Source organism: Amborella trichopoda, chromosome 2 (assembly GCF_054954075.1).
Source record: "Amborella trichopoda isolate Santa Cruz 75 chromosome 2, AtrichopodaSantaCruz75HAP2 v2.0, whole genome shotgun sequence".
Taxonomy (NCBI): Eukaryota; Viridiplantae; Streptophyta; class Magnoliopsida; order Amborellales; family Amborellaceae; genus Amborella; species Amborella trichopoda.
Genome location: NC_142337.1, coordinates 5,880,412 through 6,002,307, shown reverse-complemented (window position 1 = coordinate 6,002,307; position 121,896 = coordinate 5,880,412). Strand labels below are relative to the sequence as shown.

Sequence of the window (121,896 nt, the reverse complement as noted above, 5' to 3'; positions counted from 1 at the left end):
GTGCTCTCTCTTGCTACCTTGACTCACAACCCTTCGAAAAACTGATAACATCATACTATAAAAAAACTACGATCTCAAAACCGCCCTTCGAAAAACTGGGAACATCATGCTATAAAAAACTACGCTGTCAAACCCAATTTTAAACAGTATTAAAGGGTTTTCCAACGTTAAAATAACCATTTTCAACATCAACATTAAAACAGTATAAAAGCATATATTGTTGCATCATCTATTGTTATTTGGACTTTGTAATTTCATCAATTGAATTTATGTGAAATTATAAATTGTCTTGCATATCTCCATAGTATTCAAATATTAAATTATATAAAAAGTTGTTTCAAATTTTTTTATAAGATAAATATATGTAATATGACAGTATATACTTAATCTAAGTTTTTCTTTTTTTAAAAAAAATAAATTAAAAACTTATTTGGGGGTTTTGACCCATTTTTTTAAAAAAAATCTACTTTGACCGGTTAACCGCTCTAGTTAGTCCGGTTCCAGTTTCGGTTCCGATTCGAACAGCTCCCAACCTCATGACCGGTTAACCATTCCGGTTCGATTTTGCGAACACTGGTTGCCACCCCTAATGTCCCTTGAAAATTGATTGTCCAAACAATTTGTTACAAGACTTACTATTTTAAGTCTTAAATCCATTTTTTTCATATCCATAATTGTAGAGGTCGAGATAATCAATGATAGGCTTTTTCAAAGCCAAAATCATTTTCCGATGGGGTCTTAAAGCATAGGCCTTACATAAATTTTTCCACAAAACATACACATCTTATTATGAACACAGAGCCATGCTTGCTTCTCTGCACACACCATCAACCTGCTTGTTTTGAAATAAGACAGTCGGTTTGTATAGAGCGCGATAGATCACTGGTTTTTCAGAGCCAGCCTTCGAACCAACCACGGACTATTAGGCGAATCACCTCCATTCCGTTCCTCAACAATCAAATGCCAATACCAAGCTAATATAGGCTAATAAGCAAGTTGATATTCTCCCTAGAGGGCATGACTTGACCAAAGATCTAAAGAACTGGAAATGTCATGAATCTCATCTACAACATCATTGAACCATCAAAATCTGCTAGTACCACCCTTTTATCCCACCCTCTTAATGTTCAGCAAATTCCCTTCTGGGTGGGTCCCAAAGAAGAACGAGACACATACAAATGAAGTCTGCCCAGGCAACCTTGGTTTCAGCAAATTCCCTTCTGGGTGGGTCCCAAAGAAGAACGAGACACATACAAATGAAGTCTGCCCAGGCAACCTTGGTTTCCACCTCCATCGAATCTATGACACGAATCGAGTAGCAAATTCCTTTTTTCACTACTTGTGCTCCACCTCTAATTAGCCTAGAGAGTACCTGAAGTAAGAGAACCCCTACTGATCACAAAAAAGAGATCACATTCCACCCTCCTTAATACAGATTCATTGACAGTACGCAAGGAGCTAAGAAGAAAAAAAGACCATAAAACAACTCACCTGAACATCCTGAACTATCCTTCTCAACAATTCTGAAGAAGTTGGAGTGGCTAAGAGGAGGAACCCTGAACCTCCGTTTGTTCACCCTTGCTCACGAGGCTCTACCATCTATAACAAAGCATTAGCAAACATGACACATGGATGTATTCATGGGACAAATTCTTGGACCTTTAGTCTTGGTTGATGATCTCCCCCCCCCCATAAGCAACAACCAAACGAAAAAGTTAACAATGATGCCTCTGGTGACGCCTCCACTGCTGGGAAGATGATCATTGATGGAGAAAATGGAAGCTCAGTTCATGTTTTGGAGAGCTTCGACCCATCTGCATATTTTTATCATTTCACAAATCTGAGCATTACTCAAAATCAGTTAGCTGTTATTGGCAACGTTTAGAAGCAAGACAGAAAACGTAGTAGTAGAAAATGTGGCCCCAAGGTAACAAACATTCATGTAGACAGGGTCCTTTCAAAGCGAAAACCATAAAAAAGGAAATATGTTCTCTACATGTCACTGTGGCTCTCTTATTTGTTTTACACCAGGTCACCAACCATGGATATACTACACTAAACAATTCTGCATTTTGCTAGCTCTAACATCATAAGCTACGCCATAGCAACTCTACATAAAATTGTTATATATATTTGCCTAATTGCTTTACAACAAGATATCTGGACCATCTTAAAAAATTCCTATGGCTACCTCGAATTTATACCTATCTGCGAAAATTATAATGCTCCAAACAAAAATCCATTAAAGATTTATTTGCACAATGAGAACTAGCTTGGATACAAAGCCGAAACTACAATTCCTTTGCCCTCTCTCCCTCCCACCCTAAGATTCATTTGCACAATGAGAACTAGCTTGCCCTATACTTGTAATTTCACACAAATGCAAACAAAGTTAACCAGATTTCTTTGTTCATCAACAAATCGATGCTATGAGCAACATAATACATTGGCAAACGGGTCGAAAGTCAGATTTGTCATTTCTTTTTTCTTTTAAAAGAAGAAGGGCATTATAATGAGTTTGCAAGAGAGGAACAAATAACATAGATTGTCTTTTTTCTTTTTTTTTGCTTTTTTTTTGGGGAGAGAGAGAGAGAGAGAGAGAGAGAGAGAGAGAGAGATACCTGGTTTATACTCTTGAAGCATGCCTTTTCCAATGCCCTGGTTTTTTGGGTTTTCTTTAAGAACAGTGACAGCGTCGGTGGGCAAAGAAAAATCGCTTCTCAAACTCATGACTTATAATGAATATTTTTGTCCAAATCAATAAGTTATAATGAATATTTTTGTCCAAATCAATAAGTTATCACAAAAAGTTTATCACAAATCAATAAGTTAAGAAGAGCTACTAAAAACAACAAATAAGTCTTATAATGAATATTTTTGTCCAAACAGTGAACTATTAATGATAATAGGTGAATCCAAATAGGCCCTTACAAACATTCGAAATGCAAGGATATAAATATAGGTCCAAGACCGATGGTTCTACTAAAAAGCACCGTGAATATTGGTTTATCTAATAGTATCAATTTGGAAACAATGAACTCCTATGACAATCAAGAACTAATGCTAGTTTGTCAAGTTTCAATGTTTGAAACAGCCTTTGAGATTCAAAACTGGGCGTTGAATATTTTAGAACCAAGGCAAATTTTCTTATCACTAAGTGAAAATAGTTGGCAAAATCATGGGATAGATGACCACCTATCCGAGTAGAGCACCGTACACTTCATAATAACTAGTTCTTGAAATTAAGCTTCCAAAAAATCTTCGGATTTCCAAGGTTCACTGTAAAAGAAACTGTCTGCTACTTGTTTGCCACATTAAAAAGCTGTGTCAGTTTCAGTGTTCAACATATGAAAAGCTCATTCTCATCAAGGAACATCACACAACTAGGTGACAATGGCTATTACTATTAAAAATACTCCCAAATATGAGACCAATATGACCATAGCAACAATTCAAGGTATGGCAATCTGTGAACTGCATGAATATTAAATTCTACATTGGAAAAATCATGGTTTCTCCAGGATATCGTAGATGAGCATTTCCATGATTAATGAACAAGGATCAATTGATAGCTTGCTTATCTTCAATGCAAATCAAAAAATTCCTAAATTTCAAGAAAGTTTGATAAGAAGTAGTGTGGCATCTCAATTCAATAATACCAAACCACATCTTTTAGTGTGCCAAGATGCTGAAGAGGACTTCTTGGCATGTCAATCACAGAGCTGTCGTACTTGATTCTTGTTTTTTTCATAAAAAGTAATGCGGTTTATAGTGAGCAAGGTGCTTTCTTGATGAAACACCACATTTTGGCTTGCATTTGTGTGCTCATGGTAATGAAAAATTAAGTTCTCACTTACCAAAACATTGATAAATATCAACCACCAAGTTAGATATAATGATATCTATCAGTAAACTAAGGTTTTATGTGCATGCCCTTGTTTAAAAACAGATCATCAAAACTTTATACTTGAATATCATTCTTGAACAAATAAAAAATTAAACTGAACCATGAAGTGTGTTTCACACAAATAAAAAGAAATCCATTAACCCATCCCAAACTTTTTTATCTCAATTATTTTTATTTTGTATGTATTAAAATATTTTCAAGACCTCTGAATCTTCATTTTTTTTCCTTTTTCTCATTTATCTGCATGTTATGAAAGAAACAAGTCAATGGGATTACCACAATTTTCCTTGGATGAGTACCAAGTGGATTTTACTTATTATATAGGAAGTCTCGCACTGAACTCAAATAGTTGGGAAAAGGCTCTGATGATGATGATCTGGGAAGTCTTGTACTAAACTCCAAATATTATTGGGGTTCAGAGAAAGGTGGAACCATATCATTGGGTGCATGATGATTTCGATATACAAGAGAAGGGGAAGATATCCACATAAAACATAGATGTCTCATGATGTCTTGGACACTCAAGGATAGGGAAACAAAAGCAAACTATTGTTTCATATTTGTAAACTCTATGATAACTATAGCAAACTAATAGATCAATTTGAATAGTTTTTTTTAAGAAGGATTCTATGCTAGAATTTGGGCAGTTTGCTTGCACCGCATGGCCATTAAATGTCAACAATGGGCTGTTTGCGAGGTGCCTTCAACCTGACTAAAGCCATATGCTTGCGTGGTATACAGACCCCTTTTTGTTTTTCCACTTTTATTCCAACAACATTTCATTTGCACAAAACCAGGCAAAGAACTTAATTGCAAAAATAAAAATGAACATCAAACTAACACACTTAATAAACAATGAAGTGCTCCATTCAATTTGCATTGCTCAGTGCGCAACTCCCAATTAATGGAATTCAAAACTGCTATTGATAGCATAATACAACCATACAACATCAAGAGAGGTGAAACATCTATTCGTCAATAATACTCAAATGCAAACAAGTATTCATCAATAATACCCAAATGCAAACAAGTTGCATCTTTATAGACTACCAGAAGTTACAAGTAACCCCCATAATATTCGGCCTTCTTACCTTACTTTACCAAAGAAATTGGCCTCGGAGCTAAAGTAGAACGAATCTCAGGGGCAGAGCTAGGAAACAAAGTGTTAAGCTTGTGCATGAGGATGTCAGACCTCGATGGGATCTCATTTAGAAGGAACTGTTGAACAATAGGCTTCTTGAACCACTCCATGACTGAATCCCCAGGGCTCCTCAAAACAACTTTACTAACCTCAAAGGGTGATTCCACTGTACTTAGCATCTGTGCTATCACAATCTTCAAGGTGGCTCCTGTAACCAACTTTATTCGTCTAGGAACAACCCCATAGTATAACATTCTCTTTCTAAACCTGTGCAGTGTGTGGACCACTGCAATAAGAGCAGCCCCAACTGATAAATTCCTAACATCTAGAGACCAAGCTATATGTTGATCAAAAACTATGGCTTTTGGGAAAAGCTTGTTCTCGTAAGCAACTTTCCACACACAACGGGCTCGGTTTATCTGACCCATGAGAACGAGATAGTTAAGAAGCACATTCACAAAGTATCGGGCTGCCCCTTCCTCTGTTTCATAGTCAATGCTCTGGAAAAATTCCCGAACAAAAGCCAAGACCGGTTTCTTCCTTTGTTCAGGACCAGCAAAAATCCCACACATAAATGAATGTGCCTTATGCTTTGTGGCACTCACAATTGACATGAGATGCTTCTCTTTTTCCTCATCGTGGCATCTCACAAGATGAGCCAGGATAGAAGTATACAAAATGAGATCGACTTTGGCAGCTGACGAAGAGTAAGTCTCGAGAAGGGGCTTTGCTGCTTCATAAAGCCCATTCTTCATGCACGACTCAAACAGCTGCCTGATAATGAAGTTGTTTGTTCGAATTCCTGAGGCCCCCATGAATCGAAGCCATCTCAAAGCAAGCTCAACTGACCCATCTTTAATATAAATCATAAGGACATCACTAGCATTCACATCTACTGAGAACCCAACTGCTTTCATCTCTAGCAAGACCTTGGCTGCCACATCTACCAATTTCTTATTAGCCAAAACAGTCAATAGAGAAGTGTATGTACTTAGCCCTGGCCTCAACCCCACACTAGTCATAGAATTGTAAAGCTTCATAGCTGGATCAACTTGTCCTCGAGCACAGTGCATTTCCACTAGGCATGAGTAAGTGCTAGGAGTAGGCAAATAACCAGCTTTCTCCATATCAGTAAAGATCGATAAAGCAATCTCGAGCTTCCCAGACTTAGCATGGGATTCAATAATCATAGTGTACAACCCATAATTTGGTCGAAACCTAGCTAGTTTCATCTCATCCCAAAGCCTCAGAGCCATTTCTAGTTTCCCAGCCTTGACAAAGGATTCGATCAAGGAGACATAAGTACTAGGCGATGGCCTAAAGCCAGAGCCCTGCATTTCCATGAAAATTTTCATGGTGGCATCGAGCCTCCCAGCTTTCCCCAAAGAATCAACAAGAGAAGTAAAGGCCAAAGCACTTGGTCGGTAGTTTCTCCCTTTCATCTCTTCAAAAAGCTTGCAAGCCGCATCTAATCTACCTGATTTTGCCAGGTGGGGTATCATCAACTCATAGGTAGAAGCATCCAAGGAGCAACCTGATTTCTCCATTATTTCATAGACTTCAAAAGCCTTATAGGGAAGACCCTTATTTAGAATCAAAGTGATGAGAGAATTATAAGTTTGTGCATCTGTTTTGCATCCGAATTCATGCATCTTCTTGAAGCAACAAAACGCAAGCTCCAATTTACCAGCTCTTGTATAAGACTGAATCACACTACTATATGATTTAAATGACTTGGTACAGGGGTCTTCAATCATTTCATCAAATAAAGACTGAATTCCCTCAAAATTCCCAGATTTATACAACCTATTAAACAATATCATATAGCTCTCATCGAAGGAGTAATACCATGGTTGCCTCTTGGCCCAACCGAACAAACCCAATGAAGAATCCAAGTCCTCAATCCTTTCCAAGGCCTGGTTTATATGAAACATTTTAGGGACAAAATTAAGCCGGTTCAATTGGGTTTCCATTTCAGGACCCCATTTCCATCTCTTCACAATCTCTATAATCTTTGCAACCATAACAGGGTCAGGAAAGCTTTTCTTAACACCACCCACCAAAATATGGTCGTCTAAACCAGGCTCAACGTACCTGATACCTTTGCTAGAGCTGATTATTTCACCAGTTTCTTCCAAGTAAACAACTTCATCGGTAAATTCACCAGAACCAAAGTCTTTCTCTGCGTTTTTCTCAGGCGGGTTTGTCGAGCTATAAGGTCTATAACAAGTTGTTGAGTATAAAGTCATGTGAAAAGCATTATTTGAAGTTTTACAGAGAGTGTTTGGGTTCTTGAGAGAGAAAAACCGAGAAAATATTGAAACTTGAGGGGCGATAATATATTTAACATCTATGAAAGGGAGATGTTCATGAAAATATGGGTTTGGCGTTTGATTTCCATGGTTAAATTTAGTGAGAGAAAATGGGTTCAATCTATAACTGTTCCTCGTTAATTTCAGGCCGTTTTTGGGCAAGAAAAGAGGGTGAAGCATGTCTCTGTATCAATGGAGCTTGAGAGAACTTTATGGGTGGTACTTTTCCAGCTTAGTTAGTCAGAGAATGAATGGAAATGCCATAACCAAAGATGAAGAAGATGAAAGTGGGCTGTAATGGTTGTACCTGTTCTTGAAGTTTGCTGCTACAAAGATAGAGGCGGGTTGGCGAGCAATACAATATGCATTCCACTGCTGCCCAGCAAAGAAAACCTCGGATTGGGGTCTCCCAGGGTAGAGAGAGATGCATGCAAAGTGTGTATAATATGGTCCCGCGGAATTTAATCCCCCAAACAAAATTGGGAAAATCTTTTTGGCATCTCTTATTTTCGGAACCCCATTGATAATGGGTGAGGTTTGCAAAAGATTGCAACCTTAATCAATGAGAGAGGAATGTGCACTTCCAAATTTTTTCATAAGATGTAATTTTGGTATAAAAATTTCAGATGACCTGAGAATATATTTTTATCTCTAATGACAAAATTTTAAGCTTTGAAAATGGTTCAAATCAAACATATCTATAAATGTATGAAAATCTTAAAATTAGAGGGTTCATGTAAATGTGTAATATGTACTATTTTTTAAACTTGAACTCTCTTTATTTTTTTCAATCTATATATCTCAACATGGAGATAATCAATTAGATGTTTTCCAACATCAAAATAGTCTTTTTTCAATAAAGTTTTTAGGTGCATCTTAATCCTTCAATTTAAGGTGTCCACCTTATATAGACTTTTTCCCTTAATAATTAGTGGACAATCATTTTTTGGAAAAAGAGAAATTTTGGATTTTGAATTCTCTAATCTCAGCCTACAAGAATTTGATTCTCCATTCAATCTCGTGATATTACTTTTTTCACAATGATTTGAATCGTTACTAATGAGACTGGCGGTGTTTCCATCATTTTTGTTTTGACTAAGGTTTTGAAGAACAGATTGATGACTCGAATCACCCATCTGGATTTCGACTTGGTTCGGTCGATCGACGATCATATTTACCAAATTGAAGAAAAATAAAAAATAGAAAAAATTAATTGGGTTGGGATCTGGCCAGTTCTCTAACAACGTGTTGGTTCTATCGAAAAACCAAGCAGAGTCGGTTCAAACTAGTCTGTTCCGATAATTAAAAAATAAAAGAATAAAAAAAGTGGGGCAAATTTTGAATGATTCTCTTACATAACCAGCTGATTCATGGGGAGAAATGGCAGAGTCCCATATTTTATGAGATTTGGATTGATCAAATCAATTCCTGATTCAAATAAGCCAGTTCTAATCCAGATCAAAGATTTTTCAAACACGGAATTTGAGTGCGCATAGCTTGACCTGCATGACACGCTTTCCTTCCCAATACAAACCAATATTAACGTGCCCTTTTTATCTCAATGGAATGTGAAAACGTATAATCAAGCATGCAACCCTGCTTAAAGGTAACATAACCCTGCTAACGAAATATAAAATGAAAATACACTGTGAGAACATTTGCTTTTGCTTCAAAAAAAAGTCACAATCACTCTTTTCACCCTACTTCTCGACAGTAGCGCTCTCATTATATACAATCCTATACCTATGTAATTTTGGACTGTTGGTAATTTTTAAAGGTACCGGCTTCCTTAAAAAAAGAAAAAATTTGTGTGCGCGCCATGGTTTAACATTGGATTTGGTAGGTCCATAAATTTTTAAGGGCCTATGAAGTGACTTTTGGGCTATTCTGTGGAACCAGGTTCAAGATATGGGATGTATAGCACTTTTTATTATCAAGGACAAAATGAGGTGCCATTGTATTAAATTTATGAGTTTCTATGTGCTCTCTATCTTTGAATGGTCCCTTAGGCTTCAGCTTAGTAGTACCACATGTTGGTTTTAGTAAGACAGCTTAGGAGTTTTGGGTGAGTGAGCTGAAAGTTGAACTTTGCAATTTGTCAAAAAAATCCAAAGAAGATAACACAACTTTTTTTTTTGCCTGCTTTCGTTGAAGGAAAAGTATAACATGAAATTATTTATCTTGGTATAAGGTGGCCACAAGTAATCTTCACCATTGGATGTGAATTTGGGTAGCTGCACTTATTCCATTGACTAAACTCAAAGTTTAAAAGAAATTTTCTCAAACTTATGACACATCCAAGCTATCAAATTTCACATCGGATGGTTATAAGTAATTGTGATCTCCTTTACTAAAGGTAAATAGTGTCATTATATACAATCCCTTCTTTGAATCTCACACTAATCATTAAATTTGTGAGGTACTCAGATTATTCTGTTGTTAGAGATGTACTAAACCATGGTCTAGGCATTGGTAAGGACTTGTTTTAAGAAGCACCACAATTATTTTGGATCCACATCAATTAATGTGTAAAGCCACATCTTTCTGTCATTTTCAAAAGATTGCAGTTGGGGAACCAATTTGGAATGACATTGGGGTTAATTATTTAATGAATCATGATGTATTTTTTAGTTTTTAGGTTTTGTTTGCCATGGATCCTTTTGAAATTCGAACACTACACATCAAGTATCAAGGTGTGAATGGTTCTTTGATACCCAAATCTTCAAATTGAAGTTCAAGTTGCATTTAGTTTGAATTTAAATTTATCAGTGTTACTGTGGAAGTTTGTATATCGGTTTGCAAGAAAAGTTATTGAGAGAACAGGTTGCTACCTAAGTGACTAGATTTTTAGCTCTTCCCTAGTTGTGACGAAGTAGACTTGTGAATTTTGGAAGAAGCTACAATCACCAGAGTACCAGATTATGTTACAGAAGTTTATCTAAATCCTTGCCTTTATAAAGTTTCTTTTTAAGAAATCAAGATATAATAAGATTATGGGACCCTAGGCCTGTAATATTCTGAATGGCGATGGTACAAATATTCTTCTAAAATGGAAGATTTTCCACCTTGGAGGCAGTAAGTTCCAGGCCTTTTCTCACGTATGCATCAGTTTCTCCAAATCTCCCTTGGAAAGAAAATACGATAGAAGGGATGGGGTTGGGGCATCGGTGGTTGGGGTGGTTGATGCCTCAATATAACGTCCCACCCTCTACTCCCACCGTTAACATATCAAAAAAAAAAAGATAGAATCTTCATGTTCTCAAAATATTTTAATGCAAAATATCCATTGAAAAGAGATATGATAGCATCTTTACAAGTTTCTAGCAATTCTTTACCAGTTCCCAATGGATAAAGGCTTTGTGGAAAGATTTTTTTAAAGGTATGTTTGAAGCCAAAATTTTGTAGAGTTCAGATACTAGGTGGGACTTCCTAACATGGTTCCAAGTCACAAGGACAAAACTCATTGCAAATCACTTGAATGACAAGTAAAGTACAAAAATTTTACAGGAATATTCATAAAAGAACAGTAACAATATAACGACATCGCAATGGTACACGTGTTCAACAATTTGAAACAAGAATCAAGAATTACAGATGAATGGAGCATAAAATAAAGAACAAACCAATAACGAACAAAACTCCATATTTTACTTAAAGCTAAGAATAAAATTCCACAAGGCACAAGTGAAGCCAAATTAGGAAAGTGGGCTATTTGTCATAGATCTGTATATTGCCATCGTCTTTCGATACCACTGCTCCCTCAAATACTTGATCTTTGCATCAACTCTTGACGAAAACCCGACATGGGTCTTCTTCTTGGCATTATTTTGTTCTCTTAACCACATGAATCGATCTGTAACATCCTTCTTATAATATTTAATTTCTTGAATGACATGGTCATCCATAGGGTTGAATGACCTTTGATACACAATATGCACAAAGTAAGGGAGAAGAGAAACAAGCACTACAAGAAGGGTGGCAAGCCAATATGTTGGTGCAGGTCCTAGAGCCTCTAATAATATCTTAAATCCTCTATTTGAGTGTGTTGGTGGGAGGGTACCATATATAAGCATGAGCAGGTACCAAAATGAAATGCTACCCCATATAAATAAGTGTTGAATCCAAGTGAAATGGCCGATCACGAGTGCAATCTGACAATTGACAGTCCAGATTACGCATGTGTACATTATGGCACCAAGATGAGCGAGATCAGGAACTTCACCTTCAGTGTGGAAGGCAGAGAGCTGGAAGATACAAACATTCAAGAGAAAGATTGTAAGAGAACTGTAGGCGCCATTTAGTATCCAACCAAGGATGCGTCTCCATCTAAAGTAGATATTTCTCTGACCTTGTTGATAGAGAGCTGGAAACTGCAGAAACAGAAGATTTGATGAGGCAGAGGAATGGAAAGAAGAAAAGATACTAATGACCAACCCAGAAAAGAGACATGAAATCATGGGAATATGTACCACAATTAAATGGAATATGGAAAAGCCAGAGTTCTTTGGCCCATCACCATCCATTGAGATGGTGATCATGATAAAGAGGGAGAGTGACACACAGGAAAGGACCGTGACCCTAGATGGCCACAACTCTCCATCACCATCCATCATTTTATCTGATGGCGTGAACCCACACTATCTTCCACACGTCATTGGGTCATCACCAACCATTGATAAGATGGGTGGTTATAAAGAGAGAGTGGGACACACTTGAATAGGACATGACCATGATTGTGGGTCCCACTCGCCCTCCATCATTATCCACTATATCATTTGACAGTGACAACCCAACTCCAGATTTCCCTAGCCCACTAAATTATAGTATACTTTCCCTTAGCATGATACTTGAACCCACAAACTAATGTGTAGACTAGGAGCTAAAGAGAACCAAACTACAAGGTAGAACTCAACATGTTGTGTGCCCTGTTATGCATGCCAAATTATGAATAAAAGAAAGGGAAAATACCATTAGGATGGTCAACCATCTCCAAAAATCAATGAGGTGGTTAGATGTTAAATCAACATATTTGCAAACAAATGTGTTGCTTTAATAAGAACATTTCACTTAAGTACATACTCGACTATTTCAACGTTTTCACTTCACATAAGTGGAGCCAAATTACCCAATGCCTAAACTTGTTCCAGGTTCCAAATTGGAATTAGAGGTTTTAATGGAAAAAAAACCACATATTCCATGTTTGGAACCCAAAACAAGCAAAAATAGTCTCGTCATTTGGTTCAGGCCGCTCAAGTCGAGGGAAATGGCGTACATACTCCTACTTCAGGGTTTCAACATGGAATAAGAGGTTTTAATAAAAAAGAATCATGTCCTGATTTGCAACATAGAACAAGCAATGGTATTTAACATAGGCCACTTAAGTAGGTCAAATCATCAAAATACCCCTGCTTATTCATTATTCCAAACCCTGGGTATGGGAATTTTGGGCATTTTTGAACAAGGAAGTTTATGAGGAGCATGAGTGAAAAGGTGGTCCGAGCATGCATGAAATAATATTTTTAGAACAACCTCAGTGAATTTTTTTAAGGTGGTCTCACCATTTTAATCATATTTTCCCTAAATGAAAAATGGAAAACTTAAAGTGAAATATCATATTGCTCCCATGCACTCGAAATCTATGATACCATTCAATTCACCTGAAGACACACATCAGATGAAACATCTTGCTCGAGAACTCCCAATGATATTACAGGTAAAGATGTCAAAATCACATTGAATAGCACCATATACCAATCATCATATAGAATCTCCCCTGAGAAGCTTGTGTACACCTCATAGTAGAAGAAGGTAAGACCAAATGTTATGTTTTTGTAGAAAAAATAGCATATCTGCAAAATGATAATAGTCAGCATGTGCTTAGCATGGGCCATAAAGAATAAAAGAAAGTCATTAGAATTTCAATGAATTAGACAGACACAAAGTTAACCACCATCTTAGAAATCCTCTTATAACACCAATGTCCATGCACTATAAGCAAACGTTCCAAGAAGCGAAACTGTGGCAGCGAAAAGTCGCTGGCCATGACTGCCTGCACGATAGAATTATTGGAAATTAACCTAAGACCACCATATTTTTCTTTTGCATTTATGACAGAGACATACAAACTCCATCAAATAGGGATTAATACAGATGAATGCTCACATAAAGGGACAACTAAAATATTATTTAAAATTGTAGTAGTACACGCCTTATGGCGTAATGGTGTACTCCTACTGGGACACTGTTTAAGATAATCTTCATCAAATTTGATCTTTGACAAGATTGGTACTCTCATTTTAGTGAAAATGGTTACCTATAAACAATAAAAAGAAAGAAAAAATAGATCTTTTGCAAGGCATTTAACACAATTCATTCAGACTCTCCAAGAAAAACAACCATGCATAAATTTCTAAGCAATATCTACAAATACTTGGATCCCTAGGACTGTCCAGGATACTCTTCAAGTTTCATAGCACGTTTAATTATTACCTGCATTCCTTCCATGCCACTGATCCCGACACCAATGTCCGCCTCTTGAATCATACCAACATCATTGGCACCATCTCCTATAGCCAAAGTTATCATACTAGTATGCTCCTTCACCAATCTTGCAACCTGCAATATTGCTTGGATGAGATCAAGAATATTTGGAAAGTAATAGGGGCAGACAGAAAATACACGAAAAGGAGATATGAGAATCCAAAGGGATCTGCGAGGAGCAAGTTGTGCATGTGGAGCTAGACTCATTTGGATGTTCAGTAGTCTGTCCCTGAGTTTGATATTTTTGCAATTTTTTGTATCTAGTTGACACAAAAATCTATAGAACGGCCAAGTCAAAGGAAAAAGTAAAAAGGGAATTGTTTTTTTTGCATCATACCAATGCTTTTTGCTTCGGCGATATTCGACAGCATATAACAGAAGCACAATTTACAGCTAAGCGTAGAAATTGGTGTTTCACATCATTCTGCAGAGCAAGTTCAAGAGCTTTCCCTTCCACTATCAAAGCAAATGGTGTATCTCTGCCTGACTCTAAAGAAGTAGCTTGATAAGCATCCTCAATTTGAAGCAAGAGATCGTCCTTTAAAACCTGAAAATAGTGATTCAGAATTTTACATATCAATGTTCAACTCCAAGTCAAGTATGGCCATGGGATATAATATATGATGCATTTGCAAGCAAATGCACACCTTTTCAAGGACTTCTGATTTATCAACAATCTTTAAATTGAGATGGAATTGCTTCATATCCCGTCGAAGTAAACTACAAGCAAATCTGCAATATCATGCAACAGTGATATTAATTTGTAACATAATATGACAACCTAGTTTTTGTTTTTTGAGAAACCGTCAAGAGAACTACAAATAACAGCCAAAAAACCAAGTCAACCACATTTCTTACCCTACATTGATGGCAGTCTCCATCTTATCTCCAGTTAGCAACCATATCTTTAGACCCGCTTGGGCAAGTTTATCAATACATTCAGGAACCTATTCCAACTAAAAGATCAACATAAACATGAAAAATCCCAGGTTTGATTGAAACAATAGTAGGAATAATAGGAAAATATCTGACCCCTTTCTGCAGTTTGTCCTCCACCGCAGCAGCCCCTAAAAGAGTCAGCTTTGTCTCCATCATTTCAGAAGCACTCTCTAACAAGTGTTCTCTTTCTGGACCAATAGTAGTCTTAGCTTTTAAAAATAGTGAGTTCCACTCATCGTATTCAGCTAATTCTAGCCTTCTGTATGCAAATGCTAAAGTTCGCAAGCCATCTTCAGCATAATCTGAAAGATGGGCACGAGTCGCCTGCTCATACTGCTTACCATCGTTGGCAAGCCTCTCAAAGATAATACTGAAAATAGGAGAATCGATTTATTGGAATTGATAAAATTTCTAAGCTGATTGACCAACAAATAATACAGAATTTATGATTGGTGATACAAAATTTAATAACACTCAGGTGAAATAATGAACCAAAGAGCACAAAGCCTTCGAACATTTCTAGCCACTTCAAGGTGCATCCTCCATATGACATCACAAAACATTCAAATTTTCACATCTTTAACAAAGTTCTTTATTAAATTATACACCTAATTTTTTTTCAATGGCAGTTATTTGCATTAACTATAATCATTCCTTAACTTGAGCACTCACATTTCCTCTTACTGGTTACCAAGTATACAAAGAATACATCAAACTAACAACACTTTTGAAACCATGTATATAAATTATTTATCAAAAGCATTTCCCAATACACAACTTTACACAATAGTAAATCCCAACCAGACATGATCAGCAAGACTTGGAAACAAATAGTCATTTATATTTATGATGATATTTAAAGATTAAACTACTTATTGACATGTACAAGTATATGATGATAGATACAGCCCACAGTACAAGGAAACATGTGATCATTAAAGGAAGCAAATGTTATAAAATAGGCTAAGCATTACAATTTTCAAAGGGAACTAGGGGTCCACTAAGATGAAACACAAACCTGTCAGCACCTTTGCACAGGAGAAAGATGTTACCTTCATCATCCTTTATTATAATGGACATTCTCTTACGGGAACTGCTGAATTCTAATAGATTGAGAAGCTTGTATTCCCTGTAATAGACCTTGTCATCACATACCAGAATTTCAGAATGTTAATCAATGGATTTTATAAAAATTAGTACACAAGGAAAAACCATATTCCATTGGTTGCTCTTTGATGGGTGGTGATGGAGAGAGGGTGGGACGTACCAGAACAATATATGAACTATTGCAGGTTCGCACCATCACATTTATCATTTCAATGGATGGTGATGATCCAATAGATTATGGTTTTTCCATGACCCCCTAAGTTTTTGTCTTCTAAGCCTCAAAGGTAATCCATGAAACTCAATATTTAAGGGTTTCACATACCTTTTTGTTTCCTGTCCAGAAAAAGGAATGAACTCCCTAAGCACCAAAACGGATTGGGTTCTTTTGCAAAATTTAAATCCAAACTCTTGGGAAGCAATCAGAAAAGCCACTTCTTCAGGGGATTCAGCCTCATATTTTATTGCACCAGTTTCCTCATCTTGTACTGGTATACCAGTGTGGCACAAGGCCAACACTCGAAAGAACATAGCAATGTCAAAAACACAAGAGTTGTTTATCCACTTCCCACACAAGAGCCGATCATCATTAAAGTTGAAACCTTTGATTTTATATCCATTTCTTAATTGAACATGTTTACTGTCATTTTCAACGGTAGCATCAGCTTCTTCAGATTTGAATCCCTCTTCACTCTGCCCAGTGTTATGGGCTTTATCATCACTATCTGGAAACCCAGATATATCAAAACTCTGGCTTAGACAAACAGAACCTTGAGAATCAAAAGTAAATTTTTTCATGTCTGCTCTAAATCTTCTGGATGCAGCAATGTCAACTTCACTTACTGCACAACCATAAGAAACTCCAGCAATAGAGCACTTCACGAATTCCATCTGGTTACTTGTAAGAGTCCCAGTTTTATCTGATAAAATCATTTCAACCTGGCCAAGCTCTTCATTCAAATTTGAGGTTCTGGCTTCAGTAGCACTGCCAGTTTCTTCATTGTACATCTGCATATCTTGGTTAATGAGGATTGCTTGCAATACTCTCACAACTTCTATTGAAATATAGAGAGATATTGGGATTAGATAGCCATAAAGCATCAGTGAAGTTATCATTTGAGAGGCACCTGTTAGTTCTGGTTTTTGCGGATCAAAGGAAGCATCACCCACATCAGGTTGAAGGTACCACCAATCTGTCATTTCAAACTTGGTATAAAAAGAGCATCCTATGGAACTAACCAGTGAAATCAGAACAAGAATGGCAAAAAGGAGATAAATAACGTGATCCATCTTTTTCTCAATGTGACTTCTTTTGGATGGAGACCTTGTGGAGTTCTGGACCACTTTTGTATCGGAACCACTGAAGATCACAACACCATAAACATAACCAGTATTCCGAAGCTTGGAATCTCTAAGAAGCACTTGTTCAGCATTTAATGCATATAACTGACCCTCAAAATCCAAGTTCCCAACAAAGGAGTAGAGATTAGGGTTGGGATCCTCACAACGAATTGAAGCCGTAAAGTGGCTGAATTCAGTATCTTGATCCAACGGAAGTGTTGCTTCTAAGCATCTCTTAGGTTTCAAATTTGTCTCCCCATCAAGATTCACGGTCTCAACATAGCTAAGCCCATCACCATAGCTCGAGGAGAGTAAGAGGAGATCACTTGGAAAATACTCATCCTTCTCTACTTTGACAACATCTCCAACACAGAGTTTTCTCCATGTTTTGGTGTCAAAGACACCATTTCCTCTATGATATTTTACCACTTGAGAATTGACCTTCAAATCCTGCAACCATCATATTATGTAAACATTCAGTAAAATACACATGGATTGGCAATGAGGTGATTTGACAAACAGTGAACTTGATTTATTCCAATACATAAAACATCATGAATCAAAACAAACCCCAATCTGAACATCTTTGTTGTGTTGTGAAACAAATTTTGAAAATTGTTTTCAATCTTGCTAAGGAAAGAAAAGCAGTCTAAACTTGTGATCTTTTATTATTGAATGTCGTAGACATTTAGTGAAAAACCAGATGCTCACTAGAAGTCGTGAAAATTGAGCTACCCTTTTTGCATGGCGAAAACCAAAATTCCAGATGCCAATAGGTCATGCTAACACCCATCAAAACTATCTGACCACCCATTGACAAGTTTTATTGCTTTCTTATATTACAATGATTGTGCCTAGTCCAAATATTATTATGCTTTCAGAACCATGACAAAAAGAGTAACAACTTAACACAGATCCATGCTCAAAATAAATTTCCAGTAAATTTCAATGAACGTTTCAACATAAATCAGAAACCTGAAATCGAATAAATCATATATATGCAAATCTATCTAACAGCAACAGAAGAACCATTGACCATGGTTGTGTAGAAGAAGCATTGAATATGGGGACAAATACATTCTTTACTATGATGTATATGAGCTCTTAATTTACTGGTTAAAAAACAATAATAAATGAAAGAGAAGAACCTAAGAGGCTTACCCATTACTTATTATTTGCAAGTGGAAAAGATTTCAAATGTCAAACTAAATCAGTATTTCATTTTGAAAGATGTTGAATTAAATTTTAGTTATAGGACAATTGAACAGAGAATTCAATGGCGTGGTCCACAAACATCCCAATGAAATTATTCGAACAAAATGAAAACAACCAAAGTGATTTGTATGGATCAATGATAATTTCGTCCTATAAAATGCAAGGCAATGGCTAGCAACCATGATATGAAGATAAGGATTTGACACAACAATTCCAGCTAGCTTCCTTCTTAGAGTGTAATATAAAACAAAGGCTCATTTAAATGTCAAGCAAAACATTACATGAATTTTGGAATCATAAAAAATTAAAGAGAACTGAGAAAAAGAGGAGACAACATAATAAAGCATGACTGCTAGAATAAAGCATCAAAAATCACAAACATGCAATGGGTTTAGTGCACGGAGTCCATCTACTTAAGAATTTAAGCAAATGATAAAAGATATTAAGATTCACTAAGATATATCACCAAACAGCCAACAGTTAGAATCTATTGCGGCCAGAACAATTTATACTGCTTAGCAGTGTATAATGAGAAAGCAAAACTGAAAAAGCATCAATTTTTTAACCCAGTTAAGCAACAGTAACATTTAAAGGTACAACTAAGAGAAAGAGAGAATGGGCTCCTATAGCATTACCTGCCTGAATCTTTGCCAATCCTCTACTGCCTCCTTGGCCAGGCTGAGTCCCAAGACAAATACGAATGGTGCAATAATACTTGCAGGTGTGAAAGGTGCCAATGGAGTTGTTGACAAACATGCAGTCAATAGAAAGTAAAGATTGGCAACTCTGCGGAATTGTTCAAAGAGAGCCTTTGGAAGAAAACTGATGATATTGTATTTGGTTGTCGAGATGGAGTTATCAGGATAAATCAATGGCTTTGTCTGGTGTAAGTAAGGCTGATTACAAAAAACTATGCGACTGAAACCAGGGCCGCCAAGCTGCTCAATTGAAGCAGCTTCTACAACACCAGGTCGCACACAAGAGAAAGAGTATAGTTTGCTCCATCGGATTTTACTTTTATTTTGCCTTTGTGTAGGCATTATGAGGCTTTCTTATATATGCTTAAACTAAAAGAAATATGGAATCCTTCATAATCATACAATATCACAAGATTAATCCTCCATATCACACTGATTATCTTCTTCAAGTTACCGTACACCAAAAAGCTCAACAACAAAAGAGTAGCACTTGTTAAAACTTTGTCCAACACAAATTTCTGGTATTCTTCATATTCTTAGCTATGAGTAAATATATTTACCTATTCGTGAGCTAAGTATAAAATCATTAGAACAAAAATTTTGAAATTCCATTAAATGGAATACCCGCTTTGTCCTTACATCACAATCTTATTTTGACTTCTCCTCAGTTTCCTTAGGAAATAACATAATATCTTCACCACAATTGTGTAATTCAACAGCTGAAACCTTTCTTTCAATGTAGACAATCCCCAAAATCTCTACACTCGATCCAGTTCTAATTCAACCAGATTTATCGAAGACAATAATCCAATTCAAAATTTCAAATTTTAAATTAAAAGTATCAGAAAAGAATTTAACCCAACCCAATCTGCCCAAATTCCTGAATAGATAAAAAATTAAATAAATTCAGTATAGGTTTGCAAGAAATTCTACTAATCCACTTTCACATAAACTAAAAACCACCCAAAAACCCTCTGATTCTGAAAAAAAGAAGAAAGAAAGAACAAAAGTGAACCCAATTCTCCAAAAAATCAACAGAGATCAGCAGTTCAAAACAAATCCAAAATAAAGCAAAAATCAATCAAACCGTAGTAAAAGCTTGAAGCCTCACCCTGAAAGCCAATTTAACAAGAACCTAAAATCATAGAATCCAAAGTCACTTTATAGTATATGAATTTTATCATCTTGTTGATCATACCCAGAGTCTCTCTCGAAACAATCCTAATCATCATTTAGAAAAACTAAAGCAGTACAACCAATGGACTAATCCTGACAATTAAGAAAAATACAAAATCTAAGAAAAAAATAACACATTTTCATTTTTATAACCAAAAATTTATTGATTCATTGTTTAATTTATAATTATTGGGTAGCCGGCTATAGAGATATTGGATAAAAATCGACAAGCCCAATGAAGGAGATTTAGGGTTTCAGAATGGACGGAAAAAATAGGATTTTGGAATTGAGATTTATAAAGTATTGGGGTTTTAGAATGGAGAATTGGAGATACAATAATTAGGATTTTAGGTTTGAAAAGTCAATCGGAGTTGTGAATTGGAGGCAAAATCTAGGGTATTTTTGTCGAGCTTGCTCGTCTGTGCTCTCTCTGAACGGCTAGATTTTACTATAATCCGTACGACTACGAAGGGATGTGGTCGTCAGGGATCAATCAACGTCCAATTTGTAAATGGGCGGTGATGAATAGAAAGTGGACCCGCCAATGTATGACACTAACAGAGAGATCCTCTTTCAATCGCCACCCACTATTGGTTGGACGGTCAGGATTTCATTGCCCAACATTTTCTATGGCCTAGGGATCATGGTATACTTTCCTGTAGGCTTTAGAATTCCCGCCTCATTCCAAATTAATTAAGGAATTGCTATTATCACTGTTATTTTTACTATTGCCACCCACAGATTTGGGTGGAATAGCAATCGGAATAGTAATTACAGTGTATATAGTATGAGAAATTTATCAAAGGAAAAGTATTTGGTGAATATTGAAAAAAAAATTATTTTCCAAATAATGAAGTATCTTTTGAATTTCTTTTCCCACCACTCATTTAACTTGAGTGGGTGGACGTCCATCTTAGAGATGGCCGTTTGATGCATAAGGGCCCGCAAAACAATAAGTCGGCTGACTCACCTGCGTCCTTTATCAAAAGGAAAATGGTATTATTGGGTTGCAGCCCTATCAAACTACATAAGGCCTCACCTCATAACTCATCAAAAATTACAATTCAACTATTGGGAAAACCTTTTCATGGATCACATCGGCTTGAACAATATGGCTATGAAAAAAAAAGTTAGAATTTTAAGCTCTAAAAAATATATATATTGTTTGAAATTATCTAGACCATTCATTTCACCCTAAAAATAAGTGTTCATAGATCCACAAGTTATGTATTATTTGTTGAGTTTCAAAATTTTATTGTTAGTGTTGAAAATTGATTTTAGATCCATCATGAAGAATTTAGTTGCCAAATGTGCTTTCCGAACGATAATTTGATATGAGGCTTTATTTTATTTTCTTACAACCTAGGCCTAATAGAGACTTTGTCCTTATCAAAATACACCTGCCTTTTCAACCATTTAACAATTATCATGTTTAAAGTATTCTAACTTATGCTCGTGTGTATTTTGATGGGTATTTTGAAAATAAATTAAAAAATATGGTAAATTGTTGAATAGTGGATCCGTTGTATGTAATTTAATAAAAGAAAAAGTTTATATAAGGTTGCAACCTTAAAATGTAGAATTATAGATGCACCTCAAAAATCCATCGAAAAATATTGTTTTATTGTTAAAAAACTCTTTAATTGATCATGATATATGAATATGAAAACAAAAAAAGATTTTAATTCCTAAGAAATAACGCATCTTGCAGTACATTATCTAAATCGTCAAATTTTTAAGATTTTCATACGTTTATAGATCTACTTGATTTTGCCCATTTTTTAAGTTTAAAATTTATATTTAGATTTGAAAATAGACTTTCAGATAATATTAAAACAAATTTACACTAAAATTACATGATAACATGTGCGGCTTAATTGGATTGTTTAAAGAATAAACCACGCCCTTTTAATGAATCTCTTTAGTGAGGCAGAACTTTATGACCCACTATTTTAGAAATCGCACCAAATTAATGCTCTTTAATTACTATTTATAGCAGTATGGTTAAGGACGCACCTTGGGAGTATTGATTGGCTTAGCAGCTTAGTGACAATTATCACTATTATGATATTGTAAATGTGGATTTTATTGGGATATTATCCCATCTATCTTTTTACTCTGCAATATATTGAATAGTTTATGAGACTTTAATCTATTAATTTAGGGATTGTATACAATGATACCATTTACCTTTGATATAAGGCGGTCACAATTACTTAAGACCATCCAATATGATTTTGATAGTTTGAGTGTGTCACAAAGTTCGACAAAAATTCTTTTGAAGTTTGAGCTTGGTCTCAATTTCACATCCAATAGTCAAGATTAATTGTGACTACTTTGTACCAAAGGTAAATGATCTCATTCGATACTTTTCCATTAATTTAAGGATGCAGTTTGTATAAGGTGTCAACTTTAAACACTTGAAGAAGACACCTCTAAATTTGTGCTAAAAAATGCATTGTTGTTGTCGAAAACCCTTACAATGTCCTACAAATCTACTTTTACACCTCATTACAAAATTTAAAATTTTGGAAATGTTGTAGATCAAGTGGATCTAAACATTTAAAATATTTTAAAATAAATGGTCAAGATAAAGTGCCACGAGATGCATTTTTTTCATGAATGCAAATCCTTTTTTGATGTCCATACATCTTAAAGTCAGTATGATCAATTACATGAATTTTCAACATTGGAGCAACCTTTTTGAAGTAGACTTTTAAGATGCACCTTACTCCTACATTATAAGGTTGACAACTTATATAAGCTTTTTACTTAATTTAAATTGAATTGTGATAGGGTATTCAACATATGAGTATTCTCTTAATGTACTCAACTTCTTTAAACATTTAAACATTTAAACATTTCTTTTAAACATTTAATACAATTTTTTTTAGTAACATCACTTGTCTTAATTCAGAGGGGTAGGATATATATTTTTATAATAAAATAGTGATATTTATTAGCGGTAAAGAAACAATCACTATTCCATGTGGGTGATGTCACAATGATATCATCACTATAAGTAATAAATGTTCTTCTTTCTATTAAGATTTTTCGATTTTATCTTTATTTAATTGCCTAAAATACATTTAGGCAAAAATGTTACTACATGGTGGAGTAAGGGCATTGAGTGTCTACAAATATTAAATACAATAAGTAAATACTCATATGTATGAGTACTACCCTAACATAACCTTTTAAATGTATTATATGTACTATGAAGTAAATTATCATTTAGATTATAAGGTTTTTGATTTCAAAATATACACAATAAAAAATATAAACATGTTATAAGGTTTATATATATACTAGTAGATTTACATGTGTTGCACGTAGAAATGTAAGGAGAGATAAAAAAATAATAAACATATCATAAGATAAAAGCAAACATCGATACATTTTAAACATAAATGTAAGGATAGAGATGGCAAAAGAAATGCTCGTTTCATTGCTTATTTATTATGGGCTAAGACAACATATTTTTCAAACATTGGATGGTGGTAAATAAATAATTTGTTGATAATAAGTAATAGTCTCTCTCTTAATGCTCATATTCTGACTCCCTCTTGTAATAAGATAATTTATTTGAGTATGGGCAATCCAAAATATCTCAAGCTCTCTAGAAATGGGCGAAGATATGCACAAAGCCATATCATAGATACAAATCGCAACCAGAAAACATTGCTTGATTTGAGAGGCCTAAGAAATGGGAGATCATGGCCACTTGGTCATCAATATCTGCAGAAGGAACTTAAATCAAATAATCTTCAAAGTTTTACTATCGACTACTATTTTCTCTAAAGCGGTTTCATAGATTATTAGTGTTAATTGGTTATTTGAGAATATGAGAGAGACCATGTAAATATGGAAGCGCTCGTAAATTTAGAAGCAATGAACATTCATCTTAATAATCCCATAATATAGGAGAAATGAGATCATTGGATCCTTATCTAAATTCGATCCAATATACTATGTTTATCTCTAATCAAGATATGGAAATACAAATTATGGCGTGTTTAAGAAAATATAAAATTTATTTAATTCTAGGGTGCAGTTGGCATACGGATGCATCTGTAGGTGTAGAGGTAAGGTGCACCTTCAAATTTCTTCATGGTATATAATTCTGATGTAAAATGTTATTAGGATTATCTCAAAATCGATTTTTATATCTAATTATAAAAGTTTAATTTTTTAAAATAGTTAAAATCAAGTAGATCTATAAACATATGAAAATCTTGAAAATGGACGGTGTAGATAATATGTTGTAAAACACACTATTTATGAGACTTAGAATCTTTTTATTTTTCATAGCCATGCATCTCGATGTCAAGATGATCAATCAAATTGTTTTTCAACCTTAAAACTACCATTTCCAATGGATTTTTGAGGGGCATTTGTAGTTCTATGTCTGATGCAGTCATTAGACATTTCCAAAAGGTTTTTTCCTATGAGATTAAAGTTACCCCTAAGTTGTATAGGGTGGACTTCTCTTTCATTTGATTTGGTTTCTTTTTTAAAAAAATGTTTTTTTGGTTGAATTAAAACAAGCGGCGTTCTCAATGTTAGGAAATAAAGCTCATAGTCTGGATGGATATTTTATCATATTTTTCCAAACCTTTTGGAATTTGGTTTGCAATGAACTTCTGAAGATGGTTAGGGGGTTTCTGAGTAGAAAGGAGTTTTTCAGAGGCGTTAACTCTACCCTTATTGGACTTATTCCTAAGAAGTCTGTGACACTTCCTTAAGTGATATCAGACTTATTAGCCTCTTGAGTAGTCTCTATAAATTTGTGGCCAAAGTGCTTGCAGAGAAGCTTAACGTGGTTCTACCGTCTATCATTTCGGGTCCTCAAACAACCTTCATTAAGGATAGGCTATTCACGGACAGTGTCATGGTAGCCTAGGAGTGCATTCATTTTCGGATTCTTGATGGTGCTTTTGGAATTGTGATTAAGCTGGATATGGAAAAAACTTATGATATGGTGGAATGGAGCGTCATTTTAGAGATCATAAAGAATATGAGGTTTGAGGAAAAATGGAGAAAATAGATTTTCGGGTGCTTTTCATCTGCCCATTATCCATTTTATTCAAAGGTAGCCCTATTGGTTATTTTAGGGCTTCAAGGGGTCTCCGTCAAGGTGACCCCTCTCTCTTCCTTGCTGTTTAGCTTGTTTGTTCAAAACATTGAGTCTAATAGGCATTTTGCTGTCTTTCAGTTACCAAATGGGGTTCCTTGTATCTCTCACCTTCAATATGCTGATGATACGCAGCTCTTTTGTGATGCTAATGTGGATCACGTCAATAATATAGGAACCTTTTTAAAATGCTGCGACGTTGCTCTAGGCCTTTAGGTGAACTTTGGAAAAACATATGTGATAGGTCTCAATTGTGATGATTCGGTGGTGACTATTTTGGCAGAGACGATGGGTTATAAGCTGGACCACTTCCCAATTATATAACTTGGTATGCATATTTCAGATGGTCGATTGCTTGTGGCAGTGTAGGATAAAGTAATTCAGCGGATTCAAATTAAGCTTGATATATGAAAATACAAATATATTTCTTTGGGTGGTAGGATCACTTTGATTAAAGCTTGTCTAGCTAATCTCCCAATTTATCAGATGTCAAATCTTCAAGTTCTATCTTCGTTTGCCAGAAAGATTGAATTGCTTATGAGGAACTTCCTTTAGGGTTCTTTGGGGGCCTAAAAAACATTTCATCTTTTTATATGGGATAGGGTGTACACCTAAAGGGGAATAGGGTTTGGGGATTAGGAAAATCAAATTGGTTAATCAGGCTTTGTTCTGTAAATGGTGGCGGAGAAGTTTAAATTTTAAAGATCAGCTTTGGTATAAAGTGATAAGCGCGAGGTATGGTGAGAATAGATTCAATATGTAGGTTGGAGGCAGGCTTGGTAACAGAAGGATGTCACATAGTTGGAGATCTATTTACTCGTGTAAGGCTCTCATCCATAGAGATGTCCAGTGGACAATTGTTGATGGAAGTAATATATCTTTTTGACACCATAAGTGGTTAGATAACTTTCCGTTAAAATATGTGTTTTATTTGATTTTCAATAGGGTGGGTAATCCCAATGCATTAATTTCAAATCTGTTTGAGAGGAGGGGGGATCAGATTAAGTGGAAGATCATTTTACCATATAATAGAATTCTCGATGAGCTTTTTTCGGAGTTTAGTGGTTTGTTATCAGCGCTAAATGAGGTGTATTTATCCCGTAATGCGGAAGATGAGGTGGTCTGGGATATTACAAAAGATGGTGTCTATTCAATCAAATCTATGTACCATCTATTATTTCATGATCGATGGAGATGGTCAATGCCTGAAATTGCTGCTATCTGAAAGTGGCTGCTTCCTCTTAAAATCCAAGCTTTTTTGTGGTTGGCGGTTCAAAACAAGGTATTGAATGCATATAATATCATTAGAAGAGGGAAAATTCTACCTAATATATGTTTGTTATGTAAAAAAAGATGTTGAATCAGGTGCTCATCTTTTTCTACATTGTCCCTTTACTAGTAGTATATGGAGTTGGTTTTTTGCTCAAGTTAAAATGGTGTTGATCATACCTCCAGATGCTAAAGGAATTATTGGAGCATTATCTGTGTCTTATTTACCTCAAACTGGTGTGGTGATTTGGTAAATAGCAAGAGGTGTAATTTTATGGAAGGTGAGGAAGGAGATAAATAGAATAGTGTTCGACGGTAATTGTTTACCAGTAGATAAAGTTTTGGATCGTATACTCCATTCCAATGGTTTAAAAAACGGATCGGTGACCCTGATCGGGCTTCCAAAAAACCGATCCAGATCGGTGAATCGGCGATCCGGATCAGGAATCAAGTGAATCGGTCAGAATAAAGCTTAAAAAAAATCCGAAAAAATTATTAAAATTCATTATAAATATTATTTTTTAGGAATTCAATAAGAAATGAGGGCATTCCATTAAGAATTTTCATGTTTTTGAATGAATATGCGAATATTGATATGTTCTTTCCCTGCATGAACCGCCATTCAGCATTTAATTTACATCACACAAAAGGATAAACATATAATTATCATGGAATAAGTATATCAACATACATGGACTACAATAAAACATAAAATTAGTGACATATGATCTAAAAATAAAATGATAGACGACGTTATTGTTCTTCTTGGTCACGCTGGTGCCATTGATTGAATTCGTTTAACAATTCATTGATTTGATCTAAAAACGAATCATCGATATTAGCAGGCGTTTGACTATTCCCAAATCCCTGAGTGTTAGTGTTTTGTTGTGTTCCCAATCTAAAATCCCCGAAGATTGTCCATCCTTCATGCTCACCTGCACTGTCGTGCTCATCCCTACACTGTTGCTGTTGGGACTCGATATGTGAATAATATGACTGGGATAGGGTGGCTTCAGAATCATCATCTCTCTCATTTTCTCTTTGAATAATATAGATTAAAAAAAAAAAAAAACAAATTTTCAAAAAAATCGATCATGGAGTAAAAAAAAAAATCACAAATTTTCAAAAAATTCTATAGTGGATTACAAAAAAAAAATCGATCATGGATTAAAAAAAAAAAATCACAAATTTTCCAAAAATTCTATCATGGATTACAAAAAAAAATTCGATCATGGATTAAAAAAAAAAAATCACAAATTTTCAAAAAATTCAATCATGGATTACAAAAATTTCGATCATGGATTACATAAAATTCGATCATGGATTACATAAAATTCGATCATGGATTACAAAAAAAAAACAAATAATTCAATCGTGGATTACAAAAAAAGAAAAAAACAATTCGATCATGGATTACAAAAAATTCAATCCTGGATTACAAAAAACTCTATCATGGGTTACAAAAAAAGCAAAAAACAAAAAATTCAATCATGGATTACAAAAATAAAAACAAACATTTCGATCATGGATTACAAAAAAAAAACAAACATTTCGATCATGTATTACAAAACATTCGATCATGGATTACAAAAAATTCTATCGTGGGTTACAAAAAAAAAAAAAAAGCAAAAAATTCGATCATGGATTACAAGAAAAAAAAACAAACATTTCGATCATGGATTACAAAAAATTCGATCATGGATTACAAAAAATTCTATCATGGGTTACAAAAAAACAAAAAATTCGATCATGGATTACAAAAAAAACAAAAACAATTCGATCATGGATTCCAAAAAAATTGATCAAGTACTACAAAAAAATATTTCATGGATTACAACAAAAAAAAAAAAAAAAAAAAAAAAAAAAAAAAAAAAAAAAAAACCGTACGGGACTCGCCGATTCACTGTTTGGACTCGCCGATTCCGTACAGTGAATCGGCGAGTCACTGTACAGAATCATCCGGTTCTCTCTAGAACCGGACGATTTCTGATTTTTTAGCCGATACAATCCACTTTTTACGATTTTCGAGTCGAACTGGGCGAGTCCGGTTCGACTCGACGTTTTTTAAAACACTGCTCCATTCTATTTGGATGTTTTTGTCTATCACAAAGGTGGGGAGAGATATGTAGAAATATGGGCCCCTTCATAAATTTATTTTTAAAATAGAATTCGATCTTATTTTTAAGAGAATATATAATATTTAAAATAGAGATCATGAATATGAAAAAAAAAAAAAAAAAACTAGAAATAATAATTCTATTAAGAAAACTTTATACCTTTAGTTTAAGTTGTTTTTATATGGACCACCTATTTACAATCTTTAAGATGGATGCTTTATACCTTTAGACTACATATTGTACAAATGCGGTCCAGCCTGCATGAAACAATTGTTATTTAACGAACAAGATTGTATACAATGAGACCATTTACTTTTGATACAAGGTGGTCACAAATACTTACAACCATATGATGTGAAGTTTGATAGCTTGGATGCGTCACAAAAGTTCAAAAAAATTTATTTTGAAGTTTGAGCTTGTTCAATAAAATGATGGCAGCCACCCAATTTCACATCCAATGATCAAGAGTAATGTCTCACCTTGTACCAAAGATAAATGGTCACATTTTATACTTTCTCTTAATAAATTTAGCCATTTTTTTTTATCGAGGTTAGTCAATGGGTTGAAAAGCGCAATTAAAAAATATTGTTAACCAGATTATTGGGTAATTGAGTCTCGCCATTATTGGTAATTAAGGTTTTACTGGAGCGATTAAATAGACAGTGTGATCATGCCAGTGCATTCAATCATTTGATGCGTTTACAGTGACAGAGAGGAACAATTTCCGTCGCCACATGCCCCAACGAAGTTCCCAGCCCTCCAGCAACTCCTCGCCTCGCCTCGCCTCGCCTCACGTCACCTCACGTCAGGTCAGGTCTACTCCCCTCATATGGCCATTGCTGCAAGCTAATCGCTCAGACAAAGGTAGGGTGTGTCATTTGTAATTTATTTTAATTTTTTAGAACTCAAAAAAGATAATCCCATTTCTAAATGAGATTTTATTTCTGATTTAGGTTCTTTTTTTTGTCTGATTAAGGTCAAACAAGATTAACCCCAAGTCTACAGAGAGCTTTTTATTGGATTTTTGTTTCTCTTTTTTTTCCTGGTTATGCGCAAATAAGAAAAGCCCCATGTTTTGTTTTTCTAGTTTGTCACATCAATTTTGATGTGGGTTTTCTGATTATTGAGAAGTACAATTTGGGCTCTAGAGTTTGATTAATTTGATTTTGTGTCTATTATATAATTTTTTTTGGGCTTAAGGTGTTTGATTAATTGATCATTGTTGCTATCGTTGTTGGTTTTGTTTTCGTGGTGCGTCATTGAACTAATTTTCAGTTGGTTTTATGAGTTAATAATCTAAGTATTCTTTTACTGTTTTTATTTTTATTTATTGATGAAAGCTTATTTAGGAGGTTGTATTATGCAATAGGATTTGACATCTATAAAACTGGGTTCTATTCTATTGTCATTTGGTTATATAATTTATGGGGTTTTCTGTTATTTGGTTTTTGTACTCATTTGGTTTTTGTACTCATTGGTTTTTGTACTCATTGGGTTGAAATTTAGGTTTTTCCGGTTACTTTTGCCAAGGTCTGGGGTTTAATTTTGTTATTCTGTTGTTGTAATGGCATTATCTCTCACTGGATAATAGAAAGCCGTGAAATTGAAATTTGTAACTGTTTTTACTTCATTATGTATGTCACAAACAACATCATTCTAGATTGAATTGGGATATTTGTCATATAGTCAGTTTGAAGTTGTAAGTTTGAACTATTTTACCTGCTTTGGTTTGTTTTAGTTTATTTTTGCTTTAGATGTTGTGGCATGTTGATTTCTCACATTCTTGGAATTTGCTCTTCATTAATACAAGTTATCGGTGCACGCAATGCTGTATTATGCTTGTATACCAAGCATTCAGAGTTTTGAGATTAGTATATTTAGCTATACAATTTATTGATGTTGTTCTTGTAGTGAAATTATTTGTGATACTTCTCTGATTTTGACCCTCTTGGTTCCTATAACTGTTAGTTTTCTTTCTTTGTAATATTCATTGGCAATTTGGTTATTTCGTCTATATTTTTTTTTTTCATGTCTCTTGCTCGTTGATTTCTCATAACATAAAAATTGTAGAAGTATTGTGATTGGGAACTTACTTTTAGTTTCACTTGGCTTAAGAATCGTGTGTGTTTAACTCCACCTTTCTGGTTCTTTATACTTGTTGCAATTTTATTGAGGCTATTTCTTAATATAGATGTGAGATTAAATTTCAATCTTAACCATACTTTTTAGGAAATGCATTAGATAGGTAGTGGCAAGAAAATATTATTCAAAAATATACCTTACACACATCAAATCATGAAAATTCATAATAAACGGTTAAAACAGGCTGTCTCGTGCTCTCCCAACATCAACATTACCAAACAGGCTAAAATAGTAGCACCACAGTTTATCAAACAGGGTTCTAGCTTTCAGGCTACCAAATTTCACTTTCTCCCAGATTTCAGGAAAGTCAGCAGCAGGGAGAATACTAGGGAAACTGCAGAGAAAGTTATCGAACACAGCCTTTTGGGCAAGCGTGGGGATCAAGTTGCCTCACGCTTATCATCTCCAAAGATAGTTTACAGAATGAATTTCCCCCTCAGTCAATGGCCAGGATTCATGTTAGAGATTGCTAGGACTATCTCTAAGGGCCAACATTAGGGTTTATAATAGGGTGTCCTCTACGTTTCTTCTCTTTCGTAACTCTCTGAGGCGGCATGAGATGTATCTCTCTGCCATTTTAGGTAAACCCTATTTCTAAGATCCATGGGGATTTACTTTCTCTGCATATTTTGTTGATTCACTTGTTTTCAATGTTTTACTGGTTCTTAATCAGATCATTCATAGGGAATCTAGATTTTTTTGTTGTTGTAATTGTGGTATGATCTTAAGATCACATAACCTTTAATATCTGGTTTTGTTTTCTTGCGATTTTTCTATTTATTTGTAAGAGAATTATATTTCATCCAAAAATTCCATTTTTAGGTTATTTGTGGCTTCATGTGTGACTGGTGGTATGAGTTTGCTTACTTCGAGCTTTGATATATGTTGTTTGCTTGGTTTATTTGCTAGAGATTTAGTTATAAAGATCGGTTGATAGGAAATCTCTCTCTGTTTTTGTTTTTTTTTTGGACGACGATGTGCTTTAGCTTGCTACAGGCTTTTGATATATCACTTTTTGTTTGGTCGGTTCTTTATTTGCTTTCGAGTAAGGTTTATAAATGCAGGTCCTTTGATAAAATTAGGTTTTTTTGGTGTGATTGGTGGTACTGTATAGCTTAAAGTTTTAATATCTGGTTTAAGTATGTTTGGTTTTTTTCACTGTTAGAGGTTTCATGAAGAAGTGAACAAGTAGAGGGCCGTTTTGTGGGATCTCGATCGGATATGAACTCAATTACCCAGAGGATATAAATTTTGATAGCTGGGATGATTTTTGTGAAATAACTTGCTTTTACGTAGTATTTGGTGGAACTAGTTTATTCTTTTTTTCTATATAGGTACGGATATAGTGGTGTTATGTGTCGTTACAGTTGAATATGCTTGGATCTTATGTGAAATATTTGGTTTCTTTTGAGATGGATTCTTGATTTCACTTTTGGTATTTGGCAATATATGGGCTGGGTTCCTTTTATTTGCTTACTAGATGATCAGATCAAATATATAAGGCATGTACTGCTTCCTATTAACTTGAACTGGGAATTTCATTTGGTTTAGGTCGATTTACTAAAAATGAATATTTTCCGATGCAGACTGGTTCCTAGGGATATGTGTTGTTTTACACTTGATGTATTCCTTGGTTTGTCTTTTCTGTTTTTCAGTTTAGTGATTTAATTTGAAATAGATTTTATGGTATTTTTATTTTGTTCCTTTTATGCCTGATTAGGATTTGTGGTTCCTGTAGGGATACTTCCATGGTGACTTGATTAAGTAGTGACAGTTTTTTTGATGAATTTTTGTCTTGTGGTTGTGGTAGATTTGGTGCCTGTGTTTTTTTTCCAGATCAAGCTTTTATCATTATGTGGATTTTCTCTAGTTTATAGGTTGCTGTTTATGGACATTTCCTATTACTTGCTGTGATAAGTATTGTGAGTGCTGATGAACTTAACTTTTATTCCGTTTAGTGTTGTTTTTTTTGCCTTGGTTTTGCGGTTTCAGTGCTTGTGAATGTTGTTTGCTATAAATGTATAAATGTTGTTTGCTATAAATGTATAATTATTTTTATCTGTAGCTGCAATTCCATAGATTTTTTTGGTTACTTGTAAGATTTTATTGTTGGGAAAAGGCTCTGATGATGATGATGTAAGATTTTATTGTTTAATTCTCAAAAGAAAAAAGAGATGTTTTCTAAGTGTCTTGAGTAAAAATATTGCTCAGAATGATCAAGCAAGATCTGGTCCTTCCCAGACTATATGGTATTTCCCAGCCTACCATTGTTTAATTAATAAGCTGTGCGGTATCATAAATCTGATGGAAGTAGAACCAGTTTTCTTTTTTTCAAAGTATTATGAGATAGGTAGCTATCATTTCATTGTGGCCTGGCAAGAAAATCTATAACTTGTTTTTTCTTTTGTGCCCTTGAATTTTATTTTGTCACTGGACTGCCATTTTGTGAAAGCTCTAAGGTAAGAAAAGATGAATGGATTGCCATTGTCACTAGATTGTTGTAGTGTATAATGCTTCAGGTCTGGCTCGTTGTTTATGTGACCGTGATCTATTTATGGAGAGTTTATGCTTGCAGATTTGTAATGAACACTTCCCATTTTGTTTCATTACAAAGCGGCATGGTTGTGATATTTGTTTCTCATGCTTTCTACCTGGGGTTGAGTTTCTTTCTTTGTTATCTATTTATTTATTTTTTTGCACATTGGTGCCATCTGGTTTTTAGTGCATCTTACGTAATGTGCTAACTTTTTTGATGTGGATCTGTTTTCATCATAGAGGTTACTTCTTAATGGTTTCTACCTGTCTCTTAGTACTTCAACTAGCAGTTACCTTATCCTTTTGGATCATGCTTATTTTTGTTTATCTGGATTCTGCTTTCCTCGTCAAAATTTTCCATCATGTGATGTTATCTTCTTTGGCTGATTTGTACATAAGATTTCCATTGGAGAAGCTCATACTCACACTCGTAAACGAAACGACGACAATAAAGAGACATAGAGAGAGAGAGGAATCGTATTTGTAGCGATGACCATTGCAGCTGCTCTCCTCCCAGCTAGAGCCTCCCACCTTGTGCATGGTGGCCAAAGGATTATGGGAGCTTTGGCCGCTAACTTTCACACTTCCTCCTCCATGGCCATGGCGGCACCAGCATCATCGGCACCACCCACCCCTTACGTGAGACCCACGAACCCCTCGACTGCAGTGGGAGGAAGTGGTCTTCCAAAGGTAGCCGAGTATGTGATATCGAAGGTGGACGACCTCATGAACTACGCGCGTCGGGGGTCCATATGGCCCATGACATTTGGGCTCGCCTGCTGCGCTGTGGAGATGATGCATGCTGGCGCTGCCCGCTATGACTTTGATCGCTTCGGGGTCATCTTCCGACCCAGCCCTCGCCAGTCTGACTGTATGATCGTTGCCGGCACCCTCACCAACAAGATGGCCCCTGCCCTCCGCAAGTATGTCTATCTACTATCTCCCCATTAACCATTCAAACCTATACCTACCTATCTACATAGAAACCCTAGATTTGTCTATCTTCATGGTTTTTAATAGCTCTGTTACTAGTCTATTTCATATCTCTACATCATAAGTATTGGTGCTGTTGTTTTTATATATATAAAAATATTTATGGTGCCTTTTGTCTTCAGATTCTTTGTTGAGAGGGGCAATACTTTTTTAACTGTGTTGTGGTTCAACATTTGATAGTTCATATACAATTCCCCCATTTTGTATTGAAATCATTGAGTCCATGCTCAACATTATGATTAATTCATTATTGATTGCTATTTGTATGGTGACGCCTTTGTGGTTTTCCCTTTATTGTTATCTCAAAAGGGCTTTGCTGCTCGATTTATTGTATTCTCTTCTTTAATTTTGTTTACTTGAGTCTTATTTCCAGTGGTTTGCTCAGATTTGATTCAGTGTGACACAAATTGTTGCTTTCATTGTATAATTTATGATCGAATTGAAAACCTGAATCTATCATATGGCTGTACATTTGGAAAAGGGTGACTGAAGCTAGATATGACAAGCTGATTTTAAATGGTTTTTTGTTCCCTGTGATCCTTAATAGTTAGGTCACATAAGGTATGATGCAAATAAAATTTGGGGTTATCAAAATTTTATTTTATTTTTTTAATTTCTGTCTTAGGAATAGGAACTGTTTTGGGGTAAGTTAAGTGGGAGGATTTTGGTGCGTGAGTTGTTTTAATGATAGGGTAGCAATGAGGTTGGTTAGTTTTAAAAAGATAAATCTTAAGTTTGGTATGAGTTGTTATTTTTAGGAGGCTTTTGTGGAATAGATTAGGAGCTAATCTTTTAGGAAGGATTTGGGAAGGATAGAGATCACGTGAGAGTGAGGAAGCAATACATTTCATAAGATTTTGGGAAAGTTGGATGAGATGAAGGGAAAGAAGATAGGGAGAAATAATGTAGGATTTAGAGAGAGTTTAATTTTGTGGGTTTTTTATCTATTTATTATTTTTGTTCTTAGTGTATTTAAAGGGAAGAAGTCCTTCATTGTAAATAGAGGAGAATTTGGTGATTCAGAAATGACTTGATCTTGTGCAAAGATCTTTGGGGTGAATTCTCTTGCTGACCCTGAGAGAGGTTATATTTTCTCACCCTTTATTATTATTATTATTTTAATTTTTTCTTCCCTCCATTTTCTCTCTTTCGATTGGTATCAGAGTAAGTAAGATCCATCAATCACAATGCTGTTGAAATTTGCTCTTACACTCAAGGATATATTGCAATTCATGGAGTGTGTGGGTCAACAAATTAAAGAGAGCATGAACACAACCATGGGGGGCATTTAAAGAGACATAATGATATTATTATCTGTGAAGAGAGTGCTTGTAACTATGAAGATCCGATACCAAATCTCACTTACTGTAGAGACGAATCGAGTTCTCCTACCGACTCAGGCTGCTAATCCAGAACGTCAAGAATAAATTTGCAAACAAGATCTACGTCCTACAGAGCATCTACGAGATCTACTTCATAATTTGCAATTGGAGGAAGCAGAACATGAAGAGGTAGAAGATCAATAATCAACTACCAATCGAAGCATTAATCACGTATCACAACTTGCTTCGGAAGTTAGAAGGTGCAAGAGATTTTGGCATCACAATTGAAATTTTAAGCGTATCACGACTTTGTTCGATTAGGATCAACAATCAAAAGTTCGACACAACAAGGGTGAAATGCAGTTGGAACAAAGTGGAGAAGATGATGAAGGAAAGTTTTCGAGTTCCATAAGCTTGAGGTTGAGCTTCTCCCAATCCCAGGAGAATGATGCAAATAAAAATTGGGGTTATCAAAATTTTATTTTATTTATATTTGTCTTAGGAATAGGAAGTGCGTTGGGGTAAGTTAAGTGGGAGGATTTTGGTGCGTGAGTTGTTTGGTAGTTGTTTTCATGAGAGGGTCGCAATTGGGTTGGTTAGTTTTAAAAAAATAAATCTTAAGTTTGGTATGAGTTGTCTTTTTAGGAGGCTTTTGTGGAATAAATTAGGAATTAATCTTTAAGGAAGGATTTGGGGAGGAATAGAGATCACATGAGAATGAGGGAGCAATAGATTTCATGAGATTTTGGGAAAGTTGGATGAGATAAAGAGAGAGAAGATAAGGAGATAACAAAAAATGTAGAAAAGAGAGAAGATAGGGAGAGAAAACATAGGATATTGAGAGAGAGAGATTAATTTTTCATGGGCCTTAGTGGCTACCATGTTATTTCTGAAACTCACGCCTGCCTGGGTGAGAGAGTCTGCTCTGAAGTTTGGTGCGAATATGGTTGCATAAATGTCAAAATTGTTAAAAAATATTTTCAAATCGCCAAGAGCAGGCAAAGGCCCCCAAGGCCCAAGAATAGGCATTTTCTGAGTCACCTTTGACGATCAAAATTTCTCCCCATTCCTGGTTGTATCTCTTAATGCCCTCAAGGAGAGCCAAAGCTTCAGCCATGGTGGAGTCGACAAACCTAATTTAGCCTGGGTAGGAGAGGAGGGAGTTGTGGTTGTGATCCCTGAAGAGGCTGCCAAAGCCAGCTTGACCTGGGTTGCCTAGAGAGCAACTGCCAAAATTCAGTTTTATCTGGCCAGGAACAGGGGATTTGGGGCGGTCTAACATCTAATGTGGCCTGCCAATTGTTTAGGAAATCTGTCTTCCTGCCCTCGAAAGTTCTGGCATTTCTTTCGGCACAGAGGGTCCAAAAATAATAGCTTCCATTGAAACACGCCAAAGGAAAATAAATGCTACTGGGTAAGGAGGCGAATAGAATACCTGGAACCGCCGCAGCAATAACTGTGGTAAAATCCCAAGGTCAATGGAAGCCTAGTAGCAAATCTCCCCATAAGGTAGCGGTCACCTCACAATGTGTGAAAAGGTGTTGGTCGTCGGTTTCCTCTGTTGATTTGCACATCATACCTCGATTAGGAATGGGCATGCCTCCTCGCTGTAGGTGATCGACTGTGAGGGCTTTCTTGAGGATCAGAATCCGCCAAAGGTTTGGATTTTTGGTGGGATTGAACTCAGCCAAGGTCTCCTACGATGGTTTCAGGGGAAGGGTTAGACGGGGGTGGCATATGCAAAATTCTATAGAATGAGGAACTGTGAATACTTCAATTCTGTTGTATGGAAGGTTCAAGTATACTTCAATTCTGTTATTGCTTGACTTAATTTTGTCGAAAGTGCCAAGAGATTTATGGATTGCATACCATCATGCAGTTATGGCTGTACCTGGCCAAATACTTCATTTCTGTTGTATGGAAGTTTAAGTATAGTTCAATTTTGTTATTGCTCGACTTAGTTTTGTCGAAAGTGTGAAGAGGTTTTTGGATTATATACTATCATGCAGTTATGGCTGTACCTGGCCAAAGAGGTGAAGTGCAGTGCAATTGATTGAGGTAAGGAAATTGCTTGGTGCATTTCTACTACTCAGAGAAGCCTAATGACATGGTGATGTGGCATCATGTTCATGAGTCATGAGTTTGTCACTATGAAACAAGTGTCAAATTGTTTCCAGTGGTCAATGTTGTCTTGTGTTCTCAATGCTTGTTGACTCGTCCTAGATATCCATCATGGGTTAACCGATGCTAATTTTGTAGCATGTTGACTCATCCTAGATATCCATCATGGATAAACTGATGGCAATTTTATTAGATAAAATCATAAAACTAAAAACTATCTGGTTATGTGTCTGACTGAGGGTGTGGCCCTTGATAGAGCAAAATGGTAGAACAAGATTTGTGTAGCGGGCCCCAAATAGTTGGGATAAGCTTCGGATAATGATTGTGTGATGATCATATGTTTATGTGAGTGTCATGTCATTTCTGACATAGCAACTCGGTGCTGTAAGTTTTTCGTGATGAGGGAAGTCCCCATTCCATCTGTGGCAGAGTGGATTTTGCAAGCTATTTACCCTGAATCAGTATATTTTGACCTCCCAGCATTGTAGATCATGTGTGTGTGCATGCGTGTCTTTTGTATAGAGATTCTCCTAAAAAGAGCCCTAATCAGTATGAGGTTTTCCATGGTATGCATGCAAAAAGTTTGACTAATATGAAGTGTTTTGCATTATACTTATAAAAACACCCTCACGAATGTGGAATATGGTTTTATGATATAGCAAAGGATTGCATTTTTGTTTTTGAGTAAGAGTGTAGTTTTATTGTAACTCATTTGCATCTCAATTATTCCATAGGGTTTATGACCAAATGCCGGAGCCTCGTTGGGTCATTTCAATGGGCAGCTGTGCCAATGGTGGAGGTTACTATCACTATTCCTACTCTGTGGTGCGTGGCTGCGACCGAATCGTCCCTGTTGACATATATGTTCCCGGGTGCCCCCCAACAGCTGAGGCTCTTCTCTATGGAGTCCTCCAATTGCAGAAGAAGATTAACCGTCGCAAGGACTTCCTCATATGGTGGACCAAGTGAAATATTTGCCTACTCCATTACATCACGCATGAGTCGCGCACATCCCTCAAAGCTTGCATCTCATGGAAAAGACTAAATAAGTTGAACCTGTTGTTTTGAATTGGTATTTTGATGCATCTGAATGTTGATGTATTCCTGTTTTTGTAATGTTGTTGGCTAATAGAAATCTTTTGGGTATGATGCTTTTGTTTAATAAATAAACATGTTATTTTGTTATTACTCCTACACAATCACTTTGTGTATGCAACTATTTTTGGTTCCACTTTGTAAGCCATCAAATGTAGCAGCAACTATAGCAGCAACTAGATGGAAAGAAGTTCCTTTTTCTATGAAATTAATTTCCGACTATGAAATTTGAAACTCAAAAAGTGGTACAGATATGTGGATTGTGAACTCTTATATTTTGTTAATACAGGGCTTAAATCCTAATTTTCTTTCACAACCATAATGGCAAGGCGGAGAAGATCGCTTTGAAAGTTTTCTGCTGCGGAAACTATAATTTTCGATGAGTTTAGTGGTCACGCTTTACTTATTTTGATTCGTGTGCAACCCTATCAAAACAATTCCCGCGAAAGAAAAAAAAATAGAAGAACACAGATGGTTTGAAATAAAATAACAGGAGAAGGCGGCAACTATTTTTGACCTTGTTAGGAAATTAATTCAGTCATTTGAACTGAAAATATCACTGCTATTTCCTCTCTTATTATTAAGGAATACATTATTTCAATTATTTCTTCCCTCATTTTAATTGTTTCCATCAACAAATATTTTGAAATAAGAAATTTACGTCGAACATTTAAAATTAGTGATTTAACTGTAAAAGGGTGGAAACTTGATGATATATCAATATTTTTTTTTTTGGAGAGAATCGAGCAAAAACGAGATATGAGAAATATGCGGGTCAAGGTCTTTTTCGGTAAGCAATAGGCTTTTTCATTGATAAGAAGAATTGCCTATTTTTGGTGTTTATAAGGTGTCAATCTTATGCTATTTAAGTAGGGTGCATTCAAAATTATGCCGAAATTACAGTTTCTGTGCCGCAAAGAGTTCCATAAATGGTGATGATCAAACTAATCTATAAACAGTTGAAAATCTTGAAAATGGACATTGTTAGAAAATGAACTATTTTTAAGACTAAAATTTTTATTTATTTTTATATGTATATGAATCTTGAGATAATCGATTTGAAGAACAACTTTCTCTAGTCGATTTTTTAGGTGTACCTTATAAGTACACTATATACTTGTAGACACCTTATATAAAAAATTTTATTTTAAAAATTAGGGCGATTTCCTCTTAATTGTTGTAACGAACTGGGCAATCTTGGGCAAATCGCCCATATTTTTTCCTTTTAGACAGTGTTAGAAAACTCAACCCAGAACCAGTCTGTATAGCCGGCCCGATTGGGCAGGTCCCGCTAAAAAGGGTTAAAAAAATTGAAGCAAAATTTCAACAATATAAAAAGTATATAAAATATATCCAAATGAGATTAAAAAAATAGTGAAAAAATGGATTTTAATATTCAATTTATGTCTGGGGTATTTCAAAAATAATCCAAAAAAAAGGAAAAAATATAAAAACAAGTATTTATGGCCAAAATACTTCTCAATCTTTTTCAAAAGTATAGAAAATATTAAAAAGTCCATTGCAAACAAATTTCTTGTTCTTTAATTTTTTTTCTTCAAATTTTTTATTTTTTCAAAGTTTGTGGCTTGACCACCCTAACCGGCCAAAAGTGGCCAAATGGCCTGTTCCGGGTCGACCCGGCCGATTTTGCAAGTACATTTGAAAAGACCAACTAATGCTTGTTCTTCTTCCTATTTAACTACAAATTCATTTTCTGTTTTACCTGTAGCATATCTAACCTGGTCTTAGGAATATGGTTTGGAGAATCTCTCTTGAGAGAGATAGAAAGAAAGAGAAGGGGAGAGAGATAAACGTGCCAATTTCTCAAAACCTCTTTCGAATGATTTTGTAAAGGGATAGAGAGAGGCTCCACTTTAAAATGTGCAATATTTCATTCAATATGCAAGCAACATTTAAGATATACACCTATGATTCATGCCTCCTCCTAAAAATATTGTATTCAATATTTTTTAAAGAACATGGTATGAATACACTATCACTCTTTTGCTGTTTCTTTCTCTCCTCCGGTATTTGGCAGAATTTTATTTTTTTGAATAATATTTGGCAGAATTTTTTTTTTTTGAATAATAGTTGGCAGAATATTCTCTCTGTATCTCCCCTCTGGTATTTGGCATAATATTCTCAGGATATTTGATATCCACCGTTAAATTGAAACAATTGACTACCCTCAACTTTATAGACCTTTTTGGTCCCACTCACAACTCCAATAGAATAATTGTTCATAAAATGTCAACTAATACAATATATATTGTTTTCAGTACATAATAAAGCTATTTAACTTTTGTACAAAAAAGTCACAATTACCTATAGTTATTGGTATAAAATCAGACTATTTAACTTTTGTGTAAAAAAAATCACAATTACTGGTGTTTGTTAATGAGGTATATGCCACTAACCAAGTTTAAAGTTCAAAATAAAAGGTTTATCTTCTAATATATCTTAAGCTTTAGGATTTGACATTTGACCATTTAAAGTGATTAAGCTTTAGGATTTGCCATTTGATCATTTAAAGTGATTGTGACCTCTTTTATACCAAATGAAAATAGTCTCCTAGTATAGAATCCCTTATTTTTATTAGTACCTTTGGCAAATAATAAAAAGAAACTCGCTCTCCCTTTTGTTTGATAGCACATAAATCACGTTACCGTTTGTTCCTTGTGGAATACTGAGCACTAGGCCCATAACTGGGAGTCTAGGGATATACCAATCAAAATAAGTAAAAGCCTTACTTCAAAATAAGTAAAGCTCTACTTTAAAACTCACTAAAAATTATAATTTTTAATTTTGACGTCCAAAAACCCTCATCCCTCTTATGACAATTATAGTAGTGAAAAAATACAGGATTTCAAACCCTAAAAATAGTACATATTTTTAGGGTTAAAAATAAGTAATTCATAAACTGTAAGATCTGTACCTTTTTCGAGCTTCACATTTCATTGTCGGTGTTAGAAATTGATTTTAGAGCATCATGAAGAAATTGATTTTAAAACCATCATGAAGATTCATGCCCAAAGTACTTTCCAAGTGAAGATTTGAAGTGAGGTTTTACTTTGTTGTCATAAAGCCTAGGCCTTATGAAACCGCAATGGGTGTTCAATTTTCAAGTATGAATTGATTCTTAATTGCAATTGGGCCTTATTATTTCTTTTGCAAAACCACTTGAAATTGTTTTGTAAAATCTCTCTCCCCCTGTCTTCTATCTCCAAAATGCCTGCAAAGTTGGGAGAACCACAAGGGCAAGGCCAGAAAGATGCATTCCCCAAGAGTTCACAAGCAACAAAACAATGGATGCTCACATAAAAATTTAACTCAATTACATTTGAATTTAAAAACATCAAACTTACTAAATCCATTCTTTCAAAATAAAGAAAAAGAAAAAAGAGAAACCTAAAGAAACCCATTAGAGCTTCATGTAACATCAACTCAATCTGAGCCAGACCAAGGCGATGTATATTACAAGAGAGAGAGAGAGAGAGAGAGAGAGAGAGAGAGAGAGAGACTTCCCCCATTATCTGATCCGATGGTGAGAGAGAGAGAAACTAATCCCCCAGTATTCGATCAGATGAGGGTGGCATGTACTGGCGCCAGAGGTTGCCATAGTGTGTTTCTTGAGCAGGTTTTGAATCAGCTTCTGAGCACACCCTCTTGGGTCCATCGAAATGGAGAATCTTTGCATCATCTTCATGTCCAGATGGAGCAAATTCAGCAGTAACATTCCAACCACTGTCGAGTTTAAGATACTTATTATAGAGAGTAAGAAGGATTGCAGGGCTGGTTTCCTCGCTCCTGCATTTGATTCAAGGAAAATGAGAATATAGATTTTTATCAGAAGAGGGGCTCAATAGCGACACATCCCTAACATTGTAAGCGTGCCAGAACGGGGAAAAGTAAAACTTAAGGGAAATTACCATGATAAAGTTTGTTTGAAAATATAGACCAGACTACCATGGCATATCACAACTCTCTTATTGATGTCAACAGCAAAGTAGAACACATACAATCAAGGACCCTGCTGCAGTATTAATGCAGATCATAGTCCCAAGTTTTTTATAAAGAAATGAAAAACAATGCATAGGGTTGATGAGAAAAGCGAACAAGCCTACAACTGTTTCATTGATGCATTGAAATCACAATCCAACTTTCATTTTCAGTTGGAAAGGTCATGTTATCAATTACTGCTACAAAAAAATGAACTCTTTAAGATAAACAAGACTTAGCTAACTTCAAAGCTTTCACGACCACCTTAAAAGACCTTTTTTTTTTTGGCAAACTTCTCAGTTATAAGCCTTTCTCTTACACAGATAGAGATAAAAAGAAGCCAATGCACAAACAGATGAAATCAAAGTATCAACCATCCATGAACAGATTGGTGTCATATTATATCAACCATCCATGAACAGATTGGTGTCATATTTTGAAATCAATGTCCAAACAAAGCCTACCACACAATCCCAGAAAAAGAAATATCAAATTGGATCAAATTAGATGAGTGTATCGATTGAATGCGAGAGAGATGGAGTGAGAGAATGTGAACCTGTCATTCCCCCCGTTGAGAACATTGTCCCACCATTGCACAGCCTGCACGATTTTTCCCCCAGCTAAATTATTGGCATTAATCAGTAAAACTCTCATGTCAGGCACACAAGCATCTCTTTTATAAGGACTTCGAGAAACCCAAGGCTTGTCTGCTGATCTTTGAACCGCATCCAAAACATTGAAATTAACAGAGCTTGATAGTCTTTTGCTGCAATCCTCAACAGCCGCAATAGCGTGGGTTTCCAAATCAATTTTGAAGAGCTCCTCTACCCTTCCCTGTCAATGATGCTTAAGATTGCAAATGAAATAGCAAGGGAAGAAAATCCTAACCAAGATGCCACTTGTAACTATTATAATCGACCATCCACTCTTTCTTATATGAGCATATTATATACCTCAATACCTCATGTATATATATGTACACACAAAGACCATGAAAGTAAATACCTCATGTATATGTTCACACATCCATGAAATCACAAAAACTGTGCACGAGAGAGAGAGAGAGAGAGAGAGAGAGAGAGAGAGAGATCAACCCACCTACCTTCATGATCACGTCTGGAGTAACATATATGAATTTGCTCAGATTTGGGTAAACAGTTGAGATGATAAATGGCTTGATTCCTAGGAGAGAGGACCAGAGATGTCTACCATCGAAAGAAACTCTCAACTTTTCTTTGACTTCCTTTTGCCTGTATAGCATGCAACAACCCTTAATGGAAGAATATTTAGCAAACAGCAACTTTAGTCACAGGCTTAAATTGACTGTCTTACCCAATCATCTCTAGATTGGAATCGGGAAATAGAACTTTGAGCTTATAGTAGGAGAGTTTCTTCTCTTGTCCTTCAGGTATAAAAAAATGGAAATGAACACGTTCTGGAGATCTGATGCAAAAAATCGAGAATAGACATCTCAGAAACAAAATTTAGAAGGGAGAGACAAAGAAGAACGATGAATTAGATTATGAAAACAGAAAAGAAGAAGAATCGTCTGGCTTTATAGTTAAGAATATTACAGTGACCATATATACACCCATATGCATCTAGACATTGCACAGACAGACAAGACTGATACCTACAGAATACATCCCAGAAACAAAAGTTCATATTCGGTTCAAGAAATCACCCACAAAGAAAAGAGAGTAAGTATAATTCAATAGGCTACAGAAAATCATAGTCACTTGCAATCATCACTGGCATTGAAAAATGGACAGCCATGGACAGAGTGCAACCCAACAGAAAAGCACCGTGATGACTCCAATATCTTATGGTTTACTCTGGTCAGTTGGACCATAGTATGTTTACGGATGAACCAATTGAATTAATGTTCGAGTTGATCCACTAATGTTGTGTAGGTCAGCATTGGAAACAACTGCAGCTCTTTCTTTTCTATCAATGGAAACTTCACCTTTCCCAAATCTCTTGGGTTTCTATTAATTTCATCATTCAGGATTCAAGTTGAATTTGTCAAATTACATATCAAATAAGGCCCAATATTTTAGTATGTTCAAAGGTAGAATTTTAGAACTTTTCTTTCTTTTTTATAAGTAACTTTTAAATTAACATTCGGGAGAATTTAGGTGTGGCATCAATAGGTGACAAGATGAGAGAAAGTAGATTTAGTTGGGTTGGCGATGTGCAACATAGACCCAATACAACAACTGTTAGGAGGTACGAGTTAGTTCAAGTGGAAGGTTCAAAAAGGACAAGAGGGTAGGCCCAAAAGGCATTGTTGGAAGTAGAGAGAAAAGATAAAGGGACTTATGACCTCACTTAAGGTATAACCCTTGATGGAACAGAATGACGGACTAGGATTCGTGTAGCCAATACTAATTAGTTGGGACAAATTTCTGATGGTGATGATGATGATGATGAACCTTTAAATTTACAGAAAAAGACACAAAGGAGATGCAGTCTAATCCAGAAAAACAATTGAAGTTCTTCCCGTGATAACTGAAATACCACCACTAGGTAATCTACCCCATCCCAATGCCACTATGGTTTGGAAACCACAAACACCCATGAAACATTACAATTGGTCCAAAACAGTCACAATTAGATGATTTTCAAAATGATCTCATAACCTGAAATGATAATTTCAACCAAGCCTTGGAGATTAACAAAATATCCTTCATTACACATTTTCTGATTTTTCATGCCTTGCAAACATGATCTTGGTCCAAAACTTCAGGCCAATCTATCACACTGCTCATGGACAGAGAGTTAATCATCTCTAGGGATCTCTCAGAATTAGGGCCATATCCAAATTCCAAATATAATAATTTAATTGCCTATTCAGAGTCCCAAACATGAGAGGTTGTGAAGCCAATTTGAATTCGGGAGTCCCAATTGAGCGGCTAAGTTTCAAAACCATGGTTAGAATGATTTATAAAGGACATGTGTAAGAGACCCTCTCGACATAATATCAACTTCTAGCATTGCTTGGTTTTTATGTGTGTAGAATGTGAAGGTATACCATAATCTCACAGACTATGAAAAACCTTACTTAGGGTCATCACTGTCCATCAATGGAGAGTGGGACCACTCTTTCTCTATCACCATCCATTCAGTGATTAGGGGGTGATGTCCCCTGAGTGGGATTATAGAATACTTTCCCCTCTAAAAATAAAAAGTTCGGGTGATTATTTACGGTGGATGATCTCAATGTATATCAGCCTTACACATCACTATGCAGCGTCATTGTCAAGATGTAGTGAGTTTGTATCCAGGCTAATGCTACTAAAGAATTATTTGGCCAAACCATCCAGGTACAATGAACCCAAAATTAATAACGAAATTACTCATCAATACAATTTTAAGCATGGTCTATCATAAAGTCAAAATTGCTAACCATCATGTAAAACAATTAGGAGTTCCATGCAATGACGTTAATGACCAAACAAGGTAATAAATGAATAAACTGAAACTTACCTTGAGCTTGAGATTGTCGAGTTGATAAGGACTGCAAATAATCTTAGATCCAAACAATCCATCCAAGAAACTACATGTATTTTTCCAGCCTCCACATCTAGTGTCAATGAGTAACTAGCGTTTTCATGACCAGGAAACGATGAGTTGTTTGACTGCATCAATGAGTAACTAGTGTTTTCATGACCAGGAAATGATGAGTTGTTTGACTGCATGTACAAGTTGTATGTCACTATTATTACACACATATACAGTACACCATTAACTCGATATCAAAGCTTCTAGGAAGAGATAGTGTGATCATACACTTTGGAGCCAACCAAATCATGTCATACAAATATTCGAAGTTACCAAACTGTGGTTATAGTACAGCAATGCCATTTGAAGGCTAATGTGAACCATGAGGAGAATACAATTTGTTCAGGTCTTCACAGTCCCCTTCATATCTATACTAGATTATCTATACTACATTGTTAAGCCAAAGTTAAAGGTTGGACAATTAATATTATTAATTCATTATAATAATGTAATTACAATTATATAACTATTTATAGAATTATGCTATTGATCTTTATGCTACTTAATTTGCTACATAAACAATTTACTCATTCTGTTCAATAAATTTCTAATATTGAATTACATAGTCTAAATTGTTAGCGAAAATTGATGGAGCGTGGATGATAATAAACCCGATATCAGAGAAGAGTGCTGTGAGGCTGGTGATCACAGAGCCCGGATTTTAGATCCCTTCACTTTTAGAGAGAGAGAAGAACTATACACATTTTTCTTGCTGTGTCAGTTTCCCATTTTTATATGGAGAAGAAGGGCTAACAGATATACTTCTCCAACGGGTCTTTGAGAAAAGGTCTCCCTGATCTCAAGGATATTCATCCAACATTCATATGGACGTTGGACCATATGGACGTTGGATATAATTTTTTTTTTTTTGGATAGTTATAATGAACATTGGATTCCCACAATTGTAGGCTAAGACACGTAAGGCCTCCTAACCATACATGTCAACATCTCCCACTTGGCTATGACGACCGAGTATAATAAGTAACATTCACACTCCCACTTTTGACTATGACCTTTAAGAAAATAAGGTTTTTCTCAAGCTTTCGCAGATATGCTTCTCATAACAAATGTCCATCATAAGGATTTTCATGCTAATGCAGTTTTGTCACTCATGAAAATTGATTGACTTAAACAGTTTTAAGTCCCATTAAGCTAGTGTGCTTAGAAAGTAGTTCAACACTTAGACCCTTTGTTAATGGATCAACGATCATATTTGATGAGGGCAAGTAACTAACAGTTACTTCACTTTTCTCAACTACATCCGGAATGTAGTGATATTAGACATCAATATGTCTTCCTTTGGAGTTATTTGCTCCACTTTGAATTAATTTAATTGCAACTTGATTATCACAAAATATTTGGATCGGTCTGTTGATTATTTGTCGCTTCAAGTCATCTATGAAAAGCTTTATCCAGATGACGAAAGTACAAGCAGTGCTACATGCCATGTATTCTTCTTCCTGTGTGTACCTAGCTACGCACCCTTGTTTCTTGCTAGACCAAGAAACAACTGTCCCTTCAAAGAGGAAAATATGTCCTGAGGTGGACTTACTATCGTCCCTATCCTCAACAAAATCTGCATCTGAATTTGCTCGCACTGTATTGTGAATTTACTCTCACTATTAGGATATCATCCACATATAATGAGAGTATTGTGAATTTACTCTCACTCTTCAAGACATACACACAATGGTCCAATTTATCTACTTCATATCCCATATGTAGGATGGCATCATGAAATGTTAAGTACCATTGTCTTGAAGATTGTTTTAAACTATATAAAGACTTATTTAATTTGTATACTTTATTTTCTTGACCTATAATTATGAAGCCCTCAGGTTATTTCATGTAGATGGTTTCCTTCAGTTCACCATTCAAGAATGCATTTTTTACATCCATTTGGTAAAGTTCTAGGTCATAATATGCAACGATTGCCAAAATTATTCTAATGGAAATAAACGTTGCAACTGGGAAATAAGTGTCGACATAGTCAATCCCTTTCTTTGGGTAAAACCCTTTGCTACTAACCTAGCTTTAAATTTATCAATTGATCCATCAGATTTGAACTTCCCTTTAAGTACCCATTTAGAACTTATAGGTTTCCTATCAGATGGTAAATCACATAGATCCCAAACTTTAATTTTCTCAATAGAATCTAATTATTCTCTCATGGCATTAAGCCATTCTTGAGATTCTTGTGATTTCATAGCATCATTAAAGTCAAAAGGGTCATGGATTTCATCTAGGTCAATAAAGTTGTTTATCTCCTCATTCATAAAGACATAGAAATCATCAAGGTATGATGGAGGAGCTTTAGACCTCTTTTGACCACTTAACATTGGGTGTGTAGGTACTTCAACATTATCATGTTGCTCAGGGCTATCCATTTCCACTGTAGGTAGTGGTTCTAAGCCATCTATGATATTAGGTAGATTATTGTTATCCACTATAGGTAGGTTTTCTTCAATAAAATCTTCTAGGAACTCAGCATCTCTGCTTTCAATGAGTCCCTTATCTTTATGATAATCTTGCGGGGTATCCTATAAAATTACAAATTAGAATTTTGTTTTCTAACTTATTTCTATGGTGATATGGAATGCTGACATGGGCAGTTGATCCCCACTTTTTTAAATCGGATAGATCAGGTTTTCTACCTGTCTACAGTTCATAAGGGGTAAAATCTATTGCCTTATTTGAAACCCTATTAAGAACATATATGGATGTGCTTATTGCTTCTCCCCAAAAAGTCTTAGGCAGATTAGCATGAGCCATCATGGATCTAGTCATTTCTAAGAGGGTTCTATTATGCCTTTCAGCTATTCCATTTTGATGTAGCGTATAAGGCATAGTGGTATGTCTTGTAATACCATATTCTTGGCAATAAGTATTGAAAGCTTCGGATGTATATTCACCTCCCTTATCAGTTTTAAGAACTTTGATGTTCCTACCCAATTGGTTTTCTACTTCTTTTTTATATATTTTAAAATTTTCTAAAGCTTCTGATTTATAATGGATTAGATAAACATATTCAAATCTAGAAAAATCATCAATAAAAGTGATGAAGTATGACGTCCCTCTATGAGTTTTAACATTAAGTTTACACATTCAATAACTCATTAGCTCCCTCCCCTATATTGAATGATTTCCTAGTCATTTTTCTGGACAAACAATGCTGATAGGTTAGAAATTTGACATTATTTAGATTTGGAATAAGACATTTCTTTCTTAATCTATTTATTTTGTCTTTTCCTATGTGGCCAAGCCTAAGATGCCAAGTATACGCATCAACAACCATTACACAATCAACATAACCAGAATAAGTTGAAATTTTAGTATCAGCTTTCTCATTTACATGAAGAAGGAACAAGTTGTAGTCATCAACCAAGTGTCCCCAAGCATAAATTTGTCCACGCTTTTCGATTGATACTTTCAATGATTGGAAGCGGACTTCAAAACTCTTTCTAATGAGCAAAGGGACAGATACAATATTTCGTCTCATACAAGGGATAAAATATACATCAGTTAATACAAGGTCGATTGTCCGTACATACAACCTACAAGTTCCTACGCATAATACATTAGAATAGGTGTTGTTCCCCGTGTAGATACGTTTCTCCCTAGCTTTTATTTCTTTGAAGTCCTCGAAGAGGCCTTTTGAGGTTACAATATGTCGATTAACGTCTGAGTCTACCCACCATCCTTTGATGTCGTGGTTTGCCATCAGGCACTCAGAAACCACACAAACAACTTCACGCCTCTTGCTTCCATTTCTGCTATTCTTTGGATTTTGCAGGTTTCTATTATGTGGATTATGTGGACAACGGTTCTTGAAGTGACCTGGCTGACCACATAAGAAGCGTTTTCGCGGTCCTGGTTTAGATTCTAGGTCGTAGGGCTTAGTTTCTTTGTTTTTTGAACCTATTGTTCCTCTTATTAAACTTCCCTTGAAATTTAGGCTTGGGTTGGCTAGTTTTGGGAGGTCCTTGAGCAAGCATGAGCTCACTCCTTTTATTTTTGTTCATATGTTCTTATTCTAAAGCTAGTTGCATGGGTAGGTGGTAGGGCTTAGTTCATTTTGGCAGTCCTAGTCTAGATTCTAGGTTGTAGGACTTAGTTTCTTTTTTTTTGAACCTATTGTTCATCTTATTAAACTTCCCTTGAAATTTAGGCTTGGGTTGGCTAGTTTTGGGAGGTCATTGAGCAAGCATGAGCTCACTCCTTTTATCTTTGTTCATATGTTCTCATTCTAAGGCTAGTTGCATGGGTAGGTCCCCTACTGTAATAGATTTGGCATTCATCCTAAGTGCAATTGTTACCATCCTCCATGAAGGTGGAAGGCTATTTAAGATTGTGAAAACTTGCATGCACTCGAGGACTTCATTCCCAGCAACGGCTAAGTCCTTAGCCATAACAAGCATGTTGTTTACATGTTCCACTGCATTATTACCCTCCATTTTAAATGAGTTATATTGCTCTAATAGCAATTGGAGGTGTGTTTTTGAGGTTGAATCATATTTAGTTTTTATTCCCTCCAGCATTTTCTTAGATGTTTCATAATGTTCGAAAACCTTAATGAGGTCATCTTGCATAAAGGTTAAGATAGATGTTTTTGCTATAAGATCATCTTCTAAAATTTTTTCTAACTTTTCTTCTTCAGTTGGTTTATCACCAACTACTGGTGGATCTTCTCTTAGTACATATATTATTCGATCTTGGATGAGGAGGTATTTCATCTTCCTCTTCCACATGCTAAAATTGCTTCCATTCAATTTTTCAATTCTAGAAAGTTCAGCCATTACAATTCTATTAGCCATTTGCTAAGTTATGGGTGAGCAACCTAGTACTTTCTAAGTTCTTAAGAAGCTAAATAAGCTACCAAAATATTTGTTATGTGGTCAATGCATGTACAGAGAGAGCTGCAATTATTTCAAAAGCAATATCGGTTATTAAATGATGCCTTAAAAAAAAAAATAATTAAATAAGCAATCTCCCAATCTAAAAGTAAGCACTACAATTATCAAAGATAATATAAAATTCCCTTTATATTATTTATTTGAGGTGCATCAACAACATCAAGCAGTATAAACAAGCAATATCAGCGGGAGTATTACTAAATATATTCCAATGTCAAGAAAGCATGGGCCTTGCATTAAAAGAAAATATTAATGCGATTAAATTTGGGTTTCTGTCAAATCAGGTAAAAGAGAAAAAATAGAGTAGTAAATAGTTGGTAGAATAAAAATCAATACCAACAAAATAGTTGGTAGAATAATTGTCCACCAAAATAACCGAAAGGGCATGGGTTCAAATCCCGCAGCTGTCACCAGAACACCTAAGAAGGCAATCAGCTACGCCACGACTTCTTTCTCCTCAATTCTCTTTCTCTCTCTAACAAACTCAGTATGCAGATCTCCTGCTATTTGGTGGGGTTTTATAGAGAAGAGATGTAACAATTTTGTAATGGGGTTCCCCTGTATATCCTATTACTGGAATTACTTCTTCACCAAGTCAAAGAAATGATACAAAATTTCACAAAATTACTGAGAACAATCCCCATGCATTTAGTGAAATTTTTTTTTTTCAGCCACACAGACAATTTTATATATAGCGACAATATATAAGCCAATAGAATAGCACAATTTGTAGCCACTAATATTTAGTGAAGAAGAAAATAGTTGATAGAATAAATAGTTTCTGTCAAATCAGGTAAAAGAAAAAAAATAGAGTAGTAAATAGTTGGTAGAATAAAACAATGCCAACAAAATAGTTGGTAGGATAATTGTCCACCAAAATAACCGAAAGGGCATGGGTTCAAATCCCACAGCTGTCACCAGAACACCTAAGAAGGCAATCAGCTTCGCCACGGCTTCTTCTCCTCAATTCTCTTTCTCTCTCTAACAAACTCAGTATGCAGATCTCCTGCTATTTGGTGGGGTTTTATAGAGAAGAGATGTAACAATTTTGTAATGGGGTTCCCCTGTATATCCTATTACTGGAATTACTTCATGATACAAAATTTCACAAAATTACTGAGAACAATCCCCATGCATTTAGTGAAACTTTTTTTTTCAGCTACAAGGACAATTTTATATATAGCGACAATATATAAGCCAATAGAATAGCACAATTTGTAGCCACTAATATTTAGTGAAGAAGAAAATAGTTGGTAAAATAAATAGTTTCTGTCAAATCAGGTAAAAGAAAAAAAAAATTACTGAGAACAATCCCCATTAATTTAGTGAATTTTTTTTTTTCAGCTATATGGACAATTTTATATATAGCGACAATATATAGGCCAATAGAATAGCACAATTTGTAGCCACTAATATTTAGTGAAGAAGAAAATAGTTGGTAGAATAAATAATTTCTGTCAAATCAGGTAAAAGAAAAAAAATAGAGTAGTAAATAGTTGGTAGAATAAAAATCAATACCAACAAAATAGTTGGTAGAATAATTGTCCACCAAAATAACCGAAAGGGCATGGGTTCAAATCCCACAGCTGCCACCAGAACACCTAAGAAGGCAATCAGCTTCGCCACGGCTTCTTTCTCCTCAATTCTCTTTCTCTCTCTAACAAACTCAGTGTGCAGATCTCCTGCTATTTGGTGGGGTTTTATAGAGAAGAGATGTAACAATTTTGTAATGGGGTTCCCCTGTATATCCTATTACTGGAATTACTTCTTCACCAAGTCAAAGAAATGATATAAAATTTCACAAAATTACTGAGAACAATCCCCATGCATTTAGTGAAATTTTTTTTTCAGACGCACAGGCAAATTTATATATAGCGACAATATATAAGGCAATAGAATAGCACAATTTGTAGCCACTAATATTTCGTGAAGAAGAAAAAAAAAATTCAGCTGCACAGATAATTTATATATAGCGGCAATATATAAGGCAATAGAATAGCACAATTTGTAGCCATTGATATTTAGTGAAGAAGAAAAAATTTCAGCTGCACAGATAATTTTATATATAGTGGCAATATATGAGAAAATAGAATAGCACGTATTTACAGAGGCAATTGTATACACAGAGAGGTGATTATATATTTGTGGCACAAAATTCTATCATAAAACATTAAATCTAAAATATCTATCCTTCCATCATTTTATTGATATCACTACGTAATTCCAAGCAATCTCTTAAACAAAGATATACATGTTAATCCTTTAAACAATTGTGACGATAAAGGAATAAGAGAAACAAGCTTGCTGTAGATTTAAGAAAGTTTTTTTTTTTTTAAGATTGTGAACAATAACATAGAGACGAAGCTGAAACCTGGTCTTGCTCATGATTGACCAAAAGAAAGGAACACCACGAAGATGAAACCTGGTCTTGCTCGTGATCGATCAAAAGAAAGAAACACCTGGTTTGTTTTGATAGCAATGTTAGTGAAAATTGATGGAGCGTGGATGATAACAAACCCGAGATCAGAGAAGAGTGCCGTGAGGCTGGTGATCGCAGAGTCCAAATTTTAGATTCCTTCACGTTTAGAGAGAGAGAAGAATTGTACACATTTTTCTTGTTGTGTCTTCCTCTCTTTAGCTTCCCATTTTTATAAGGAGAAGAAGGGCTAACGTATATATTTCTCCAACAGGTCTTTGAGAAATGGTCTTCGTTGATCTCATGAATATTCATCCAACGTTAATATGGACATTGGATGTAATTATTATTTTTTGGATAATTATAATGATCATTGGATTCCCACAATTGTAGGCTAAGACACGTAAGGCCTCATAGCCATACGAATCAACATCAATAGATACAGATGGTCATATTTTTCCACTCGGTATATTATTTCTCATAAGATTTCTATTGATATCACATTATGTATGCAGCATTTTAATGAGACCTTCAAAGCATGTGCATCTTACTAGTATAAATAAAATTTACAATGCAATTGTCTTTGCTTAAAGATGTATGAACTGTAAATGTAACCTAGATAGTAACCTCATAAATGTGTAAAAAACTGTAAAGGATCCCTCACTTCTGATCCAAACCATTTCAATACCAACTTCCAAGGAAATTCGACAAAAAGCCAACAACATAATAAGTAAGAAAAACATAAAAATACATACCCAAAAAAGTCAACATGAAATTTACTTTGTTCAAGGGCATTGAAGCCATTAAATATCAGCAATTCATATTAAATCCACATAAATATTTCAAAACTGAAGCTAAATTTATAAGGTGGAGATAAAGAAGCCTAAAAAATTCAAACATGCAACAACAATTACTAAAAGGATCGAATCCACAATGCAAATTCAAAATATAAATAAAAACTTTTGGAGTGAACAAGAACCCACTTACCTGAAGGCTCGAATCAATAGGAATCCAGTTGCGAAGGGGATCATTGGGATCTCGGAAATGAGATGCGGGTAAGAATTGCAGCAAGGCAAGGGAGATGATGACTAAAAAGGCCAAAAAAGGGGCAAAAGGCCATGGCTTAGGAGGTGGTTCAATGTCTGGGTGAATAGGAACCCCATTTCTCCTGTTAATTGTGGAGTTAGTACCAGAGTTCCTTCTGGTTGCTCCTCCTCCTGATATATGGAGATTGATTTCAGGCATAATTTATTCCTTTGTGAATTGGGTAAGGAGTGGAAACCCAACCCCAAAACACTATGAGAAAGTCTATGGATTTGGCTTGGGATTGTCCTTCAAGCCTCCTTAGTCCCTGCCTGTTTACAGGAGACGCTACTCATGAATATGGCTCTCTCTCTCTGGCATTTTTTGTGTGTCCCTCCCTCTGCTCTCTGACTGAAGGTCCTTCAGAGATTGTGAGGTACAAACTTGCAGTATTCATGGCTTTTCTCTCTCTCACTAAAGGTACAAACTTGCAGTACTCATGCTTCTCTCTCTAAAGGTACAAACTTGCAGTATTCATGGCTTTTCTCTCTCTCTCGACTTGCAACATTCATGGCTGCCGTCTCTCTCCCTTCGAGAGGTGAATCTCTCTCTAAAATTTCCTTCCTCAAATTCCTTCTTTTTATCGCTAAATTCTCTTTCTCAAAACGGTGCTTTTTCTCTCTCTAAGTTTAAAAATTATTTACACCTCGCCCCTTCGATCCTAAAATTAAGGATGCAGTTCGCACATCCGTAGCGGCAGAAGTTGGGTGCACCTTCAAATTTTATCATGATATATAATTTTGATATAAAATATTTGCGCTATTTCAAAAATTTATTTTTATATTTAATAATAAAATTTTAAATTTTAAAAATAGTTAAAATAAAGTAGACTTATAAACATATGAAAAATATTGAAAATGGACAGTATAGATAATATGTTGTAAAATGCACTATTTTTAATACTTAAAATATTTTTATTTTTCATGGTCATACTTCAATGGAATTTTGAAGTATATTTGGAGTTCTACATTGTAAAGTTGCATCTTTATATAAATTTTTTCTTAAAATTAAACATCCTTTCTTAATTTTCCTTTTCTTTTCTAAAACTAATGATGCATCTCTCTTGTTTGTCTTTTCCTTGGACTAATTAAACATGAATATTCTATTTTCCTTTTTTTTTTTTTGGCATGATCCTTTTTAGCTTCACATGATTTAGGATTCTTTCTATTTGGTTTAGTGATTCAATCATATGGTGAGTGTATTATTGGACCGGCCACAAATCCGTCAAACTATATGATATACATGGTTTTTAAAGTAAAAATAAAAAATTAATTCAAATAAGGCTGCAATGATGCATCATATTTTTAATAGGGCCGTGGTGTACAAGGGAAATCCTTAAATGAATCTTGGGGCTTCACGGCCCTATTAGGCCGCATTTTGGGTTAAAAAAGCAACTATTAGGTATGAATATAATTTTTTTAAAAAATAAATTTTAAAATTTTGAAACTATATATTTTGGTAAGTTTCCTTTTTTTTTTTTTTTTTTTCTGGTTCAATTCAAATAACATTTAAAAGACCAATAACTTTACTTTAAATTTTTTTATAGATATTTTCATTATTTCATTTATTTTTCTTCACTTTCCCATATCTTTCCGGCCTCTTTTAATTTTATGTCTCACTCTTTTTTTCCTTTTCTTCACACTTACATAATTTTGGCCTTTTCGTTTTATTTTTAGTTGCAACTGCCAGTGATTTCCTTTTTGTAATATATGGTTTCCTAAGGGAGCATACATTGTAGAATTATTTCCTTGGTTAGGAGATTACTTGGGAGTCTTTTTTTTTTTTTTTTTTAACTGAAAATTTGGGAGCTATCTAAAAATTATTAGATGATTATTTTTTAAAAAAATTGAATTATGAGTTTTTTAACACTTAAAAAAAATTAGACGGTTTGTATTTAATGTCGAGATATTATTTTTTTCGATTGAATAGAAAGTTTAATTTGGGATTTTCGTAAAACAATTTATCAAAATACCCATTACACAAAATATTTAATATTTTTCCATTTGCAACTATTCCAACTCAAAGACCGTGTGTTTCTTCATAAGTATTTAAAAATTAAAATAAAAGATACAAATAAAGTGTTAATTTGTTTATCTCTTATGGGTAATTTAATGAATTTACCTTTTTTTATAAAAAAAAGGTGTAATTATAAAAAATGAAGTCTTTTGATTATTCGCTATTAAGGTTTTATCCAAGGGATTAAATAGCCAGTGTGATCATGCGGATGCATGAATCATTTGACAAGTTTATAATAAAAGAAAGGAAGAGGAAAACATAAGGAGAGATTATAGGCAAGCGTGGGGACAGAGTTGCCTCACACGCTTGTCAGCTCCGAAGAATCAAAGGCGGTTTGCAAAATGAATTTCCCCCAATCAACGGCCAAGATTCATCTTCGAGATCGAACGGCTAGGAACTTCTCAAAGGCCCAAGATTAGGGTTTATAAGAGTGTGGCCTCTTAGTTTCCTGTCTGTCATAACTCTCTGAGGCGGCACGAGACGTATCTCTGCCGTTGGAGGTAAACCACTCTAAGATCCATGGGGATTGCTTACTTTCTCCGCATTTTTTGTTGATTCAATTGTTTAAAATGTTTTACTGGTTCTTAATCAGATCGATTCCTAGGGGCTCTCTCTCTCTCTCTCTCTCTATATATATATATATATATATTGTTTGTAATTGTGGTATGATCTAGTTCACATAGCCTTTACTATCTGGTTGATTTGTTGCGAATTTACTATGTATTTGTGAGAATTATATTTCATCGAAAAATTCATTTGTTAGGTTATTTATAGCTTTATGTGTGACTTGCGGTATGAGTTTGCCTGCTTCGAGCTTTGATATCTGTTGTTTGCTTGGTCCATTTGCCAGAGATTTAGTTACAAAGATCGGTTGATAAGAAATCTCTCTCTGTTTTTTCTTTTTTGTTGGTTTTCGGGAGTGGCGATACAATTTAGCCTGCTACAGGCTTTTGATATATGGAGTTTTGTTTTATTGACTCGTTCTCTTCTTTTGAGTAAGGTTTATAAATTCAGGTCCTAGGTAATTTTTGAGTGATTGGTTGTACTGTTTAGCTTAAAGTTTTAATATCTAGTTTAACGATGTTTGGTTTTTGCACTGTTAAGAGGTTTAGTGAAGAAGTGATCAGTTAGAGGACCGATTTGTTGCCTCTCGATCGGATCTGTACTCAATTACCCAGAGGATACGTATTTTGATTGCTGGGATAATTTGTGTGAAATAACTACGTAGTTATTGGTGGAACTAGTGCATGTTTATTCTCTATTTTTTCTATATATGTACGGATATAGTGGTGTTATGTGTCATTAGAGTTGAAGAGGCTCAGATCTTAATGTGAAATATCGGTTTCTTTTGATATGTGTTGTTGATTTGGCTTTTGGCATTTGATAATATATGGGCTGGGTTCCTTTTATCTGCTTACCAGACGATCAGATAAAATATATCTACTGCTTCATATTAACTTGAACTGGGAGACGATCAGATCAAATATATCTACTGCATCATATTAACTTGAACTGGGAGACGATCAGATCAAATATATCAGGCATGAACTGCTTCATATTAACTTGAACTGGGACGTTTGGTTTGTTTAGGATAATTTACTATATGTGAATATTTTCCGATGCAGGTTGGTTCCTAAGGATATAGCATATTTCCATGGATGATGTGTTATTTTACATTTGATGCATTCCTTGGTTTTGCCTTTTATGTTTTTCAGTTTGGAGATTTAATTTGAAATAGATTTTATGGTTCCCATGGATATAGCATTTGCTATTTTACATTTGATGTATTCTTTGGTTTTCCCTTTTTTTGATTAGTTTCTCAGTTTTTTGATGAATTTTTGTCATGTGGTTTTGGTAGATTTGGTGCTTGTGTTTTTTTTTCCATATCAAACTTTTCTCATTATATGGATTTTCTCTATTTTATTGGTTGCTGTATATAGACTTTTTCTGTTTCTTGCTGTGAATAGTATTATGATTGCTGATGAATTTAACTTTTATTCTGTTTATTTATTTTTATTTTTATTTTTCTTTGCCTTCGTTTTGCAGTTTTGGTGCTTGTGAATGTTGTTTGCTACAAGTGTATAATTATTTTTATCTATAGCTGCAGTTCCATTGATTTTTTTTTTGAGGGACAAGGCTCTGATGATGGTGATATAAGATTTTATTGTTTAATTCTCAAAAAAAAAAAAGAGATGTTTTCTAAGTAACTCGAGTAAAAATATTGCTCAGAATGATCAAGAAGGATCTAGTAGTTCCAAGACTATGGTATTCCCAGCCTATCATTGTCTATTAGTTGATGAGTGGTGCTATAGGGAGAGAAGCACCTATTTCCATGTTCTGGTTGGTACTGCTCTTTCTCCAAAATGTTGTTAAGCGCTGCGGTGTCATAAATCTGATGGAAGTAGAAACAGTTATTTATTTTGAAGTATTATGAGATACGTAACTATCATTTCATTGTGGCTTGGCAAGGAATGCTATAACTTGTTTTTTCTTTTTTTCTCTTGAATTTTATTTTGTCAAAGCTCTTAAGGTAAGAAAAGACAAATGGCATTGCCATTGTCACTAGATTGTTGTAGTTAATAATGATTCAGTTCTGGCTGGTTGTTTATATGACCATGATCTATTTACAGAGGGTTTATACTTGCAGATTTGTAATGAACACTTTCATTTTGTTTTATTACAAAGTGGCATGATTTTGATGTTTGTTTCTAACGCTTGTCTACCTGGGGGCTGAGTTTATTTTTTGTTTGCAAATTGATGTCGTCTGGGTTTTAGTGCATCTCATGCTATGCTCAAATTTTTTTATGTGGATCTGTTTGTTTTCATCATAGAGACTGCTTAATGGTTTCTACCTGTCTCTTAGTACTTCCACTAGCAGTTACATTATTCTTTTGGATCATGCTTATTTTTGTTTATCTGGATTCTGTTCTCCTTATAAAAATTTTCCATCATGTGATGTTAAACTTTTATGCATAAGATTCATCGACCTCGCACCTTTCTCATTGATCCAAGATATCTATTTCATTCTTATTTTGGTGTAGACAGTTAGTGAAATGTTCAGTTATGTTGCGTATATTCATTATGTGATACAATTTGTGTCATTGGTTTGCTGAAGCATTGTTATTGTTTCACACTTAGCCTATGCAGTGAAAAGGAATATGCATACCCTTTTACCCAGAAAGTACTTAATAAGCACTTCAATGTATTCAGTTATGTTCCTCTCTGGGTAGTTCTGGGTAGTTCATTAGGGACTGCTATATGTAATGCTACAGAAAAACTTGCTGAGATGCTGGGTCTCTTGCTAATTGGACCAATTAGATTACTGGTTGAAAACCTTCATTCATGCTGTGGGACCAGTATCGCCATTTTAAAAAGAAACAATTTTATTTGCTTATCATAGGGGTTTGGTGTAATTCATCCTGCACTTTTCCTTCCAACAAACTCCAAATTTCTGTATAGTGTTATGCCGGCATTCTTTTTGTTTGCACTTTCTTTTGGTAGTTGTTACTTGTGTGTTCTATTTATTGGGCGCTACTGGGGTTACTTTCTGTGGTGGTGGTTTCTTGCTTCAGCTATTGTTGTCCCAGTGATGTTCCATATGTGCTCTTTTTCTATTGCTGTCAATTTTCCTGTGCATCCAAAAAGAAAGTACTAATGTTCTGTTTCTTTTGCAGGAACTTTTCTGTTGGAATTCTTTGTGTAGGGCGAACTTGAAAACTAGTCAAAATGGTAAATATTATGTTGTGGTTATTGTAATTTTGAGCACCATCCTCTTTCGTAAAATTTCTTAACCTTTTGGCTGTATTGTTAAAACAGGTGAAGTTTACAGCAGAAGAGCTCCGCCGCATAATGGACCTGAAGCATAATATTCGTAACATGTCGGTCATTGCGCATGTGGATCATGGTATGCATTCCACTTCACCAGTCTTAAAGTCACGATTTCCTTGATGAACATTGGTTAAAGCTTAATCCCATATAAAACCTTTGCATTGTATGCCTAACGCCTTTAATGCTTGAATCTCAAAACGCCTTAAATGCTTGAATCTCCATTCTCTAAGACAGATGGCAGAGATGAACTGTTTTTCCGTGGTGTATCTCATCACGAGAACTATGTTCCTTCTCCTATGTTTGGAATTGAAAGTCGACAATTGATACTCATCTCTTTATTGTGTAATATCTTCAGGATTTTGTATGGTATTTTCTCCTGGTTTTATGACTGTCACCATTATCAATTTGGGATTTGGCCGATATCTCAATTGGCATGTGCGTATAAATTTGTAAAAAGTGAACTGCTGCTTCCTCACCCAAATTTTTGTGTCTATGGATATCAAAAGCACGAAATGGTGGCACTTTCATCTTTTATCAAAATGGGCACTTTTGAAAACAACACGATAAAAACAGCGGATTGCAATTTGAGAATTTATCTGTACGTCTTTTATTCAAAGAGAAAATCACAGTTTTCTTATCTGGTTACTGCTCTTGTCTCGTATTTTACTTGTGTTGTCATTGGTGGGATGTATTAAAGTATGTTTTAGTTTTTGAATGTACTTAAAACCTGAAAAGTTGCAGTTATTAAATACTAACTTTATTTTTTTGATTCTGTTGCACTTGTGTCTTTTGTCTTAATTTTTTGTTGCATTTGTTCTGACTATTGGTAGTATCTACTGTTTGTCTTGATTAGGCTCAATTTTGTTTGGGAGTTGGTAGCAATGAAAATTATTTGCTGTAAGAGTCAATGTTTCATAGTTTGTAGTATTTTGCCCTAATTTTGTTTTTGATTGTAAATTATTGAGTTATTATTGAACAATGATGATTTTTAGTGGTTTTTAATAGAGGTCTTAAGGAACTGAGTTTGCTTGACATATTGTAGTGCGTATCATAGCTATAAAAGCTCAAACTTGTTCTACTGTTTCTAGTACTTATTATTTGCTCCATCTAAAAACTCTATTTTGTCTCACAGTTTGTATTACTTTGTCTTAAATTGATTTTTGAATGTAAATTTGTTACACCTTTTTGCGGAGTCGGTCTCATTGGCTCAGTTCTTGAATATTAATATTTTCGGAAGTCAAATGTGTTCTTGATAAGTTTTATTGTAATCCCTCTCTCAGGTAAATCCACACTCACTGACAGTCTCGTGGCTGCTGCCGGTATTATTGCACAAGAGGTTGCTGGAGATGTGAGGATGACTGATACCCGTGCAGATGAGGCGGAACGTGGTATCACCATCAAGTCCACCGGTATCTCCCTCTACTACGAAATGACCGAAGAATCACTCAAGAGCTTCAAGGGGGAAAGAAATGGCAATGAGTACCTCATCAATCTTATTGATTCACCAGGGCACGTCGACTTCTCCTCTGAGGTTACTGCCGCCCTTCGAATCACTGATGGTGCTCTTGTTGTGGTTGATTGTATTGAGGGTGTTTGTGTCCAAACTGAAACAGTGCTTAGACAAGCACTTGGTGAGAGGATCAGGCCAGTTCTCACTGTGAACAAGATGGACCGATGCTTTCTTGAGCTCCAAGTTGATGGGGAGGAGGCCTACCAAACTTTCCAAAAGGTGATTGAGAATGCTAATGTGATCATGGCCACTTATGAAGACCCACTTCTTGGAGATGTTCAGGTATACCCTGAAAAGGGTACAGTTGCCTTTTCAGCTGGTCTTCATGGTTGGGCCTTCACTTTGACCAATTTTGCTAAGATGTATGCCTCCAAGTTTGGTGTTGATGAGGCTAAGATGATGGAGAGGCTTTGGGGTGAGAACTACTTCGACCCTGCCACCAAGAAGTGGACCGGCAAGAACACTGGATCCCCCACTTGCAAGAGGGGTTTCGTTCAGTTTTGTTATGAACCGATTAAGCAAATAATCAACACATGCATGAATGACCAGAAAACTAAGCTTTGGCCTATGCTTCAAAAGCTTGGGGTAACAATGAAGGCTGATGAGAAGGAACTTGTGGGCAAGGCCCTAATGAAGAGGGTCATGCAAACATGGCTTCCTGCGAGCGAAGCTTTGTTGGAGATGATGGTATTCCATCTCCCTTCCCCTGCAAAGGCCCAAAGATATCGTGTTGAGAACCTTTATGAGGGTCCACTTGATGATGTTTATGCAAATGCTATTAGGAACTGTGATCCAGAGGGCCCTCTCATGCTCTATGTGTCTAAGATGATTCCTGCCTCTGATAAGGGGCGATTCTTTGCTTTTGGCCGTGTCTTCGCGGGCAAGGTCTCAACTGGGCTCAAGGTCCGAATCATGGGCCCCAACTATGTGCCTGGCCAGAAGAAGGACCTGTATGTGAAGAGCGTTCAGAGGACAGTTATTTGGATGGGAAAAAAGCAAGAGTCGGTCGAAGATGTGCCCTGCGGTAACACAGTTGCCTTGGTTGGGCTGGATCAATTCATCACTAAGAATGCGACCATAACCAATGAGACTGAGGTTGATGCCCACCCAATCCGGGCCATGAAGTTCTCTGTGTCCCCTGTTGTTCGTGTTGCTGTTCAGTGCAAGGTGGCCTCTGATCTTCCTAAGCTTGTTGAAGGGCTCAAGCGTTTGGCGAAGTCCGATCCTATGGTGATTTGCACGATTGAGGAGTCTGGGGAGCACATCATTGCTGGTGCAGGTGAGCTCCATCTCGAGATTTGCCTCAAGGACTTGCAAGAAGACTTCATGGGTGGAGCTGAGATCAATGTTTCACCTCCTGTGGTCTCATTTAGAGAGACTGTCAAGGATAAATCATGCCGAACTGTTATGAGCAAGTCCCCCAACAAGCACAACAGGCTCTACATGGAAGCCAGGCCATTGGAAGAGGGGCTTCCTGAGGCCATTGATGAGGGTCGCGTGGGCCCAAGAGATGACCCCAAGGTTAGATCCAAGATTTTGTCCGAGGAATTTGGGTGGGATAAGGACCTTGCGAGGAAGATTTGGTGTTTTGGACCCGAGACCACTGGCCCCAACATGGTGGTGGACATGTGTAAGGGAGTTCAATACCTCAATGAAATCAAGGACTCAGTGGCTGCTGGTTTTCAATGGGCTTCAAAAGAAGGAGCCTTAGCTGAAGAGAACATGAGAGGCATATGCTTCGAGGTTTGTGATGTTGTTCTTCACGCCGATGCCATTCATAGGGGTGGTGGCCAGATTATCCCCACTGCTCGTAGGGTCATCTATGCTTCCCAATTGACTGCAACACCGAGGATGCTGGAGCCCATCTACTTGGTCGAAATTCAGGCACCTGAGCAAGCTCTGGGTGGTATCTATGGGGTTTTGAATAAGAATAGAGGGCATGTTTTTGAAGAAATGCAAAGGCCAGGGACTCCTCTATATAACATCAAAGCTTACTTGCCTGTCGTTGAGTCGTTTGGTTTTTCGAGCACTCTCAGGGCTGCAACTTCAGGGCAGGCTTTCCCTCAGTGCGTGTTTGATCACTGGGAGATGATGAATTCCGACCCATTCGATCCAACCTCTGAAGCATTCAGAATAGTAACTGAGGTTCGAAAGAGGAAGGGGCTCAAAGAACAGATTACTCCTCTCTCTGACTATGAAGACAAGCTGTGAGCAGGGAACTGGGTCCTCTCTTTCTCTCTATAGTATGATTTCTCTATTCTCGTGTCTATGGGTAAGTCTTTTTTCCCGTGAGATACTATTTTTCATGATGTTTTAGATTTTTCTTGGGTTTTGGTCATTGGAATTTCTATATGGAGTCTAAATTTTGCAGTGAGCTACTTTTAATTGGTTTGTTTAAGGGGATGCTTCAAATCGGAACATGAATATGTGATGTTTGAGCAACAATTGTTACGTGTTAAGTTGTTCGACTACTAATGCCTAAAAATCATGGGTATGTTAGTTGAATGTTTTGTGCCCTTTCCTGCTCTCTTTTGATTTGACTTGTAGAAATGTTTTGTGCCCTATCCTACTCTCTTTTGATCTGACTTGTACAAAAAGGAAAACTGCTTGTGGTGCGGTGAATTTGTTTATGGTTTGAGAATATGATTTTTAACCCCTTATTGGTGTGATAAAAAATTCTCACAAAAGTAACTATAATCGTGTTGGAGTAGTGTAGGCAAAGGACACAGGTGAATGAGAATCCACTTTCGAGGTATCTTCTTAAAGGAAAAATGAATTAATTTTGAGTTCTTGAACACTTTTAAGAGTGCCCCCCCCTTCTCTTAATGGTGAAGAGGCTTTACATTGTTGCAATGGGAACTTAATTTTAATGGATTTTCCCTTCTTTTTTTTTTTGGCTCCTAATTTTAGCTGGGGAAAGGGCATTGGTCATTGTTGGCCGAAAAGCTCCCTTACTTCATGAGAAATATTTGCATCTTTGTCTATAGATTTTTTAAAATTTTAATCAATTAATTATTTTTTTAATTATTTACTTTCTTTTATTTGCTAATTTTCCAAATTCAGGAACAATTTTTATGAAATCGGTTTTCCCCAAAATACCCAAAATATAAGCATGTGAAAGTATCACAAATCCTCGTATCAAACATGGTTGTAAATTTGAACAAAAGTACCGCAAATCCTCACATCAAGCATGGGTGAAAATTGGAACAAAAGTACCACAAATCCTCGTATCAAACATGGTTGAAAATTGGAACAAAAGGACCACCAAACCATAAAAGCTTTGCTAAAATGGTGATAATTGTGGGTTTTCCTTTTCTTAGACAAATGATTGGTGTTAGGATTAAAAAGAGGAGCTGTAGATCTGGAGATTTAGAAGGTTTTGGCAGGTGTGCCGTAGAGAGAACCCCACTGAAAAGGCTGGATTTATGTCTGCAAGACTGCATGAGATGAGCTCCTTAGTTTGAGAGGAAGTAGGCTTGTTTCTAGAGAGAGATAAAGGCAGGTTTTTAGATGGATTATTTGAGTAGTCTAGGGGTGGCAACGGGTCGACCTGGACTTGGACCTGAGAATATAGTGTGGGACTTGGATCCGACCCAAAAGTTACAATATCTATGGTACATATATTGGGAACCAAAAAATATTATTGGACTTGGACCCAACCAGATCCAGACCAGAATAATGTTTGGGTTCAAGATATGGACTGTGACTCGAACTATAGGGTCCAATTTTTGAACCCATACCTAGATGCGGATTGGGTCTACCCCTTAGGTCCCAGGTCGGGGCTGGGGCCATTGCCACCTCTATTTATTTGAAGCGGGTTGGATTTTTAATGGTGCCTCTTCCTTATTGGATCTCATTGATTTCCTTGTGATTTGTCTATGTAGCATAAAAATAAAAACAAAGAACTCTTCACAAAAAGCTTAGAATCTTCATAATGCCATTTTATGAAATTTTCTAAGAGCAATGTCAGTGCTTGATTACTGCTCTACATTATTTTTTGAAAGAAAAATTTCCGCTCTACATTAGAAGAAAGTTGCAACAGATGGGGTTTAGAGAGAGAGAGTGTGTGGAAGAGGGGGGAGAGAGAGAGAGTGATAGAGATTTTTAGGCTTCACTACCATGGGAGATTGCATAGAAAAAAAGGGGGGGATTGGGGAATGGGAAGTCGTAGAGAGCATAAGAGCGCAGGTTCGAGTCTTCAGAGCGGCCACTTTGGGGATAAGTCAAAAGTTTGAGTCGTTTTCAGCCCACGTCTCTCGAGACTCAGCTTAGGTGGGACCAACACTGGGTTAACAACCCTTTTGAGAGGTCCTAGAAAGGAAAAATGAAGAAAAATGTTGAGTCCTTTATGATTTTTGAGAGCGCACCCATTCCCTCTCATAATTGGTGCAATCTGAATCGTCCAATTATTGGATGTTGCATACGTGTGGGGACACACTTATTGTGGTGCACTCCCTGGCACACCAATTACTTTTCTATTTTCTAGATGTATGAGGTTGAAGGATTTAATAACAAATTTGGGCTAGGAATTATGATCTATATTGAAATTTAGCACCACGGGGTGGCTACGAGATGTAACCACTTATACTAGTTCAAGGTTTCCACATCTAAATGTCTTCTCTTTAGATCTCTTTTTCCCAAATCTAAATGTTTTTTTTGGGTCAAATCTAGGGTTGGCAATTGGGTCAGTCAACCTAATGGGGTCTAGGTCTTGACCTATACAAGGGACCTCTTGGGTTGGTATGGGTCCATTTGACTTTGACATGACCGGATCGGATTTGGGTCTTTGTCCAACTTGGATCCTATCGGTTTGCGTCGAGGCCAACCCGACCCAAATATATTAGTACAAATTACATGTAAATAAATTTATAATTTTATTTTAACATATTTTTTATTTATAAATCTGGACTTGAGTTGACCCAGTGAGTCGGGTCTGGGTATAACTTAGACCTAATGGGGCCAGGTTACTCCTACTAAAATCTTCTTTTATAGATTTGGTACGTGGAAATAAATAGATATTGTGGCTCATGGATGCCCACATGTTTAAAAAGTTCAAAAAACCCCTTAACCTCTTTCATTCTTTTTTTTGAGCTTTTTCTTTTTCCCAAATTGTCATTTTCTTTTCTACTTATTCCCCAGAGTCCCAATTGCTGGCCTTTTTAATCCCCTTTTTTTCTCTCTCTCTCTCTCGCTCCCTTTCTCCTCATAAATCCCCCCTCCCGCCCTTCCTCACGCCCTTCCTCTCTCTATCCCATGAGAGAGAGAGAGAGTAATGGTTAATGGGTGAGAGAGAAATGGCTACGGGGGATACATAAAATAAAGGAAAAGTTTATAAAAGGATGCAACCTTATAATTTAGAACTACGGATGCACTTCAAAAATCCATCGAAAAACGTAGTTTTAATGTTGAAAAACCTTTTGATTGATCATTTCGACATCGAGATGTATGACTATGAAAAATAAAAAGATTTTAAATCTAAAAAATATTGCATTTTACAACATATTATCTATACCGTTCATTTTTAAGATTTTCATATGTTTATAGATCTACTTGATTTTAACCGTTTTTGAAATTTAAAATTTTATAATTAGATGTAAAAATAGATTTTGAGATAATCCTAAAAGCATTTTATGTCAAAATTATATACCATAATAAAATTTGAAGGTGCACCTTATCTCTATAGTTACGGATGCATCTATATGCCAACTGCACCCTAAAATAAAAAGGCAATTTGAGGAAAGAAAAACCTCAAAATAGGGGAGTGACCACTTTTTAAAAAAGTATAAGGGGCTACGGGCTTCTTATAGATCCGAGGGTGTATACGGACCATAAGTTTAGATGGATGGTTTTAGGTCTTTTTTCCAAATAAATAGGGTATGCCATTTAGTTTGACTCGGGGTTAAAAAAATTGTCGACCTGAATTGTCAGCACCCAATTTGGATCCTCTTTCAAGGTTCCCTAAATATATTAGGAACTGTCTAAGTTTCCTTTGGATTATTATTTTTTTAAAAAAAATCAGTGATCCATTACATAGTGACATGATAAAATTGCCTAGTCCCTTTCTCGCAAATCCGCTTTCGAACTAATTGGGGTCAACTACACAAGTTTTGATTTGGCATTCTGTTCTGTTAAAAGCAATACCCTCAGTAAGATTATAAATCCCTATAATTTTTTTCACTACTTTTAATTATATCTTTTTAAACCTATGTCTTATATTTTTTAAGCTTTACAGTTGAACTAATTCGTACTTTATATAGAAGATGTTGTGAAAGAATTTGCACCACACGTTCCAACCCACTTACTTCTACTTTCTCTCATCTTGTTCGTACTATGTTTAATACTCTACCATGTTTAAAGCGCGTTATCGATAACTTTCGATTGTTAGGACCGAATTAAAATGTAACGCGTAGAGTGTACATGCACGGGAGCATACTATGCACTTGACTCCCTGGGCCAAAAAAGCGGAGGGATTTTGTCGACGTGAAATTTTAGAATCAACTTTAGAATTATTGGATGTAATTTCCTTCCCATAAAAAATGTATGGTTTTGAGATGCTAACACTTAAAACTGATTGTCCAAAACCTAAATGCTCTCTCTTCAATTTTAAAAGGAAAGTATATATGTGGATATAATTCTTCTTCTTCTGCTTAATTTCTTTGCCGGTTTTCTTTTTCTTTAGGTTGGTCACTGAAGAAATACATCCCAAAATTTGTATCGTAAAATTATCTTAAATAAAAGTGAATAGATCAATATTCTCAAGAGCATATATATTTTTTGGTATGAACATGACTAAGCATTATTTAATTTGAATAGAGAATGTATATTAGGAGACTATTTATCTTTGTTATGAAGAGGTCACAGATACTCTTAGCTATTAAATGTTAAACTTGATGTCTTAGGTTATGAAATATATTTCAAGATTTTTTATTTTTTTGAACTTTAAATTCCGGCAATGACACATTTATATAATGAACAACAATAATTGTAACCTTTTTGTCCTAAAAATAGATGCCTTTATGTACTTTTCCAATTTGAATATGTCAGGGGTCAAAGCCCTAAAGTAAACCAGGCATTGTCATATGCCAATTGATTGGTCGTTTAGTGATATTGGTTCCTTTGCACTCAAGAGCATATTCTCAAGTTTGATACTCACTATTTTGCATGCGTGGCATGTGATTTACCACAAGGAAGACATGAAGCTCGAAAATGTTTGATGGGTCATGCCCAGTGTTTCAAAATCCGGTTTAGTTAGGTGGATTGCCCACCCATAGATCCGGGTCGGATAGTCGATTTAGATTAGTGTGATACAAATATACTTTAAAATTTTAAAATTGAAAACAAAATAGGGTTTCCTTTTTTTACTTTTTTATTTTTAAGGAATGATACAATGAATGGACGGTTGGTAATTGAGATGGAAAGTTTATTGTATACGTCATGTTAAAATCTGTACGACAGATGTGTTTGTCTATTTTCATGTAAATGGCCGACGCACACTGAAGAAATGTGCATCTCTCCTTTTTCATGACAGCAACGTGATTATCTTCTTAGGGTATATACAAAGATACCTATGATCATATAATCGATGGGCTGAACAATTGAGGAATCTGTTTTTCATTCAGCATATGTCAAGCAATTCCTGAGAAAGAGTTGGTTTCCTTTGCAAGAGTTAGTTCCAAATCTCAGGAGCTCTGGTTCAACGAGGGAAGTGTTTCATGGGTCCTTGTTGACGGTCCTGTACCATACGTGATCGCGTGGGTCATCTGCATAATCACATTTGGTCGGAAAATCATGTGTCCTTGACTAGGGTCTCCTCCGGTGAATATTGACCCTATGACTAGGTGTTGGGCATTCTTTTTCCATAAATTAGCCCTAAACTGAGGTTTCTCACAAGGACAAGTAAGAAAAAGTATATAACGTGACTATTTATCTTTAGTACAAGGTCGTCACAGTTAGTTTTGACCATTGTATGTAAAATTGGATGCTTGCATGTATTTTATTGATCAAACTCAAAGTTCAAAAGAAACTTTTTTGAATTTTGTGATACATCCAAGCCATCAGATTTCATATCAGATAATTATAAGTAATTGTGATCTCCTTATACCAAAAGTAAAAAATTTCATTTTATACAATTCCAACAAGTAAGCCAAAAAATATCCCCTGCCCACCACTCTTCATCAATCCCTACACCATCGCGCCTCTTAAAGCCCCATACAAATGATTGAAATCCAAGTCCCATCCCAACCCTCTTAACCCTACATCCCGACTATCCATCTTGCAAAAAAACCTCAATGATCCAGCTCAACAAATTTGTAGTCACATTGGGAAACATTTGTCCAACATGAAATCTCTCTCTCTCTCTCTAATAGAGAGATTTAGAGAGAGATTTCCATTGGTGATGCTATTTTACCATGTTTGTATCATGGGAAAGCAATGCTACAAAAGCGTGCTCGACCTTACCTTACAAGGTATGAAGCCAATTTCCCATTTCTAAAAAATCCCCCAATAGGAGAGAGTTCTCCCGAGAGGGATTTCCTATTTAACAAGTGAGATTTGTTTTTCTCCTTTTATCCAAGCTTCACCATTTACAAACCCTATACTTCTCCAAACTCAAATTTTAGGATAATGGTTTTAGAGAATTGGCTCTATTATTCTAGCTCTCTATCCAATCCTCTCTTTCTCCCACTCTAAGTCTCTCATACATATCATTTTCTCTTAAAATTATAAAAACTTAAAATATCACATAAATTGTAATTGTGTCATTTTTATCTACTTACATGTCTATTTGTTCTCGAAAGAGTTTGCAAGGTGGCACGCCTTCTACCCTTATATATATATATATATATATATATATATATATATATATATATATATATATATATATATATATATATATATATATATATATATATATATATATATATATATATATATATATATATGCAATAAATAATGGACCTGGTTTCTATGAATCCATGTAGAAATGAGGCGTCTCTTAAAAATTCATTTTTGAGATGTATTTTTGGACATAATTTTTAAGTACATGTAATATCTAATATCGAGATCATGAACATGAAAAATAAAAAAAAATTGAAAATTAAAAATAATAGTTCTATTGAAAAAACATTTGGACCGTTAGTTTCAATTGTTTTTAGGTGGACCACCTTGATACCTTATGCGGTTCAGCCTGCATGAAGCAATCTTCCATAAATAATATTGATAAATCCAACGGATAACTGCCATTTAATATATGTAAAATAGACCATACTTACAATTCCAAAAAAAGAGTAATTTAATATCTGATATTAAGAGCTAAAAACGCCTACTTTTAGTACTTAGACAGTGTGGTTGTGCATTTCTTCATGAGTCCAACAGGGTGGCTTTGTCATTTAAGGATAATTTCTTGCTATGATGAACGGCTAGAGACACAACCACGTGGCACATTTAATGATCGATTACCCTTCTATGTGATGTCTCACTCATGGCAACTGGTGCTCATGTCAAGTTGCGTATGTTTTGGGGAAGGCAATACTGCTTCATGGACAAAAGGTGTTTTTGAAGTCTAGTGCTGCCTCTTAGGACCAAAAAGTGCCAAACGTTGTTCTCATGTAGGACCCTAAGTGATCCTAGAACTTTGAAGAAACTACCCCCGACTTGGCAGTACATAAAGGGAGGTCTAAAATGACCACTTTAGTACACTGGCATAGACATAAACACATACTACATAAAGGGAAGTCTAAAATGACCACTTTGGTACACTGGCATAGACATAAACATATATTGGTTTTTGTGTGTATGCATGCTAAGGACATGACACTTGTGTGTGAAAGTTTTCAAATCAAGTTTTTATTTTTTATTTTTTAAAAAAATATTTCTTTTTGAAATCTCCTTGTATAACTATTTATTATCACCTAAGTCTTAGGAATCTATTTTTAAAATATTATATAGAAGTGTCACATCTGAAAGTTCAATATTAAAATTAGCACTTTTAACACTTGTATTTGTGTTGGATATTGACACATGTATTTGTGTCTATGTAACATAATGATACACTCTCTCGACCCTCCCATTTCCTCACGATCTGGTAAATCAACTTCCAAGAAGTGTTATCAAAATCGGACCTGCCACTCAACCTTTGATTGGTTTCGTCCAGTCAAAACCATTCTGACTGCTAGTTGAATTATGGAGATGTGGTTTAAATAAAAAAGATTAATAGTTTAAACATAAAATACGTTGCAAAAATGTGGAAAACTTTGTTTAAGCGGTCTAATTGGTTGAAATTGGCCAGTTTGTTCGTGTTGGGTTTTTTTTCACACAAAATTGACACAAACAATATACGGGGACCGCCATGGCTCCCGTCGATCCGTGGCAGTTTTTAGGCAAAACCATATAGCATGTCCGTGACGGGGGCGAAATACTGTAGGAATTCGTCTATAAGCATTTTTATGACTTGTCTATAGGCTTTTTTATGACTTTTCTTATATATATAGGAATATACTACAAAACGCCTATAGGTGAAAATGAACAGTGATTTCGTCTACCTTCATCATCATCCAAACTTCATCGTGCGGTCACAGTTGTCCGATAGTATTTCAATTTTCAATTTTTTTTATTAATCGAAATGATCTAAAAATTTGTAGCATATGTACATCTTAGTGAGATGCACCTACTAAAAATATGAAAAAAATAATTCACAAAAATAAATTGACCAAAATACCTCAATACATTTTTGAGGTATTTGGGTCAATTTATGTTTTATAAATTATTTTTTTCATGTTTTTATTACGTATACCTCACTGAGATGTACACACCCTCCAAATTTCAAGTAATTTGGATTTGAAGAAAAAAAATAAAAATAAAAATAAATAAATAATATATATATATATATATATATATATATATATGATATTGTCTACAAAGAGACCATTAATCTTTTATACATTGAGGTTACAATAATTCCCACTCATTAGATGTCAAATTGGATGGTTTGGGGTGAGTCATGAAGTCCGAGAATTTTTTTGTGGAACTTTGTGTCTACTCGATGACACTCTTACAACCACCCATTTTGAAATTTAGAGGAGAATAATGATTGTGACCTCCCTGTATAAAAGAAAAATTGTCTTTTTGTAAACAATCGCTATATATATATATGAGAAAAGAGTAATGATCCTATGAGACCCTCTCACACCCATGTATGTAGGACCCCAAATGATCATCATTAAATTTGGCACAGATATCTAGAAAAATTATCACATGGGTGTGGGACTTGACTTTTGTAGTTGGTTTTTTTTGACCTACTAGATCCAATCGGACCCAACCCGTACACGACTTGTTGCCACCCCTATCGTTAAGTGAATTATATCCTCAGTAATCTATAAAACAATTGTTTCGTGCGAGATGTTCCGCATTTCTACATGTGCGGGCTTGGCCACAGGCTAACCGCGTCTTAATCTATATTGCATAATTGTCTAAAAATAAGGTAACACAATATTATCTCAAGTCTTAAATCTAACCCCAAACAAATTACTCAAAACCAGTGGTTTCATAAAATAGATTGGTGCCCCGAATCGGGCACCCCCAAAGGTGAATCGGTGTTTGGATCGGGAATCGGCCGAATCAGTCGGACTTAACGTTAAAAAAAATTCAAAAAATTATTGAAAATCATTATAAATGTTGTTTTTTATGAATCCAATAAGAAATAAGGGTACTATACATTTATTAAAACCTAACTAAATGCAATACTATACATTGAAATTAGAATTATTGATTTCTATTTTATTATTTTTATCATTATTTTACTATACAAATAAGAATAAATTTGAAATTTGTCTTATAATATCATCTAATTTAAAAATCTAATTTATAACTATAACAAAAAATAACACATTGCACAATTTATATAGTAAATAAATTAATAAATAAAATATAAGATTTTATTATCATTGTAATTAATATATTAATATCAGTGTTATAATAAACGAGATTAAAAAAACAAAGGTATGACCCTCACAAATAAATAAATCTAATGTATAATAATTAGTGTTGATAGAAATATAGAATTTAGTAACATATATTTGCAATGATATTTTAATAAAATTAGAAAAATAAGTAAAGAAATTCATATTTGCAATGGGAGATAATTGATAAAGCAACTTGATATATATTCTAAAGTGGTATGAGCTAGTGTTATTTTTCTCTCTTCAAATATCCCATAACTTCTTTTTTTTTTTTAATGTTCAATAAACTAGTATTAGTATTATTATTAATATCCTATGAGCTAGTACAACAATTTCATATAATTATATTAATTTTTATAAATTATTATATGGAATTTTATTTTTATAATTATATATAGTTAATGATTAATTGTATGTACTTTATGATATATATATATATATATATATATATATATATATATATATATATATATATATAAATTTATCTTAAAAATGATTAAATGTTAAAAATAAATAAATATAATTAATCTTTTAAAAAATTATAAACCATATCATTTTATAAATTTTCTTGTATTAATCTATGCTTATTCAATGCCATCATTTTTTGGGTTGGGCTATAAAAATTATCCTACATCGATAAAATTTGGGACGAAAAGGTATATAGTAATGTGAAACAACATCCTTGTCAAGGGGTTGTTTGGGAACAGAGCCAATGGGAGAGAGTGTTTTCCATGTGAGCAAAATGTGGGTGGAAAAGCCTTGGAGTTTTTCTAATACAAAATTGGTGGATGCGCCGTGACGTTGCGATTTAAATATTAAAATCTTTTATTTTTTTGGATCCAGGACGGTTTGGAGTATACTTGATCCAGATCAGATCATTGATTTTTCAATTATTGCTCAAAACAAACCTATAACTACAATGTGGGGAATCTGGTCTTTTTATGAGTCTTTCTCGGTTCGTGCCGCCCGGCGTATGCGAAAGACGGTGATGACTCTTTAACACTTCTTCCATCATTTTTTGACTCTCTTGCCCATTCTTTTCTCTCTTTCTTATGGTCACCTCACAAAGCAAATACGTGCAAAATCCCCCCCTCACAAAACCTTATTTAAAAAAAGAAAAAAAAGAGAAGAAAAAACACGAAGAACTTCCAAGTTGATTTTGTAAAAAGGTTCGGGTTCGATTTGTATATAGTTGAGGCTCTAAGCAATCAAAGTAAAATGCACTTTAAATAGAATCGAGAAATGTGATTTCAATATGCGAAATCTTTGTGATAGCCTTAAAATATAATTTTATTTTTAAATATAAAATTTAAAACTTCAAAAATAGTGTAGATCGAGTAGATTTATAAAAAATTAAAAATCTTGAAAATTGACGGTCCAAAAATACCTTACAACATGAACTATTTCCAAAACTTGAACTTCCCTTTTTTTTTTTTCTTTTTTTTCACATGCTTATGCATCTTGATGTCGAGATGTTCCATTTGAGAATATTTAAGTATCAAAACAACCTTTTCTTGTTGAAAGGCACACTCTTTTTACATTTCGATATCGACCCTCTATATATGACATGTGTCAAAGCTCCTTCATCTCTCTTGGGAACCATTGGCTATTTTAAAACTCGGGAACCATTGCGTGCTTTAAAAGGAAAAGGTTTATATAGAGCCGAGGCTCTAAACAATCAAATTTGAGCCCACATAAAAAATTTCACTAGAAGATATTGTTTTGAAGCCCAAATATCTTCAAATCGATCATCTCGACATCAACATGCATGAACATTAGAAAAAAATGGATTTCAAGTTCTGGAAATAATGCAACTTGTAACGCATTTTTTAACCGTCGATTTTCAAGATTTTCATATATTTCCTCGATCTACACCATATTTGAAGCTTTAAATTTTATAATTAAAGATAAAAATATATTTTAAGGCTATCACAAAAATTTCCAGTATTGAAACCACATTTCTCGGCACTATTCGAAAGTGGGCTCTAATTTGATCGTTGGAGCCTGGCTCTATACAAACCGCACCCATTTTAAAATAGAAATTATGACTCATTTGTTCAATTATTTTCACACGTCTCTTCTTTCTTTCATTTGTTGCACATGTTATGCTCCTGCAGGAGCAAAATTTTATTTATTTTATTAAGAAAACGATCGGGTCGAAACTTTTTTATCTGAAATTTTCGGATTCACTTTTGAATCACCTGACAAGATGAGATATGATAAAAGGAGGGACATGAGTACCTAAACTTTGAATGATTTATCGATCCAATTTCCTTCATTTAATGCTAAGGTTCATTCTGATTTGACCAAATTGAGTACGTTATATCCCAAAATTTCTAGTTTTAAAATTGCTCTAGTTTTAAAATTGCCCTTAGCATGGGTTTTCCCGGTGGAACAAATGTATAGTTTGCTCCCACAGGAGATATGATGTTTTTTATTCTCTGTCATGTGGTTCTATCTTTCCTTTCTTCAATCTATTTCCTTTGACATTTAGGTTTAAGATAGCGTGACGCATGACAATAGGTTTTAGGAATGGGGTTGGGGTCATGGAGTACCCTACCTGTTTTGGTTTTCCATTCTCATGAATGATAACCCATTTCAAAAATTACTAACAGTTCAAAAAACAGAAAAAAAAGAAGAGTACATACTACTAAAAGTTAACAAAAAAAAAAAAAGAAGATGGTTTTCATTTGTAAAAGAGAGAGGGAATAAATCCAAGATGTAACTAATAAAAATAGGCCTATTTGGACAAAAAAAACATTTATAAAAGTAGGTCTCAAAGTCCTAAAGGGTCGTACGGATGTATTGAAGATAGGGGAGGTATCCTGATACTTTGGAAGATAAGGTCGTGAGAACTATGTGTGTATAAAAATGTGTGTGAAGGGAGATAAAAAAGTTTAGTGGAATTGTGTATGTATAAAAATGTGTTTAATTTTTTAAAGGCATTTTCTAACTAATCATTGATGATTGAAGTTTCCTTTTAGCTCTTAAGGTGTTAAAGTAATTTTTTTTAATCTTAAAATGTCACTTTTGTTCATAAAATGATGAAATGTCCAACCCATTTTGCATAAAAGAAACCATATATTTTGCAAAGTTTTAAAAATGATCGTTTCCGATCGGAATCACCTGATCCAAAACGGGAATCGTCGAAGCCGGTCTAGTTCCTGCTATATATCGGGAAACCGGGCGAATCTGTCAGAGCCAGAGTCAGCCGGTTTTGGTCCAAATTGCTTTGAATCAAGAAACTTGGGTATTTTATTTATAAGTGTAATTTAAAAAAATAAAAATAAACAAGGAGCACCAGGCTTAGTCATATTTTCTTACTCAAAACATGCCGTTACGTTCACGTGAGCCCCCCACTAACCATTCGTGCGCTACGTGTTGATGAGTGGGCATTGCTTGTTTTTATAAATATTTTTGCTCCATTAAATCTTCGACGTAGAACAAATTAGTCCCATTTCTTTGCCATCGCATGAAAGAACCCCCCACTAACCAATCGTGCGCTACGTGTTGATGAGTGTGCATTGCTTGTTTTTATAAATATTTTTGATCCATTAAATCTTCGACGTAGAACAAATTAGTCCCATTTCTTTGCCATCGCATGAAAGAACTTTGTGACAAATAAATTTTTCATACAAAAACTTTGGTCCATCTCTCTCCCCTCCCCGACGTCTCTCTCTCTACTAACAACCTTTTCTCTCTCTCTCCCTACTCAACAACCTCTTCCACTAAGTTTGTTCTAAATAGCTTCTTTCAAAAATTAAAACTCCTAGTTAATAAAAAAAAAATTTTGAATTAGAGAGATTTAATGTATTGTCATGTTGAATGTTAAATCTTTACTTTGACTACAAAATGAATTGTTTTTAAAAAATTAGGGAAAAGGGTTGGGGTTGTGGTGGTAGCACCCTCACACCCTAGTTACCACATTGTAGTTTCCATTCTCATTGACACCATCTTCTTAACACTTTGGAAAAACTATAAAATGAATTTAATAAACAAAAAATATTGACACAGTAATGATAAAATATAACGCAATTTCCACTATTTCTTTTAGAAAACTAAAAAACTAGAAATTTGAAAAATTATGGGGATTTTTTTAATTTTTTTGGAGGCTATGATTGGCCGATCCAGATTACTTATCTATCGATCCGACAAGGTTTTTGGGGTGGCAGATCCAAGTCATTGATCCATTTCTTTTAAACCATGATATTTTGTATTATTAATAAATGAAATGAGTGGTTTTTTTTTTTGGGTAAATAATAAAATGAGTGGTTCATGGAAGGAAATGAGAAAAATAAAAATAAAAACTGAATATAGTCATAAAGAGCTATAAGTATCTCCGGAGTCCACCGACTCATGTGTCATGGCTTTTGAGGGATTTAAAATTCCAAATACATCTCAAATCACTATATTTTTGCGACTAATGGATAAAGCTCCAAAACAATAGCACATTTGATGAATCTTTGGAGGATTAACATAAGTACTTTAGACGTAATTTACAACATAGATCCTTTTGGAGCTCGTAATTTCTTTTCATAGTAATCGAGGAAGATGTCCCACACAAAATTAGAGTTAGGTAGGCGAAGTGGAGTTGTGCAACTGGAATTTTATGTGATCGCCGCATACCAATGAAGTTAAAAGGTAAGTTCTATAAGAAAATAGTGAGACTAGCTTTATTCTATGAGGTAGAATATTAGACAGACAAAAAATAATATACCCATAGAATGAATGTAGTTGAGATGAGGATGATGCGTGACAAAACAAGAAGGGATAGATTTGGAAATAAATCTCTTCGAGAGAATTTATGCACGATATCAATATACGATGGAATGAGAGATAATAGATTTAGGTGGGATAGCCATGTGTGGTGCCAACCAAGTACAATACCTGTTAGGAGGTGCGAGTTAGTTCAAATGAAAGGACTGAAAATGGTAAAAAGTGGACAAAAAAGAACGTGGTTGAAAGTAGTCTGAAAAAATATGAGGACTTATGGCCTCATTGAGGATATGGCATTTAATAAAGCAGAATAGAGAATTAGGATTTATGCAGCCGACCCCAATTAATTGAGAAAATACTATAATGATGATGATGATTAGTCTATTAAATTTTACTTTTGCAATGTTTTTATATGAAATACATCTTTATAATGAATTTTGCTGATGCACCGCATCATCATCATCAGAGCCTTTTTCCAACTCTTTGTTAGCTACACTTTAATCCTAGAATTATTAAAAATAATATTATAAACCAATGGACTATTTTAGATGTACTTATTTTATTATTTTAATAAAATTAATCCTGATAGTGCACTAGTATTGTTTGGCAGTGTCCATTATAAAAGTGTTATGAGATGATTCTATAGGCAAATTTAATGTTAGGATATGGATATTTCGGGTTCATATTGATATATATCATTATGGATGTATATGTATATATCTCTTGATAAGGTTAGGTATCTTGAAGATAGAGACCAAGTTACTTGGTCATCAAGTTATCATATCATATTTATCTCCGCTAGTTGTGTAATTGTCCTCTATATATTGAGGTACTCTTTGATGTAAAGATTCATCCAATATAATGAAGATATAGCCGGTTGGGGGTTGGGGCTTTGGATCCGCGGACGTAAGGGTTCGGCCTGAACCACGTAAATATTCTCTATCCCTTCTATGTTTTCACAAATTCTAATACTTTACATATAAGCTTATCTTCTTTAAAACGATTCTCTCTCCCTTCTATTTTTCCACACGTAAATATTCTCTATCCTTTCTATGTTTCCACAAATTCTAACAATTTACATATAAGTTTATCTTCTTTAAAACGATTCTCTTTCCCTTCTATGTTTCCACAAATTCTAACGGATTACATATAAGTATATCTTTTTTAAAACGGTTTTTCTTTGCTGAAAATAATTTTTTGAAAGGTTAAATAATTAAATAATACAATAAATGATACAAGATATATACGTAATAGCTAATATAATAGTATTATGCAAAGTATATTAAGTTTAGATAACATAATGTACTCGAAATAAAATTAATTTTCATCCAAATAAGCCTCAATTGATTAGACATAAGAGTGGCTCATCATAAAAATATCCTTATTTAGGGTTTGGAAGTGCACTCACGTCTCATACACCCTTTACTTTATACCAAAAGATTCCATATTTTTGAAGGAATATACTATTCTTTTACTCCCTTGGATAAAACCCAATCCACTTGTAATTTAGGACCCCGAGATGCAAAACCTAAAATTAGCGGTTATTAATTGTAGTAAGAGAAATTGCAGGATAGATCGCCAATGAATTCCCAATCAGCCCATTTAGTGCATATACTATGCTCTTGTGGGAGCAATACTCTACAATTACTCACTCAGGAATTAAGACTAACTTGGGAAGAGTTTTTGACCAAAATTTTTTGAAACCACCCAAAAATCAGTAGATAATTATATTTGAAACAAAAAATTTGAATTTTGAGTTTTCTATAACTTAGATCTTAACCTTAAAAAATTGAACAGTTTTTATTCAATTTTAAAGCATTGTTTTTTCAAACCCATAGCAAAAGAAAGCTATAAAATTTTATTATTGAGTATAGCATATAAGTTGGAAGAGGTTTACATCCCTTAACTTTAAAGTCCTAAAAATACTCCTAGTTTTTCAGGAGCACCAAATTTGGTTTCTGGAAATGGGACTCCTAGGAAATATGTATCTGGGAATTGATCTCTCTTAGAATTGGTATTTCTTGAAAACACGGATGTATGCTATTTGGATAGCATTTGGATTACTTGGAATATGTATCTTAATGAAGTTCAAAAACTTTCATTGTATCATTATTTTTAAAAAATAACCATTCTTAATGCTATGATTATTGTACTTAAGAATCATATAAGTCCTTCTTTCTAGTGTTTGTCTAAGCGAGGAATAAATGACGACATTTCAAAATTGCCAACTTTGTCTTCTGATATCTAAAAACAACGAAAATTTGAGACAAAAATTGAAGATTATTTTTTTCAACCAGTTCAAATATAATATCCATTTCTTACAAGGAACAAGTTTATATAAGGTCGAGATTCCTTCATTTCAGCATTACATTTCATGAAATATGTGCATTCAAACATTTACATGATATTATAGTATTTTTATATTATAATAATCTTATTATCATATAATAGTATAATAGCCATAATGATAGTAATAATTACTATCATTTTTAATATTAATAATAATAATTATTATTAATATTATTATAATAATAATTAATAATATTATATAATTATTAAATAATAATATAAAATATTTAAATAATTATATAAATTTATTTTATTATTATTATTATTATTATTATTATTATTATTATTATTATTATTATTATTATGATACGATAAAATTGTTATACTATAATATCATAATTATAATAATTATCATCATCATCCAAATCTTATCCCAATTACTTGGGGTTGACTAATTATAATAATTATAGAATAATATAATATATTTTATTATAAATAATACTAATTGGGGTTGGATAATTATAATAATTATAAAATAATATAATACTTTTTATTATAATTAATACAATATTATAATATAAAAAAATATCTTAATATATTAAGATAATCATATAATATTATAATAAAATATATTTAAATGATCATTATTTTAAATTATAATATTAATAATACCAATAATAACATTAATGTCTAATAATTATATACTATTATAACAAAATATATTTAAATGATCACTATTTCAATAATAAATATTTTAAATAATAAAATTAATAATTACAATAATACAAGCACATACACTAGTAGTAGTATTAATAATATTAATAATAACAATAATAACATTAGGGTCTATGCGGTTAATTTTTTTATTTCTAAGAAATATAAATTTTATCTATTTAGGTAGAATTGATATTTTTTGAAAAGAAAAAAGTTTATATAAAGTTGCAACCTTACCTCTACAGCTAGAGATGCACCTCAAAAATCCATTGAAAAAGATAGTTTTAATGTTGAAAAACCTTTGATTGATCATCTCGACATCGAGATGTATGACCATGAAAAATAAAAAGATTTTAAGTCTCAAGAATAGTGCATTTTACAACATATTATCTACGATGTCCATTTTTTCATATGTTTATATATCTACTTAATTTTAACTATTTTAAAATTTTAAAATTTTATAAATAGATATAAAAATAGATTTTGAGATAATCAGTAAGAACATTTTACATTAAAATTATATACCATGATAAAATTTGAACCTTACCTCTCTAGAGGTATGGGTGCATCCATATGCTACCTGCACCCTATTGAAAATTGGCTCAAAATGAGGATGAAGGACACTTCATGGAAATGCTCAAAATGAGGATAAAGGACTCTTCATGGAAATGCCAATTCCGTATTCAGAAGGAACTAAAGAGGCCAATAAGGAGTCAGGACCATTTCCATGGAAATGTGACTCCAGGACTACTCGGGAACCAAGCGGGTCGAAAAAGCGATTCTAGAGAGAGAAAGGGTCGAAAAAGCGGTTCCTGTTTGGATTGAAAAGCTTGATATTTGAGAGGCCCAAATTGAGTCCACGTCGGAAGAAAGAAAACCACGGTGTTATCAAAGTGCGTCCTGCCTACCCATTCTAGAGAGAAACCGTAATTGTCTGAGTTTAGAAAGAGAAACAGTTCCTTACTGGTCTGTGTCCTAAGGTTGTTCATTATTTAGAGAGAGAGTGTTACTCATCAGTGTTTAAACTTCATAGAGAGAAGTTATTTTTGAGATAGAGAGAGAGAGGCTCTTGCTGGTCTGTGTTTTAAGGTCGTTGAAGAGAGAGAGAGAGAGCGTGAGGACCGATTTGGGGATGTCGGGTGCGGTTATGTGGGTGATTTCTCCCACAGATAATGGGAGATCAATGGTGAAATTGAAGGGAATTTCAGGAAAAAGAATCAGGAGAAATGTCTCAAAAATGAAACACTTAAATGGGTTTCAGGTTTTTTCGAGTATGGTTGCCCACACACCAAGTGGTGCAGTTTTCACACGATCAGAACAGAAGGTGTATGATGTGGTTTTGAAGCAAGCTGCTCTAGTGAGAGAAAAGAGGATCTCTGATCTAGTTTTCGATGTGAAACCAGGCAAGGCCATGCCTGCTTCCTTGGACCTCCTCAATGGCGCTTATGATCGGTGCGGCGAGGTTTGTGCAGAGTATGCCAAGACTTTTTACTTGGGTATTGCTCTCTTTCTCTCTCTAGGATTGTTCTCTCTCCTCTCTCTCTCTCCAGGATTGCTTCCGCTCTTGCTGTTGAGTTTCTTTCAGGTTATGGACTTCTCTCTCTCTCTATCTTGGTTAACTGGGGGCAATCCACTCTCTCTGTCTCCCCTTTCTCTCTCTTCCCATTCCAGTCTCTCCTGGATTTGGTTATTTATGGATAGATATTAAGGATTTTTAACTGTGATTTCATAACACCAAGTAGTCAGATGTGAAATCAGATGTCTTTCTCGATATGGATTTTGATGGAAGTCAGTAGGGCACCCCATCTACTTGATTTCACATCTGTAACTCTTTATCAGATGGAATTCCATGTATGTTGCCTAAATTATATGAGAGAGAGAGAGAGAGAGAGTTTTTATACTATTTTTTTAGAGAGAGAGGGTGTTTTCTGTATTTGTATTTGTTTGTCTAGAGCGAGAGGGTGTTTCTATACTTGTTTGTTCTAGAGAGAGAGGGTGTTTCTGTATTTGTTTGTTCTAGAGAGAGAGAGGGTGTTTCTGTACTCGTTTGTTCTAGAGAGAGAGTGTGTGTTTATCTAGAGAGAGAGAGGGTGTTGATGCTGTAGATTGGGCCATTTCATTGTGCATTTTATACGTGGAAGCATTTATGAAAAGTAATATGATTTATGATATCCATTTGTTGCAGGGACGCTGCTTATGACCCCGCAAAGACAAAGGGCTATATGGGCTATTTATGGTATACACCTTAATGTCCTACTCCTACCTTCTTTTTTTTTTCCCTTTAAATCATGGGATTGCATATTACGAGGCCATTTATATTTTTTTTCGTAACTTTCAGTCGTTGGATGTGAAATCCATCGGTGAAAATGTGTCTTAAATATTTTATTTTGAATTTTATACCTAATGACATCTTCAACTACCCGATTCCAAATCTAATGGTTAATAATGATGCATAAAACTAAATAATCTTATACTTGAGATTTCTCTTATGCATATGATATGTAATTAGATGATTTGGTTAACTTGTCCATCATTTGTTAACTTGTAGGACACTTTTTATGAAATTTAAAAACTTAGCAAATAACATTATACGAATTATACATATGTGTGGATTTTATGTTACAGAGATATTTTGTAAGCTTCCGACTCAAATACGAGTGTTAAAGTGTCGATCCTAAAATTGACTTTGACACATCCATACCTCAATAAAATAAAAGGGAGATGATAATTTAAGAGACATTAAATTACATTTTATTGAGTTTAAGAACACACTTCGATGCGGGAATAGAAATCATGATTTTTAGGATCCTACTAGGATTGTGTACTTCACGATTTTCCGACCCTTGGTTGTACCACGTGGATTTGTCCTTTTTAACCTGCTCCGCTAACCTTATTCGCCTTCCAAATTCCCATCTCTTTTCCTAAACTCTTGTGAAGGAGAGAACATTGAGAGCAAGCGGGACTCTCCTTAAATGGAAGTTTTTTTTTTTTTTAGATAAGTAAATGAGGGAGAAGACCTCCTACATGTTTTTTTATTGATACCATAAAATAAAAAAGATTACAGCTCATTTATTTACAATCCTTGAACAAATCACCTGTGATAAATCATGAAGTAAATCCAGATAAATATAATCTTTAAATGGAGGTTCGACTAAATAGAAATCACTTCTCTATAAAAAACCGGTATCTCTCTTATACTAACCTCTGCCTCTATGTGTATGAGGCTCCAACATTTTCCTAAATTAATCTACCTTTCCTCATTCTGGGACCCCAACCTAGGGACTCAAAGGTTAGTATGGGAAAAGTTTATATAGAGCCGAGGCTCTAAACAATCAAATTAGAGCTTACCTCAAAACTTACTAGAAGATGTAGTTTTGATGCCTAAATATCCTTAAATTGCTCATCTCGACATCAAGATACATGAACATGAGAAAAAAAAAAAAAAGATTACGAGTTTTAGAAATAGTGTATTTTGTAACGCATTTTGGACCGTCAATTTTCAAGATTTTCAATTTTTCATAGATATGTCGATCTCCACTATTTTTAAGCTTTAAACTTTATAAATAAAGATGAAAATATATTTTAAGGCTATCTCAAAGATTTTCAGTATTCAAACCGAATTTCTCAATACTATTTGAAGTAGGCTCTAATTTGATTGTTTAGAGCCTAGGCTCTATACAAACCACCCAATATATAAAGGCATTGAATCAATGTTGAGCTCTTGGTAAGAATGGGGAATCGTATCGATTCCTAGAGAACTGGAATTTTTTAATTTTTTTATTGATCGAATAGTTGATCCAGGTTGGCGACTAGACGATCCGGATCAGTTTTCAAGATGGTCGGTTTACCTCGACGATTAGTGTTTTAAAACAATGCTTTATATAGATGTTTTCTGAACTCAGAGTTTGATCCTGTCTTTCCTGTATTAAGAGATAATTCATTTATAAATCCTAATTTTTAGTAACTTTCATTTATAAATCCTGTACAGTTTGGTAACGGGCTGGGCTTGGCCATAGCCCGGCCTTGTTCCTAGAAAGTTGGCCCATACCCGGTCTAGCACACCTCAACCTACACTGGGCCAAAGAGGCCCAGCCCTGGCCTTGGCCCTAACAAGGTTGGGCCTGGGCAATATTAATAAAGAACAAAATAAAACAAATAATATAAGACCAGGCTGGCCAAACCAGGTTGGGCCTATCATGGACCAGCCTTGCCCTCATGCTACATTATATGGCCTAGAACCTAGTTTTCTAGGGTAGTGACGACCGGTCGCGTACAATGATATCCCACAATCCAACATTTGCCTAAGGTCAAGGGCTCACATAATAAATGGATGTAAATTACACGGACATGCAAAAAAAAATCAACTAAATATGTAGATCTTTAAACACTTATTTTTAGGGAGAAATAGACGGTCTAGACAATTTGTTAAAATATACATTATTTTTAGAGCTTGAAATCCTAATACTTTTTTAACAACTATAATGTTGAAGCCGAGATGTAAAGATTTTCCAATGCTTGAATTATAATTTTCAATGAGTTATGAGGTGAGGATTTCTTGGTAGGGCTAGAGCCCTATCAAACTATTTTCCTATAAATTGCAATGTACTAGAGATAACAAAATCTATGAGAAGAAAACAAAAAAGAACATTTTTGGTTCTTTGTTCTCCTTTATTCTAGGTTTTGTGTAATGGTCATTCTCTCAAAGATGAACATTGAGAGAAGTAAAGAATTCCTATTTATTCAATCAATTCAAAAGCAAAAAGGAATCTATTATACTTAATTTGGTATCTTATTCTTAAGTGGGATATCAAATGTTCAAAGTTCAAACCTTGAATTTCTTCACCATGAAAGCTAAAAAGAAATAAAGAAGGGGAAAAAAAATAGTAATAATCTATTATTTCTTGCATCCAGACACATGTTAGATATGTCAAAATTAACTTAGAAAAAAAGTTGATACTAGTATGGACTTTTGACACGATTTATTGTTTGTGAATGCTGTAACAAGGTTGTGTACCATGTTTTAGTATGGTGTAGGAGGACAGATGAACTTGTGGACGGCCCAAATGCTTCGCACATTACACCAACGGCTCTGGATCGATGGGAGAGAAGATTAAATGATCTCTTTCGAGGCCGGCCCTACGATATGTTTGATGCAGCTCTTTCAGATACAGTCTCCAAGTTCCCAGTGGATATCCAGGTAAATTTTTTGTGTTAATGCATGTTCGTGTAATTGCACATCCATGCACATCTTTCTATGTAGAATTGTGCATTTTTGGTGCTTTCTCTCAATTTCAATGCTCTCAATATATATTCATTCCTCCCTCTGTTGAGCAAGCTGATATGAGAGTCCCTTGAGCCTAGTGATGCCTTTCAATCAAAGTCCCTGAACAAAATATTATCAGATTTTCTTCTCTTCCTCGAAATGGCTGAAGTCTTTGGGTTCTGGCTTTAAACCGAAGCGAAGCGAATCGAATCATTTACTGATTAAAACGATTGTATCAAAAAAATCTTCAAATCTCCTCCCAACACATAAAAGTAATCATAGAAGATATAGAAGGAAAATATTTATATAAGTTTGACAACTTAAATTGTAGAATTAAAGTACACCTCAAAAATCTAATGAAAAGGGTTATTTTAATGTTGGAAATCATCTAATTGATCATCTCGATCAAGATGTAGGAATATGAAAAAAAAAAAAAAGAATTTCAAATCTAGAAAATAGTATATCTTGCAACATATTATCTGGACCAGCTATTTTCAAGATTTTCATGCACTTATGGATCTGCTTGATTTAAACTATTTTTAGAGTTTAAAATTTTATAATTAGAATGAAAATACTCTCGGGCCATCCTAAAATATTTTGAAACCAAAATTGCATTTAATTATGGTGTCTTTCCAGCAAAGTGACCCTACTTATCTCTCTCACCATATATTCATATACAAGTTTTATTCACTTTATTTTTTATTTCACAAGAAATTTTTTTTTGAAAAATTTCTCTCTTTTGAATCAATTGTACAGCCATTCAAAGACATGATAGAAGGCATGAGAATGGACTTGAGGACGTCAAGATACAAGAACTTTGATGAGCTCTACCTCTACTGTTATTACGTTGCCGGAACGGTCGGGTTGATGAGCGTTCCGGTTATGGGAATTGCAGCGGATTCCAATACATCAACGGAGAGTGTCTATAATGCCGCATTGGCCTTGGGAATAGCCAATCAGCTCACCAACATACTGAGAGACGTAGGAGAAGAGTAAGTTCTTCTGGACCATTAACTTATATTCAATAAAAAAGAGAGCCTTAAAAATACTCCTAGATAGGTTTTACTTGAGGAAGTGAATTGAGGCCACATACTTTCACTGAAGGGTATATTCTTTTGGAATTTATTTGAGCATGAAATGAAATAGATAAGGAGTGAGAATATTCATTTCAATTTAAAAGTATTTTTATTGTCTCGGTAAGACGGTATTAATTATTAAAAAAAAAAAAGTATACAATAATCCCGTTTATTTTTTGTACAAGAAGGTCATGACCAACTGGAACGGTGAAACGTCAAATGTCGCAGTTGGAAGCATACTATTGACCATACTCAAAGTTCAAAATATTTTTTTCAAAATTTATGACATACTCTTGGGTCCTGGCCGCACGATTTTGCATTTGGCATCTAAAAGTAATTGTTACCATCTGGTACTGGTACTGAAAACAGGTCCAGTATTAAATATCATCGGATAAAAAATCATTCATTCGTGTGTGGATCTGCAACTTTTCTTCTTCTTTCATGAAAAGTTTGTATTAGATTGCCATCTTTTCCTATTTTGGATAGAGATAAGGCTAGCACTAAATCGTTTTTCTCCTTTGATTTTTCTCTTTTCTAGTGCTAGAAGAGGAAGAATATACCTCCCACAAGATGAGTTGGGACGTGCGGGGCTATCAGATGATGACATTTTTGCCGGAAAAGTGACAGAGAAGTGGAGAAATTTCATGAAGGAGCAAATAAAGAGGGCAAGGATGTTCTTTGATGAAGCTGAGAAGGGAGTGGTGGATCTAAATCCTGCAAGTAGATGGCCGGTAAGATGAATGCTTTATTCTCGGCCATATACTGGTGTTTAATTCTTGATTCTAACTAGAAACTTCCACTAAACAAACATGCCCTTCGTTTTTGTTCATCCTAAATCCCATATTCACACACAATACCATTAACTATTATTACAATGATTTCATCCTATAAGATGTCAAACTCGATAGTTCGGGGTGTGCCACGAAGTTTGAAAATTTTTTAATTTTTTTTTTTATCTTTGAACCTAGTTAATGAAAGACAACTACCTAATTAAAATGTGACAGACCAAAATAACTGTGACCTTTTTATATTAAAAGTAAATAGTCACTTTGTATACTTTTTTTTTTTTTTGGTTATAATAAGGTCCAAAATACTAAATTTCAATAATGGGTGATGCTATTTATTAATCATAGACAGCATTTAGGAAATTATTTGAATGGTGTAAGGACATACCTGAATAGTGTCTTCCTTCACTCTTTTGGGGACTTGGAGCTATTCATTGACCCTAGATCTGACATAAACGTCCTTTAGGCCCGACAAAGAAGGCTCTGAATATTTTTAGAAGGGTGTGGCAAATATTAGGTTAAGGCCCTTAACAATCAAAGTAAGGCGCACATTCAAATAGTGTTGAAGGATGCCGTTTCAATACTTCAAATCTTTGTGATGGTCTGAAACTTTATTTTCGTATCTAATTATAAAATTCCCCCACTGACTTTTCCAAAAAAAAATGACTCTGATATAAAATTTAAAGTTTAAAAAATAGTGTAGATGAAGTAGATTATGAACATTTGAAAATCTTGAAAATTGACGGTCCAAAAATACATTATAAGGTGCACTATTATTTAGACTTGAAATCTATTTTCCTCATATCCATACATCTTGAGGTCGAGATAATGATTTTTAGGCATCGAAACAACCTCTTTTAATGAATTTTTCCGATACATTTGAATTTAATTATTTAGGCCTTGCCCCTATATAAACCTTTTCTTGGCATTTTTGACAAGAGAGAGTCTAGTGAATATGGGTATTCATTCTTGTATTTTTGACAACATAGAAAGTCTAGTGAATATGGGTATTGATTTTGGATGGAAAATGGGTATTAGATAAAGACCTTAGGGAGATTTGTTTAATCTCAAAAATTTTGGATTGTCTCATCATCATTAGGTAAAAACCTAAAAAAACACGAATTTGAGTTCTCAGAAGGTAAGAGCTTGTCTGCCAATGATTGGAGGGCATGTACTTATTGAGTCCAAAAGTACTATTTTCCATTAAAAAACAAGATAATAAACTTCTTCATCAGGGCTTTGAAAAAGTGCATATCAAGCTTGGGGGTGAAATAAGCATCCCTAAGTGCCCCAAAATGAGGGAAGGCTTACCAATATAGTTGTTCACCCATGATTGACCTAGGCCAATGCCCAAAATTTTACCAAAAGTCTTCAAGCAATATCTCGTTTTTAATTTGTAATTAATGGTAAGTATCCTAGCAATTGAGTAATAGTAGGAGTAGAGACAAAGAAGTAGTTAAGATTGATGACCAGGAAATACCAAAAAGATCGTACTTTCAATATCTTGGGTTGATAATCTAGAAAAATGGAGAGATTGAGGAGATGTCGCGTATAGAATTAGAACTGGGTGGACGAAGTGAAGATATGCAACCAGAATTTTATATGATCGCCGCACACCAATGAAGCTAAAGGGCAAGTTGATTACTATGAGACCAACTTTGCTCTACGAGGCAGAATGTTAGGCAGTAAAAAAACAATATACCTATAGAACGAGTGATGTAGAGATGAGGATGTTGAGATGGATGAATGACAAGACAAGAAGTGATAGAATTTGAAATAAATATATTCGAAAAAATTTAAATGTGGCACCAATAGGCGATAAGATGAAAGAAATAGTAGACTTAACTAGGCTGGCTATGTGTGGTACAGACTCAGTACAACACTTATTAAGAGATACGAGTTAGTTCAAGTGGAAGGTTAAAAAGAAACAAGAAAAGACCCAAAAAGACATGATCGAAATACTGAGAAAATATATGAGGATTTAAGCTTCAATGAGGATATTACATTTAATAGAGAAAAATGGTCGATTAGGATTCGTATAGCAGACCCTAATTAATTGGAAAAATGACTTGATAATGACGACCCTGTCAATTAATAGATTTTATTGATGGTCACTCGTATCAAATGCTTAATCTTATCTCACAAAGTTCCCATTGCATAATAATTTTCATTTATGCATTTATTATTTTGCAAAATTTACTCATAATAGTCGTTAGGGAATCTTTCCACTCATTTATTGTTTATTTGTAAGCCTAATGTCTATTGGCACGTGTGGCTATAAAGCATAGTGCTGCCATTCCTTTTTTCATGCATGGAAAATATTTATTGCTTGTTTATTAAAGTTTTTCCTCAAATAAATATTATACATGTAATTAATTATTTTCTTAGTACTTTTTGTCCAAATGGTAAAAGTTCTTGGAAGGACAAGCACATCCCTAGCTTTTGAGACGGCCATTTCCTATAGACCCGGTGAGAGAATAGGAATGTTGGACTCCCAATTTTCCTCATAAAAGGGAGGTTAGAGAAAGGTCTTTGTGCAGTGAAAAATCACATAGCCTTCTAAGCTTTATGATAACTTAATTTTATTTAAAAATCTCCGAAATAAAAATCCAGACTCTGAGATCATTAGCCTCATAGCAATCCCTCATCATCGCATTCAGTATTCGCTATATCAATTTTTTTCTCTTTCTTTGTGATGTTAACCTAATTTATTGATCTTTTTTGCAGGTTTGGGCCTCTTTGTTGATATATCGTCAAATATTAGATGCAATTGAAGATAATGACTACAACAATTTCACTAAGCGTGCATATGTTCGGAAATTGAAGAAGATTGCTTCATTGCCGGTTGCTTATGGTAAAACTCTCATGAGAAAGCCGAGGACTCGTAGCATATAGGTTAAAAGTTTGGTAAAATTATTTATTTTTGTTGTAGAATATGAACTAGTTAAAGGGCAAAAAAATGGTGCAAAATGTTGAAAGTCAGTTTTGTGGGTATTATTATTTTAAGGGAAATTTTATTAAAGGAGGTGAAATCCCTTAAAATATAATTAAAAAGGTTAAATTATTCGTACTAACTTTTTAGGATATGCTTTTTCTTTTCTATTTAACTTAGTTATCTCTTTAAATTTTTTTTTTTTAAATATCCAAATTATCCTTGTTTTGTACTTGGAACGAGAAAAAATGATAGGCATTTTAGTAATCTGATCCTCACGAGGCTTCACTCAAATGACAAAAACACTCAAGTTGTTATGCATTACAAATAAAGGACGGTTTGTTTAGTATTTGTAATGTGAGACTGTTACGGGTATTTTCATCGTCCTACACTTAAATGTTTTGTATGTATAAAATATTTAAAATACCCCTAATTGTTCGGCATTATTAATACATAACAATGTATTCTTTGTTTATAATGAAAAATAAGTAGGGGCAGTGGTTTAAAAAACGGATTGGTGAGTTGGATTGAGCACCCTAAAAATCCATCCGGATCAGTGAATCGATAATCCGGATCGAAAATCGGCCAAATCGGTTGGATTAAGCTTTAAAAAAATTTAAAAAAATTATTAAAAATTATTATAAATGTTGTTTTTTAATAATCCAATAAGAAATCAAGATACTACATCATTAATTTTCATTTTTTTCATCAATATGTGAATATTTAGTTTTTTTTCTCTATATGAACTTATTTTGACAAAAATACTTGTTGTATTTTTGAAAAAAATAAGAAATGAGTTTTCTTGACAAAAATATGAACTTATTTAAACAAAAATAAGAAATGAGTTTTTTTGACAAAAATACTTGTAATTTTTTTTATAAGAAATTTTTATTTTTTTGACAATAACCTTTTATTTTGTATTTTTTTTGACAAAAACCTTTTATTTTTTTTGACAAGAAAAAGAATTGATAAGAAACTTTCAGTTTTTTTATAAGAAAATTTTTATTTTGTAGGTAAAAAAAAACAAATTGACAAAAACCTAAATTGATAAAAGCCTTTTATTTTTAATTTTTAGAAAAAGACTTTAATTTTTTTATAAGAAAAAACTTGACAAAATTTTTTATATTTTTTATACGAAACTTTTTATTTTATTGATAAGAAAAAAATTTGACAAAAAGCGAAATTGATAAAAACCTTTTTTTTTGGATAAGAACATAATTTGACAAAAAAAAAGAGGAAAAAAAACCCAACTAAGGAATCAAACACGTGTCCGTGCGCAACAACCGGTAGGGCACTTGCAACTTCGTGTTTATAAAACAGTTAGCAAAATATATTATATATGAACATTTTAAGGTATTATTTATTTACGTAGCCCACATCAAAGTGAGAGAAGCAAAATTTATATACATAAAAAGTTCTTTGTACTCATTCTGGATAGCACGTGTGAAGCAATGAAATTACACGAAGCATGTGGATTGTGAGCACACGTGCGTGAAGAACTTAGGGCACGAGGTCCTTACTTAGGGCCGCGCGAAGCGTGCGGGGGGTCCTTTTGCCTAGAAATTCCCTGAATTTTATGAAAATGCTCTTGACTGCGGGTCCTATGAATGTTACGAAAATGCCTGCAGTCAATTTTATGAAAAATGCCCTCGATTGCGGGTATGCCTGCGATTTACTATGCAGAATCGCCCGTCGACCTGCAGAAAGGAACCGGGGGGGGGGTCCTTTTGCTTAGAAATTCCCTGAATTTTACGAAAAATGCCCTTGACTGCGGGTTCTGTGCGAAACAGGCAATTCTGCAAAAGAACCAACACGGGATGACCGAGTTAAGGAACTGGGCGATTCCCAACTTTACAAAAGAACTGACACGGGATGACTGAGTCTCGATTCGAATCGGCTGGTTTACAAAAGAGGATGACCGATTCTCGATTTGAATCGGCTGATTCTATGCCGACTCGACGACCGACTCGACGATTTTAAAATACTGAGTAGGGGTATGTTCATTATTTAGATGAGGCCTCATGAGGTATCTTCCTTATTTAGATGAGGCCTCATGAGGGTCAAATTACTAAAATATCTGTCATTATTCCTCATGCCAAATATTGGACAAGAGTAACTTGGGTATTTTTAAAAGAATTGAAGGTAAATGAATGAAATGAAAAAGGTAAATGAATGAAATGAAAAAGGAAAAACATGTCCTCAAATGTTAGTAGGAATAATTTGACCCCTTAAATGATATGTTAAGAAGTTTCATCCTCTCCAATGATTTCAAAGTTGAGAGTAAACAGAAGATTGAAAGTATATGAATGAAATGAAAAAGGAAAAACATGTCCTCAAATGCTCAAATGTTAGTAGGAATAATTTGACCCCTTAAATGATATGTCAAGAAGTTTCATCCTCTCTAATGATATTTTCCCTTACTTTTAACATTTGGTAGAAAAGTTTGTTGAGCCACCTTGTTTTGGGTTTCTTCAAAGGAGAGAGTAAACATAAGATTGAATATTAAACAAATTAAAAATTCAAAATAAATTAATATTAGTATGAAAGGTAGAAGAAAGAGGAAAAACAAAATATAAATGAAAAGACAAATCAAGAAAATACAAATCGGGCCTTTTTTAATCTAAAAAATGAAAAAAATTGGAAACACCTAGAGAGACTGTGGGAAACAAATTTCATGTGTATAAGAGTAGAAACATGAAGAAATATGTGAATATGATCTGACGCTATGACCATTGAATATTTAATCAGGGAGCAAAAAAAATTTATAGAAAAAAGTTAATCTAGGGAATGTATACTATGTTCCTTGTGCTTAGATGAAAAAGTAACAAAATAGGCGATTTTATTTTTAAGGAAAGTTACTTCATTTTATTATCAAAATGAGAGTAAAAGCACATAAAAGTTTTCTCTATAAACATGTTTAAACAAAAACCTAAGCTCTCCACATATATCAAGTATCTTAAACATCAACAATCTCAACTTTCCACTTCACCATACATCATTTGATAAATATCAAAGAAGTCCCTAGCTGCAATAATCATAGAGCAAGTATTGATGCTAATCTCGCACTAAGAGCAATTTAGGATAATATCTTTTTAAATTACCATGTGTGGCGCAGATCCAATACAACACCGGTTAGGAGGTGTGAGTTAGTTTAAGTGGAAGGCTAAAAAGAGGCTAAGAATGAGGCCAAAAAGACATGATTGGAAGTCGTGAGAAAATATACAGGACTTATGGCTTTATTGAGGGCATGTCCCTCAATAGAGCCGAATGACGAACCAAAATTTGTGTAACGGACCCCAATTAATTGGAAAAAAACTTTGATGGTGATAATGATAATCCCTCTGAATTACCAATATTTAAGAATTCATCCTAAAAAGTTGAATTTTCAGCCTCTTTAAAGATGCAAAAAGGCATTTACTCGGTTTCGTGTGTTTTACGAAAAAAAGTAAAGCTTCACCTCAAAACTTGGCTGGGACGAATAATTTGGACACCATTATCCCCAAAATAGTGAGAAAATATACTTCCCTTCGTTATTGTGAAACTTGAAGGTCCAAAATGGTGATTATCTGATGAGTAAATATTCAAAAGTGGACGGCTTAGGCAATAACGTCACATTGGTTTAGATGTTGCAGTGCTTTTTCAGATCCATATGTTTGTACAAAAAAAAAAAAAAAAAAGAAAAAAAGAAAAGAAAAGAGGAGATGATCAATCTCATGTTTTCTGAGCGGTAATTCCACTCTCGGCTAAATTTAAGTCAGGGTTTTTACTTTGTTCTTGACGGAGCACACTGTGCATCTACTCCCTCACTTAAAAGACCTACTTGGGAGACGTTTTCTTAGTCTGAAATTTTGTGAACTACCTAAGAATCACTTATTTTAAAATTTTTTAAATACTGAATTTCTTTTGACACTTAGATCTGGCCTCAAAAAATTAGATGGTCCAAGTTCAATATTAAAACATTACTTTTTTCTAGTAAGAGTTTAAATTTATATTATTACTATTTTTAATAAGATTAATCCATGGAGTGATTTATTACGTCCCCAAAATTTTGGCTTCTAAAATTACGCCTCCAATGGGTTTTACCTGAGGGAGTAAATAAACAGTAGGATAAAATCTTTAGTCAAATTTGAAAGCCGTAGCCGTTCACGAACCTTCCATTTGCACGATTTATTTCGGAAAGAAAATGGGATCCGCAATATTCAGTTTTCGTTAGATTTCGGTCCGAAACTTTGTAACTATTGTCAAGTCAGCTCCTTCTTGCAAGTGCTGTATAGGCGTTATACGTGTCAGTCTAAAACCCTATAAAACGCAAACGGTGAAGTTCCCCCCTGCCCTTTATTTAAATTTCAAAATTGTAGCCAGAGAGAGAGAGAGAGAGAGAGAGAGTTTCAAAAATCTAGAAAGAGAAACAAAAAGTTTTGAAGAACGTTGTAGAGAGAGAAACCATGGATGGCAAAGGGGAGCGGCTTTGGCCTGTTCTCTTCTCTCCTCGTTCTTTTGATTACAACTTTTTTGCGATCTCTCTCTCTACATCTCTGTTTTTGACATGACCGCTCTCTCTCTCTCTCCTCGTTTTTTGAAAAGAAGAAAATTCATTGAGAAAAGGCCCTTCGCTTTTTGCCGTCTCCTGTTGTTCTCAACTTTACACTGAAGCCCCTGCAACTGATTTCTAGTCATCTTCTCTTTGATCATTCAATGGAAATTAGGGTTCTTTGTTAATTTCATTACTTTTCTTCATTTTTCTGTGAGTTAATTGGAAAATGGGGTGTTTCTTTGGTTGCTTTCGTGCTAAAGAAGATGATCGCCCCCGTGGCCACCTCATATCAGAAGCTGTATCATCAAAAAGCAGGGTAAGCTTCTTATCTCGTTTTTCTTTTGCAGTTTTCTGATTTTTTTGAACCGTAGTGTCATTTGGAATATGTTTGGTGGTTTCTAATCAGTAATGCATTTTTATAGGAAGAAATTTGGAGTTTAGATCAAGAAAATTTAGGTATTATGAAGTTTCCTCGTTTGATCATAGTTTCTTTCATTTTTTCCGGTTTAATTGTGAATTTTACTCCCCTTTTGAATCAATTTGTCTCTCTACTTGTTTATATCGGAGTGTTGTTTCAATTTTTGAGTATTTGATTTCTACATTGATCATGAATTTCTTCGACATGGCTCGATTTTGTGATTCTTTAAGCATTTTTTGTCTGTCTGAGTGCTCTCTCTCTCTAGACCTACATGTACTTGTCTGTGGCGCCGAGGGGGAGGGGGAGGGGGAGGGAGAGGGAGAGGGAGAGGGAGAGATGCTTTGTGTTTTGATTGAATTATCAATATCATTATTATTGGTAGCTGCGATAATTTTGGGTTCACCTTTTGTCAGGATCATTTGGTATCACAAAACCCAATTTCATCTGCTTTTATCTACAGCTCAGAAAACAATAAGGTTGACCTTTCTTTGGCAAAGGAAGGTAATGCCCATGGCCCTAATTTGGTTGCCATTTTTTGTAGTTAAACTAAGATGTAACCTACTTTATAGTGAAGATGTGATAAGTATGGTGACCCTTGTTTGTAAAAAGTGTTGATGTTTAGTAGAATGTAGATTGAATGTCTGAACTTTTCATGTTTTTCTCTAGGGAAAAGTTCTCCTGGCAAGGATCCTGTAATCTCAAGCGGGAATTCTAAAGGAAATAATGTTGCTGAATCTGATGATGATTTGGAGCTCAGAAATGAGGTGTGTAACTGAACACTTCATTGACTCAGTTTTATAGTTGAGAATGAAAATTTGAGAAAATTGGGAACAACAATCTTGCTTCTGTATTCTTTTCATTGGGATGGAATTTCATATTATGGAGTCAAGGGCTGTTGTTGATTTTCATTTCTTCAACACTATTTGTTATTTTATTTTTTTATGTTTTTCTCTGGAACAAAATTGGCATCTCCTTTTTTGGACTGGATCCCATGAAGAAGAGTGAAAATATCTCTTTATTTGTTCATGGAAGCCAGTGCTTCATATTGCCCGCAATGGACATTTAATGTTGCCTATTGTGGTTCCACTATTAATGTTTTGTCGTTTCGCAAATTGTATTGGCGTGCTTTCCATTTCTTACCATAAGTAATTTTCACAGTTATTGTGTGTGGACTTTATCTGAAATTCTGAATATTCATTCTTCAGTTGGGATATTCTGATTTACAATGGCGTTCATGTATTTTGGAGTTTGAATTATAATTTCTTTGGGATTGTATAGTACTCCGCTGGTAATTCTAACCTTTGTCACTTGGATAGAATTCATATCATGTTAGAAAACAAATAGTGCTTTGACAGCATGCTAAGAGCCATGAATCGTCCAGCAAACAATTTCCTCCAAATATAATTTATATATAAAATGAAACAAACCAAGTGAAGTTCCATTTTAAATAATAGAATCATCATGTTATGAGGGGATTAGACTCAACATTTGACTTTTCTTTTCTTTTAATTTGGGGCGAAACTTTGAGTTGACTTTGTGCTATGTATTGAAGGATTTCAGATGAAGATGTAGTTTGGAATCGAGTGTTTCAAGGGGTAGGGAGATTAAACCTTAAGATGAAAATTTATATTGGTTTTCGGATGTTATCTAAAAGAAATCAAGAAAGAATATTAGTCTTACAAAGAAGAGACTAAATCAACAAATTCTAGAAATCTTAGGAACCTAGAAATCAAAATCTCTAGGGGCAATGATATTAATCCTAGATGAACTTTTGGTCTTTGGATATTAATCCCAGGAAGATTAAATAAACTGTTGGTCTTTGGAACAACTCTGAACTTTTGGTCTTTGGATATTAATGTTTTACATTTTGGCTCTATACCATAGTGCACTTGGTTGCTAGATGTCAACTAATTTTCATAGTGCTTGGTTGGTACGATACCTATTCTTTTGTGTCTTGTTTAGTTTATTGATTTTTTATCGAGAAATTTATTTTACGTGTTAACTCCATTCGAGAATAGTGACAAACTCTCCTTATTACTCTCTAAGTGGTGACTCAGACATTGTCTAGTGACAATTACTAAATTAAAATGGGTGCTATCACTTAAATCACATATTCATGGTATTTTTTGTATTTTTTAAAGTTATTAATAAATTTTTATTTACTGTATTGGGAGCAATGTGCCCCTCATTGAGGTCGATATCGCATTGATTCCACATCCTGCATGTGATTATGTTCATGCAAGGAGTTTCCTTGGCTATATGTTGGGCTCCTAGTCCAAATAAATTACATGTCCCGTTGAAGCTAAATATAATGTGGTGGATGAGTTCTTTAAGAAGAATGCATTGTTGAATGTGTTGAGCAATTAAAGTTCGCTGACCTTGCTCTCCTCTCTGTTTTCTGCTTATCAAATTAATTGCGTTTATATGTGTGTGCGTGTGTGTGTGTGTCTCTTTCACTCTTTCACCCAAAGTAGTTCTTGGTTGAGTTCGGAGCTAGAATGCTCAGATACATGGTACTATGGTCCATGTATCATCCGCTATAATCTTCACTGAACTAAGTGTATTACTAAATTTTCCATTTGGACATGCATTGGGCATTTATGCTGCAAAAGTGTCTAGTACATGTATTCACATGTCACCTGAATTGCGTCTTAGTCATACTAATGTAATGAAAAACTAGTACAATAAATTGTGCTTCTCCCCAAGCTCTTCTGTAGTAAATTGTGAACTGGTCTCACACGTGGCAAATATTTCTATGCACAAAAAAGAACGCTCTCTAATAATATCTTTGATGATCTCCGTAGTTGATTTAAGGGAGATGTTTGCTGCTTGCAAATCAGGCAGAAATTTTAGGTAAGGTCATTTTGGAGAATGAAAAGTGCCAAAACTTGACATCTGTATATACGCAGGATAATTTGGAATACAAGTTTAGTTCTTGGACATCCTTCCAAACACATTGTATATCCCCAACTATGTACAAATTGGTGTACGTGTAAGTTCAAAATGGTCATTATTAATAAGTACGTACATTACTCCAATATTTACGACATATCTTTGTTAAATATAAAAAATTTCCACTGTCATTTTGGAGCAAATGTTTTTTAATTGTTTATCCAATTAATGCACTCTCTAGGTCAAGTTCCTTAAGTCTTGTGGAGCACTATTGGAAACTCCCATGGAGATAAGGAAGGCATATTTGAAACCAAATGCTCAACCACATGCTGAGGATGCTGCTAATGAGTTCCATTCTTGGCTTCCTTCGTCATCATGCCGGCAACTCCATTGGGATGATCAGAATGACCAGTTCCCAACTTTCCACATTTCAGATTTATCTCCTTCACATAGTCCCAAAAGGTACTTGTTGATAGGCAGAGTTTGGAATCTCTTTTTTATTAAGTTGTGTAATTGAATGTGTCCGTTTCCCAACAACTTTTACCTTCATGATGCACTGGTTTAGAATCTCATTTGCATTAATTTGTATGAGATGCTTACTTGCCTATATGTATCAATAGATATTTAGATTAATGGGGAGTCTAACACTGGCTTGATTGGTTATGAACGCACACAATAAAAGGAAAAAGATTAATGGCATGCATATATGTGTCTGTTTCATATCTAATATGCATTGTGCATTTATATCATACACTCATTTCTATCTATGCGTGTATATATGTATTTATCATATCTTTACATTCTAATGTCTTTTCATGTATGTTTTGAGTAGCACATCTGACGAACAGAAGCTATCTGAAAGAAAGCTTAGAGGATCCCCTAGAGGCAGTGGGGTTCAGAGTATTTTGGATACTGTCATGCCTTCAAGAGAGTTTTCAACTATAAACTCAAAGTCTGATTCATTAACCAATCCTTCAACATCTCCCATTATACCTTCGGTTGGTGCTATGCAAACTAAGAACAGATCTGTGCGCTTTGCATGTGATGAAGTTTCTCCTGTTCTCTCGGATAAGGGGTCCATTTCTTCAGAAAATTCCCCATCCAAAAATAATGAGGTGTGGACCAAAAACTCATATTTTGAGGACCATAAGCAATCCCAACCTCAAATAGCCAACTATTCCCCTTATCCGACTCCTCTGAAACTGTCTGATGAGATGCAAACTCCAGGCACAGTTTTCCCAAATTCCCATAACAACCTCTTGATAAGCAAGAATGTGCGGATTCGTTCTCAATATGTCTATCCTGTTTTGAATCCTGTTGAGAATTTGACTCAGTGGATGACTCTTAAGGCTGATCCTAAATACCTTGTGTCTCAACCAGAGAAAGAGAGATCTAATTCTGAAAAGATGAAAATTCAGTCTCAAGGTAACAAAAGTGGATCCGTTGATAAACAATATGTAACTGAAGTCGAGAGACATGACAGTATAGAAAAGATAAGCGCCGAAAAGTTAGCTTCAAATGAAGAATTCAGCATTCAAAATGGCATGAGATGTGCTGAAGCTAGAAGTTCAGTAGAGTCAAGCTTGTCTGATTGGCTTAAGCCATCTCAGAACAATGGGTTGACTGTTGGTAATGGGAAACCGAATTCTGTGAAGAGTTCAGATAGTGATAGGCCTATCCTTGGAACTGTTGCAGCATTTTGGAATGACTGTGATGAGGTCCCCACTAGTGTTTCGCCCAAGTCATGGGATGGCAATGGGATTCCCAACTCGACGAACAAGTACAAGGAGGTAACTGTTATTTTTGTCACTGAACCTCTCTTTCTCTCTCTTGCATTGTTGCATTTGATGTTTCTAATTTGTAGTGTACACACTCTCTCCCTCTTATGTAGTTGTGTTGCATGTTCACTATGGTTTGGTTTTGTGCTCTCTCTCTCTCTCTACACACACACACACACACACACACACACACACATATATATATATATATATATATATATATATATATAGATATAGATATAGTTATGTTGCATTGTTGCATATGGTGTTTTGTATTGTTTAGTTCTTTCACCTCTGTCTCTGTTGTATGATGTGTGTTCTCTCTCTCTCTCTCTCTCTTGCATGTTGGGGTTTGTTGTTATTATCACACTATTGTTCATTACTTGGTCAACTTGTTTCTCAGGATCAGAAGGTGAGTTGGCATGCCACTCCATTTGAGGAGAGGTTGGAAAAGGCACTGTCTAATGAGAATCTTTATCCTCAAAGGTGAGCATAGAACTTCTCAGTCATGATTGTAGAATCTTTAATCTAGTGTGAGCATAGAACTTCTCACTCATGATTGTGGAATCTTTATCCTAGTGTTTGAAGCTTGTTTTGTCGACTCAGGAGTCGCCTGAGTCAAGTAGCCTCCGGACCCTAGCGAGTCGCTTGTAATTATTGTGAGGCTCTCCTGAGCTATCACTTTTTGGCACATTTAATGTTTTTTCTCAATAAATTTGGCCGAGTTTTAATGAGACTCAGCCGAGTTGACCTGCCTGACTCAGGCTCAGGATCCTTGCTGTCCTGAACCAAGTCATGATATTTTTCTATATCACTTAGCAGAAAAAGATAATTTTGATCTTTCTTTCCTCCATACATAGGTTATTCTCTGAAATTTTGAATATTAACACTTCCAATATTTGCTGGAAGCTTGGTTTCTACTAAAATGTTATGCTTGTTTATTCTTCAACAATGAATGAAAAATGATTTCATGGGATGTTTTTTTTTGGCCTCTATGTTTCTGATAATTTTAGTGCCTAGAATGAGATTTGAAAGATGGTTTCCTCACTTAATTTTCTATTTGGTGGACATCTTTGAACAGGAAACTCATGAACTTTGAAGAGGGCGAGGAATACGACACTGCTGCCTCATGAGGACTCATCTTTGCCCCATTTTTAATCTGTGTTGTAATAGGGCCTCCAGAGTTTGAGCTTGTGATGGGTTTCTTATTCTTCTTCATCATTGATATTCACTTTCAACCCTTATATTTTCCTTCCATGTCTTGTTATATGTGAACAATGTCCCCTTCCCCCTCTATTTTCTCTTTTGGAAATTATATGAAGAAGCTTCTTCCCTTTTCATTTTTAGGCATTAATCTTTGTACATAGGGGAGGTAACTGTTTAATATTGTTTTTGAGCTCTTTGTTTTACTGTAACAATGATCTTTGCCTCTAAAGATTTGTCTCCATTAAAATTTCTCCTTCATATATCCTTGTTTGTTTTAAGGTTGATGATTACCCAGCTTCATTTGCTTTATTTTTCTCGAATTTCAGTTGGATGTGCGATTTGGAGCTCTGAATGACTCAATAATTCACAGTAATTTTCCCAGTTACTCTCATGCATGAATGCCTGTTGAAGACCTTATAAATCTAGGTTCATAATGTTCCATTATTGTCCAGTTCCAGTGATGGAGCGAGTGGGAACTCTAACTAGGTCTTGCCATGTTCTGCTGGGTCCCACTCTTTATATCCTTCACTTTGTAGGCCTAGATTAAGTTGGTGATGGCACCAAGGACTCATGTTTTCAGAAACATGGATCATAGTATAGATTCTCATGTACTAAAATTCTTGTCCTTATGCATGTGCTTATTATGTTGTATGTGTGAATATGTACGAATATTTGCATATAAGCATTTGTGTTTTGGGTCATATGGATCTTTATAGTTCCTACTTTTTGGGGTAAACATCTTCGTAGTTCATATGATCCTTATTTCTTTCTGTTATTCTCCCTATTCCTTATTTTGTTGTATAAATAGATTCTCTTTATTATAGTGAACTGATAGATGTTAATATGAATTTTCAGTAAATGGCCATGACAGAAATTAATTGAAAGAGTCCCAAGTGGTTTGCACTTCTTTCAGGTGTGAATGAAGTGCACGGGTGTTTTTGTGATTGAAAATCTTCACAAAAGATTACATTGCATATTGTCTCTTCAGGTTAACCTTCGGTTTCTATTCATGAAAATTTCATTTTATGTTGTGTCTTCAGTTTTTAGTTCAAGTTTATAACTGGTCCATGGTTACCGGATTTGGGCAATCCTAGGCAGGATGAGCTGGGAGAATTAGTGATATGCTTTCGGGCTATATTTTTCAGGGTGGGATTTGCATAAGGTGCCCTCCTTGTACTGCAGAAGTAAGGTACCTTTAAATTTTGCCAGTAGATTTCCTTGTAGATTCGGAAACCTTATGATGGCTTGAAAATCTATTTTTACTTGTTATAAAATTTAAAATTTAAAAAATGTTGTAGATCGAGTAGATCTAAGAACATTTGAAAATCTTAAAAATAGATCGTTCAGATAATTTGTTATAATAACATGCACTATTTTTAGGATTTGAATTTTTTTTCCTTTTTTCCTTTTTTAATATCTATATATCTTTAGGTTAAGATGATCAATTGCAGCCCTTGGCACCCTAGTGGAGTTTTGGATGGGATCCAGGGCAAAATCATGTTGTATGGGATTACCTCCTCTTGATGCAGAGTGCAAAAGTTGGTTAAAGTGCAAAAGTTGGTTAAGGGGCAAACGGAGTTAGCAGGTTCAACGTCAAAGTAATAATATTTGGATAATAATTCTATAAGCCAAAAGGCTCATAGTCAGGATGACCCAAGTTCATAGAGAGGTGGCGGACTTGACGGCTGCGAATGGTGGACACATTGTGCCTCAGATTCTTAGTGTATTCATTTTTCTTTATTTTTATGTGAAATTCCTAGATGAGGTGTATGTTAGAGCTTTAAGTTTATCTGAAAGACACTTGCCATAAAATACAAGACACTACACCTACTCTTCATATAGATATTTATTGTAGTATACACCTTCTATACCTTATAGAAAATATGTGCTTTCCTTTACCCCCATCTCGAACTCAAGATGCTTTAAGAGAGAGAAAGATAGCCTTGGAAGATTAGAAAATAACACCACAAACCCTATTAGAGATGCCGATTTGATAAGCTGCCTTCATCAAGAAAAGCCAGTTTGAGAAGATATGCCCAACTTTCGAGGTAAGAGAAACTTGAGTTTGAATTTGAGGGAAAATTTGAGGGAAAATTTGAGGGGTTTCTCTGTAGTTTGAAATTGTGATGTGAGTCCCTTTTCTCTCCTGATTGATCCATGGCAGCTCCAAGCCCCAATTCAAACACCAACACTCTGGCTCTGGTTTCTTGAGCTACTCTTTGAGCGCTCTTGCACTGAAGATGAACGAGGCTAAGCAATCTGCTGAAGCTGTATGATGTAAAAATGTACTTTTTTTGCTTTTTTTTCCTTTTAAGAGGATCTGCATTCAGATTTGGAGTAGTTATGGAAGTATAAGGCTTTTCTTGTCAATGCTTGGCAGGCATTCACAGAGTTATTTGCCATTAGTTGCAACTCTTTTATGCATCCCAAGTTCTATGTTCATGCCCAATTGTACCATTTGCAGATTTTGAAGGAGAAACCAAAAAGAAAACAGGAGAGTAACTCTTCTCATGTTTTAGCCTCTTGGAGAGTAAAAGGTAGAGGTTTGCAGAGGAGAATGAGAAGCACAAACCGATCAAAAAGAAGGCGACGAAAACCACAAGAGTCTTGAAAGGATGAGATACTAGCAAGAGAAGCAGAGAAAGACTATTTAAAATCAGGACATCGGGAAGTAGAGAATTCCAGAGAGTACAAAGCAAAGGAGTAAAAGATCCAAGATTTCTTAAACATGCACCAGAAGGAAGGAACTTGCACGTTTGGCTATTTTAAATTGCTGTAAAATTTAGGGGTGAAAGATTAGGCCGAAACTTGGAAATGGAAATTGACCTGTCCATGTGGCTTTGATTATGAGTTGCTCAATAGAATCGATGCTCGGAACGGTAAAATCCAAGCTTGATCAGCAAGCTTTAGGAGCAGAAAGCTAGAACAGGCCGGGCTCGAGCAACATCAGATCCAACCCTTAGGAATAGACGGCAAGAATAGGTCGGTCAGGCATGAGCGACAACAAATCAATAGGCTTGAACAATGTACCAAATGTTTGAGATCTTCACTAGAGATAGAAAAATAGTCAAAATTGCTGAAGGAGCGAGAAGGGGCTTGAAAGAGCCGAGACAACTGGTTTCAAATGGTGCTAATCTAAAGATAGATTCAGAAAGTTGATCAAAGAACCTCACATTGTAGAGAGAGAATATGAGAGGAGGGAAGAATGAGGTTGGGTTTCGAAGGAGAGAATGTGATCGACGGGAAGGAGTGTAGAGAATATGAGATGAGACAAGATTTTGATTGGGCTCTAGAGAGAGAATGTGACAGTGGAGAAGAACATGTTGAGTGTGAGAGAATGTGAGAAGATGGAATATTGAGTCGAGTTTTCAGAGAGAGAATGTGAAAGAGGAGCTTTAAAGAGAGACAAAAGGGTGCGAAAAATTGTGCAAGATGAGAAAAATAAGACTAGGAATTAATTTTTAAAAGGGGGCAAAACCAATGTTGTTGGATTCGTTTGAGAGACTTTTTCGGTTTGGCAAGAAAAATGAATCAGTTCATTTTTTCGATCAATTTGAGGAAAATTTCAGACTTTATTTATTATTATTATTATTTTAATTTAATAGAAATAAATTAAATATTTATATATAAAATATATAAAAATAATGGAAAAAATTAAAAATAAAAATTTCAAAAGAATAAAAAAATACTTTTATATGGATATTTTTTTGCTTTATAGCTAAAGAGGCTGAAGCTTTGGCCCGAAGCAGATCCGAATCTGATTGAAGCAATTTGAAGTGGCTTGAATTTGATCGAAGTGGCAGCATTAGGCTTCGCTTCGGTTCGGTCTAGTCCTAAAATATGAAGTCCTTGGCCGGAGCGACGTGGATTTGACAACAGTAGGCCAAACAATCAATTTCCCTCTACAAAAAGGAGAAACAAAGTCAAAAATAACTTTCCGAACAAGTCCAATGTCTTAAAAATAAATTCTAATGGTGTTTTTTTCATTAAAAAACCCCTATTTTCTATATTCTTTTAGGTGTGGCTTAGTTAGGTAGGAACAACTTCAAATTTTTACTTAAACCCAAATAGAAAATATTAAAATTAAAATACAATACTAAATCACGGCAATCTATGGCCTTCCTTTTTAATCTGGACCGTTTAAAAATGCTTGTGCAACAATTGATTATTTATGTCGATGCCATACTCTCCAACTTTCTATAAAATTAATTCTTACAACTTTAATATAAGAAACATGTAATATGGTCTGGCGTGACACATTCTCTTTACGCTTTGCACATGCATTTTTTATTTTAGCAAAATATGACACAAATAACAATCTCATTATACGAACTTGACACACCTTTGGCACGCCATTCACTATTAATTTGGAAGCAGATGCTTTTAATATGACAAGATTTTAGAATAACATATTTAAGTTTTTATTTAGAATAACATATTTAAGTTTTTATTTAGAATAACATATTTAAGTTTTTATTTGTTCTAATTTTTTGTGTTATAAAAGCTTGTCAAGCACCTCTCTCCACGTAACTTCCAGCTAATTTACGAGGCTAGATTCAAAAGATAAAAAATAAATTAGTTAGATTCCAAACTACAAAATATTTGTTTAGTGAATAAGAAGACATGGGATTAAATGGGAAGAGAACATGTTGAGGCATTGGGAGAGACTAAAGAGATATATTAATTTTGAATGAATTTTAAGTAGTATCTTATTTTGTTTATCATGTATAGCTTTTTTGTGTTGATCTTGTGTCATTTTTTATTTTGATAATATAAATATAGATGTTATAACTATGGAATAATATCATTAATATAATAATTTAAATATAATATGATACTTTTAAGAAAAGGAAAAGAGGAGTGAGAAAGAATAATCGAGAGGCGTGGACTGCATAATTATTCTCATCAATTATCTGCCTAATATTTTAATGAGGTATTTTATAGTATTTTAATGAGGTATTTTATGAAATTTATAAATAATTAGGAGGAGCACCCAATTGAAGGAAACATTTTTGTTGGTAGTTGAACTTGTGTGGTTAAAATAAAACCACTTAAGCTCAAGCTCGATGTCTAATTTTTTAACCATTTAGGCTCAAGCTCGATTCGTAATTGTAACAAATTTGGATTCTATAATAAAAGTACGTATCCATTCGTAATTGTAACAAATTTGGATTCTATAATAAAACAACGTATCCAATTTAAATGAATTTTATATTCATGTTATTTCCCAATATTTGATTTGAAAGATATAAATTTCATATAAAGGTTAAATTTGTGAATAATAATAATTTATTTGTACGAGTATAAATTAAAAAAATCAAAATTTAAAAGTTAATTATTAACTATAATAATAAGGAAAAGTTTATATAGAACCGGCTCTAATCCATCAAATTAGAGCCTACTAAAAAATTTCACTAGAAGAGGTTGTTTTGATGTCCAAATATCGTCAAATTGATCATCTTGACATCAAGATGCATCGACATGAGAAAAAATGGATTTCAAGTTTTGGAAATAATGTATTTTGTAACGCATTTTTGGATCGTCAATTTTCAAAATTTTCAAGTTTTCATAGATCTCTCGATCTACATTATTTTTGAAGTTTTAACTTTTTAAGTAAAGATGAAAACATATTTTAAAGCCATAGAAAAGATTTCCAATATTGAAATCACATTTTTCGATACTATTTGAAGGTAGGCTCTAATTTGATTGTTTAGAGCCTAGGCTCTCTACAAACCACACCCATAATAAAAATATCATTGACAAATTATATATGAATAATATTTTTAATTAATAGGAAATTTGAAATTCAAATTAAAAAGGCAAAGAATAAAAAAGGAAGTACATAAGGTTTTATTTAAAATGGTCAGTCTAAGGTTATTTCAAATTGATTTGCTATCACTTCATATATTAATTTAAATAACAAAAAATGTATGGAAAATGTAATTTTTCTTCTTTTGAAATTCAAAATCTTACTCGAAAATCAAGAAAGATTAAAATTTTAATTTTGAGAAATAAAATTCTTATTTCACTTTAAAAATATTTCTCAAATTACAATGTTTGAATAAATATTCATAAAAGAGTTTTTCCTCCTTATGTTTTTAATAAAGGTTTTGGCATATATTTATCTCTTCTAAGCAATGTTTTTATGATTGCATCGAGCCAAAAACTCGCCTGTGGTCGTGGCAAGTTACTCAAGCGAGTTAAAGATAAAAAATTGTTTAAAACAGCAAAAAAATAAAAAAATTAAATAAATATGAAACATTGATGTTGGAAATTTTGAAATTTTGATTTATACCATAAATATTTAAAAAAATAAAAAAAGAAAATAAAAAATTGAATCGTGTGATAAAAAAAAGTTCGCATATCATTTTAAAAACCATCAAAAATATTTTTAAAATTTTAAATATTCTTTATATTTTTTTACATATTTTTTTGGGTACCTCGTGAGTTGGGCACCTCGATTTGCCTCGCTTAAGGCATGGGCGAGTCTATATATATATACACTGAGTTGGGCACCTCGATTTGCCTGGTCTAGGGCGTGGGTGAGTCTATACAAATATATATATTAGGAGCGTACCTCTTTGAAGATATAGAACGTGACTCTTCTCGTCTAAAAAGGCTGTATCTTCCCTGTTTTCATTGTTGAATAGTTCGATAGGTTTCAGACCCATTTCCTTCTGTATCTTCACTGTTTTCATTGTTGGATAGTTCAATAGGTTTCTGTTTCTAACCCCATTTCCTTCTACTATCTTCTCCGCTTCCTTTTCATTTAAAGAGACTGACACAGGTGTACTTATAAAGAAAAAATACACTTCTATCAATCGCCTTTTATTGTAATTTGGATAGAATCCCACCTCCTTTTTTGTGGATAGTTTGATGTGTTTGAAGCGTCTTGCTTACTATATTTTTTTCCAGCGTCTGTAAATATTTTAACTCTATTAACTTTCATTGTCACATCAAAATAAAGTTTTATTTGTGTGTTAAATTGAATCGAACTTGTTTTAAATTTATAAAGTTCTTTTTATATCATCCTCCTCTAAATTTTATGGTAATTATTTGGGTTCGACTATATGAATATTTTTACTCTATTAAACCATATTTGTGGTATATATATGATTCAAAATTTTGTACACATGCTTTCTGTTAGTCCCAATAAAAAATATCAATAAATTAATAAACAAATAATTTTTTTGGATCTATTCTTAAATCACACTAGAGACTTAAGTTTTCGTACCAAAACCTATAGACCAAGCCAAAGGGTTATAGGCTACTTTGAGAGACCTCTTTGGTGAATCTCTTTCACCTATTTTCCATCATCCTTTCTTCTTCTTTTTTTACTTGAAGGGTTTAACTTTATTATTATTATTATTATTATTATTATTATTAATAATATTTCATAGAGAACCATCTTACATTCATGGTTTATAGGAGTTGAGATCCCAAGGATAACTCTTGTCTTAATTCCCTTAGTACACTCTAAGTGCAGACAATTAGGATTAACAACTTGTCACTAAACTGTTAATCCTATATAATGAGTTAAACCTGTAATTAGTACACAAGTGACTCACATAATAGGATGTCATCCAGTCATTCTTACAATTTGATAAAAGATATTTAGAAATTAAATAATTTTGTACATCTATAATATAAAAAAACAATTCTTACAAGAAATCTAAACACATCACTGGGTTTTCTCTCTAGTGACGTTAGTTTTTCCTTCTAGTACAACATCCGATAAAAGCTCCAAAATGGATCCAAGTATATTGCATTGTTTCGTGTGAACCACATGGGATTTCACATATACTATACAATATGGCTTTTGTAACATTATTAAAAAATAAATTCTCGGGACAAAGAGCGTGAAAGGCCACATTTCCAACACTCTTTTCGTCTCAATAAGCAATCTAAATAAAAAGTTAATTTGTACCGTATATATGGTCAAAATGAGCCCCCTCAAACAATGAATCTAGACCGTCCATTTGGTGAATTTCAAGATCTAAGCCTTTGTGAATTCAAAATCAATTTGTTCTTTTTTAACGTTGTTAATCTAATGATAATAAAGTTATCTAAAAAATTTGGAAAGAAAAAAAATCCTTCAAAGACCTAAATCAAAGTATCTCACCAAAATGAACAGCCTATGTTAATTGGACTAAAAATACTTTCTAAGTTGTGTTTTCATATATATATATATATATATATATATATATATATATATATATATGAATATATATATTTGATTGTTCATTAGAACGAAAAGAATGAATATTTTTAAATTTGAGTGAAACAATTGTCCCTGACATGGTTTTCGATGACTGTTTCATTAAATTATTATGAAACCACTCCCATATATATAAACTTAAATTCACTTGCTTTTATGAGAAATAATAAATTTATCTTTAAGTTTCAACTGTATAAGCACATGTGTGGTGAGAGAATGAGAGATGGGATCACTGATAAATTTTCTTGAGATTAACCCAACTTTTCATAAAAAAAAAAAATTTAACTTCCTCAAATGGACTCAGCACAGAGAGGTGGTTAAGGGGGAAGAAAAAGAAAGTAGGGTTTAGAGAGAGATTTGAAGTCAGTTTTTTTTATTGAGAGAGATATAAAGGAGAGCATGTAGAGAGAGAGAGAGAGTTAAAGATGAAGAGAGATGCGGGATTTTGGGTATATACACTTTTTGAACTCACTCCATTGCTACGGTTCCTTCTTCGTATTTACTAGTTAGATTTCATGCGTAAGAATATGATAAGCAAGATGTTAATAATTGTCTAAATAAACAATAGGAGAGCACATAGAAATCAAATGAGCATCACAAAAATAAATTGATAAATATGTAACACGAGAATATATTGATATGCAAATATTTTTTTGTCGTTTCATTTTTTTCTCATTATTTGATTGTCTTTATAAAAATATATCCTTTATGTCAATGGGTTTTTAGTTTTGAATACTTTAATTTTTTTTGTTTATTTCTTTTTAATTTTCCGCCCCACAAATTCAAAGAAAGCCTACCATAGTAAATTTCATTTTATATTTCTTATGGTTACATTAAGTGATACTTTTTGATTTATTATTTTTCTAGATTTATTTATGAATTTTTGAGCACTTATAATTTGGCTTTTCCTCATTGTTGTTGCTATATATATTTAAGGATTTATTTTATAAAAGATGTTATCTTAATAATAAGATTTAAGGATTTATTTTATATATTCCAATTATAAATTTTAAATATTATAAAAGATGTCATCTTAATTTTGGATTTATTATTTTTCTAGATTTATTTATGAATTTTTGTGCACTTATAATTTGGATTTTCCTCATTGTTGTTGCTATATATATGGTTTGTACAATTATATGTAATTGAATTGTCTACTTTCAAAATTTAGTAATAAGTATTTTGTTGAATTGTTTATTACAAATTTCAATTTATTTATAATTGTTGTGTAGTATTTCCTCCCTAATTTTCAATTTTAAAAAATATATTTAATGATTTATTTTATATATTCCAATTACAAATTTTTATAAAAAAGGTTATCATAATTTACAAAACCCATCGGATATCATTTTTGTCTCTCATTTTGAATTTTATGAACTATATATTTTAAATTATTTACATTTATGATTTAATATTTATTTGTGTTCATAGCATGTGTTAGCATTTTGTATCGTCAAAAAGCTAATTTTAGATAATTCAGCTTTATGAGTAAATGAATTATATTGGTATTCCAACGCCTTACCATGTAAGTTCATCTATAATTTAATTTATTTAAGATATGATGGGGTCTGATGAGCATTATGTTATTATTATTATTATTTTTTTTTTTATGTTTTTTGATTGAAATCTTTCATTAATCATTAAATCATATGAAGCAAATTTTGAATTTTAATGAACAAAAATTGTAAAATCAAACATAATTTGCAGTTTCTATAAATTGTAAGGAGAAATTAATAGGGTTTGTTGATGGCGTGGGGAAGAATGAGATGAGGAGTACAATGTAACCTCTTGGTCGAGTGAAAGAGAAGATTTATAATCACCGCTTACACATTTTACTTGTCAATAGAATGGGGAAGACGATATTAGAATTTGATTTTAAAAGATCACTATTAAATTTGACATAATTTTTTATAAAAATCAAATCTCATAATTATCTGATAATTTTTGTTTAAAGATTTGTATCAAATTTAATGTTTAGATAAATTTTTTAAAAACATATATTAAATTTAATATTTAAAATTTTACAACATAAAATAAATTTTTTTAAAATTTGTGCCAAATTTAATGCTTAAAATCCTCTAGCTTGGGGCCTTTGGCCTTTCTATCTTTTGGTTTACCCTTATAAAATTAGCTTATGTCCTTGCTTAAAAGTTCACATGCACTTTAGTAATTTTTAAGTTGCGAACGGTACTTCCGTCATTTTGGGCTAAATAATTCTATTAATTCCGTGGATACCCCTTCATCCTCTTTTACCTTCGTTTTCATGGCACAATTAGGGATTTCAGAAGAAGGGGATTTTAGAGAGAGAAGGCAGAGAGAGAGAGGGGGTCTCGTAGCAGGCAGCTTGTGGACAAAATTTTCACCAGACTATTTGCTAAGACAAATGAAAGAATATGGTGGGCTTACATAGTTTTCAATCTGAATGCTTGCTCGATCCTCTCCCTCTCTGTTTCTCTCTCTAACATCTCTGGGCCTAATGATTTGATCGCGGTTGTTTATCTCGCAATCACTCTGAAGGCTCCTCTCTCTCTCTCTCTCAATGTTCTTTTTATTTGAAATTTTTAATGAATCATACTGTTGCTTTTTATTTGATTTTTTACAGAAATTTAGAGCAATGGATTTTCGTCATGAAAAGGGGCAAGAACCAGTTTTTTTTTTTCCTTTTTTTGTTGCTTGTTTTTATAATGTTGGTAACACTAACATCTTTTTGTCTTGCAAAATCATTTTTCAAGATTTTGAAGTGCGTGTTTGGGAAAAGAAAAAAGATAATTTTATTATTAATTTTTTTAAAATCTATTTGATCAGATTATCTGGTGTATTTTTGGATGTTATCCATTCAAACTAAAATTGGTTTTTTTTTTTTTTTCAATCTTGTAAGTGATATTTACATTCTCTCTTGAAGTATTGATATTAATTTTTGCAAAATGGCGTAAAAATTGTATAACACTCAATACCCAATTAATGAAACAAAGAACAGATATACCTAGCAGTCTTTTGGGGAGAGCTCTGCTATTCAGGTATGCTTTTATTCTTTAATTTTTTTGGTGATATAATCTTTTCATGTTAATTCTTTGTTTCATTCATTCTTAGAGATGGGTTTCCTATTATTTTTTGCTTCATCTTAACATTCACAAGGAAAATACTTTTCTGCTTAATTTAGTTCGTCATCTATTAAGATGCTTAAAAGAAAATCAGCATCGTTTTCTTTTATTATTTTGGGTTTTCTTTTGATCGTTCTAGTTCATCTAGCCGTTAATGATTCTTAACTATGCATAGTCTTTTATTCATTCCATTTTGTTATATGATTCAGTTTTCTTCTTTCTACACATGGGTTATTCACTTGTTCTTACAAGTGAGGACATACATTAATGAAACTGGGAGTATTCCTTCTTTTGTTAATTCTGAGTTTATGGGTTTGCTAATTCTTATTTCTTGTGTTTGTGTTATTTTTCTTTTTTTTTCCTTGTGTTTATGAAGTTTTGTCTTTTGACTACTCTCTCTGGTCCCGCTGATCTTTATTCTTCAAATACGATACAAATACAACTCGTTTAAGATTTTGTCCAACAGATGAGAAACTTTGCACTTACTACCTTCATCAAAAGATCATGCATCGCCCCACTCCTGGGAAGGTAATAGGAGAGCTTATGTCAATTCGATCCTTGGGATCTTACTAGTTCGTTCAAAGATATCCAGAATTTTTTACTGAGTACAACAAACAATCCACTCCAAGCAGAAAATGAAATATCATAATATTTCTTGCTAGCACTTGGATTTTTCTCTACCAAGTTAGACCAAATCCTTTGCCTTGGAAAACATTTGAATCTGCTGCTGATTTTGTTGTTTTCTATTTGGGTAATTGAAGTATGATTTAAAATCAAATATACATGCTTGCATCTGCATAATCTGCTAGTGTTGTGTACTATGACACATTAGAATATAAACAGTGGCATCTAAAATCAGAACTAACCTCATCAAGTTTGTATATATATCCCTATTTTTATCCGCATTTATTCGGATTCCCATACATAGAGTAGAATAAAAGCAGTGTGCTACTTGCGGTTTCCCATATGATAGAGTAGAATAAAAGCAGCGTACTACTTGTATCTACAGCTGTTCTTCCTCAACTAGAAATGGATGAGGAGGGGTTCTTACCCCCGAATCCATCAAAGAAGGGGAGGATCATCATAATTGTTCTTTGTTGACTACTAAAATATCTTATACATGTAGCACATTATGTTAAACTATGTCGACTTCTATTATCCTAAGGGGGATTTTTTTTGCTAAAAACATGTTGTATACTCTTTTATGCCAAGAAAGAGGAAGCATATGCCAATAAAGAGGCAGCACAAGATTGGGGAGGTTGGATGTGCCTATTGGAAGTTCACCCGCTTGCATGATATCATTCACAATGATGATTCAATTGCTAAGAAAGATAAGCTAGTCTTCTATGAGAGGAGAAGACTTATTGGTTAATGGAGTGAACAAGTAAATCGTTGAAAGGGAATGGAGTACCTCATGGACTTGATAACAAGTAAATTGGGGAAAGGGAAGAAAAAAAAACTACACATTAATCAACAATTTTTTGTGTCTTTCTTTGTTTTCATATTTGATCGAGATAGTTAAAAGACCATGTATTGGCCTTGTTCTTGTTGGTTTCCATATTCAATCAAGATGGTTAAAAACCCATGTCTTGGCTTTGTTTGTTGTGTATGCGAAGGAATGAGACATGCGTCTTTTATCCATAGCCCTGCGAATGGATCCTCTGCAAGGTTGGCAATGGCTAACCTCTATGGTAGCTCTTTCACGGTGCCACAAAATGGATTAGATGACATTTCAATGGTTCTGATGCTGTACATATCTTTCCAAATGCTACGAAATTCCCAATGCTGACTCCATTCTAATGCCTCAAGATGGAGCAGATGACAATGATTAGCTCTAACTTGATTCTACAGTGAAGTGGATTTTCTGATACCTCCAGGGCACCTCGAGTTTGTTTCAAGGAGACTCAATCAATCAGTCTATATGGCAACTCTTATGTGATTCCGGTGTGGAGGAAGTAGAGGGTAGCACAACAGTTCTAATGTCTGTTGAGTTGTGGTCCTTTTTTTATATTATAGTTTTGGCAACTTTCTATCATCATTCTTTCTTGTACAAATTGATGGTTGTTTATTAGTTGTAATTTTTTATTTTTTTTATATTACAGAGATTTTGTTTGCCCATCTGATGATATCCATGAATATGTAATAGGCACATAAGCAGCAAAGAACTTTGGTTGTTTAAATTGAAATTTGACTTGGTACTTGAAAGCTGAAGAAGGAAATGAAATCCAAATTTAACTTACATTTTATTTGCCTAACTGGTTATTTGCATGAATATGTAATTGGTACCTACGCATTTCCTCTTTTACTTGAAAGCTGAAGAAGGAAGTGAAATCCAAATTACATGAATATGTAATTGGTACCTAGGCATTTCCTCTCAGGGTGGGACAACTACTTTGCAAGAGAGTCAACTGGTTTTCGGCCTGGTGCAAACCAAACTGATAACCCTCTCCCCCTGTCGTTTTTCTCTCTGCGTCAGAGCTAATTCAACGATGAACGATCTTGGATTTACCAGGCCTGTGATGGAAAGTGGGTTGATAGGGCTGCAGCTCTATCAAAATAAGTAAAACTTCACCTCATAACTCATCTAAAATTGCAATTAAATTGCTGGAATACCTTTAAATCGATCATCTCAATTTGAACATTATAGTTGGGAAAACAAATTTGGATTTCAAATATATCAACTTGAACGTTATAGTTGTGAAAACAAATTTGGATTTCAAATTTTAAAAATAGTGTATATTGCAACAAATCCTCTCTACCATCCATTTCGCCCTAAAATAAGTGTTTTACTATTTTCTTAGTTTCAAATTTTATTGTTAGCGTTCAAAATTGATTTTAAAGCCATCATGGAGATTTTTTTATCCTGAAATTGTTAGATGAAGATTTAAAGCCCAGGTCCTGTAGAAACTTCCTTCTATGATATTGAGAACCTTTTTCAGGCGGGATTTTGAGGTGCGGCTTTACCATATGAAACATTAATACACTGTCAAAAGGGTGTGTGGGTTACATAAGGTTGCAACCTTAAACAATCAAAGGAGCACCTCTATAATAAGAGCACCTCTATAATAAGAAGTAATTTTCGTGTAAAAAACTTTTAGGATTTCCCAATAATCCATTTTTATCTTTAATGATAAAATTTTAAACTAAAAAAATTGTTCAAATCAAGAACATATATAAATAAATGAAAATCTTAAAAATGGACGGTCCATATAATGTCTTGTAAAATGCGTTATTTTTGAGACTCGAAATTATTTTTCCCAAATTCATACATCTCAATGTCGAGATGATCAATTAGAGGTTTTTCAACATCAAAACACCGATGGATTTTTGAGGTGCAGCATAATTTTACATTTTAAGGTTGCAACCCTATATAAACCTTTTCCCTGTCAAAATCCTTACGTCCGACGCCATGTTATTACTCAAAAGGGATAGCAAAGTTACATCCTTGAGCATTACAAAAAATGGACGCGCATATCATATGTAAAAGAATTGCACAAACATACACTTTGACGTATTCTTCCCGTTGCTTGATACGTGTTCTATTGCTCTTTCTTCTTTTTGTTGGGTTTTTCTAGTCCCATCTTCTATTGAGTAGTTTTGAGATGGTCAGATCACCCGCTCCAAACCCTTCCATGACAGCCCTTGCCGAACGGAACTCTGCTCGAGCCGTGAAGCTGCAAAAGATATACACTTAGCATTTTAAGAAACTGAAGAAAAAGCTGGAAGTTAAGAATATAAAGCACTTTTAGTCTTAGATATCCTAGTGAGTGCGATGTCCTTGGCTTCGATTCCAAGCAAAATTTTTACTGCAATATCAAATGGTTTTCTTCTTCATCGATTTTTGGATTCTTTCAAAGAGGTTCGGTTTTGTCATGGTTCATTTAGAAAACATATTTGTAAGGGCAGTTTGCGCATCCTATCCGCACTACTTGTATAATAGAGCCATTGCTGTCAATACATTATACATTCACTTTTCTCCTTCAGTTTATCCAATCTAACTTGATCTCAAAGCCTCAATCATGTTCAATCTCAAATCATAGAATGATGAATGGTTTCAGTAGAATCAACCCGTTTTAATGTTCACAGATTTTTGGAGTGTTCAAAGAGTTCAATTTTCTCGTCATTTAGATTAATTTCTTATTCTTGAAAAACTAAAATTTTGATTTTGTCAGAGAAAATCCTCTAACTTCATTTGCCATTAGCTTCCAGTTTACTGCAATCTTGGATGCTCAACATATACGCTAAAGTATGAACAGTAGGCTAATCATGAAATGTCAAAACAATGCTGCCAGTGGAAGATAAGGGATTAACAACATTTCTTGCAAATGCAAAATCATGAAAGGATTAAGAAACTGAAAATTTTGATGTAGCAAAATCAAAGTACCATGGTTTCCAAATCTGCCGTATCTGAAAATAATCATAATATGGAAAAGAAAAATATCTAAAAGTTAGCAGAAATTATAGAATTGGAATGTAGATTTCCAGTAGACCATGGAAATGCATAGTCCGCTGGATTTATCACCATCCAATTCAATAATGGAAAGTCATGGAAAGAAGATGGGATCCACCATTTGGGGTCTCTTGTACTCCAGTGGGCACTCCATCACCATTCATCATTTCATTGGATGATGATGACCCCAACAGAGTACACCCAGTCCAACAGAACATAGCACATTTTCCCTAGAGAAAGTCGGCATTTGAATTCAGCCATAAAATCAACTGATTTTGTAGGGCATAATAGTACAAGATCATATTGTACTTTCATATCACATACATTGGTTGACATGTTCCTTTACCACAGTGAAGCACAACTTTCTTGTAAAATAGAAGACATCTAGTCTGGATGTGAGATTTGATGTATATAATTTCACTTAACATAAATTTTGTCATTCAAAAGAATAATGCATCTGTTTTTCACGTAAGTTCTCTTTTATGTCATTGCTAATGGCTACTGCATGTGGATTCTAAAAGGCCCCTTATCTAAGTACAATTCTTGCATATCCATTTCAAGTTCTTGTAGGGTTCAATGATCAGTAAAATAATACGTCTTACCAACATCCACTATGAATAATGCTGTCAAAGAGACATAACCCACCTGCTTCGAAGAACCAAACAAGGCATGCCTATCCTTTCAGCTGCAAGTGCTCCAGATTGGCTTCCTGCTATGAGTATGCAATTGGGTACAGGCAAGCCAGCATATTCTGCACCAGCTCGCAATGTAGCCACAACCTTCTCTAGACTACATAAAGATAAATTATCGGCAAAATCACGTAGATCATTAAATTACAATAGTATTTCAAATACGAAAAAATATTAATTGGAAAAATCATAGAGATCGCCAAAACATGAAGAAGATTTGATCAGACATTTCAGATGAAGTGGTATCGATCTCCACACTCAGTTTCAGCTTTGAGGAGACCTCCTCAGCAATCCTTTGCTTCTCAGCAGATGCTGTTTCAAGAATAAGCAACCTAATGAGTTTTCCTTAAGGAGAATATCAGAACATTTCTCTTTTCTATATAAATAAAGATTGCATTCATAAAAAGAATTTCAATACCCTTGAATGGAATAATTTGGTAATATTTAAGCATGGTGAGATGATGTACCTGCTTTTCTAGCCTCTTTGGCTAGTTGCTCATCCAAGCTAGCTGATACTCCTTTGCCAAATACAAATTGACCATAGAAGCTCTTTTCTACCCCTTCATTCCCAACTATCTTTATCTTTGAAAGTCTTTCAAGGCCCAGCTTATCAATGACAGACCTAAATATTAAGAGCAACTTTGTTTCTAATTATAAGAATAAATGCAGGTTCATACATGTCATCTCTCGTCACTCTTTCTCCAATTCACATAAAATTTCGGCGTTCCCAGCAAAATGAACATATCATTGAACATATGGTAATGAAAATATAGCTACAAAGGCAAGATATTAAAGTCCCCAATCCATGGTGATATACTGGCACATGAGAAAATCTTTTCAAACGAGGCTTTTGTTTTGGCATAATACAATGCTAGTGGCTAAAACTACTGTAACATTTGCCAATGTCTAGATTTTGTTTGGTTGGATGCGTGACATATTTAAAAGAAGACCATGATTGATAATAATTGTGAAGAAACTTATTTCTTCAAACACACCTCAGTGCATGAGAATGAAAATCTATGGAAGTAAATAGACCTGGCCATCTTATCCCCATTTTTGCTGTATGCTGTGAGTATGACCACTGGAATATCCTCCTTTAGGGCGTCATCAATGAAACTATACAAACACACAATATAAATAAGCAATAGATAGTGAGAAAGCAACTACATTGAACAGAAAATGTGCGATGCAGGCTATCCTCATCAATGAATATCAATATATCCGAAAACCAATAGTAAACCACAAGAAAGTTTACTTAGTCATACTAATCACCTTAGCTAATGAAACGTCAACACACAAAGAACACTCTACTAGCTAGTGGAAATTATAGGATAATCCCTCGATATGTTTGTTGAATATATCATATTTTAAAGGATATGATCATCCTATGTTCCCCATTCAATGGCCCGTAAATAGCTAGAACTATGTTAGGTATACCACACACCATGTTACTAAGCTTCCATAATAAGATTTCCAAAAATATATAAGAATCTATGTGGCCCAGTGGAATGTATGACTTTTCTAGGTAAGTAATTCTCACCTTTGAGCAAGAAACTTAGAACTGTGATAAGAAATTTCCAACAGGAAGACCTCCTAAATTGTAAATTTACAACAGAATACTTTATCCTATACGTTAATAGATGGAGAAAGTAAAAATACAAGACAAATTAGAAGTTAATGATTCAACTAAAAGTCAAAATTGAGTGATAAGAACGCTCACTTTTCAGCTCCAGGACGTAAAGGGATACTCCTGGTCATAACATACTCGTCCAAAGCCTTGCGCTGCCCACTCAAAAACAGTTGAACAGTTTGTTAACCATGGTATTTTAAATAGGGAAACGATAGCATAATCCAATGGACCATGGGAAAACCATAATACATTGGGTCCACTGTCCATTTGAGATGATGTACAGTGCAGAGAGAATGGGAGCCGGCCAATACAACATGATCCCTGGGTCCCTCTCTCTCCACTTACATCTGTGAAAATACCTTTTCCTGCAGAACACTCTTCAAGAATTGTTCTTTCTCATTAGTGGGTAGTGATGTCGGCCAACCAATCTGCCGAAATATAAGATAAAGATAAGTAATTTAGTGATGAATTAGGAGAATCTGAGCATGATATATGATATAATATTCACAGCAAGCCCAATGTGACTTCATTGAACAATTGATCCCTGACCCAACCAAAAAAAAGAAAGAAAGAAAGAAAAGAAAGATAAAGAATCTAAGGTCATGCTAACCAAGTCAGCACCCCAGAAGCCCAAATCTGTTTGCCCTCTAAATTATTTTTTTCTTTAACGTCACGAGCATGTTATTTTGAAGGGCCACGGTCCATGGCTTGCTTGAAGAATGCGAAGACCCAAAAGAACCAAATGAAGACTTCAAGCTGTACAACTTTGGGGCATGGAGAGGCAGATAACTACTAAGAGTGTCAAGCACAACATATTTGTA

At 34.4% G+C, this 121,896-nt stretch overlaps 8 protein-coding genes and 2 long non-coding RNA genes across 24 annotated transcripts in view; 6 read left to right on the top strand and 4 right to left on the bottom strand.

Moving 5' to 3' along the window:
- Positions 1-638: 638 nt before the first annotated feature.
- On the bottom strand, positions 639-7,913 carry EMB2217 (Pentatricopeptide repeat (PPR) superfamily protein). 4 transcript variants are annotated; one of them, XM_088857599.1, is made up of 3 exons: positions 4,999-7,913; positions 1,492-1,840; positions 639-1,372 (listed from the first exon to the last, which is right to left on the bottom strand). In XM_088857599.1, exon 1 carries the CDS (start codon positions 7,538-7,540, stop codon positions 5,000-5,002), a length of 2,541 nt encoding a protein of 846 aa, XP_088713725.1. In that variant the 5' UTR covers positions 7,541-7,913; the 3' UTR covers positions 639-1,372; positions 1,492-1,840; position 4,999. The 4 variants fall into 4 exon arrangements, with proteins under 4 accessions (XP_088713725.1, XP_088713724.1, XP_088713723.1 ...); XM_088857598.1 differs by having other exon boundaries at positions 639-1,392; positions 1,492-1,814; XM_088857597.1 differs by having other exon boundaries at positions 639-1,389; positions 1,492-1,814.
- Positions 7,914-10,851: 2,938 nt separating this feature from the next.
- LOC18443121 (putative phospholipid-transporting ATPase 4) lies at positions 10,852-20,746 on the bottom strand. Of its 4 annotated transcripts, XM_088857594.1 has the most exons (12): positions 19,135-20,746; positions 16,269-17,734; positions 15,858-15,968; positions 14,933-15,209; positions 14,759-14,847; positions 14,548-14,632; positions 14,238-14,447; positions 13,850-13,975; positions 13,311-13,409; positions 13,018-13,209; positions 11,583-11,730; positions 11,334-11,511 (listed from the first exon to the last, which is right to left on the bottom strand). In XM_088857594.1, the coding sequence occupies exons 1-12, from the start codon at positions 19,537-19,539 to the stop codon at positions 11,456-11,458; spliced, it is 3,264 nt and encodes a 1,087-aa protein (XP_088713720.1). In that variant the 5' UTR covers positions 19,540-20,746; the 3' UTR covers positions 11,334-11,455. The 4 variants fall into 4 exon arrangements, with proteins under 4 accessions (XP_006853382.3, XP_088713722.1, XP_088713720.1 ...); XM_006853320.4 differs by having other exon boundaries at positions 10,852-11,730; XM_088857596.1 differs by lacking the exon at positions 19,135-20,746 and having other exon boundaries at positions 10,852-11,730; positions 15,858-15,979; positions 16,269-16,357.
- Positions 20,747-29,622: 8,876 nt separating this feature from the next.
- Positions 29,623-39,343, top strand: LOC18443120 (NADH-ubiquinone oxidoreductase 20 kDa subunit). The gene is made up of 3 exons (XM_006853319.4): positions 29,623-29,757; positions 33,970-34,493; positions 38,741-39,343. The coding sequence occupies exons 2-3, from the start codon at positions 34,060-34,062 to the stop codon at positions 38,973-38,975; spliced, it is 669 nt and encodes a 222-aa protein (XP_006853381.1). The 5' UTR covers positions 29,623-29,757; positions 33,970-34,059; the 3' UTR covers positions 38,976-39,343.
- Positions 39,344-42,394: 3,051 nt separating this feature from the next.
- LOC18443119 (putative galacturonosyltransferase 6) lies at positions 42,395-55,367 on the bottom strand. Of its 9 annotated transcripts, none has more exons than XR_016048950.1 (7): positions 54,981-55,367; positions 53,949-54,036; positions 46,590-46,795; positions 44,433-44,543; positions 44,199-44,350; positions 43,657-43,934; positions 42,395-42,908 (listed from the first exon to the last, which is right to left on the bottom strand). XR_016048950.1 is itself a non-coding variant. In XM_088857591.1 (7 exons), the coding sequence occupies exons 1-7, from the start codon at positions 55,022-55,024 to the stop codon at positions 42,662-42,664; spliced, it is 1,122 nt and encodes a 373-aa protein (XP_088713717.1). In that variant the 5' UTR covers positions 55,025-55,367; the 3' UTR covers positions 42,395-42,661. The 9 variants fall into 9 exon arrangements, 5 of the variants coding, with proteins under 5 accessions (XP_088713717.1, XP_088713718.1, XP_088713715.1 ...); XR_016048951.1 differs by having other exon boundaries at positions 46,590-46,741; XM_088857591.1 differs by having other exon boundaries at positions 44,203-44,350.
- Positions 55,368-57,546: 2,179 nt separating this feature from the next.
- LOC18443118 (elongation factor 2) lies at positions 57,547-64,935 on the top strand. The gene is made up of 4 exons (XM_006853317.4): positions 57,547-57,592; positions 60,767-60,821; positions 60,909-60,996; positions 62,201-64,935. The coding sequence occupies exons 2-4, from the start codon at positions 60,819-60,821 to the stop codon at positions 64,639-64,641; spliced, it is 2,532 nt and encodes an 843-aa protein (XP_006853379.2). The 5' UTR covers positions 57,547-57,592; positions 60,767-60,818; the 3' UTR covers positions 64,642-64,935.
- Positions 64,936-83,089: 18,154 nt separating this feature from the next.
- LOC18443117 (phytoene synthase 2, chloroplastic) lies at positions 83,090-92,301 on the top strand. Its single transcript, XM_006853316.4, has 6 exons — positions 83,090-83,599; positions 84,289-84,339; positions 87,128-87,300; positions 88,123-88,358; positions 88,981-89,173; positions 91,955-92,301. The coding sequence occupies exons 1-6, from the start codon at positions 83,236-83,238 to the stop codon at positions 92,120-92,122; spliced, it is 1,185 nt and encodes a 394-aa protein (XP_006853378.1). The 5' UTR covers positions 83,090-83,235; the 3' UTR covers positions 92,123-92,301.
- Positions 92,302-96,481: 4,180 nt separating this feature from the next.
- LOC18443116 (protein JASON) lies at positions 96,482-103,245 on the top strand. Its single transcript, XM_006853315.4, has 7 exons — positions 96,482-97,009; positions 97,525-97,612; positions 97,778-97,875; positions 100,245-100,465; positions 100,836-101,793; positions 102,185-102,267; positions 102,863-103,245. The coding sequence occupies exons 1-7, from the start codon at positions 96,920-96,922 to the stop codon at positions 102,912-102,914; spliced, it is 1,590 nt and encodes a 529-aa protein (XP_006853377.1). The 5' UTR covers positions 96,482-96,919; the 3' UTR covers positions 102,915-103,245.
- A 1,428-nt stretch (positions 103,246-104,673) lies between these two features.
- On the top strand, positions 104,674-105,357 carry LOC148783057 (uncharacterized). Its single transcript, XR_016048947.1, has 2 exons — positions 104,674-105,035; positions 105,152-105,357. It is a non-coding gene; the product is annotated as an uncharacterized LOC148783057 (long non-coding RNA).
- Positions 105,358-113,290: 7,933 nt separating this feature from the next.
- On the top strand, positions 113,291-116,545 carry LOC110008014 (uncharacterized). The gene is made up of 2 exons (XR_002282432.2): positions 113,291-114,222; positions 115,923-116,545. It is a non-coding gene; the product is annotated as an uncharacterized LOC110008014 (long non-coding RNA).
- Positions 116,546-117,683: 1,138 nt separating this feature from the next.
- Positions 117,684-121,896, bottom strand: part of LOC18443114 (Haloacid dehalogenase-like hydrolase (HAD) superfamily protein) — a 5,604-nt gene continuing 1,391 nt past the window's right edge. The window contains exons 3-9 of the mRNA XM_006853313.4: positions 121,435-121,503; positions 121,166-121,227; positions 120,481-120,561; positions 119,913-120,067; positions 119,673-119,757; positions 119,402-119,545; positions 117,684-117,980 (exon numbers count right to left, since the gene is read on the bottom strand). Coding sequence (XP_006853375.3) covers positions 117,878-117,980; positions 119,402-119,545; positions 119,673-119,757; positions 119,913-120,067; positions 120,481-120,561; positions 121,166-121,227; positions 121,435-121,503 — 699 coding nt within the window. The 3' untranslated portion in view covers positions 117,684-117,877. The remainder of the gene's footprint in view (positions 117,981-119,401; positions 119,546-119,672; positions 119,758-119,912; positions 120,068-120,480; positions 120,562-121,165; positions 121,228-121,434; positions 121,504-121,896) is intronic.

What these genes read in the sequence shown, in the direction of transcription:
- EMB2217 (XM_088857599.1), bottom strand. Translation starts at nt 7,540, where the DNA reads ATGCTTCACCCTCTTTTCTTGCCCAAAAACGGCCTGAAATTAACGAGG.
- LOC18443121 (XM_006853320.4), bottom strand. Translation starts at nt 19,539, where the DNA reads ATGCCTACACAAAGGCAAAATAAAAGTAAAATCCGATGGAGCAAACTA. An exon ending in AGGACAAACTGCAGAAAGGG is followed by an intron (nt 14,848 to 14,932) that starts GTCAGATATTTT and finishes TAGTTGGAATAG; the next exon opens with GTTCCTGAATGTATTGATAA. An exon ending in GTGGCATGGAAGGAATGCAG is followed by an intron (nt 13,410 to 13,849) that starts GTAATAATTAAA and finishes TCTATCGTGCAG; the next exon opens with GCAGTCATGGCCAGCGACTT.
- LOC18443120 (XM_006853319.4), top strand. Translation starts at nt 34,060, where the DNA reads ATGACCATTGCAGCTGCTCTCCTCCCAGCTAGAGCCTCCCACCTTGTG. An exon ending in ATGGCCCCTGCCCTCCGCAA is followed by an intron (nt 34,494 to 38,740) that starts GTATGTCTATCT and finishes ATTATTCCATAG; the next exon opens with GGTTTATGACCAAATGCCGG.
- LOC18443119 (XM_088857589.1), bottom strand. Translation starts at nt 55,238, where the DNA reads ATGCCTGAAATCAATCTCCATATATCAGGAGGAGGAGCAACCAGAAGG. An exon ending in TCGACAATCTCAAGCTCAAG is followed by an intron (nt 44,544 to 46,589) that starts GTAAGTTTCAGT and finishes TTTTTGCATCAG; the next exon opens with ATCTCCAGAACGTGTTCATT. An exon ending in CTCAACGGGGGGAATGACAG is followed by an intron (nt 42,909 to 43,656) that starts GTTCACATTCTC and finishes AATCAAATGCAG; the next exon opens with GAGCGAGGAAACCAGCCCTG.
- LOC18443118 (XM_006853317.4), top strand. An exon ending in CATTGCGCATGTGGATCATG is followed by an intron (nt 60,997 to 62,200) that starts GTATGCATTCCA and finishes TCCCTCTCTCAG; the next exon opens with GTAAATCCACACTCACTGAC.
- LOC18443117 (XM_006853316.4), top strand. Translation starts at nt 83,236, where the DNA reads ATGTCGGGTGCGGTTATGTGGGTGATTTCTCCCACAGATAATGGGAGA. An exon ending in GGCTATATGGGCTATTTATG is followed by an intron (nt 84,340 to 87,127) that starts GTATACACCTTA and finishes ACCATGTTTTAG; the next exon opens with TATGGTGTAGGAGGACAGAT. An exon ending in AGTTCCCAGTGGATATCCAG is followed by an intron (nt 87,301 to 88,122) that starts GTAAATTTTTTG and finishes TCAATTGTACAG; the next exon opens with CCATTCAAAGACATGATAGA.
- LOC18443116 (XM_006853315.4), top strand. Translation starts at nt 96,920, where the DNA reads ATGGGGTGTTTCTTTGGTTGCTTTCGTGCTAAAGAAGATGATCGCCCC. An exon ending in ATTTGGAGCTCAGAAATGAG is followed by an intron (nt 97,876 to 100,244) that starts GTGTGTAACTGA and finishes TGCACTCTCTAG; the next exon opens with GTCAAGTTCCTTAAGTCTTG. An exon ending in CGACGAACAAGTACAAGGAG is followed by an intron (nt 101,794 to 102,184) that starts GTAACTGTTATT and finishes CTTGTTTCTCAG; the next exon opens with GATCAGAAGGTGAGTTGGCA.